Below are 143,057 nucleotides of genomic sequence, written 5' to 3' on the forward strand. Positions count from 1 at the left end.
GAACGCGTACACAGGTTATCAGTTGAAGCTGCAATGCGTCATATGCCTCTGCTGCAATGCATTGGACTGCTGTCTACGTACTGCACGCTAATTAGCGAAGATCCCACGTCACAGCCGTTTCCTGTAATCTACTACGTCGACAAAGTACACTTGTAACTCAGTCATAACTGACACTCATCATGTATCTAGGGACACGACTTAAGCCTGGTTCACAATATTGACGCTGACGTCGACGTCGACGTCAATAATAGAAATGAATCCTATTCCAGCGTCGACGTCGGCGTCAACATCAAAGGATGCCGCCAACGTCGAGGCGGTTTCTTTGAAGTTTATCGCTCAGCTGAGCGTCGGCGTCATATTGTGAATCAGGCTTTTAGCTGGATTTACAATATACAAACGCTTGGGCGTCGCGTCGCTTGAGTCGCGTCACGTCGCGTAGTACAAATTCAAATTGTAAATGGTTGACGCGACGCGACGTTCGACGGACGCGACGCTCGCGACACGACGCGTCGAAATAGAACCAAGTTCTATTTGAGCGTCGAACCGGAAGCTGCTCACGTCGCGTCGGAAGTAGCACCTTGATCTCGACCAATCACAGCCAACTATCAGGGAGTGCGGTAGCGCTCCCTATGTAGGGATGCGAAGAATCTAAAATGGCGCCCCATATAAAAGTATCCAAACGCATCCGAACCGGATCTCTCAGAACTCATTACAGAGATCTCGGACCCACGTAGCGCTCAACTTCAAACGTTCCTAATGGTAGCCAGACTATCACCGCTGACACTAAGCGACTCAGAAACCAGCTATCGGCAAGTAAAAAAACCCGATTTATTCTTTCACATTTCACATTTCACATTTCACTTTTGTCAGCCAGGCTAGCGCCTCACTCGAAGCAGCTACAACGACGAGAGTCACACCAAACGATTCGCTCTTGTTCGAAGAATTGCACTGACCCACCAGCTAAAAATGTGCAAAGTCACCTTGTATCAGTCAACTGCTGCCATGCAATTCCACGTACTGCTTCCCACAACGCCATGTTGTTCCGGTCACGTGTGTACATGTAACTATCGTTTGGAAGCCTAGCTGCCACTTCCACCTGCTGCTACATGCTGCTTACAGTTGCATGTAGTTGAACATGTACGACTATGTTCAACGGCGTGGCGTCCTGTCTGACTCTCTGTGCATGTAAGCGTGTATCTCTTTCGTGGAACCCTAGTTATTGGGAGTTGTTTATAGATGCAATCAGTGTTCTTACGTACATCCGTCAGCTGCTACGTACTTCCGTGTGTGCTGAGCGTAACGTGGGAGTTGTCTAGAGATGCAATCAAAGATTGAAATCCCGGTCGAGCTGCACACGTTTACTAGGACTGTCATTTCCATTTCAAACTACCCAAGTCTAAATAGACTATCACCGCTGACACTAAGCGCCTCAGAAGCCAGCTATCGGCAAGTAAAAAACCCGATCTATTCTTTCACATTTCACACTTCACATTTCACTTTTGTCAGCCAGGCTAGAGGTCACTTGAAAAGAAATACCGTAGCTAAACTGGGATGTGCAGCGTCTAATTACAGCCTGAAATTCGTGGCCTAGGGTGGGAGGGGGGGGGGGGCGGGACAGAGGGTAAAACCTCCACGTGGTCTGTCCTGGGGGTTTGAACATGAAAGTATTCTCACATGTTCAAAATGCTAAGCACTCCGTTTACTAAAACTGTCATTTCCATCTAAAAATGTATGAAACAAGTCCAAAAATATATGAAACAAGTCCAAAAACATTTTGAGAAAATGATGGGTATGTAGGGATGGGTATGTACTTATGTCATTTATGCCCATCTCCTAAATCACACTCTTTTTACCTATATCGCTTGCAGCAGTTGTGAATGTGATGTAGGAGATGGGCATAAATGACATAAGTACATACCCATCCCTACATACCCATCATTTTCTCAAAATGTTTTTGGACTTGTAAATGCACGTGTGGCTTTCGTGAGCAATGATTACTGATTTCGGCGCTGTTCTCGACGTCTATAGATTGTGTAGGGAGCTGTTCTGCTTGTGGATGATCAACTGCAAGTTGTACAAAGACCTGCGTGCAAAGGAATTTACACCTGCGTAGAAATTGATTTTAAGCAAGTTGGGGGTTCCGGCAGAGTTGTGCTAGTAGAAAATCGAAGCGCGAGTGGTCAGTTCAATAATTCAGGCAGCGACGTCTACGGAGCGCTGATATCGTATTGTGAATGGTACGACGCGTGTGACGCGATACGTGCCACTCCTACGCAAGACAACGTGACAGGACGCAAGCGACGCGACGCTCAAGCGTTCCCATATTGTAAATCCAGCATAACGCTGACCGCAATAGGGGGGTTCCAGACCAGACGTAGTAGTGATGGAGGCGCATCCGGGGCTGCAATTCACACTGCGTCTGGGGCGAGGCTACTGACGACTACCGCGGCTACGCACGAAACACGACGACTCTGCCCATACGATTGTTTGGAAGATGAGATGTTAGGCTATAATGCAACAAATAGATTCGGTTTGTGTCTGTGCTTTGGTAGCTCTACAAGAGAGGCGATCCGCATTAAACTAGAGGTATTTGTCTGAGTCTAGAGGTAGGGCGTGGTAGACGTTTAGTCGAGTCTTGTTCTCGCTATAACGAGCCAAATCCATTGATTGTCACGAATCAAAATCAGTTACCTAACGTCTCTACGTTGCCCTATATTTCATACCTAGTCAATTGCGTTGGAGCAAGATCTCGTAGCCGTTATCTGAAACTAGATACGGGACTCTAGTCATCTTTGATTCAGAAACAGGGACAGATATTGATTTAGACATTGCCATAGCTCATCCGTGGAGCTCAGATATTTTTCCAACATCAACCAGTGTTGACGGAGCGGCATCCAAAAAAGCGAGAAGAGAAAAATATGTTGGTATAAAAGTGAGAAGCTGCAAGGAGGAAATCTATAAAGTTGATTTCACTTGTTACGGAGCATTTCGGTAGATGGGGAGATGAAGCTAGAAATTTTCTTCAACATCTGGGCAAATGAAGCAGATGAAGTTGGCAGACCTAACATTGGCGAGTTCATGGATTTTTGGAGGAAGAGATTTTGATGCAACTGCACAAAAGTAATGCAAAGGTTATTACAAGAAACTTTCATTGCTTGAGGCTGAAGATGTGAGTGGTGAACCATTCAGCAACCAGTTTTTCATTTATTGACTATAGCACTTTAGTTTTTAGTTTAGGTTAGATTTCATTAGTGGTTGCGTTGTATCCTAGGTCCAGATCGTATTGTTTTTAGATGACATATTAGTTTTGGACTCGTAAATTTGTGATTTAGCAGCGATATGGTAGTTTGATGTTAGAAAATATATAAAAAACAAGAAACAGGACTAAACATTTCTCTAAGGCATCCCTGGTGTACTGACTTGCTATTATTGGCTGCTAGCACAGCAGGTATCGCGGCCCTAAGGAGGGAGGAAAGAAAAGAGGTTAAGTACAACCAAGAGCTTCTTCCAGGAGGCATCAAACCATCTTTTGTTCCCTTGGTTCTTAAAAAGTTTGGTCGCTGGAGGATACAAGCCTCTATCTGAACAAGCTGGTGTCTAGAGCTGATGAGGGAAAGAAACCAAAGCCCAATTCAAGACCAAGTGGAGATCACTCTTCTCCATTCAACTGCAGAGAAACCTTGCTAAAGTTATAGCAGACAAGTTATATAGTTAGCATTCACAGAATGAGCACTAAAATTGCAAAATTATTAAATCATTGTATGTGTAGTACTGTTTTTGGAGTTATTTAGTTTAGCTCATCGTATAGCTTGTAATAATACTGATTTATGAAAATACTAGGATCCATGGCCCATCCTTCGTACGGGCAAGATACTGTAGTGTAAAGATAGGTCTGTGGACACGTCACGTGCATCTTTGTTGCGAGGTCCCGGATATTCTGAATGAATTCGAATCTTGTTATTCGCGCTTGTTTCGATAGAAATCGACACACTCCCCGTGTAGCGCTTGCCGCAGAAAACGTGTAGGTTGGATTCGGTGCAAATGCAATCAGAATTTGGAGAGAAACGTAAGCGATAGAAGAGTAAGTTTCGTCGGCAAGAGATATTCGATTGCTCGAAGCTTTGCGAAGGACGGCGATGCATAGGGTCTACACGGGACTGGTGCGGGCGTGTGTTCGAATGAACTGCAATGTGTAGCGTTTGCGTCGTCAAGAAATTTTACGCGTGGGTCGATCCCTCGAGAGGGGACCCGGTGCATTATTTTTTATTTTTTTACGCAAACCTTCCTCTGTGCGTGCCGAGTGTGCGTGCCGATTTCGGTTGCGAACGGACAAAAGACGTGGCCGCCAAACGCGAACATACATACACACACACACACACACAGACACACACACACACAGACAATTTGAGCTTATATATTAGATAGGTATTGGACAGACAGACAGACAGACAGACAGACAGACAGGCAGACAAACAGACAGACAAACAGAAAGACAGATAGACAGACAGACAGACAGACAGACAGACAGACAGACAGACAGACAGACAGACACACACACACACACACACACACACACACAGATCTCTACTTATATATAGACTATAGCTCACTGGCCCTGTTCTCCGCACGGGCAAATTAGATTATTAGTTGTTAGTTAATTAATTTATCGTTGTATAGATTTATTCTATCGACAGGAAATCGCGTCGTCTCGTTAAAAGTCCAGAAGACGACGATCTCACTGTCGAACTTTACGGATTCAGCGTGCACAAGCCAAATTCGGTGGCGCTGCGACTCGCCTTTTTTGGAGATCATATTTTACATACCAACACACACACACACACACACACACACACACACACACACACACACACACACACACACACGAGAGGTATATAAATAGTGTCCTTTTGGACGACTTGGATCTCTCCAATGTATACAAATGACTATTTTTTGTGGTCTAGTATGTTATAAGAGCGCAAGAAACATGGAAGCAACCATTCGTTTAGCCACCTTTTGGCGGCGATCTCTCCAATACAAACAGCTATTGCTTCTCTCCACCAACTCTCTAACCTAAAGGAAATCGAGAATATCGGGCAAAAACCAGGCTGCGCTAGGGTGGTCCAGCTTTTTTCGTCCACACTGGCTATCAAACGGTTTGTTGCGGCGCACTCGTGATATCTCCGATACAAACACTATTTTTCCGAAGCTGGCACACTTTGGACCTCTCGTACACAAACGATTTCTCCAAAGATAGCGCACTCCAGATCTCTCCGATACAAACGATTTTTTAGAGCAAACGCGCCGGAAGATGTGGAAGAAGCAATTCTAAGTAGACCTATGTATACTTCGCAAGAAAAACCGAACGATGCTATGGCCGCAGATGCAACCCAGAATCTGATCCAAAACACGTTTGCCGATATGGGCCGCCGTACCAAGAAAGTGATCGCTGAACACTTTCTCGCGGAGAATGCGTACGAGAACAACCTCCTCTCCGACGTATTAAAGATCGACTATCTTGCCGGGAACCGCGTACGTACACCCCCGTCCTCTCTTGTTGCTGCCCGTGTTTGTTAACGATATGTACGTGTTCGGATATCTGCGTCTAGAGGATGTGGTCCACAGTTGTGGAAACATCTCCTGTACGACCGGCAAGGGTGGAGCCGCACAGAACATCGTGGGGAAGATCTGAACAGCTCTTCGAGACACCTTGGGCTCCACACAATACACAGTGGCCTATATCCTAAACGGGCTTTTACTCGGAAGGGAGGCACCCTCCGCGATAGCAAGCACCATAACCAAGATCAAAAGAGACACAAATTTGGTCGCGCGCAAAACGTGGAAGAAACTGTATGAAGGCTCCGAATTATTAGGGTGTTCGTGGCCAAGATTGACGTCTCCGATGTTTCGATGAGAGAACTCCAACAAGTATTGCCCCAGATAGAATGGAGTTTGTGCGCCGTTGGCTATGGGCTCTACAGTATTGACTACACTCAGAACTTTCTGGGTTCTCGATCGGAAGACCTTGGTGGAATACCTAATGCTAGACCTACCAGTTTCGCGACAAGGACGACCCGTACGACGCTATTGAGAAAGACACCCCACCATCCTGAACAACATCCACAGCGTAGGGGAGCACGTATGCACGTGGATGCAAAGCTCCCCCATGGATAGACAACCAGGACAAAGGTATACAACAAGATCGTTGCTCAATTTCGAAGCAGGAGATATCCAGACAAAGTTTGGTGCCAAGTTGTGCGAGTACGTGGACTGCCCTAGTTCCCATCTGCGCAAACATTCTTTTACCTCCACGTACAAGAACGTGGATGTACACGTATCGAAGTCTCCCTCTACGCATGTCATGGTCGTCAGCTGAGTAGAACAGCAGCACAAGAAGTCGTGGCAGAGGCTGTCGAGCTCGATTCCCCACCCGACCACCCAGGTCTATCGTTGTACAATCGCCAGAACAACAATGGAGAAATCTGGCTTCCCAAATTGGATCGATGCCTGGTCTTAGCCCATCGGGCAATGGGAGATATCGTCGTCGCGTTGTACGCCCACACAACAACCACAAGGGTGGCGGGCATTCGTATAGTCCCCATCAAGACGACTCTGGAGAACGACACAGCATGGGAACGTGCAGCGCAGTGGCTTGCAGGCGACTTCGGGTTCCGCTGCTGTCCCATCTTTTGAGTAGACATCTATCCATCTGCAAGACCGTCAGCGACAAAAAAAACCTAGAGAACCCGGCCTTTTCGATGCTACACCAAAGAAGCCGATACGAAGACCACCCTGGCTCCATCCAAGAAACTAACACAACTCCATCGAGATGCAGTCGACCCCAATGTGCTGCTACCAGAGACAAAGTATGTATCTTGGACTTGGCGCGAGAAAAAGAGCCACGCGATTGGAGTGGAGAAATCCATATTCGAACTACATTCCATCTCAACCGAGAGACACATCTCAACTCTTTTGAAAGCTGCACGACTCCACCGCCTTCAGGAGATCGAGGACGAGTTGGCCACTGAGGAATGGAAAAGAAAGACGCAAGATCTGCACAAACAGTACATACACAACCGAGCCGAAAGGAATAAGACCCAACGTCTCAATTTGGAAGCCCCACAAACCTGCTATAAATCCAAGCTGAATACAGAGAGAAGTCCAAGTAAGCATGGTTGGAGTTGTCTAGAGCTCTACACATCTCCCTACCAATTCCAAGCTATCGAGCCTACCCATAGAACAACCAAGGTTTCACATCGTGGGCTACGTTCGTCCACAGAACCCACCAAAGATAGGAAATGGGATACGAGTGGTGCTGCAAAACGAAACGAAGAACTATGCGGTATGGGCCACTAAGTCTATCCACCAACTCTTGGAAACACACGAGTAGTACTTCAAAAACAGCGCTTGGGAATTTTGGCTCTGCGACCAAAAGTTGTGCATCGAGGTACAACCGGCGTGCACGTTATACCAAGATTACTTGGAGATCGCGTAGAACCCCATCGTTGTATTGCAGACCCCGACCCCACACAACTCGAAGATATCCAGAAAATGATCGACACAGGGCAGTACGCAAACCAACTGGAAAAGAAAACAACCCACACCGTGGAACACGTTTCTTCACCCCGACGCCACAGGACAACGATCAACATGTCGGAAGGGTAGTACGCGTGTAGGCAATACTCTACGATGTCCAGAAATAGAAGCATCGGGTGCTGCAATAGCTCCTATTCGATGCCACCTCAGAGACATACGAACCAACCAGAACAAGAAGAAGGGTAATCTAGCTGCTATCGTTTCGTCTAATATACAAAATCCGATGAGTGTATGCGAGTCCTCCAAAACCCAAATACCAAGAAGTGCTGCAAATTAGAGACACTACCTCTAAGAAATGATTTCCGTGCACATATCGGAGCATCCAAAAGTATGCATTTGTGATCGAAGGGTTTCTGTACTCCTCCATCAAGTTCGTCGAAGAAATACCACAAGCCGACCCGTTCTTGCTCAAACGACCTATGGTGCTGCACAGTCTAGACCTCGGATCAACCAAATACAAACACCTAGCTATGTGCATCGAATTCGAGCCAGCTCCCACTCTCCCCATGGAGCCAACACCAAGACCTCGAAACAACACAGAGAGCGGCAAACAATCCTCTGAGGAAACCAACGAGGACGACTCTACAACAGAATCCTTCTAGAATGACAATCTAGACAAATGCTATAAATATGCATGGGCATTTTAAGGTCGTGTTGTCTACGATATGTCAAAAAGACGTCGACACGACAATACATTCTGAGAAGAGATGGATAACCATGGAGCACCAAGGACTATACATGTATATCGACCGAGGAAGAAATGGTATGAAATATTGAAGAGGGTGGCTAGAGATCCGAAACAACTTTTGCAGCGGAGGATCTTGTTGTACACCTTTGTCCTGGTTGTGTGTCCATCGGGGGAGCTTTGCATCCACGTGCATACGTGTTTCCCTACGCTGGGTGTCTTTCTCCATATCGTCGTACGGATCGCCCTTGTCGCGAAACTGGTTGGTCTTGCATAGGTATTCTACCAAAGTCTTCCGATCGAGAACCCCAGAGAAGTCCTGGGTGTAGTCGATACTGTAGAGCGCATAGCCAAGGCGCACAGACTCCGTTCTATTTGGGGCAATACCCGTTGGAGTTCTCCCATCGAAACATCGGAGACGTCGATCTTGGTCACGAACACCCCATACGGTTCGGAGCCTCCAAACAGTTTCTTCCACGTACGTTTTGCATGACCGATTTCGCGTCTCTTTCGATCTTGGCTATGGTGTTTCGTATCGCGGAGAGCGCCTCTCTTCCGAGTAGCAGTGTGTGCAAGATATGGGCACCAATGTGCGTGTGGATCCCAAGGTGTCTCGAAGGGCTGTTTGGATCTTTTCCACGATGTTGTGTGCGGCTCCATCTTTGCCGTTCGTATACAGAAGATGTTTCCACGACTGTGACCACATCCTCTAGAAGCAGATATTCTAACAAGCACATATCGTCGACAAACACGGGCAGCTCCAATAGAGGTTGGAGCTGTGTACGTCCGCGGTTCTCGGCAAGATAGTCGACCTTGGATATGTTGGAGAGGTTTGTTCTCGTACACGTTCTCCACGAGGTGTTCGGCGATCACTTTCTCGTACGGCGGCCCATATCTTCAAATGTGTTTTGACCAGATTCTGGGTTGCATAGTTGGCCATATAGTATCGTTCAGTTTTTCTTGCCAAGTATGCATAGGTCTACATATAATTGCTTCTTCACCATCTTACGGCGCAGTTGCTCTGGAAAAATTGTTTGTATCGGAGAGATCCAGAGTGCGCCAGCTTCGGAAAAAATAGTCGTTTGTACCGGAGAGATCACAAGTGCGCCGCAACAAAGCCGTTGGATAGCCGGTGTGGACGAAAAAGTTGGACCGCCCTAGTTTTTGCCCGATATTCTCGATTTCCGTTGAGATATATAGGGTTGGTGTAGAAAAAAGAGCGGTCTGCATTAGAGAGATCGCCGCCGAAAGACATCAAACGAAAGTTTGCTTTCATGTTTTTTTGCGATCTTGTAAAGAACGTAGCACAGTCAAGGAATACTAGACCGACAAAATAGCCATTTGTATTGGAGAGATCCTAGTGAAATATTAGACAACACAAAAATAGACAATTGTATTGGAGAGATCCAAGTGGTCCAAAGAGGACACTTGGATACTACTCACACACGCGCGCGCACGCACGCACGCACGCACACACACGCAAGTTCTCTTTTATATAAATATATTTCGCCGGAAGTATGACGTGGCGGAAAGAGTCTGGCTACGCGAGACTAAAGCTTTGGATCCGCGAGACTAAAAACTCAGGACCCGCACCTGTAAGTGTTGACGTGACACACCATGACGATTGATAATGCGCAAGAAGAAGACCTCGGATACCTGAACAACTATCACCCCGAAAGTGTACGCCGATAGCTACTGGCGAACGTGAAAAGTGGTCCAGCCATGGTCGGATGGGTTCTGCCGCCTTTGAGCAGAACTCTACATAAAGCTTTAATAATTTATTAATAAAATTGATATTAATTTCATTAATTAAAATGTTTTCTGGTAGAGAAATATGCACATGATTTTTGCGAAGGGTTTTGTTGATAAATATGTATAACTAAAACAAAAATTATTTTACTAGCGGAACCTTTTGTCTTCTGGTTTTACGTAATAATCTAATTATTAAAAATGCTCAATGTTGTAATGTACATTGAGCATTTTTGGGTAGCGTACGTTAGAAACAGGGTGTCAAGTAATTACCTCGTGTTTTCTCGGTCTGTACTTAGTCTGTAGTGATTTACTTTACAATACAACCCGTAGCTTGGAACGGACGTTACATGGTGACAGGGGATGGCTTCTCAGCAGTTACCGTTGCCAGCTCCGATGGATTTTAGCGGCAACCTAGCCATTGAGTGGAAAAGATGGCGCCAAAGCTTTGAAATCTACCTAACAGCATCCGGTCGACAGGAATCTACTGACAAGGTAAAAGTCTCTCTCCTTCTTCATGCGCTTGGATCCGAAGGCATCGAGATCTATAATACATTCACTCTGACGGAGGAGGAGCAGACGAGTTTGTTTTTTCCCCAGAAAAGTTTCACAATCATTTCGTAACAAAACCGAATATCACATACGAACGTCACCGACTCTTCACCCGGAATCAGAAACCAGACGAGACAGTCGATCAGTATGTTACAGACCTCCGCATTCTCGCGCGTACGTGCGAGTTCGCGACATTGAAGGACTCTCTCATCAGAGACCGTATGGTATGCGGAGTGGCGGACGCTCGTCTTATGGAGAGACTTCTAAGAACTACCGTATTACCCCACATTTTGCTGCATGTCGGTAAAAGCAAGTTTTACCAAAAAGCACGCTGACTCAGTCTGGTAACTAGACAGGTGTTACGGGGATTTGTGCACCCGTGATTTGTGTACCCTCGCTCTTTGCTCGCGATTCCAGACCGTCGACTCGATGCTCCAGACCTCATGTCGGGTACACATATCACCGGCCATGATGCAAAGCTGCTGGTGATTTCGGACCCCCGGTGATTTGTGTACCCTTGTGCTTTCCTCGCCGTACCAGACTGCTTTCAAGCTACAGGACTCGCGATCGTAATGCAAACTAAAGTACTCTCTGTTCCCGATCATCTATTGTACATCTGTTTTTAGCTAGAGAACGAATATCTCGTGACAGTTGCACCCATGGCCGGAAGATGACCATGAAGAAGCCGGATGTTGACTGAATCGAAGAAGCCGGATGTATGATGACTGTGACTCAACCGGATGATGACTGACTCTTAGAACTGCCGGATGGTGACTGTGACTCAACCGGATGACTGTGATCACAGTCACATGTGACTCAATCGGATAATGACTGCGGCATGCCGAGGGTACACTATATATTTAGAGACACAGCTCTAGCGCTGGATTCAGATGCAGGTTGTTGCAGTTGTGCAGTTGAGTGTCTACAGTCGCGAGCAGTTGTGTATCATAGCACGTAGAATTGATTCTTCGGTTAGCTACAGTTGATCTACTCTAGAGTTGTAGCTGTATCTACGATTTCGTACTAATATGCTTCTATTTGGCTTGTAATAAGTTGTCTCAGTCTGGACGCGCGTGATAGAGCCATATGGACAATCCAGAGTTGACGGATGCAGAGTTAGATAAGCTACAGTAAGATAGCATTGACATCTGCATGCATTAGTATTGGAGAAATGCTCTAAACAATTGCAACGTTACAATTACTTTAATGATGTGGTAGGAAGTAGATACTGTAACTTCAGCAGAACAATGGTCGGAAAACATTGTGAACTCATACAAAGAGTTCCTAGTCTCTGGAGGGACAAACTACACTGATATTCCAAGCAGGAAACGAAAGTCATTTAGAAGAAGAGCAAAGATTTTACAGTTCAAGATGGAAGGTTACAATGTACTACACAAAGACTCCAGGTTTACTCAGACTGGCACTTGGTAGCAAAAATGAGCAAGATCGTGCCTTTAAGGCTAGTGCATCATAATAAAAATTAGTTGCAGTTACTTGAAATAGCTATGTATATGAGTGAAGAATCACTCTGTTGATTGATGTAGGAGTGTCACGTAAATCCAATTGGCGGTCATCTGGGAAGAACTAAAACCACTGACAAAATAAGGAGCAGACACTACTGGCCAAACCAGTACATTGATATCGCAAATCAGGTAGAAATTTTTTTGTTACTAATCTTGTAAAATAATTTAACTAGCACAATTAATGTTGTCTAGATAAGAAAATGTGATAGGTGCCAGAGGACGAATTCTGTTCTCAAATTGCAGTCAAACGAACTCCACCCTATTCCTGTTCGTTCAGAAGTGTGGAGTCTAGTTGGAATTGATCTCATGGGACCGCTGACAATGACAAGTCAAGGAAACCAATACATACTAACAATGACATGCTATTTCAGTAAATGGGTTGAAGCTTTCCCCATATCAGACAAAACTGCTGTTACAGTGGCCAGGGCTTTGTACACTGCCTACTGTAGGCATGGAGCACCAAACAATATTATCACTGATCAAGGCAGAGAGTTTGTCAACCAGGTTGTATGAGATATGTCCTATGTGCTTGTTAATTAAATCATGTATGTCCAATGTAAACTTTGCTTCACCTGTAGGTGTATGTACCACTAGTTGGATGTTTATACTGTGTTTGCTTCAACAGGTGTGCAAGGTACTCCATTGTCAATTCAATGTCAGGCAAAGAATAACAGCTGCTTATCATCCTCAGTCTAACGGACTAGATGAAAGAACAAATCAAACAATTAGAAAGTAAGATAAACAATATAAAAAGATAAGTGTAGTTCTATTGCAATTAGAGTATTATGACTACATAGATGCCTTGAAAAATTGGTAATAGAGCATGAAGAAGACTGGGATGAACTCCTTGACCCAGTTCTCTTTGCTATTCGAACCAGTGTTCAAGAGTCCACCAAGTTAACTCCTTTCTTTTTAATGCATGGGCGAGAAGCTAGGTTTCCTTTAGAAGCTGAAAACAGTGAGATCACTTCTGTCAGTCAGTTGGGTAATGTGCAGCAAGCAGTACATCATCTAAAGGAAATGAGAAACAAAGTTTTCCCTCAAGTAAAAGAAAACATTGAAAACAGTCAGGAAAGACAGAAACAACAATAGAGAAAAAGAAAAGGAGCTGTAGTAAACTCTATCCAGGTTGGACAGACTGTTTTGCGATTAAATATGCTAAAAAGGACAACGAAAGGTCATAAGATGGAAGACACCTGGCTTGGACCATACAGAGTTATAGAAATGACTGCATCTGGTGCCTGTGTCCTTCGTTGCATCAAAACTAATTCAACAATGAAGCGCAAAGTTAATATTAGTCAGCTGAAGATCTACAATACACCACAGAAGTCTTTTTGAATTAGCAAATGCGACAAGCAAAGATGATGAATCAGCTGCTACTAGGATTAAGAGCAACAGCAAGCCAAATTTCTCAGATTTAGAACGTCAGCTATTTGATCAAAGTCTGTTACGGCTGTGGTGCACAGGAGCAATATGGGAGGCTTGGAAAGCTGAAGAAGACGACGAGAGAGAGAGGTATGCTTACATCTAGCTACTGGCACATATTGATTAGTTATGTTATGGTTACTGCATGTACTTTGTGTTTTGCAGCTTGCTGAACATACAAGCTCTGTTGAAGAATGTTGGCTTAGTGTCAATGTAGACGTGGCTCTGTGGCTAGACTGTCAAACATATGAGAAAAAGCCAACATTAAAACGAGTTAGTGATTTTGTGCTAGTAAGTAAATCCTGTTGTTCATCAAGAGTTCAATGATTTTGCAAAAGCTGAAATAACACCAGAATTGCAAATACTACTAGACGTGGACTTAATTAAGGTCTGGGAAACTGACAAAGCACTCTCATTGCCAAGGGTGTCTCGATATCAAAACGTGTATGTCAGCATCAGCAGCTCTCAACTTGATGACCTATGTCTGTGGGTATATGATATGAGAAAGCTGTATAACAGTAAAGGAAGAAGTTTGTTTGAGGTAGTTAATAAGAGAGCAAGTATGCCTCAAACATTGTCTAGTCTAACATCAGCTGCCGAGAGTTCACAAAGAGTAAGTCAACTGAATTTGCCACAATAACCAGAAGATTTGTTATAAAATTTTCTTTTGCAGTGGGTACATGGTCTGGATCTCAATGAAACTGATAAATGTATTATACAAGGCAAGTGTGCCGACGGCTTTCTAACTGACAAGCACATGCATGCTGCTCATCAGCTTCTATTAAAGCAGTTTCCCTACATCAGTGGACTAGAGTCAACACTCCTTTGCCAGACTTACGGATTCGCTCATGTAACAAGTGATGGTATGAAATAAATACCCCTCTCACTGACATGACACACACACACACACACACACACACACACACACACACACACACACACACACACACACACACACACACACACAGACACATGCACGCACGCACACACACACACACACACACACACACACACACACACACACAACACCACACACACACACACACACAACACCACACTACACCACACTACACTAATAGTGTAATATTATCAAAATAATATTATAAGCATTCATGTGGTTTGTAATAATAACAAATGCATTTTTGTACAGCTATTCAGATTCATTTTACAGGAAGTCATTATTGGGTGACTTCAACCTGCTTTGGCAAACAAGTACGACTATACGACAGCAATGCTGGCCTACACTTGTCTCCTTGTATGGAAACACAGCTGGCGCAAATCTATCAATTGGCTCACAAAGACAACATTCTCATGGTAGAACAAATGCCAGTGCAACAGCAACAAAATGGTAAAGATTGCGGGCTATTTGCAATAGCATATGCATTTCATGCAGCTCTAGGAGATGATGTAACCATCATGCATTTTGATATTTCCAAAATGCAACAATATCTGATTTACTTTTTTTTTTGATCGAGAGGAGCTCTCACCTTTTCCAATGAAAGAAGACAAGCCATTGGAAACATGTGACAGAAGTCACTTTTATATTACTTTGCACTGCACGTGTTTGTTGCCAAAGACACATGGCAAGATGGTAGAGTGTTAAGTCTGTGAAAACTTGTATCATGACAGATGTGTCACAATGTCCGGTAGTGAGCCTTGGATTTGCGCTAAATGTAGATAAATGTCTTGCTATACACAGCTTCAGTATTAATTTGTTCAATTAATACATCAACTTTAAATGTACAAAGTTGAAACTGTGAACTAAGTCAGAATCTAGAACCTTAATTAAACATTTGACAACGATATCTTCTCTAGACTTACCTTAAATTGCCAGCTGTGTTAAGATTTCCGTCCGTCCGTGTGTACACATGACCAGGTCGTCCATAAGTCTCTAGTTGGCATACACGCGTGCACATCAATGCTCCTACAGCGATCCCCAGTTGCAAGTTGAGAACTGCAGGCTTGTAGACCCATCTATGCTTGCAGCTGAGTCTGCAATCGTCTCCAACTAATGTTGGAGTGAATCTCCTTCGTACATCAACAACGTCAGGCTCGTCAACCGATTGATTGGTTACGTACTAGACTTCACTCACAAAACGACGCCTAGAGACGAGTATTCAGTAATATCAATTGCTTGAAACGTTGTCACGGTTTGGGACGGCGAGGAAAGCACATGGGTACACAAATCACCGGGGTCCGAAATCACCAGCAGCTTTGCATCATGACTGGTGATATGTGTACCCGACATGAGGTCTGGAGCATCGGGTCGACGGTCTGGAATCGCGAGCAAAGCGCGAGGATACACAAATCACCGGGTGCACAAATCCCCGTGACACCGGTGTAGACCGGGGGATACTCGGGGTAGGCGAGGCAGTAGATGTTGATAGCGCATGCCCACTGTTCAGTTCATCATGACGGAACTGCATGGTGCTTTCGCTACTACTACAAGAGCATAGTGTGGCCTTACTGACACCGAGGAGGAACTAGAAAATGAGGAAGAAGAAGGAGAAGAGGACGTTGAAGATGACTGACATTTATTGCTCTACTTTTGCTGTGTTGTTAGAGTTGCTCTAGGCTAGCGTATATAATGGTACTGGTAGTTCTACTTCAACCTAGCACAATGATAGTGGCAGCAGTTGCATACTAGATAGTGTTTCTCTAGCGTACCATGAATGCGTTCTGGGTTGCACATTTTACCTCTCATTTTGCTGCATGCCGTTAGACCCCCGGGGTATACCGGCACCCTGGTAAACCACGGCATAAACCGGCATGCAGCAAAATGCGAGGTAATACGGTACTGACCTGGACTTAGTAATTGGTCATTAGCATCTGACACGCCGCAGAGTCGTCGCAAGAGCAGCCTAGAGTCATAGAAGGAGACAACGGTCGAGGCCGTCGCGGCTCGTCCCAAGCAAGCTCAGCAGTCTGCACGTCAGCCACTTTCCGGAAATCATGGAGATCCGTATGCGTGCTCTCGTTGTGGCTGGTTTCACAGCCAAGGACGTTGCCCAGCAACAGAACAGGGAAGGTATGCCACAATTGTAAAGGGCGGGGCCATTTCGCTACTATGTGTCGCCATAATCCCCCCAAAAATTCATACAGTAGACACCTTCGCAAGCAAGTACTCCAACTGAGATGTTACAACAAACAAATTCAGAAATCAAGAGTGTCACTAGCAGCCATGATTCGTAAAATCTTCCACTTTCTTTCTGTGTGCTATGGACAATGATCGGGTTGGACGGCGTCTCTCATGACATGTGAAACATCAGTTCAGTATAAACTAGATACTGGAGCACAGGCAAACGTCTTACCTAGAGAGACGTATCGAAGACTCAGTCAACGGCCAGCACTGAAGATCAAGCATCAACTTACAACCGACATGGAGGCCTTCGTACACTCCCACAGCTACTTCCAGGAGATTATGTTCTTGTATGGAACGCAGACCAGAAACAATGGCGAACTCCAGGACAAGTCAAGAGGCAAATGAATGGAAGGTCATACCAGGTGGTCCTACAAGGAGGATCAGTAATCGGAAGGAACCGTCATCAGTTGAAATTCCGTCGTTATTTTACTCTTAGACGTCGATGGGATAGTTGGCCAGCGGATGTCAATACCACGTTTCAAGATGAAGAAAGATTGCCAGAAAATGCCGTTGCCGGAGGTGAGATGTCGCCAACCCCCGTGTTCAAGTGAGACAACCCCAGGTTCAAGTGCCCCCGACGACTACGAGTTTTGGACGAGAAATACGCTCTCCGGCCTGGCGAAAAGACTACGTTTCGTGACGGTGTTTTGAACTGTTATGTTGTGTTGGCGCTTTGAGAAAAAGGGAAATGTAATGTACAGTACGCTTGGGAATGGGTAGCGTACGTTAGAAAAAGGGTGTCAAGAAATAACCTCGTGTTTTCTCGGTCTGTACCTAGTCTGTAGTGATTTACTTTACAATACAACCCGTAGCTTGGAACGGATGCTACAAATGTCATGGCTAAAATTATCTAGTCGGTCTTCCAATAGAATGAGAGACGTAAAAAGCTATAATAATGTTTTGCTTGAAAACAGACAATCACGTGAGCTTATCGTTAGTTGATATTAATGTCGCTAATTTCTTCTGCATAATGTCCTCCTGTCACAAGGTGGCACGACTTCTTGTCTTTATCTCATCCACTCTGTGCCTTCACGTGCAGGATGAACAGCTCTTGCGTCGTCGTGTTACTTTGACAGAGCTCGACAGAGGTCATTTCGTGCAGAGTTTGCATAATGTGGAGAGACGCGATACAACCAACAGCACAAATCCTAGCACTCCACCGGTATTGGGACATTTTGCACATCTGCGTAATGACAGGCATCGTCTTGCCATTGTGCACTGGTCAGGAGAGAATAGCTCAGTAAGACGGCAGTATAGTCGGAAGACGGTGCAGCTGACATTTTTGATGTTTTTTTTTGCGTTATTTCTCGCTAGGCGATATTTATTCTGACTACTAATCGGTATCGGAATGGTACGTCGCGTGAATCGAATTTATGGAGGTTAGAGCCGGAATATGCATTTTTAGTACATTGTACTGTGCTGTAACGTGAGCTACAGGAAATGGGTTTTTGCGAAGTCACGTGCTGACACTCGGAAATCTTTTGTGGCGCTTCCAGTTTTCAAGCCTAGATTTTGGTGGTTATGAAAGTGGATGGGTGCATGACTGCCTGCTTAAAATGAGTGCTCAATCACAGAGCAGTGTTCTCATTCGGACTCATAGTGGGCAACCACAAGCACTAGTCAAACAGCCATTTCACCATCAACGTTTACAAATCACCGACGTTCAGAAGAGAGCATTTTAATTTAATTACAAGTCTAATTCATTTTTGCAAATCACAAAGAGTTGTAAAAAATAGAAGCATAACCATTTGCAATGGTCAATGCTAAAGTTATTGTTTTCTTGTCACTGATTAGTAAAATTATACTGGAACGTAATATTGAGATAACCAAGGTGACATCAATGTTCTTTATGTATTGAATCTTACTATTTGATGATAACAGACGATTTTAGCGGTGCTAGGGCATTTGCTGTTACATGAAATGACAGTCACTTGTACAATTTTAAATATGTTTTTCAAGTAGTACTGTACATTTTTTAAGAGCAAAATGGCTTCTAAATTTGTAATTTCCAATCCTTTGCAACAAGTTGAGTGACAAAGACTGTGGTTCTTCAGTCTCCAGAGAGCTAGCTGTTAAAGCAGGCTGTCAAAATTTTTATTTTATATTTAATAGTCAGTGATCAAACTATTAATTAATTAAATATCACAATCAAACTCTATAGTGGTTGTTGAGCTTGGGGTGATATAAAATATAAGATAGCATTGTTACATATTGACATTGATTGTCTGTTTGTGTGAATCAGAGTCTTGTTTTTGATGGGTCGGCTCTGCTTAAAACTTTTTACTAGAAAAATGAGATGGCTTCCATTTTTTCTGCACACCCATACCATCTTCATGCAATTATTGATGGACAAATGATATCATCTAATTAATTAATGGTATATGTACATGGTAAGGTGAACACAAAAGCCTTTAAACAAATAGTTGCAATGGAAATGAGTATTAATGGCATTATGAGGAAACTGAGTTGCCTTTGTAGAGGTTTTCACTCTCCAGTGCTAGTTCAAGTTGGTATTTGTGTGGATAATTGCTTGCCATCATTTTGCTTTCCCACTGATGTGTCTGAAGTAGTACTTGAGGTGTGATGATTGAAGCGTGTCGACAAAGAGAACGAGCTTCCATTTTGGAGTTTTGAACCTGGTAGCTAGATTTTAACATATATCCAGGCAGCCTCAAGTTGACTCCTTGTTGCATTGATTTGATGAGAGTTTGTTGTGTTCTTAAGACGTATCACTTAAGGCCTTTTCAAACTACATTCCAAAGTGCATTAAATGTACACACCTAATTATATTGGCTGTCAAAACAGCATTCAATGCTGATTTACTCAAACCACAAACGGTGGTGGTTTGAAGTGGATTCAATGCGCATTGGCAGCTGCACGTGGCACCACACCTACCCACGCAGCTCTTTATGTCGGAAAGCAGCAGTAGACTTACGTTCCATGTGTATCTTGTGCTTATGGCATAGATGAGGGTACTGTAACAGAAGATAGAGAAAGATGTGTTTGAAGAGACTGGCAGCAGTGGTGACCGCAGGTTGTAACTCAAGTTACACGGGTAGGCATGTTATGATGTTTACATGGATTGCATTTTCCATTCCTAGTGTGAAATGGGTCAATGCACATTGAATATGCATCAAGTTCACATCTGCTGCAAAGTGGATTGACTGCGGTTTGATGGCTTCGAATGGATTAACTGCGATTTGATGTGCTTTGAATGTGAGAAGGCCTTTATTTAAAATTTGAAATCTTCTTGCAGTGTTCTTGCCAGTACCAGCCGTGCTGGCATTTTGCTGGTTGGGATAGTGAGATTGTCGTTTGAAGTATGAAAAGTAACCAATATTGCCGGTTGGGGAGCGGAGATAGCAGGCGTGATCCTTGAACAAACATTCTAGTACTGTGGAAATGCAACTGAACATCCAAGATCTTTTTGTCACACGTTGGTGTAGGTGTCATGGGTTATATGTGTTGTTTACGGGTTGGTGGAACTTGAATGATGGCTTACCTGTTGCAGTAAATGAAGCCCTATCTTCTGGCATCACTGCCCAAGCTTTTTACATTTCTTTTTGCATCCTTCTTTTGCATTGTTCTCTGCTGGACGTCATTGGCTACTTGCCAGGCTTCTGTGCTGTATCAGAGTTGGAATGCAGTTACAACAAGACTATGCTTTGACACGACCATGCTTTGACATGCCCCTGAGTCTTATTGCCTAGTTAGGCTATGTAAAGAGCTGCAGATTGTAGGGACGACCTTTGGTTCTAGTAAATAGTAGTAGGTTAGTTCTACGCATGACAGGAGACATTATTAGGCATCAATGCTATTGTGTAAAACGAGCAAACAGAAAGCGACATTATTTATATATGATGTCGTTTCTTAATTTGCTTTGCCTGTTGAGACAAAATCTTGGTGAGAACACTGTGCAGTTGTGTTGTTTAGTCTGAGTTTGTGATAACATTAAATAGGAGCATTCTCACACTGTTGCATGTACATTTTATCACTTTGAATTAAAACACTCAGTAATTGCAAAGCCTTTTTCACTCTTATTCGCACTGAAGGCAATGCAAAGCTGACTGAAATTTTTTAGTAGCCTGAATTGGAGGGATCAAGACGTTATAATAAGAGGTTGCACTAGCAGATACGTATGTGTAGGCCTTAGTTCTCAGAATTTTTAGAATATGAATTAAGTGTAAAGAATTGAGGTTGCTACACTGCAGTTTTAGTAAAGTTGACAAGCTTGACATTTGGCACTTTGAGCCAGATCAGGGTTCCTTGCTCTATGCACATGACCTAGAAAGCACATGCCTTATAGCACATACTCTAGTTATGGCTTCCTCTGAGTAAGCAAGTGCACTCAGTTCACAGTGAACACCGAAGATTTGCATAGTTCAAAGCTTACATTGCTGCTGTTCTCATCAGCCGATGCCTGAGTGGACAGACTTGCAGTAGTTTGATCCATGAACTTTTGTGCAAGTGTAGTCTATGGGCGGCACTACTGGTGATTGAAATTGATTTTCTTACCAGGGCACTTGAACTAAGGTTATGTTCAATAGCTCAAATCTACTCCACTTGAGATTGGCCTACATGCGCTTGTGCGAACGCAAGCTTGCCCCTCTAATAGTTTACTGATTATAAAATAGAAATAGAAATATTTTATTTGTCTCTTTCAGTTTGTGGTTGTGCATGTGAAGTTGTGAGCTACAGAAACACAATAACATGCAAATGCATGATGATCTACAAATGAAAGTACTCTATGACCTATTTTATAAGGGCTATTACCGCCACTCTTATGTTTTTTGTGGACTTTGGAGGAAGGGTTTATTGGAGTGCAGCGCTAATTTGACATGCTCTTAATAATTTCACATGGAAACCATTCTGTCAGCAGCTCTGATTGGTACATAGTAAATGATATACCTGTAAGCTTCACCAGTATGGAAGTAATAGAACCTCAGGGACAAATTTATGAAAAAATCTGATTGTGTGCTTGCAAATGAAATACCTGTATCTACATCAGTATACCAGAAGTGAAGAAACAACAGTGACAGCTTCACCTGTACGTCGTAACTTGACTGCTTGGGTGTGCCTCTGGCGATCAGTCTCGCAATCAGAGAATGGATGATGCCGCAGTAAAAGAGGACGGCACTTATTCCTGTCGGATATGACTCTGGGTTTCCCCAGAATTAAAATCAAACGGGGCAGATTATTAATATTAATACATTGTTATTAATGTTAATGTAATTTGGTTAATATTATTGACGGAGCTACTGGTATAGTTGAACAATCAGTAGAACAATTGGTAATAAAAGTTAGGTCAAACGATACCTCTAGCACGGACAGTGAAGAGATCATCACCACAAAGTGGGAGGACCACAATGACAACTAATTTAGATCAATTTCACCAATGGCTTCCAGAAAACAACTAAATGCGTGTTCGCCTGTTGTTGTCGAAACAAGTCGGGTCTGAAGGCAGAATATCACAGATTACATTGCGAAAGCTGTACACGTACATTTACCCTATTTCTATTTAACATTCTCTCCACCTCTTCACGTGCCTTCTGTATGCATACAAATACATAGAATGTTCATACTCGTGTAGAGTTCTGAGATCCAGAAGTTTTCTCACATTGTTGGTGAATAGGACCACACCCTCAAATTTTAAACAGGGTGGACTGCCCTGCTAAAAGATCCTGGGGGAAACCCTGTGACTGCAATATGGTGCTTAGAAGAGGATGATGGTAAGGAATTATGCGACAGTAGAAGCAGTTATACAGTAACTAGAGATGAGAAATGAGCATTCTACAAAATGGGAAATAAATGTATTCCAAATTCCAAAATGGAAAACAAACGTAATTCAAACGAGAAATGAGAAATGAATTGTAATTCAAAATGAACATGAACTGAAATGGTGGCCACAAGAAGATGTATGTCACATTTGGTTTTGCTTAGATCAATAGACTATGGCTATACATTCAACAACGATAACACAAAGGTGAATACAGCAGTGTTGGACTACTACTACATCAATCCACATGACAAGATGAAGGTGATAAGCAAAGAATTTTGTACTATCCATTGTATTAAACGAAGACACAGATACCTACTAAAATTGTGCATAGCAAGAAATTTATTTGCATTTGTCTTTTAGCTAATCTTTGTTGGAAAAATTGCTCATGTATTGTACATCACTGAGAATGAGGGACAGTCGTACCTTCCCGTGAAAGTTCCATTTGTGGCAGATGACATAGATTATAACCCATCAGAGAATCGAGACACATATCTCACAGCATATGACAAGACACAAAAATCTGTGAGTTGTTTGTTTTGTGTTGTCTTTGTGTCTGTGAGGCTATTAAATAGTGTGCATATCCATACTTTGGCATGCATATACACATTGCAGTTTTGGTTACAAAGCATGTAGGTTACAGTGATCTAATTCTTATTTGAATGGTGGTATTTAGATGTAGCTGTTTGCTATTGCGTATTCTGCTGACTCTGTGTTGTTTTACTGAGTTATTGCTTTCATTGTAGCTGTATGTGTCTACTGATTATGGAAAAACATGGATTTCATTGGGAAGAAATATAACACGATACTACTGGTAAGTATAATGGGGTGGGTTTCTTAGCCTCGAATTTCCAGACCAGAGAGCATGCGAACTCTAGTCGACCAAAACGATACTACAATGATTTTGGAAGTACTTATCCAAAGCAATGTTAAATGGTAGTCTACCTGCGTAGAATCGTTTTACCTAGATCAACATATCATTTGTAAATGCTGTAAGATCTCACAAACAAAGAAGAGACGTCTGCCGTGTTTATGGTGATATCTTGGTGGACGGCATGAAACGACGACTCTTTGATTCTTCCGCAGACCACTAGCTAGTCTAATCGCTCAACTGGCGAGACTACCGCTTGATCAGTTGTCAAAGGTGATGGTCTGGTGACGCTGCTGTGCATGTCCTGTCACTGCAAGCTTGAAAATATCAAAGAACTGAAGCTGAAACTAAAACTAAGATGTGTGCGTACACCAGAGTCTTTATCACGGCTCTGGTGTGCACTTAGCTGCTCGCGAGGATTTCACACGCATGCAATCAGCATTATTGCACTTAGCACAAGCAATTATTGCTAAACCAATCAGAATATACAATCGACATTCCGGGTGTAAGGAGCTGATTGGCTTAGAAGGCTATTTCCGAAATCATTTTAGTATTGACTTGGTCCAGACTAGAGTTTGCACGGTTTGCGCGCTCTCTGGTCTGGAAGTTTGAGGCTACGGGTATTTTACCCTCTTCAGAAGAGGACAGAAGAGCTTCCGCATGTGCAGTCAGTATCCATTTTGCACTTAAACGGCGACTTTGATTATATGGTTCTGTTCATGATGAGCAAACCTTTGGTCTAGCAACCTTACTGTGCAGGCACCATCTCTTCCAATCTCTTCTGTTTGTATTAGTGAAAATGCCTTTTGCACACCTTTAGCTGTACCGTTTTCTCCTGCACCTTTCTAGAATAGTCTTCCAGAAGAGCCAGAAGTGGTAAAGAAATGCACCCCGTGTTTGTTTATTAGTAAATACCTTTTAGGGCAAATTAGTGCCCCTGTAATAAATGACAATTTTGTTTGCTGTTTAACTCTTTGCATGTATTGTGTACAGGTTGTTTCTTGCTGTAAATTTGCATGGTGGGCATATAGTTAAATAATTGCTAGTTTCCATAATTGATTTTCAAGAATGATTCTTGATCTTGCGTCTCTCTTAAATGCATTGTGCAAGGGAGTCAGCTTTCACTGAACAGCAATTACGGGTTTTTGTGGATATCATAGTATTGAAACATGCAGATGTGGTGATCAAAGCTATGTGGCACTTATGAAGCAGTATGCAGACATCCAGGTTGTCTTTCAGTGTTCATAGAGAACTTCTTTATATTATGTGTGAACACCAATATATGAATTTAAATAGCAAATGTCTGCTAAGACCAGCACAAGGTTGTTTCGAAGAGGGTCATATTTTTTGAGATTATCCGTGTACAGAGCTGCAATCAGACCGGTTTTGTAAAAGAAATGATGTATATGCTTGCTATATGTGGTAATTATTAGTCATGACATCATTGATTGATAGTGTTTATTTTTGCTCAATGTAGCATATGTAATTGTAAGAATACTTACGTTTTGTTTTTTAGTTTTCTTTATTTGATTATGTAAAATGAAAATGATTTGTGGAGTATTTAGTAGGCTATTTGGTTATTGTGCTATAATTTCACTGGACATTGAGCTACTCTTTGTTTAGGGAGGTTTTGACTGGTGAAGATGACACAAAGTTATACTTTGAAAAGCTACATATGTGTAAGTTGAGTATTAAATGTGGATTTAATACAAATAAGTCAATTGGGTATGTAATTGAACATATAGCTTTATGTAGTGCAGGTATAGGAACAAAAGCAGAGTAATTTTTGAATGGCAAACAATATAATTATTGTTTGTGTTAGGTTTAGCTATGAGCCATAAGAAATAAGACTATGTAAATGTCACGTGATTTGCATGCAGTGTACAGTACTCAAAATATTTGACTTGAATGACTTCCGGTTTGTGACTTTGTATGCAGATGATTGGTCGGCTATGTCTGTCATACTCAGGAATGTGTCATGCCCTTAGTGTGATCTAATCATCAAGCAGTAGTAGAAAAATAAGTCAATGGGGTATGTAATTGAACATATTATACCTGTGTGTAATACAGAAAACGTACATTGTTGATAAACAGTGGGTGTATAGGAAGAATAGCAGAGTAATTTTAAATGGCAAACAATTATTGTTTGAGATTAATTTAACTGTTAGTTGCAGCTATGATCTTAAGAAACAAGACTTTGTAAAAGTTATGTGACTTCGCGTATAGTGTACTTAAATTAAAATATATGGCTTGATTGACTTTGGGTTAGTGACTATGCATGCATGTGGTTGGTTGGTCAGCTCTGTCTGTCATGCTCACGAATATATACCCTTAGAGTGATCCAATCACCAAGCTGTATTTGCAATTGGTCGTATATGGCAAATAGAGACATGGCCAAATTGCCAATCAGATCTACCAACATTCACCAGAGCAGTCTAATTTTATGTTTTCATTGCAAGGTGTTGTCAGAAATGAATAACAAAACCTACCCATCTGCATCTGCGAATGCTAATCAATTGCTGTCGTGGCTCATGACGTTATCAGGGAACCTAACATTGCATAACCATGAGCGACATTTGTGATAATCTTGTTGCTTTGTTAAAAAACTTTGGTCAAATGAAACAGCAGTCGCTTTGTATAATTTTATATTTTACAAGCTTAGAAGCAATTCAGCGTCTAAATTCATAAATTATTTGGGATAATTTTGTTGCGGTGTTGAGAATTAAGGCTCATAGCTGTGGAAGCGAGGGTATACACACAGCTTTAGTTAATAGTAGTTGTTTTTTTGTAGTAGGTATATTTGTATTAGTGCGTTGATGCTGTAAAGAAAACTTTGGTTGGAGTTACAGTTGTTGTTATCTTATTGTAAGTTTGGGTACATTGTTAGATCTAGTATGTGAGGTTTCTGGCCATTTTACACTAAGATTGTTCAGTTGCCTGATTTACCGTTTTCTTTTAGGTAATAAGCATTTGTCTTAGCTTGCTATGTTCTTGAAATTTGGAGTTGGTGCATAAATTCCTTGAGCATCTTTAAGTCTTAATTATTGTCTACCAGTGAAGTTACTTGTAATATCTTTGCCAGGAGGTTGTTTTTATAGGCATTGGTTTGTTTGTTTGTTTGTTTGTTGGTTGGTTGGTTGGTTGGTTTGTGGGCAGGATTACTATAAAATGTGTGGATGGATTTGATGAAATTTGACTGGATGATAGAAGTTTGATAGAGGTACAATTGATTATTTTTGGGATTAATCCAAATCAGGGTTTCATTTCGAGGGGTCAACTTTTCTTAGAACTTTTTGACGAGAAGAGTGAAATGACTTTCAATTTTGCTACTGCACGTCTCTATCATCTCCGTAAGTAGTAAACATGTTGTCTTTTGCTGTAGAGCTTTTTCTTGAATACATTTGCTCAGATGTATTTGATAGTGATATATATGGGCTGAGCATTAAGGTTAGTTGTGGCGTCTTTTTTGTGGATGGATTTTGATGAAATTTGGCAGGATGATGGAATTTTGAAGAACAATCAATTAGTTTTGGGACTAATTTGATGTCATTTAATTAAAGAGTGTACATGCTTAGGTGAACACAACCTTTTAAAGACGATGAAATGCATATGCACTAGCGTGAGTGTGCGCCTTTAAGCGAGTACAAAATTTGTTATGACATATATCAAGTGTAATGTGACAATGTGTAAATTTGAAGGGACAGGATTTAATCTAACATGCTCATGCTGCATGGAGAATGCTTTTATACATGACTACACCCTGTCATGTTGTATATGAGGTATTTGTGTTGTTATGAGTTGTATATTTTGTTGTTGAGAACAAGCTAGTAGATTTGTAGTCTCTGGCAGCATACACTGTAGTGAGATTCCGATCAAGCTAGTTGCACAAGTGCCTTATCAAGACAACTTTGTAGAAACTGTTTCAAGCCTAGCACTGTTTCATCTATTCCCTCTTGTGGCTAGTTGCTGGTCTTTGCTTGTATCACATGTATCACTTGTACTGTATCACAGTTGGAAGGCTGTTGTACTAAACACACAATACTTTGACATGCCTCTAGGTTTACAAGACGAAACTTTGAAGTCTTTGCGTATTCATTAGGTGATTGTATTTTGATGTGGGAGATGGGTGCATCCAAAGAGCTTCAGGTGGTAACGCTTGTTAGACAATGTTTAGTTGGGCATCAATTCTAAACGCTTAAATGGTGCAAAGCAATGCCATGTACATTAATCTTGAATGGTGTCATAACTCAATTTGTGTTGCCTGTTAGGAGTAATCCTGGGAGAACTCTGGTGTTAACCTAAATTTAATATTAAATATTATAAAAGCTTTAGGCTTATGGTAGGGTTTGGAGGTTACACGAGTGAACAGACTCTTTCTTGCACTCAAAATTGTACACTGAATATGCTCTTGTCAATCCTATACTATAATACGCCAACCCACGCTTCCGTCTGTCTGGATGAATGGATGTTGGTAATGTGCCAATTGACACGACGTCGGTCTCGGATCGTCGCAAAACGCAGCGGAAGGGTTGAGATCGGCAGTTGGAGGCAAACGGTCAAGTCGGATTTTGCCCGGACTGCCTCCGACGGCCAGAAACGAGACTTTGGCGGTTTGAAATGGGATGCCCTGGAGTTTGTTTGTTTAATTAGCTGAATATGGGGATGCTATGTGCGCTTGCCAGCCACTGTACTTCGCCAGTCGGAGAGCTGGTGCATCTTCTTCGCTGCATGACGTGTAGCGTGTAGGCAGTGGGATGCTAGGAGACAGAACTCTGACTCGAGGGAATACAATGTGTCTGTGTGTGTGTGTGTGTGTGTGTGTGTGTGTGTGCGCACGCGTGTGTGTGCGTGTGCCGCTTCTGCATATGCACATGTGTGTTGTCTCGAGTAACACGTGGACCCGTCCTACAGTGAATTTGTGAGATGGGGGCTACTCTGGTTCGTGCCAAATAATGGACGACTGGCGAAAGTTAATTTTTACGTTTTCTTTGCTTAGGTAGCTACTACTATCTAGGTGCTAGCGCAGTTCCTACTACCCATAGGGCTTGTGAGGGCTAGTAAAAAGTAGAATTCTGTGATTTTGCGGTTATTGTTTTGACTTTTTTTTGGACAAATTAGTGAGAGCTATTGTCTCACTATTGACTTGGGAGCTAATGGAGAAAGAGTTTATTATGAATTTTAGTTACTATACTTGCCTTAATTTTTGTACAAATTGGGTGTGAGCAGAGTGGTGGACTTCTTGCAAGAGTTATGATCTAAACTGGTACAATTTTTTCTTGTAGCTGGTAGCAAAGTGTATGTGGTCTCGTACCCATACACTTCTAGTAGCATTATGGAATTCCAACCAGACACGGCTAGACCTGAATTTGATCAGAATGTGATGGTCTTATCAAATGAGTACATTTTGAGTCAGGTGAGATATATGTGAATCTGTTGCATTTGTGCACATATTAGATAACAGATATTGATAAGCATTTGAAGACTGAAACAAAGACTGTGGATTACCACTATACTGCAGTGGAGCCTTGTTCTAATGACCTGATGGAATTACTTACGTCCAGCTAGCATACACTTAGCTATTAAGAGGCAGACATTTTAGTTTTTATGCACTAATTTTGAGGGTTCTGCAGCCACTTCCTTAGTCAGTTAGTTTTAATGTACTAAAGGCAGTTTAAAGGAACACATCCTCATGTGCAAGGGAGCTTTGCTGTTACCACTGCACAAATTTATTTTGCAGCACAAACGTGTACATTACTCATTTACCGTATAACCGGTTATATCTGCGATCATAATATGTCTGCGAATTCTGCAAAGAAATCACGGAATGCACAAATAAAATTTGCAGATATTTAGGCTTATCCTCGGAGGACCGGGACGTCACTGTTGTCCATGTGTATACCAGTAACTGTCTTCCTGGTTGGAATGCAGGAATTTAATTTGCAGTAATTAAATCTGTAAATTCTGAAATTGACAAAATTTGAGACCACGGAAATAACCGGTTATACTGTATATACTGCTTGCAGAATGTGGCACATAATATGTCAGTCGTTTCTAGTAACAGTGAATTTCAAAGACGAATGATCTTTGTGTGTCAACAGTGCAGTTGCTTAGATAACTTTTATGCATGTTTTGTGGTGTCTTTGTGCCTCTCTGCTGTTTTGTTTTCTTTTTGTACTAGAAATCTTACATCATGATGATGACTTTCAGGATGCAAAAAAGCATTAGTGCATGACCATCATGGGAATAGGATGAGATGTTCTGTGAAATTTACATTAAAGTGTACTTTAAAATCAAGGTTGCAAAATTTCTCATGTGGAGTTTTCTCTGTCGTCAAATTTTTGGTCTAATGCTGCTTAACTTTTTTTCATCTTGCTTATGTAATAGTCTGAGTTTGCAGGTGCTCGAATGTGTGTGTGTGTGTGTGTGTGTGTGTGTGTGTGTGTGTGTGTGTGTGTGTGTGTGTGTGTGTGTGTGTGTGTGTGTGTGTGTGTGCACATATGTGCATGCATGGGTGCATGTGTGTGTATGCACGTGCGTTAGTGCGCACGCACCTGTGTGTGTTTGTGTGTGTTTAGTTGTTTATTTTTATTAGATTACTGATTCTACTGGATCAGCAAGGTTGTATGTCTCTTACAAGAGAGGTCGATTTGTTGTTGCTCGCTTTCCACTTCAGCAACAGCTGATTGAAAAGGTGATGTGTTGTATATTTGTTTCTGAGCTTTATGTATATCGTCTATAACAGGTATGTATTTCAATTTGTGTATGTAGGATTATTTGTTGGTGGATGCATCTGAACATCAGGTGTTTGTAGCTGTCAACCATCGATCTAATCTCACCAGTTTGTACATGTCAGAAACTAAGGGCATTTCCTACACTCTTACACTTGGAGATGTTGTGACAACAAGTGACTCATCATGGAATTCTAACACTGCCAGGGTCCAACTCTATCGTGTATGCTATTATCATTTCTAGTCATTGCTGTTAATTGATAAAATTGTGGGTTACCTATTGCATTTAATGAAACTCTAGCATACTATGTTGATGGGGTGTATGGTTTACAATATAGTAGTTATTGGTTTTGATTGAACGTGGTTGTAAATTAAAATTACATTCATGATTTGATATTTAGTAACTTAGTTTACATTGTTATAAATTGTGTAAAATTAGATATTCAGTGGTGGGTTTAGGATTTCACAGGGAAAGCACCACTTGCAGGCTTGGTACCAAAGAAGTCACATAGTTGAATACGTGTATTAAAGTATTGTTGATTGTATTATGCTAAGAGTGTCATGCCTTTTGTGAAGTTGAAACAGACGAGCAATTGCATATTTATGCTTCACGATAAGCCATTGCTGTAGGGCAAAAAATCTGCTCAAAGAAGGGACAGTATACTTTTTCTAGTCTGAGGCTGCAAACGAAAGTCATGTGACAACTCTCACATTGTGCAAGCTGCCATACTTCTCAGGTGGCTGGGGATGAGGAGAAAAGACCCGTTTTTCCACAGCCGAGAAAAGTTTTGGATGTGAGTTCAGCAACAGTCAAAGCAGCAAATGATGGTGGTGCTCTGTTACTGAAGGACTGCACTCAGGGTGCACATATTTACCAAAAATGCATATGTCCATGTGACTACATCAGATACAGTGCAGTTGAATGGCTGCAGACTGCTCAGATGCAATCATGCACATTCGTTATCTTTGGCATATGACTTTACTGGACACACCCATCTTTGGCGTGGGTAATAGTTTTGTGGAAACTTACACTACTGCAAATACCGTATTGTTGCAAATAAGAAAGCCCTGCTTATTTCTGTATAAGCTGAATTGGAATCCAGGCTAAAGGCTGGTTCACAATACGCGACAGAGAGTAATCCATTCCATTCCGTCAAATCACATCAAACGTGCCGCTTGAGATGGACGATGGATAGATTACTTGATGGAGCGTTGACACACGGATAGAATCAATTCTATTTTGTCTGCTAGTGCAAAACGAGGATGCTGTAATCATGTAGCACGGGAATGGTAATTATTGGAACGGGATGTACACATATTGTGAACACGACGGAGAGCTGTCCATCACGGTCCATCACATCTCTGTCTCATATTGTGAACCAGCCTTAATATTTAAGACCGGCTTATATTATTTTGACAGGCTTATATGCCATTCGAACACGTGAAGGTATAGAAATGACAATCATATACCACTTGCAGAAACAAGGTTTGTTAAGATGTATAGACATGACTCAGAGCGGAATATAAGGGAATTTTTTTTGTCTGGACAAACAGGTTTGCCAAAGCCACGCCCATTTAGACCACGCCCATCCTAACAAATTTTGACCCCGCAAACAACACTTTATTTCTATTATTTGACATATATACAAAGCATGACAATAACCAGAACAACTTTGAGACAACATACCTGGAAAGCAATCTTTTATTGCGTTACAATAAAGTGAAAAAATTATGGAACCTCAAAAGACAAACTTGGAAGTGCACTATAATTATGTGAGACAATAGCAGAACATTAACAGGGAAACCTAGCACAACAATGTGCAAATTTGTATTCAGTCAGACCTTCTGGAAAACTGTTTGTAGACGCGGTCCTAGAGGATTATGCCACATGTCCCAGTCATCTAAACTAAAGCTGCTAGTGCTATCGTCTTGGGTCAACTCTCCAGTTTTCCTTGCTCAGTATTGCTTTCTGAAACCTTGATTAGGACAGCAGTTGGTTTTGCATTGTTTTCACCACAGCCGAATAGCGGCGTCAGCGTGAAAGTCTTGAAGTGATGGTCTTTCATGGTATACTTCCATAAGGTCAGACAAGGTGGTGTTGCTCATGCTGGTGTGCCGGTCTTTCTTTATCAGTTTCAGCGATGAAAACATCCTTTCAACATGTGTGGTAGTTAAGGGAGACTAATACTATGTCTGGACAGGTGTGAACTATGTACCACACAGACTCATAGCACACCTTGCTGATGTGCAGATATTTTCTAGCATAATGGACTACCTCCTCAACATGAAGAGCAAGAATATTAACTCCTTTACTTTCTAATGGTTTGGCAAAATGAACAGCAAGAGTTTTTACATCTTCTCTAACCTCTGCATTATCATCAACGTTTTTGTCTTCACTGTCTTGCTCAGAAGTTTGAACGTTAGGTTTTCTTTGCCATGTTTGGGTGTCAAGAAAGGCAATTATATGGCAAAAAAGTTTTGGTGTCACACCAACCTAGTCACTCCTTCATTTTATTATCAAGGCATACTAAATCGGTATTCACCTTTTCTGCAGTTACTTAGTGTGCTGACAGAATAGTCTGCCAAAAGGCTCTTTGAAAGAAACCGTTTAGGATCTTTCCAGAAGGACTGGAATTTTCAAAGAAACAGCAGTCACTGCTATTTGACAATGACAAGAAAGAAAACATTCACAAATCAGGATGTTTGATTACCGTCTTGTCCATGTTTCTACCAATTCATGTCCTCATATTTGGTGCTGTGCTACACGCATTCTAGGTGAAAATTTGCATTTTACAGCAACTGGTGTCTCAGTAACCCGTCTCACCACTTCACACAAAAGCATATATACTGTCTATGACCCCATGAGTGTGAACTTTGAAAATCTCTAATATCTCCGCTGTTTTATGGACCTTCCTGATGATCTGGAATGGTTAGAAACCACAAGGTCTGGCATCTGTTTACTAAATTATTTAAGCCCTTCCTACAAAGGAAACCAAAAGATAACACTTTTTGCATATCAAGGACATATTAGCCAAGTACAAATGGTTATTATCCAATTATCTAGTGAGATCAAGGGATCATCAACTGGAACCACTTAAGATAATTGGTGTAACATGCTCTAATAAGCACACCTGGTGTGACCTCTACCTCATTACTCGCTTCCCAGTTCAGGCTTACTGGGATAGTAGATAGGTACCCCAAGAAAGCATACTCTCTGATAGTGCACATAGTCTGACTTGAGTGTCCGAATCATGCCATTTGGGTGTGACCGTTCCAGTAGCCAATGTCCGGACAACACAATATATGGCCGGACATGGACTTGTTTTGACCGGACAATGTTCGGTGTCCGGGCGTTATATTCCCCTCTGTGACTACTATGAGATGCTGTTTCAAGAGCGTCAGTCGAATCTTCTTCATCATTGTCGGTGTTTGAACACTGCACGCACACGCCGACACATGTGCACGTGCATGTGACTGCACGCGTATGTGTGTTGTGCGTCTTGAACTAAAGATCGGCTTCTAAATGTGACCAGCTTGTATGCAGCATGAGGTTTTCGATTTTCTGCTTTCTTTGAGACCGGCTTGTATTCGTGGTCGGCTTTTAGTTGAGACAATACTCACATAAAAATTTTTCCTTTACATTATCAAAGCCATGGTTTATGATTAATAGTGGTATGAATTTAATTTTTGCATCTTTTTACTTCATTGACATGAGCACATGTAACCAGGCCAGTATCTTCTGGCCTGGGTTGGTTTGCTTTGTTTTCATATTGTGAATGCAAACTGAGCTGTGCTGATTCATGCTGAGCTGGTTACACATATCTTGCCAAGCCAACGCAGACTGGCTTGATTTAGTGAATGTGAGGAATCAAGTTGTGCTAACGGCTGCGTGTGTGTAATAGAGCACTATGGTGAGGTCAAACCTTGAAACTGTGTGTCTTGTTGATTTATATGTGGCAAAGACAATGTATAGGTTAAAAAGAACAACTATAGCATGTGAAATCATCACCTTGTCTGGTTTTTTTGACATCGTACGTTTTCTGTGTTTCATTGTAGAGTTGGTGAAATGAAATCACTACAAGCAGCTTGTTGTAAACTTATAATTAAGTTAGTGCAAACACTTCTGCAGTACACAACAGAAAATGGCATGTGTACCAGGAAACTCATTTGCCAACTGGTCTGGCTTAGCTTGGTTTGTAACTGTGCTCAGTACTCTAAATTATTTGTTTGTCTTGTTTGCAGCTGTTGATGGGTACACATTATTTGGTGTACCATAAGTAATCAAAATATTTAAGACAGTCAGTGTCTATGGTGCGTGTGCAGTGTATGTCACATGTACAACATCTGTTGTTAGTCGCATTTTGTTTGACATTGCTCAAGTCATAACCTATTGGCCTTTTGCTTTATGGAGACAGTTGACTATGATATTAGGGTGTTTTCATGGTGTTGACTGTATTGCTAGAGTGGTAGAATGAGACAATCAGGGTTTGCATGGCTTACTTGACCAATCAGTATTACCTAGGCAACACCTGTCTCATGTCTTACTAATGTTTGATGGGTGGCTATAGTAGTGTATGATTGCCAACTAACTATTTGGTTCAAGGTGTTTTACTTTATGTTGTAGGTACTAGAACTGAACACAGTTACAAAATCATTTGTTGTTATGTTGATTAGATGAGTGATTGGTATTATGTGAAATGGTCACTTTTAACTTAAATTTGCTGATAAATCATTATGTGGTGGTGAAAGTATGTCTAGCTTGCTATTTTATCAGTGAATTTTTTGTATTTTGTGTTGAGGAAGGAGTGTATTTTATGATCAGAAAGAGTTTTAATTAAATACATGTGAACTTATTGAAGTTTGTTATTAGGCCGCACCGAAAATATTGTCTGATTGGGGTAACCCGCCCGCCTGTGTTTGGAGGGCCTCTGAGTTTTTACATTTAATGGAGGCCCGGATATCCAGGCTAAGGGTATAGTAGTCGTCCGACGTGCGATTGTATGTACGACCGTATTTATACTTGATTAGTGCAGATGCAAATGAAGCTATTCCGACAAATAGACGAGAAAATGGTGTCATTGCCAACCAATAGACGAACATGATGTCATCATAAGGCTCCACCTCTCTTTGTTTGGCTCCTGTGCTATGAGAATTCAGCCATCGGGCGTCTGTCGTGTACATGGTGTTTAGTCCCTTTGCTTTACGGGTTTAGCACATAGAAACAATGCCTATAGTCTACATTTGCACGTGCATGTTTTCCCACCAACAACCAGGCGTCTAGAGAGCGAAGGTACTGGATTCAGGCGCCATGCATGCAGTACCTGTAGCTATACCTGACTTGTAACATTTTGCTTGTTCCACAGTGTTTCTGCATAGTGGTTCTGCAGTCTGACAGCTTGAATTTTCGGTGTGCGTGGCTGAGCTGTGTTGTTGTTGCGAAAATCACTAGTGTCGTCTTCAACAGAAATTTGGCACTCCACGGGAATTTGCGAAGGGGAACATGCAATGTTTATGACAGCGTGTCTGTTTGTCGGATGAAGCGACTGACCTGTAAGTCTCTATTCATTTTTGTTATTGTATCCAAATTCAGAGCAAACAGAGACGTCTAATCTATATTTGCACGTGCATGTTTTCCACATTAATGTTTTTTGGCTGTGGCGGCTCTGGGGTCACCTCATTACGACAACCTGTGCCTATTGGCGGTTAGATGGTGGTAGCTGTGTAAATACGGTAGGCGTAACCACCATGTGAGGGGATTCTTGATGGTGTCAAATTCATGAGCGTTTGTGCCTCCTGTCTTAGCATGTGGTGTGCATGTACACCCACCGAGGGTTTAGCACTGTGGTGCTTCTCTATTCATTAAATGTTTTGTGTTGGCCTGGGCGTATCCGTGTTCGAGGGGCATGCGTTTCGAGAGATGGCGAGATTCTTTGTGTGTCTGGCGACTGTAGTCTTTGTGAAGTATTGGAGGAAGTTGGATTTGGTGATTGAGTGGCCTGTGTACTCAGAGCACCGCTGTTTTTTGTGCATGCGCATGCTGAGAAATATGATGTTTTCTGTTGCCCTGTGCATATCTGTGTCCGAGGGGACATGTGTTTTGAGAGATGGCAAAATTCTTTGTATGTCTGGCACCTGAAGTCTTCGTGAGGTGTTGCAGGAGGTTGGATTCAGTGATTGAGTGGATGATGTAGTCAGCGTGCAAATCACAAACACTTCCTCCAAACAAGGCACTGAGTTAGATGATGATTAAAAAATAATAATAAGGCCGCAGCGAAAAATTGTCTGATTGGGGTAACATGCAGAGGAAAAAGACGGGTGGGCGGGCGGGTGGCGTTTTTATTTTTAAAATTATTGTCAATCATCGTCTTTGGAGAAAGTGTCTGTCGTCGCAGTTCGCACGCTGCATGAGTACATCGTCCACTCGATCATCGAATCCAACCTCCTGCAACACCTCACGAAGACTACAGTCGCCAGGCACACGAAGAATCTTTGCCATCTCTGAAATCGTGGGCCCCTCAGACACGGATATGCACAGGGCACAGTAGACATCTTATTTCTCAGCATGCGCATGTGCAAAAAAACAGTGGACGTCCAAACACGGAGTGCTGAGTACATCATCCACTTGATCACTGAATCCAACTTCCTGCAAGACTACAGTCGCCAGACACAAAGAATCTTGCCATCTTTCAAACACTTGCCCCCCTCGAACGGGTATGCCCAAGCCAACGGAAAACATATTTAAAGAAAAAAAACTCAGCGGCACTTGAGCTCCAAACACGGGCGGGCGGGTTACTCCTATCAGACAATTTTTTCGGTGCGGTCTTTAAATAGAACCTCCGCCCACCCATCTTTTTCCGCTGCATGTTACCCCAATCAGACGTTGTTTTAGGTGCATTCTTAGATCAAGTGTGTTTCTTTGTCTTTTCTGCCTTTGAATGTACAGTTGAATGTTACTTATCCAACGTTCACTTATCCAACACGCCGGTTATCTGACAGGTCAAACTTGTCACGTGGCTGGTCAGCTGCATACATGTACGTACATGTACATTCACGTACATGTACATTCACGTGCATGTCAGAGACAAGTTTGAGAGTGCAAGCGTTTCTTCTCGTTGTATTCTACATTCCTCTAAATCTACAATCATTCTACATCTACATTCAGTATACCTAATGTGGAAAAAATGCCATATAATATGAACAATAGTTGAGTTCAAAACAGCTGCAGTTGTTAACATTTTCACTTATCCAACAGGGGTCCGGTTCTAAGGGGTCTGATGAGTGACATGCGACTGTATTGTATTTCTCTGATTTAATGTCTAGGGGTCTAACGTTTTGGGTGTTTATTGATAATGGGTGTTAATCAAGAAAGAGAATTACCTTTATAGTTTCATGAAATATCGGTAAGTAAAGAGCTTTTTTATAACCGTTTCCTGTCACTACTGTAAATCCAGAAATTTTTGTACTCATGGAAGTTTAGGTAATTTTGTACAGATACTACCTGGTTGTACTAAAATAGCATGAATAGTAAAATTTAAAGATAGATTGCACTTGAACCCTTGCTTGATTTGAGAGATACGTTTCCAGAACTAGTTCTATTTTTTGTACTTACAGTATGCAATCAAACATGAACACAGTACTAAACTACCAGAAACACAAAATGAAATTCTCTGGTAAGAGCTCCACCATTGGGCATGATAGAGCATCTGTAGTAGAGAATTGCTCCATGAACGGCCATTACCACCTTGGGTGATGAGATCAAGATGTTCTCCTTGTTCTTTGAGAAGACTAGTTTGGCTTTCTCTGACTATACCAAGGGCACATACCATAGCTATCTTTCAATTCAGCACACAACCACTTTCACGGATTGCATGAGGGTAGTCAATGACTTTGGAGTCCGAATCCTTCCCATGATACAGTGGTCGACCACGCTTCTCTTTCTGCAGCTGGGCAACAGATTGTGGATCCATTCTAGCTGAAAATGCTTGCGGTAAGGGTTGTGAATAGACTGCACGGTAGATTTTCTCACAAAGTGACCAAGCTCCTTCGTGGCAAGTTGCACTGCTTTTGTACGTCACACTCATCTCTTCTGCAAGGTTGGCAATCTTTGCTCTTACCTTTGCATCATACACATGATACGTTCTGGATCGCTTTCGCTTTCGTCCTGGATCAGAGTTGTCATCATCAAGCATCATTTCCACAACGTCATTGGCAGCAGCGAAAGCCTGAGCATTGCTGGAATCAGCTTTGTTACGATCTGGCAGCCAAGGCCGTTGAGGTTAAGGCAGCGCTGGTGGTTTTTGCAGCCATCCAAGAAAACCAGTTTGCCGCATTGCACTTGGAACATACAGCTAGATCTCCCGGATGTTAGCGGGAATTTTGCGACCCCAGACCTTCTGTTGCACGCGAATCGAAAATTAACACGCAGTGAGACAATTTCCTATTGCACCTTAGTGAATTGCAAGGCGGCCTGACACTCGAGAGAGACAGTGAGAACACAATATACTCGTCACTACGTTAAAGAACAGCTGAAACTTCAGCGCACCTATCCGCCTCTACACATCTCACAAAGACTGACCCAACGCTGTCTGATGACTACATTTATACACTACCGGTAAATCCCAATCCAGTCATTAAGTATTGACTCAGTTATTGCCAAACGCCGGTATAGCTTCGCCCCCTGACCATATCCGTAACACAACTCTTAATAGCATGTGGATTGTGACACTTCTAAATTTGTCTACAATATACACGTGTACACAGTACAGTACTGTAAGGAAATAACATGCGTACGATAATAACATGCGTACGAACTACTTCATGGCCAGAAGTACGAAAAAGAGTATGAAAAGTTTTGGATATACAGTATGCATCAAAGTCAGCTACCTGAGACGAGTACTGTATTTCTGCACATTTAGCTGCATGCCGGTATAAGCGGGGATTACCAGAAACTTGCTTTGTCGGACTCTGGTAATGATACGGGCGTGCCGGTATAGCGTGAGGGAGTGGCGGTAATGGCAAGGTAGCAGCAACACGTGTGGTAATTCTACTGCACACGCGCCGTAATTTGATTTATTGGCTTAGAGAATGCAGCTTTCCCCGAAGCCCAGCTAGAAAAGAGAAAAGTCGAACAGCTAGAAGGTATTGAGAATGGATCATTATGGTGTGGCAGAAGATCACACACAATCGAAAAAGCTAACGGTACTACGCAAGTATGACGAGCTCGGTGGAAACAAACAAAAGTCACACTGTGCATACAGAATTAGGTTTGAACAAGCAGAAGAACACACAGGGCTGGCAGATAAGGAAGAGAAGAAGATGATGAAGAAGAGGAGAATGAGGACAGAGACATTCAAACATTATAGGGTTGATTATATACTACATCTAGATGAAAAAGTATACGTCCTAGTGTTTATTTATGTTAGTTCAATCAATATGTAAGAACAGATGAAACATAGATCTATGGGTCCAGTCTATAGGGAGGTTGGTCAAATCACCTCTCTTTCTCACCCTGGTAATCCCCGGCCTAAACCAGCATGCAGCTAAATGCGGGGAAATACAGTAAGAGGATGCCTATCATCTCTATTTTGCTCATTATGAGCTGTTACTTTTGGCATACATGCTTTCAGCTGCCTTTATTAGCATTACTAAACTTAGTATTTGACATACTCTCCCATTTTGAATAGACAGACACCCATTTCAGGCAAGGACTTCTTAACCAAGTAATTTTATGGTGTGACAGTATTATGCTAGGAAGTTGTTGGGGAGGGGGAATTCTATTTCAAGGTGCCTGGAAGGTAGGGAGTTGGGTGAGGAATTAATTGGGTAGGGGACTTATTCAGAGAAATAGGGTGGTTTTTAGATCCTTAAAGGGGCAGTCCCACAGAAAAAACAACCTAGGCTTTAAAAATAGCGTTTGACGAGAGAATTTGAATGGCATTAGTTTTACATTTATATTTGCTTCCGTTGTTGAACTAAGAATGATTGCTTTCTAATAAACGATATCACTATTATAGTATTGAAGTCAAGGAAAGTTGTGTCTTCCCCCAAACTAATGGGAAGCGTTTAGTGGTAAGTGTGGGAAGTGTACCAGACATTCATTTGTATTCTTGACCGTCTTCACTAGAGTCAGACTTGCGTATTTCTCTTCTGGCTCATGCATAAAGGGTGACATGCAGCTCCATCTTTACCAAGCATCAGCAAAAATAGTGCACGGATGTCATCAGCTATGATAGTGATCTTTGCTCCTATGCCCAACCCATGCGCCCAACGCAATGAACTACTAGCGTAAGTAAAGTATATGCAAAATGCGTATTGCAAGCAGAAGAACATGTGACTACAAACTAGATCGATGTCGGTTGACTTGCATCCATAACTTGTGGACATTCTCGTGAACATGCATTCTCTTTCATTGCTAGCATAGTGAGTCTATAGGTACAGTAGAATGCACAAGAGCTTAAATTCTGCCGTCTATAGAAGAGATTTGTGCATGAATCATGACTATAGTTTCCGTAGCCTTTCAGCCAACATTGCTGCGTCTGCCTAGAAGCTTGATCTCTTGCTAAGTTGAAGTGGTTACATAATTACCATGTACCAGTAAACGTTTTCCTTTGCGTCATGTGAAAGACACTCCTTATTGTTGACTTTGAAATCGGGTTTCAAGGTTAATTAAAAGCAATAATTTTTTGTTCAACGACTGAGGCAAATTTGGATGTGTAACTAGCGTTATTAGGATTCTTTCGTCAAGACCTATTTTTAAAGCCTGGGTTGTTTTTCCGTGGGACTATTTTAAATCCATCTGTGCTGCCAAATTGTTGTAAACAGCAAATTTGGACTATCAGATTAGTGGCCAAGCTTGACAACTGAGTTTGAGTTTAAATGATTATTAATGTCAAGGGAATATTATGAAATACTATATGCATAGTATCCACAGACTTAGAGAAGTTGTTAGCATATGACGTTGTCTTACACCAGCTCTACCATGCTTCAGAGATGTGATATTGTACTGTATTACTAAAATGATCAGACGTGGAGTTTGGGTGTTGTTTGTTTGTTGCAATTAGCTAATTAATTAAAGCAGAATCATTTGACTTCTTTTGATATGCAGTATATGTAGGTCCGTGGCATTAAGGGAACATATTTTGTTAATCAACATCAGCAAGATCGCACTCCTTGGACTTTGGTGAGGCATGTCATTTTTGTTTATTGTTTTCTAATTTTGTATGTTGTTGTTTGGCAGGTGAGTTATGACAAAGGAGGTGAATGGGTAACTGTTCCAGCACCGTCTGTGGACAACTTAGGGATAGATATTCATTGCTATCAGGTACAGTAGCTGCTATGTCGATAGACTTTAGAGATGTCAGCATGTATTGATGGTTTATCAGCCAAATTGCTCTCTTCAACTGGATCTGAATAGTATGCTGTCTCGAGATTCTACTATTGGCATTATATGGGCTCAAGGTGAGTTGAAACTTAAACTATACATGTTGGCATATAATTGTAGATGTGTCGTTTCTTGTTTACTTGTGTCACAGTTCTTTAATGTATAACAATGATAACAATGTGTGATGTAACGTATTCTGCCATCTTCAGTAGTCATTTTAGAGATGCAGCTATACAAGACCTACTCTACTGGTGCTTTTGTTTTGAGAAGGTCAAACTAGAAAATGGGGATGACACAATTTGTCATCAGCCATGCTTGCTTAAATTATAAACCCTACTGCTCCTAATGTTTTTTGAGACTAATTCTTTTCGAGACTCCAAAAATAATTTAGAATTTTTTTGCGAATCCTAATTTTTTCAATATCTTGATGTGCAATATTAGTCGTGTTTTGATTTAATTATTAATTAATACTGCAACAAAAGTTTTCTACTAGTTGACTCTCCACAGAAGTGGTATATCGCATGGGAAATTGTAAGGTATTTCAGTTTGAAACCGGAAGCCGGAAGTTCAGACAAGAAGTTGCTTGCTTATTTACCGAGTTGGCATCTTGAGCTGCACACTTCTGTCTAGCGGCCATTTTTGACATGCACACACACAAAACCAAAGGCCGGACAGCCGACAATTTTCAAGGCCAAAATATTATTTTTTCTGTTATCCTATTATTTCGCAAAGCTAAAATTTTGAAAAGATTGTGCTAAAAAACATTAAGAGCAGTAGGGTAGTCACTTCCAGTTATCTATACTAGCTGTTGGCGTTATTGGCATGTAGCTTATAATGATTAGCTGTATAGTCAAATGTTTTCTTCTACGGTTTTATTATTGCATGGTTATCAGTGTTCTCCCCAGAATGTCTTAAAGGCGTGGCTAAATGGAATGCACTTGTGGGCGTGGTTGTTTTGAATGTGGGCGTGGTCATCTGAGTGAGATTTGCTGGCTTTGCGGTGCAGTGCTAGAGCAACATAGGGTGCTTGTGTTTGGTCTCTAAAATGTTAGCTGTACAACATTTCTATGCGTGGACAGAGTACAACACAAACAAGCTATCACTAAAATCTGCATACATGTCGAGACCTGCGTCTCCCAATAATTCCAAGCCAATACAAATCACAAAATTGATTGTAATAGCTTTAGTTAGTAACTTAGCACTGGTGGACAAGTTCGCTAAGCAGTCGGTGACAATTTTCCATGCCGTTATCGACGCTAGGTAGAGACGTGCACGTGCGCAGCGTATCGGCATGCTCGCCGAGATCTGAAAGTTTTTCGAAACTGCAAACGTGTCTACACTAACCTGAGCAATGCTTTCGCTAACTTAGGCTTTTGGCCGATGCCGTGCAAGTGCATTTTGCCGTCTGTAATCAGTGCATTGTCTTACATCCTGTGTAGGGTAACGCCTCCCAGATCGACTTCCGTAGGCCACTAGAAGAACGAGAAATTGGGCTATCACTTCAACAACACAATTCAACCCATTGATGTACTTTGCCTTGCGTCTTTGTATTCTCTCAATGCACCAATAACGACTCCACGGCACAAACGGCTGCCGAGGGCGTGACTCATATACAGATTGGAATGTGGGCGAATACGCCACCAAATGACATCTGATTGGATTTGAAACAACGTCATAAGTATATTTTGGACTTAGCGATCTCTATGACGTTGCTTTTGGACTTTCCACAACAACAACAGGTGTTCTATTCATACAAGAACCCAAACCACTGGTCTCCCATTTCTTGCTTAGCACATAGATAAAAATTTTAGTAAGGTGTGGCGGGCATAAGTCAAGGGATGGCGGGAATGGGCGTGTCCTTGTAAAATTTAGCCAAAGCGTGGCGGGCCGCCACGTCTTGAGATGCCTGGGAAGAACACTGGTTATACTTTGAATTTATTTACTTGTCGTTTGTGTTACAGTAGTGCTATATGATGACTCCCCAGCTTTTTTGACTCTACTTCCACAATTCGTTTCATAGCTGCCACCAACCAAGCCCAGGTATGCAGGAGATGTCGTTGAGAGAAAAAGACCCAAAACAAGATGATGTGACACAAGTTGATGCAGTGTTCTACCTTTTAGTTGTTGAATCTCTCAGTTTCTGGTCGCCACAGAGTCTGTACATACAATCGAAATCGTTGCAAAGAGAATAGTTATGTCTGGCACTTGTCACATTGTATAAGTTAATAATTTTTATCAGGCCTAAGAAAGATGTCTCTAAGTATAGGTTTCTCTGTTGACGATGATACCTTTTTAGTGAGCTAAACATTGATAGAAAGTATGCCAGCTGACAAATCTACCGTACTGTATGTGTCTCATATGCTAAGCTGACTTTAATTAAGCATATTGAGTCAGGTGTTTCATTTGGTTTGTAAGTGTTACAGTGTAGTCTACCAGATCACTATGGAAGAAGATTCAGATAGAATAGAACACAGCTGTGCTGTCTGACTTTCATTTTTATTAATGTACGCAAACAATAATAGTAGATATGTTGAACTGCAGGACAGTTGCAATGTGTGAATATTGGAATCAATTGAAAGTTACATTTCTATTTTTATAGTAAGCTCGTGTGCCAAAGAGCATGACTGACATCCTTCCAGGCTATTTATTGGCACGCAACCTTACTGTTCATGCTAGATCTGATAAATAAATACAAAATAGTTCCAGTGAACATTGGATAGAAAGTACTTTAGAGTTGCTAGACAAATTTATGAAATTAGCGTATTTTGACTAGAGTACAGGAAATTTTAAAGTTGATAGTGTTGTCTAATTCTATTGTTTAATATTTGAGTTTGTGAATGTAACTTTAGAAATTTCTGTTGGCCTGTTTTAGTTTAGCTATATTTTGCCAATATTTGTAGGGAATGTGGGACGGTCAAAGACAAGTAGGAATCAAGGCAGTTTCATCTCAAGGGATGATGGTCTAACGTGGCATTGGGTTAGTCTGACTGGCCATGTATCATCATTTGTGGAAGAGAATGCTATTCACAAGAAGAGCAGTCTTTTTTATGAGTGATGGCTCGTGGTCAGAAATAGTGCTGGATATTTATGATTATTATGTTTGTGTTTCATTGCAAAATTCATGAATATCTACATAGGTTTTTGATGCATACTATATTGCTTCATTTGCTGATCATGGAGCTGTTTTGGCATCAGCCCTTCGTAACTATCGCATAACCGACCAAGTCAAGTAAGTTGTTAATGTGATGTATTGAGTTGCGAAATAACTCTGTTGATAATGTTTTGACTGATTTTGTACACATAGTATTGGAAAATGTTTGAAATCTAGACTATAGCATGTCATTTCGTACTGTATGTTAATAATGCATTTGGTTGACAATCAGTATAGAATTCCTTGTTGTTGGTACAGTTGGGTGTGTATGAGCAATGTACAAACGTTTCGTGTTTTTGCATGTTTCTGGTTTTGATTAATTAATTGCTTTGTAGCTGATAATTGTGTTGCTTCCTTGGATTGTAATAGACATTCTTGTGATGAGGGCACAACCTGGAAATCGATTTCCATGGATAAATCAATTTATGTAATTGGTCTGCTCACGGAGCCCGGAGAACGTTCATTAACAATAAGGTTTGTGTGACTCATTGGTAGACCACCAGCATATACTTGGAGAAACTCTTCTTTTTTTTTATCTAATTATGTAACCTCTGGTTCATAACAGTTATTATTAAAGTACTGTAATTGAGACAGTAAGCAGTCCTGTAAAGCCCCCCAAGCCTTCCAGTGTTGCTATACCAGTCTCAGTGCGTGTAGATCTTAAAAAGATAGGTTTATCAGAGAGAGAGAGAGAAAAAGATAGGTTTATCAGAGAGAGAGAGGTGTCTACCAAGTCGTAGATATGTAGCCATTTTGTCATCTAGGTTGCCCAAAAGATTGTCTACGGCTCAGTAACATTGTAGCACAGCACATACATGTAGAATACTAGTAAACTAAGCTGTTGTGACTCAGCAGCAAGTGAATTTGTTACAGATTGCTGGATGATACAGTAAACTAAGCTACAGACTTTTCTCAGCTATTTAATTTTGTAAATGTTATCAATTTTAAATAATTTACGAACATAAATCACTTACTATCTTCTGTAGTGATCAGTCCGAATAGTCCATCAATACTTGGGTTTTATTAATGTATACACACACACACACACACACACACACACACACACACACACACACACACACACACACACACACACACACACACACACACACACACACACACACACACACCATGCATGTAGGTACTTTGTACAAGAGGTCAAGACATAGAAGACATAGAACTGATAGAAGACATATAGTGAAACTGAGCAAATGATGAGTTTTAAAATGCTTGTACATACATATAAACTTTTATATTTTATATCTACTTTATTGAAACTCAGACGAATTTACTGTCTACTTTAATTAATAGAATCTATTATATTGTAAAGATGTTTGGTATGGAGTGACTCAGGCTGTAAAGGCTTATTGTTGGTGTTGTTATGTAGTGTATTTGGGTTTGAGAAAGGATGGGTTGAATGGCTTGTTGGACAATTAGACTTCAGCAGTATTGCATCAGTTCCTTGTACACCATCTGACTACTACAAGTGGATTCCAACTGATGAGGTAACCAGTAATATGCTGCATCTTGTTGTAGTGCAACTAGTTTGTAATTCTATGTGTTTTTAGAGAATTGGACGTCGGTGTTTGTTAGGCGAGAGACTTGTATACAAAAGAAGAAAGTCTTATAAGTGTTGCTATAATGGTTATGACTATGAAACTCCAATTAGCAGTTCTGTGTGTGGATGTGCTGAAGAAGACTTTGAATGGTAGTTTTAGGGGCTAGTAGCTCTTGTACACCGTATGCTCTGTTTGATAGAACTTATTGGTAACTTGCTGTTGTGGTTTAGTGATTTTGGTTATGATCGGCGTGATGAGTTGGATGGTGTTTGCCAGCCATCAAAGGGAACACCAACTCAAGGCCCTCCAGCTGTGTGTCCTGAAGGAGAAGTGTACAATATAACTAGAGGGTATAATTATGACTAATTAGATGCTGCTATTGGTTGATGACAGTATGTTAATCTTCTTAGGTATCGAAAAGTAGCTGGTGATTTATGTCAAGGTGGTCAAGAGCTACTATTTATGTACCAAACAGTGCACTGTCCTATTGATCGTAGGTACCTTCTGGTGTTGCAGCTTGCACTTGTGTGAGTTAATTATGTGTGCATTGTTAGCTCCCGGAGGCTTGGTTATCTCTTCTGATGTCTCTGTTGTAGCTCCTCATCAGGTTGTTACGTTTAGTCTCTCTCAGGCATCAGTAAGTGTAATGTCTGTGAGGTCAATCAGCTTATATGTCATAGACTGTGAAGTTTTGGCTAAATTGTCCAAGATTTCTATTTTTAAATTTGGTGAATATTGATTTTGGTGATACACAGTACGAGTTTGTCAATGTAGGTATGGCATTTCAAGTTAGGTATTGCACTCACATGTGGAAACGGATGCAGCTTAACTAAGTGGGAGTCCATGGTATTTTGTATTCATAGTCATTATTTAGTGTTATTTTCTGGGACATTTGCAGCTTCTCCATGGGTGAAGAGCTAACTTATTTGTAACGAATAGACTGGTAATGGCCATTATCGATATGCTGTGCCAATGAAGCATGGAACCAAAATTGCTGCATACATCCCAAGGAGCTTATTTGCAACTTGCATGCCTTCCTTGCAATGAAAGTGTACTACCTTATACGATGAAACATTGGCAGGAATTTAGTTTGGTGGTTTGTTATGAAATTGACGGCAAGGGTATATTGGTGGATTTTATTTTGATGGTTGGACGTGATATTTCCCACCCAATAGTGGTTAGCCTCGTCCCAGGCGCAGTGTGAATTGCAGCCTCGGATGTGTTGCCATCACTACACACAGTGATGCAGTGCATCCGGAGCTGCAATTCTACACAGCGATGGCAGCACATCCAGGGCTGCAATCCACACAGTGATGGCAGTGGATCCAGGGGTTGCAATCCACACTGCGTCTGGGGCGACAGAGTGATGGCAGTGCATCCTGGGCTGCAATCCACACTGCGTCTGGGGCAAGGCTAAATAGTGGCCGCGTCATGATGGAGGAGTTTGCCATTGGCAGCTGTTTTTGTGGCCATCACATTTTCCTAGCTTGCTTGCTGGTCTCCATACAACAACTCTATTGATGAAGAATTGCTGTGTCAGAGCAAAGAACATAACACGCATGACTTCTCCTGCAGGCTGCTCGTGTTCGAAGGTCATCGGTACTGTACCTTCACAACCTCATTTCTATGTTTAACCTCCTCACTAGGCAAGGTACCGAGGACAACAGACGGCAAGAAGGGGTTACCATACCATACTGTGTCCTCATCTGCATGAGGTACCACCACATTGCCATTTAGATATCTGATCCACGTGGGTGATGACGTCAACATACCTGGTAGCCAAAGTAATGGCGGATTTTATATTGGCGGTTGCTGAAAAATCCACTAATCTGTCAAAAGGAATTCCCCACCAATATTTTATCTTATACGGTATTTCATTGACCATTTCTTACAGCAGGCACTGCTCAGATCTTCCTGAAAGAGGTTAGAGGTACTTTGTACCTTGAAATTTGAAGTGAAGGCTGTTCTTTTGCTGAATACCTGTACAGTGCCATTGGAGACAACAAATATGTGCATGAGCAATGGGGTGTTCGAAAATATTGACAATTTTAGTTTTGACCATTCTTTTGTCAATCACCAATTGCCAAATTAAATCTACCTCCAAAATTGTCGGTTTACAGAATTAAGTTTGACAGAACATGAGCTGACATTATCTCTTGCTGTCAACATTAATATGGAGCATGTACAGGAGTGGTGCTTTATGTTAATGTTTGCAGGATCTTAACCGAGTAGCTAAACAATTGATGTTAAATTAATAATTTCATAGTATACAAACTAGTGCCTAACTTGGAGTAGAGCCAGTGTGGTGGAAAATGTCATTTGAGTGGGTAAGGGAAGTTCTGGAATGTCAGCATGTTTAACTGCATCCGAGATGTCTTATTACCTGAGGCATGGAAGCGCTTAGGGTACAGTAACACCAGCCATCACATGACCTACATACAACCGACTTGATGCACTCATTGTCACAAGAGCAGATGCTGCCAGTTATCTAAGTGTTGCAATGATGCACAAATTATTAGTGTTGCTATGTCAACAACACAACACAAGCTGTTTAGCTAATTAGACATGTCTTGGCATGTGGTGTCTAGTGATGTCCACGTGACCTTGTATCTTACGACGTATTTGCATTCTTGTACAGTACACTTACTACGGTAGTAGCTAGCAGCTAAGGGTTTAGCACTATAGTGCTTCTTCATTTGTATTGAAGTTCTATATTTCTCTATAAACAGGTGTTCTGTGTGGTGTGGTGTGGTGTGGTGTGGTGTGGTGTGTGTGTGTGTGTGTGTGTGTGTGTGTGTGCGCGCGCGCGCGCGCGCACGTGCACGCGTGTGTGTGCGTTTGCATGTAAGACAAAAAATTCTGAAATTGCTAGCTCAATCGGCATGAAACGCTGCACAGAAACCAAGTTCAACCTTTTTAGAACAATAGTTGAATGAGTTTTGGCTTCATGGCTTTGAATTTCATCGGGTCCCTTTTGGCATTTATGACCATATGAATGTGCATGTGGGCCAGCTCTTCTCATGTTAGGACCAATGACTGGCATTAGCAAAAGGTACATACATGACTGTGTAAGTACACACAGGAGAAAGGTTTGTCATAATTTGGGATGTTGGCTTGATATGCCTGAATGGCAGTGTACGACAAATTATCTCATCTTGGAGTTGTTCCCGGGCAACCATACGTGAAATTTTTAGTTGCCCTGTCATTACTCTGGTTGCCCATACACTAAATCCATGATCGCTATTGCTATGGTGCTATAGTTGATTTATGAAAATATATGTGCAAAATACAGCTAACAAACAGACAGACGGACAGACAGACAGACAGACAGACAGTGCACGTAAATCTTTTACATTTTATCACATGCTTTAGCATTGATGTCTTAACTTTGATGTATCAAAAATACATTGACAGACAGACAGACAGGCAGGCAGGCAGACATGCAGACAACTGAGTGCAGACAAGACGAGTGTAAAAATTACTGGACGACTCAATCTCAATTGTGATGGAGCAATGCAATGCAAGAGTGTAACTGCTACTACAGAAGATGAACAGAGTCCAGTATAGTGCTGACTCAGTTGGTACCATTAGTAACTCTGTTAACTTATTGTCAGCTGTTTGACTCTTAGTCTTAGCTATAGGGACCATTTGTGTCCAATTTGTCTTAGAACCTGCTGATTTTTAGCGTATTGTAGACTGTAATAATGTCTTGTATATTAAAGAAATATATGTATCGACAGACAGACAGACACACAGACACACAGTCAAACAGACAGACTTTGAGAACACTATAGCAATCAGTAGTTTGCGTTTCATTGTAAAAGCTAAAATATACTACCATTGACAGACAGACAGACAGACAGACAGACAGACAGACAGACAGACAGACAGACAACCTGTGAGAAGCAGACTTGAGGCTCTAAACTGGCAGTTTCCATCTCCTTGGACACAGACAGGCAAATGATTTTTAGAGTAACCCGGATAAAGATAGGATGCTTACTTGCAAATTTCAGTTTTAGGTACTTCTAGGTTACACGCAAGCAGGCACAAGCATAAATGGCACAACGTAGTGCCTCATTGACACTACAGTTCATGCGGAATCTGGCACTTGATCAGTAGGTGCAAAATGGTAGACTTCTCTATAATTAAATTTACTAACCAATGAGGGCATCCTTACTCAGGAAGGAAAAGTCAAGCTGATAGGTAGGGTAACTGTCAGCTAGTTGTTCCTGGGCAACCATAGTTTGTCGTTTCAGTTGCCCAGACATATTTCTGGTTGTCCCAGGCTCCCGGGCAACTGATTTGTTGTACATTGAATGGGATACTCAGTAACATGCCTGGGACGAGACAGCTAATAACGCAACCACAGGGGGTTTGCTACACCTCAGTTGCAGTGTGCTCAACATGAATTTACTGCTCTCTGGAAACACTAGCGGACAATTTATAACGAGGGGTAACTCAGTATTGCAGGAAGAATTTCAGTTGTAATTTGATGTACCACTCTTGGAAATTGCTGTGTCTAAAAGACTTGCTGTTCTTTCGTCTCTATATGAAGCATTCCTTAATTAATAGTTAATCAGAAGTGAGACTGTATTAATTACAACTGTGCCACATATTACCTCAAAAATCTTAGTGAGAATCCTGAGATAATGTTTGTACAATAAAAGTGTAACTAATTTGGAAAAGAAGTGTATATGCAGTACATGTATGTGACATACTAAGATTGGCTCACAAGTTTATAGTACTGTTATATTTTACTGCCACAAATCTTTGCTCTTGTGGTTTGTTGATTTATGGTTTGTTGATTATGGTTTGTTGATTATGGTTTGTTGGTTGTCATTAATTTAGTTGATTGGCGAATGTACATGTTCTAAATTAGTTGACAGTTACTGTTCAGTATATAGTATAGGTACAAGAGTACGATTAATTTGCATTTCTCTTCTGTTCAGGGTGGAGTTCTTTACACTAAATATGTATGGTCATTTGATGATACGACTTTCAATTCTTCCATTGGATTTACAAACTCTCACGTTATCACACATACATTCTCAAAGTCAAGGAAAACTCCATACCTGGTAACTATAGTGGCTCAGAACACTGGAGGACAACTGTCAGCATTTAAACCTATTTTTGTGTACGGTAAGTGACAGATTATGTATTTGTTTGATTGCTTTGGTCATTCTTTGTTATAGTTTTAGTCTTCAATAGTAACAATTTTTCGGCAAGTTTATTAGTGAATAGCTTTAGGAAATTAAATGCTGTTGTGCAGTTTAATGTGCATGCTTTGCTTGTGCTGAAATTTAGAAATTCCTGAATAATAGTCTCAGGTTTTGTTTATTGTCAGCAGTGATTTTCTTGTATGAAGCCATTTTATGTTTTCTACATGTTTTTTGTTCAACTTACAGTTATGTCCTTGCTGTTGGATGCTGTTAGTTTGCAATGATTAGCCATGAGGTACTTGGCATTGTGCTATTTTTTGCAGACAAGATTGTGAACGCTACAGTTTCACCACCAAAACTTATTGTGGAGAATGTTACATCAACGTTTACTGTTCAATTTGATACAAGTCGTAATCAGTCATATGGAAATGTACAGTATCGATGGGATCCTGGTGATAACAGTGTAGCACAGCTGACTTATCATCCTGTGTTTTCTCACATGTATAAGAAAGCTGGTGTGTATCATGCAACTGTTGAAATCTACAACTTGTTCCTGAGTGCTCCTGAGTTGAAGAAGGAATATGAAGTAAAGGTAGTGAGTGGTATGTTGAATTTTGTTAACAATTTTAAAAGATTGTTTTACTTTATGCTTATCGTATATGCAGCTCTTTGTCATTTTGTAGACTTGATCTTAGTCATTGTGTTTGTTTGTGTGTTGGCCTATGTTTATGTTTTTCAGTACATACATATAACTAGGTACATACATACATAACATAAAGTGTAAGCAGAAATGGTTTAATGTAATAGTGAAAGTGAGGAGCTGCTTGTAATCAAGTTGTGTCTTCAGTTGTAAAGCTGTGCTTTTGTAAGCTACTCTGGAAGACTTTGTGTTTGTGCCAGCAGTGGTTTGGAATTAGGTCAGATCTTGCTAGAGCTCTGACTTATGATATGCCAACTCAGAATTGGGCACTTTTAAGTCTTATGTTTACAAATGTCAGTTTCAGTTTGAGGTTCTGTATGGCTTTGAAGTGCATTGAACAGTTTCAACTAGATTGTAAGGTTTGGAATGAACTAGCTACTGAACAAATTGGTTTTGGCAACCATGCAGCGAGCTTAAGTGAGCTTAGCAGATTGAGAGTTAAGGCTGTTCTGTGGTTTATTAGAAACTGGCACGCAGTTGAGGGTTTATGTGCGTAGGATCTGTTGTTTGTGGTGAAATGTGCATGTTGCTTGTGCTCTTAATTAAATGCAACAATTGCCAGCACAATAGCCAGCAACAAGGCGGTCAGTGTCTAGAAGAACAGCTTTGTGGATATAGAAAGCAGTCTATCCAAGGGCCACAAATCTAGAAGGGTGTTAAGTTTTGATTTCGGGCTAACAACTGTGCAAGACTTTGTAACTATAAAATTATATTTGAACAACATTTTTGTAATGTAGCATTGCATAGTATTGATGCATAACACTTTGTGTCTTAGTAGTGGTCTTTATGATGATCTGTTATGATATGTATGTATTATGACATTTATGTTTCTTGTCTGACTGAAAATAGTAGACTCATGCTTGTATGATAAAGGAGCACTTCACTGATTGACGCATGCGCATTAACTCTTGACTCCGCCCTCGGTCACTAATCGTTTCTGGTCTATTTTCAAGTTGGGAAGTTTGGCACTATCTCAGAGCAAACTAGATAGCTGAGCGTTATGATAACGCAAAAAAATTGTATGAGACGTTTCTTCAAATAATGTCCACTAGGTGTGAGTTTCGTTTTACTGCTTCGTGTAGACTTTGATATTTGCTTAGGCGAAAGTAAAACTTGCTTTCGCATGACTGACTCACCTTCAATCAATGGCGAAAAGCACACATACAACGATAGTTTGGCTATAGAATGAAGACACTTTGTGTCATGATTATGTGCGGTGATGCACGTTTCCGTGTGTTTTTTGCGTCGCACAAGCCCTTTTGTACTGTATTGTGGACTCCATTCGTCGAAAGAAACACGGAGGAAAGTGCGAAAGACCGACTGATCGCAAGTCGTTCAAGACGATCCGTCTACAGCAGACGAACGACTGAGTTTGCTTATGAACTATAACTTGTTCTCTTTCACTTTCAGAGAGTTGAGACCCGTCTCTTGTGTACTCTATGGCCTCGGAAAGCAAGACCAAAATAATGCGCTGCGCAACACAGCAAGCGTTCGGTCCGCAGCCCAAGGCCTTAGCATACGTTAACCTCTACTGCACCTGCGTCAATCGGTGAAGTGCTCCTCTAAGCCAAACATTGCTGGAAGCAATATTTAGATCAATTGTTGGGTCCATGTTGGAAGACCAACCACTGGTCTTGAGTATGACTTGATGAAGAGTGATAAGAGGCAATTCAAGTATGCAGTAAGAAGACTAAAAAGGGACGCTAACAAGATATGTATGGATGCTCTAGCGTGGCATATGTTAAATGGCTTTGGTTCACAGTTTTGGAAGACAGTTCAGAAGATGAAATCATTGAGACTGTCACAAGCTACATTCATTAACGGATTATCCAATGAAAATGACATTGTAGAGCTGTGATGGAGACATGACTTCACTGAGGTATATGATATGTCTGTCACAATTGAGAATGGGCCACTCAAATAAACACATAGGGTGATACCATCTGACTTCGAATTTGTGATAGATGCTGAGATGGTAGAAAGGCAGATCTTTCTTTGAAAGGAAACAAAGAGCATCTGATAAATGCTCCTGGCTGTGTGATTGCTCACCTTGCGAATCTTTTCACGAGTATGTTGAAATGGTTATCTCCCAACTCATTGTCAGAGGGAATTATAGTCCCTCTAGTGAAAGACAAACTTGCAAGCAGATCTGATATGTAGAGATCACACTGTCCTCACCTATAAGCAAGGTCTTGGAGCTTGTATTAGCTGTCATGTGCAAGCAAAGTTTACAGACTAAGCAAAGTTTGCAGACTAAGCAAAGTTTGCAGACTAAGCAGAGTTTGCAAACTAGTAATCATCAGTTTGGCTGTAAGCCGAATCATAGTACATTTCTGATTCAAGAGACTGTGGATTTTTTCAACAAAAGGGGATCTCCCGTATTTGCTTGTTTTATGGATGTGTCCAAAGTCTTTGACAGAATTAGTCATGGTAAGTTGTTTGATATCCTGATAGATCTAGGTCTCAATCCTGTCATTTTGCGTCTCCTGGAATACTGGTACAGAAATTTGAAAGCCAGAGTTAGGTGAAGAAAAGTCCTATCTAACCCATTTTCTGTGTCTAATGGTATAAGACAAGGTGGTGTTCTCTCACCATTCCTATTCTTGGTTTATGTTGACGACCTACTGGTACAAATTAATAAGTCAGGATATGGGTATGAAATCGGCAAAGGCAACGTGGGTGCAGTAAGCGTATACTGATGAATTGTCTTCTATCAGGCTCTTCTCATGGATTAGAAAGATTGCGTGACCTATGCTCTTCATTTGCTGTTGACCGTTAATTGCTTTTCTATCCATCAAAAACAAAGTGTGTATGCTTTGTCTCAAGCAGAGCATCATTGATGACATCATTGTCTCTACCCAAGCTGTGTCTCGACGGTAAGAAATTGGAGTTTGTTGGAAGCTGGAAACATCTGGGTCATATTCGGTGCTATGATGTGGGGAAGTCACTGCCTATTGAGTCTGAAATGAAAAGGTGTTTGTCGTTATTTAATTTGGTCTACCATCATATTAAGGGAGCTACTCCGGTAGTTTTATGTCGTTCCCTGCAAGCTTTGCATCTGTGTTTTGTGGAAGTCAGTTGTGGTGTTGCTCTGACAGTCAACTTTGAAAAGTACAAGTCGCCTGGAACGATGCTATAAGGAGAATTTGTAATGTTAATAGAGGATGTGACGTCAACACTATCTTGCCTCTACCTGAGATGATACAGAAGCGCAAGTACAATTCCTGTCTTCTCTTCTTCAATCTAGCAGTGAGGTTATTGTGTATATTTTGTCTCTTCTGAACAACTCACTGCAGTCTCCTTTTTTGTCTTTTGGGGAATGGGAGTTACATTATTGTCAAAGATACACGAGAATTTTGTCAAGAAGTCCAATAGCTCAGGACATTAGTGCATTTTGAAACATCCTTATCGCATGCAAGGCATGAGGTGGCGGATTTGACATATATATAGCAGTTTGAATACGGTAAAAGTAGAATTGGTATTGAGAGACTTTTTCAAGAGATTGATGGGACTTATCTGTATGTCTATTTTCTTTTTTTCTCTTTTTCTCTCGTTTTTCTCTTTTACTGTATCTTGCACCATTTATATGTGTACGATGTAAATGTAATAATAAAAATGTAATAACAATATAGGTGTAGTTTTGGTACTGGAAAATTAAGGTCTAAACAGTTTATTGCTTATTGTGTAAGATCATAAACACACTGCAAACACCCTTTGTCAATTTGAACAGTACAGAGGAAATGCTGATTGTTTTCTGTTAGGAGTTTGTCAGAACACAAAGCTGGCTTTGTATTGGTTGGACGCAGGAATTCATTTCATGTCTTTGAAGTTCACATTTAATGTAATGAATTACCAACAAGAAGAACTGTTTTATAAATGCATTCATACATACGTACCTTGAAGTCATTTATAGCAGGGTATAATTTATCTGGGTTTGCATGCAGTTTGGAAGCCAAAATTTGTTGCCTTTGATTTACTTTCCCAAATGTGTTGCAGAACTGTGACATGTGCAGTGACACGTGCAGCTTTTATACACATAGGATTGTGGTCAAAATCCATGGCCATGTTTTTTCCACACTCACGAGTTTGATTCAAGGCTACGTCTTATGTGTCTTACGTGTCTTACTTGTGTGAGTTTCCTATGTTGTGACCTAACTGGCTGGATACATGACAGCAAGTGTGAATGTAACAGCACGCTTGGCTGTAGATGTGTGCATGGGCCAGAAACCATGCAGCTGCTTTATTAGTTGGCACTGCTGTTCAGAGACTTCCTGAGTATGGCTATATCATTGGGAACTTTTTCACTTGCTTTCTCAAGTGGCTGGGTGTTCTTCTCTTGTTTTCAAATTTGACATGCCGGTCCATGTTTCAACTGGGCAGAAGTAAACCAAGGATGTGGACTGTTATAATAGAACTTCTTGTGAGATTACTAATCAACATTTGCGGTTGCTAATTAACTTGAGAGATGCATCACACAAGTTGCTATTAATTAAACAATTTAAGTAAATTATTCCCTGCCATACTAACAGTAATGGCTCTAGCCTTCGATTGTGATTCTGGGCTATTGGCAAATCTCCAGTTTGTTTTTGTGTGGCAGAAACGTGATGCTGTTTCAGGTCACACCTGTTTGTTGAAAGACTCTCCCACATTTGTATAAGTATACGTAAATTGCTTGTTAACATGGCGCATTCTTGCACAGGCGATCTTACTTATAGCTTGTAGCTACCTTGTCAACTCCTTCTTGGCAAGGATTGACCCATCTTTTCTGTTGTGGCAAGCCAGGTACCGTCTGTTTTTGGTACCTATCAATTTCAAGTCTTGCTTCACGAGCACTCTACCCTTATGCACTCAATCACAAGGTTGGGTCTTCTTCAGTGCCCCCAAACATAACTTCTTTGATAGTCGTCTTTCGTCTATTCGGCGTACATAACCAAGCCACTCCACTATGATGTCTGTGATGGTCCATGACATCTGAAATGTACACACACACACACACACACACACACACACACACACACACACACACACACACACGTATGTACTATGTCATTTGTTGCTTGCTTGTAGCCTTGTTCATTTCTTGTGTCTATATTGCTTTGTTAGTCTGAGAATCTAATACTTATTATGATAAAGAAAATTAATTTGTATTTCATTATGTAACGAATTTGCTTTGGTTAGGTCCAGGGGGTTTATCAGTAACAGCCTTCCCTGATCGTGCAGCTTCTGGTAAAACAGTCACTTTTACTTTGAATCAAAATGTTGGATCTACTAAAGAGTCCACTGTGTATAAGTGGACATTTGGGGATGGGACAAGAATTGATGTGACAAGCTTCTCACAGTCACACTTGGTTACTCACGTGTACAGTCATTCACAACAATTGCCATATGAGGTTGCAGTGACAGCTGACACTGGTTTTGCTTCTGTGTCAACAACAACCTATGTCAGCATATATGGTAAGCAAAATGTGTCATTATAATGAAGTGAAATATCTTGTATCTAACAATATTTCTTTGTTGCAATCAGTCTCTTGTGTCAAATATTTCTTAGACTCTAATAAACACACTGTCACACGGCAATGATCAAGGGCTATGCCGATTGTGTGTGCGTGCACGTGTTTGTGCATGTGTGTGTACGTGCATGCATGTGTACGTGCATGTGTGTGCGTGCATGTGCGTGCGTGTGTGCATGTGTGTGTGTGTGTGTGTGTGTGTGTGTGTGTGTGTGTGTGTGTGTGTGCGTGTGTGTGCGTGTGTGCGTGCGTGCCTGCATGCATGTGTACATTTCCACCATGCATAGTGACAACTCAGAAATGACAGAACATGAACCTGTAGCTGTATGATGTTAAAGTGTGTAAAGGTAGTGGAAGCCCGGACTTACTCTCTTTTGTTGTCAAATGCTTATCTACTTTGCCCATATATGCAATAATTAGAAAGGACAGGAGATCCAGTGGTTCCCAGATGCACCACTGAGTGTTATACAACTACCAAGAAGGTATGCCTCTTTTTGACTGAAATTTAGAAACTGACGGCCAACACTTTCCATGTCATTATGTCATCCAAATGCTATGTGAGGTTTTGATAAAGACCAAGGAGCAACACTGCTGTTAGGCCACACGTCTGCTTATTTGTCAGGGTAAACCTTGTTAATATCACAGCTAACCTTTATATCTAATAAGCATTCTACTGTCCACCATCTGTGGACACATGCCCAGTAACGTACGTAAGTACATTTGCACAGCCACGGTATTTTAGAGAATGTATCTGACATACACAGTAACACTGTTGATATAACTTTATAGTTTGCTTGTGTGCATATGGCATAGATTAAATTATCAATTATCATAGGTAGACTGATATGGCTGTATCTCAAAGACTGGAGAGATGATAGAATGTAGCCTTTGTGTTCTTTTCTCATTTGTATGTGTAATTTTCTTCTGTCAAGTAATAACCACCTCATTTATTCTTAGATCAAGTAACGTCAGCTAAGATACACAAACCACAGAAAATAGTTGAAAATGAGAATGCTTCATTTTCTGTGATTCCTGATTCTTCCAAAATCTATGGTACCATTCACTACCTATGGGATATGGGAGAAGGAAGAGACCCTGTGATGACAGCAGTTCCAGTACTGACCTACAGATATCGCCAAGGAGGTGAATTTGCAGCAAGTGTTAGTCTCAACAACTCACTTCCACGTGTTAAGCCATTCATTAAGAAATTCAATGTATCAGTTGAAAGTGAAACTCTTGTATCAGTCAAAATACATGCTCCTAGTACTGTACTTGCCGTAAACCACGAGTATAGCTTTAATGTGACTGCCAAGGCTCAGGTGAAGGCACTTTCCAATGTGTCTGTTGTTGACTATGAGGGAATTTTGGACTGTTCATGGGATACGGGTGGTAAATATGATGACTTCCTCATTGTTGGAGCAGTAATTCGCCACTCATATGTTACTGATGATTTGGGACCGCGAACGATGACTGTTTTCTGTCGGAACGCAAACTCATATACTCTAGGAAAAGAATCGAGCATACAACTTACAGTTGTAGGTGAGATATTTGGTCATCGTGCTGTTTAGCTTATTACTTTTGTATGGACCTACTATGCTTGGTGGTTGACTGCATTAGTACAATGATGTTTCATCAGTGGTATTTTCACATTTCTTTGTAAATTCAGTCTGTCCTTCATCTGTGTCACATCTAATAGTCTAATTAGACAGATGTGTGTTTAGTATCTTCTCACGTTGCTTTGCTTGCCTGTGATTATGTCTGCACTGTACACTTACTGAGTTATCGGTTGAAAGTGTTTGGAATGCTAACTAAGATATCTAACAGGGCTTGACTGCATTTTGTGTCTGTAACTGGCAGTTTTATTGTGTTCATTGCTCTGCAGCTCCTACAAAGAAGGTGAAAGTGGTTGATGTGTATGGACTGCATGAATTGTATCTTGCCAATGCTACAAACGATGTAGTTGCTGGTTGGACAACAGCAGTCCGCAATGAGTTTGCTAAGGTAGTACAACTTGCCTTTGTATGGATGCCACGTTTGGCTTACTTTTGATGTTACTCAGAGTTTGGGTGTAAATCCCAGTCAGCTGTTGGTAACATTACTCGTCGATGATGATGCCATCGAAGTCATAGTCTTGCCACAATCTAACAGTGCAGATGATGTCAAAGTGGCCGAGTCTGTAAGAGGATAGCTGTTTAGAACATTAAGTGATTGTATAATTTTGTTATTGTTGTGAAGATAGCACAAAAGCTGTCAAATTATGCCTCTGGTACACTACTGTCATTGACCGTGAATGGTGATTTGAAGGAACTTGCACTTGGGCAAGCAACTATACTGGATATCAATAGTTAGATGCACTGCTTCTGGTATTGCTCTTAGAGTGAGGTCTGATCTGTTACACTTCTTCTAGAGAAGCAGGGCAATCAAAAGATGGTTGTAGGTGTTGGAGTTGGAGTTGGAGTTGCAGCTTTGGTATTGGTTGGTCTTCTTGTTCTCTTTTTATACATCTATCGGAGGTAATTGAAATGGTCTAGTGGTTGTCATGTTCTGACAATGTTACTATATTCTCATGATTTTGTCCTGTGTGTGTTTATTTTCATATCCTACACGTATATGTAGTCAGTAGTAAGCCAGCCACTTTATTTGAGAGCTATGAGCCCTAGTCATGGGAAACTTTGCAGAATTTCTTGACTAGGAGCATACTCCAACAAGCTATAATATAATGTCTCCCAATTGACTGTTTGTTATGCTGTATGTAAGTACGGATGCAAGCAAATGTCCAGCCACAGAGCAGGCTGACTTTCAATTGATTGATTTTGTCTAATGCCTTCAATACGGATCAGATAAATAATGGATTAGGAAATCTGACCGGATTGTGTTGTGAAATATGCACTTGACAGCTATAGTGACGTGCTGCATGCAACAGCTAGCTGTAGTAGTGTGACTAGTTTCTTGAAGCAAGGTGGTAACTGTCACAAGTAACTGCGTCTCTATAGCATGTGCTCAGCCGGTCTTACTGTTAACTTAATTCGATCTATTTCAAGAATGACTAGTTAGTCCTAAATGCGGGTTAATGACTGAACTAACACAATACAAGTTCCCGGATGTATATACTACATCTTTCTCTCCTCCTCCGACTATGTGACTGATATTAACAATTAAGAGGTATGCAGTACAATACAGTAGTCTAATCTACTAAGAATTCAGTCTGTCTGGTGCCTTTCTCCTTCTGCTGGAACGGCGGACTGGAGTCACTCCTTTGTTGGCACCTAGATTTGATGCTCTAGTTGGTTCCACCCATGTCTCTAAGTCTTCTGGTCCTGTGCTAATCTCTGGCAATGGTACCATCGCGTCCTGTTCTATTTGTTTGTCAACTCCATCTTGTTGCTGTTCTGGTAAGTCTGGTGCGACATCCCACTCTTGGGGTTCTCCCGGCGATACTGGTACCATTGCTCTTGAACATCGTTTATCCAGTGGATGTATTGGTTCCACCAGTAGGTCTTCTGGTGCACCTCTTTCATGTCTTTCTGATTGTAAGGTTTTCCGAATCTGACCCAAATGTTGTTTGACTACCCTCCCATCCTCCAGTTTGATAGTGTATGATAGGGGGCCTGTTTTGGACTGAACTACACCAGCTACCCAAGGACAACCTCTGTTGTAATTGCACACGTAATACTATTCTGGTTACCCTTGTAGAAATGTTTCTGTTGCCATTGCTTTTTGTGTACCGTTTGCTCCAAGTTGTGGTGTAACAAATCTAAACGTGACCGTAATTTGCGACCCATTAATAAGTCCGCAGATGATATTCCTGTCGTGGAATGTGGTGTAATCCGGTAGGTGAACAACACTTGTGTCAAGCAATATGTCAAGGTTCCTTGTTTTGCTAGGGACGGTCAAATCTTCGATACTTGTACTGCTCTTTCCGACAGCCCATTACTTGGCTGATGTTACAGTGCTGTTTTTAATGTGGTCTATTCCATTTGATTTTACAAAATTGGTAAACTCTTGAATACTGCCCCATTGTCTGATACCAGTTTTTCAGGAATTCCACGAGTTGAGAAAATTTCTTAACTTTTCCACTGTAGTTTTCGTCGTTGCTGATTCTACAGGTTTTACTTCAATCCACTTTGAGTGTGCTGCAGTGAGTACAAGAAACATATTTCCTAACAAGTGTCCAGCGTAGTCCACGTGCACCCTCGTCCACGTGCACCCTCATCCACGGCTGATGAGGCCAAGACCAGGGATGCAATGGAGCTTTGGGTGGTTCATTCCTTGTTTCTTGACAACTAAAACAACCTTGGACCCTGCGTTTGATGTCCCCATCCAGTCTGGGCCACCAGACTATTGTTCTGGCTAAGCCTTTCATCCGTGCCACACCAGGATGACCAGCATGTAACTCCTCCAAATTCGTTGTTGCCCTTGTGGTGGTACAATCACCCTGTACCCCCATAATACGTTTCTCTCTTCTATAGATAATTCACTTGCTCTTCGCCAGTAAGGAGCTAGTCAACGCTTCAATTAGTGGTTTATTGGGCCAACCATGATGAACATAATATTGTACCCTAGACAGTATTTTGTCTTGTTCTGTCCAGCTTCTAACATCTCTTGCCAATACTGGTGACGATTCCAGTTGCTGTAAAAATTGAATTGTCTCTGGTTGTTCTTCCTCAGTTGTCGACAATAGTTGTAAGGGTAATCGACTGTAGGCATCTGCGTTACTGATGTCCCGGCATGGTTTGTATCGCAACTTATAACTCTAACCTGATAGGATCATGGCCCATCGATGAATTCTTGCTGATGCCACTGGCGAAAGAGGCGTATTCCCCCCCAACAATCCTACTAGTGGTTTATGGTCTGAGACTAGCACAAACTCTCTACCGAACAGATATTGGTGAAATCTGTGTAGACCAAAAATTACTGCCAATGTTTTTCTTTCCACCTGTGCGTAATTCCTCTCCGCTTTCGTCAATGTTCTCCATGCAAATGCAACTGGATGTTCTTTTCTGTCCTTTTCTCTTTGAGCCGATACAGCACCTAAATCGTACGACGAAGCATCACAAGTTACGATGGACTCTTGCTGTGGATTGAAATGTGCTAATACTTTGGCTGACACTAACAGTTGTTTGATTGACGATAAGCTTGTTCTTGTTCACGTGACCAGTTCCACTTTACTTCTTTTTGTAACAATCTATGTAGTGGAGCTAGAACTGTTGACAAATTCTGTAAGAATTTACCATAATAAGATAGCAATCCTAGGTATGCTTTTAATTCTGTCACATTTTGTGGTCTGAGTGCTTCTGTTATTAATATGTCAAGACAAATTGCTTTTGTTCGTTTTTTCCTGTTATTAATATGTCATCTAAGTAGACCACTACTCCTGGAATTGCTTGCGACAGAGTTTCCATCGTCCTTTGAAAGATACTGGGAGCCTATGAAACACCAAACGGTAGTCTATTATACTGAAATAATCCCTGGTGAGTATTGATGACTACATTCTTACGTGATTCCTCATCAAGTACAAGCTGTTGATATGCTCTATCCAAATCCAGGTTTGTAAACTGCTGTCCTCCTGCTATTCGAGCAAACAAGTCTTCAATGCGTGAAATCGAATAAGTATCGCATGTCAACACTTGATTCACTGTCAACCGATAGTCTCCTCAGATTCTGACCTTTCCATTGTTTTTCAATACTGGAACTATGGGAGCCACCTACTCCGAATAGTGAATTGGCTCAATAATTCCAGCTTTTGTGAGGTCGAACAATTCTTCCTCTATCTTCTCTCTCAAAGCATACGGTACTTGTCTTGGTCGGTAAAACTTGGGTCTCGACGTTTCTGTCACTGGTAATTTCACTTCCGCACCTTGCAATCTGCCTAACTTCCCACTGAATACTTCACTGTGTAATAACAATAACCTTTCCACTTTTCCTTGGTGAGGGTTTGCATACAAAAGATGAACTCTTCCCCAATCAATTTGTACTTGTCGAATCCAGTCTCTTCCTAATAAACTCGGGCCAGAGCCTGCCACTACCACAAGCGGAAGGGACAGTCGGCGTCCATCCGGAGTGTCTGCCCACACTTTCAACTTCCCACGTACAGGTACCGGTTCTCCAGTATATGTCTTCAGCGTCTTCTTTGTATCCTTCAATGGTGCTTCACCTTTCTTCCAGACTGACTTCCATGTTGTTTTGCTCACAATACTGACACTCGCTCCCGTGTCTATTTCCATCTCAAGTGGCTGTCCTTGTTCAGTCAACGTTGTCTTCATAGGCTTCTTCTTTCATTTGTGCAACACGTGAATATTGCCACTGATCCACTCACCTCCTCATCCTCATTTTTATCTGACTGCCCCTCCTCATAGCCGATTTAGTATGTACCTCTACCACTGTCTTCTTTCTGAGCCATGTTTTTCACTGTGCGACAAACAGCCTTTGCATGCACAATTTTGCTGCAACCAAAACATTTGACATCCTTGAACCAGCACTCGAACTGTTTATGTCCCTGTTTACCACAGTGATAACAACACTCGAATATCTTGTCAGTTCGTCTGTTACCTGCCTTGGGTATTCGTTGCTTCTGTAACTCGTGTACGGACTCTCGTTTTGGGTTGCCAGGTGTACTCATTGCTTTTTTCTGCTTTAATTCTGGGGTATCCTTTTCAGCTGTTTTTTGTGCAATCGCTAATTCATACACCCTCTTGAATGTCAGCTGTTTTTCCGTCAACAGCCGTCGCTGGATACGGTCAGTCATTATTTCTACGACTAGTCTGTCTCGTAGCATATCACTAAGCACCGCCCCGAATTCGCATGTTTACTGAGTCGCTGCAGTTCTGCCGTGAATTTAGCGACCGACTCACCTTCCTGACGCGATCAACTGTTAAATCTAAATTGTTGTATTATTACTGATGGCTTCGGGTCGAAATGTTCTGTCAGTGTCTGTAGTATTTCATTGACTGACTTCTCTTTAGGCTTCAACGGAGCCACTAAACTTCGTAGAGTTCGATACGTGCGAGCTCCAATCACGCTTAATAGAATAGCTCTTTGTCTATCAGCATCGTCTACGCCATTCACTGCAAAGTATTGTTCTAATCTTTCTGTGTAAAGTGGTCATTCCTCCTTTGATTCGTCATACTCCGCTATTTGTCCGAATACTGCCGCCATCCTCGTCGCCAGATGTCACAAGTAACTGTGTCCCTATAGCACGCTCTCAGCCGGTCTCACTGTTAACTTAAGTCGATCTATTTCAAGAATGACTGGCTAGTCCTAAATGCCGGTCAATGACTGAACTAGCACAATACAAGTTCTGGGATGTATATACTACATGCTGGAGGCTCATGATTATACCACTGTAGTTGTAGATACACAGACAGTCCGGAGACTAAGAAATATGTAGAGATAGGTGGTAGGCAGACTGGCTGGTGATGGATGGTGATCAGGCATTATGTGCAGACAAGTAGATAGAAAGATATGGTCACCCAAACAAGCATGCAGACTGACAATCTACTGATGATTTGGCAGATGTGCTGGTGGATACGCATGTAACTCAACACAAATATACAGTAGCTAGACAGATACACAATGAACAGCCCAAGGAGACCATTTGGTGTTCTTAAATGTGAAATCAGTGTGCACAGTCTCTTGCACACTGATATCACTATTTAGGGAATATCATGACTTACCATTTATTCAGTAGTACAACTCAGGACAGAAAAGGAAAGTCTGAATTTGAGTTGTGTATCATCTTTCTATGTACTGTATTATGTTACCTTAAATGTTACTTTGTAGGAAATATGGTCAGTTAGAAATTGCCTACCAACAGTTACGACAAACTGGCCAAGGCAGTTATGAATTTACTGGTGATGCCAATACAGTTGGAGAAGAAGAAGATGAAGGCCATCAAGTGAAAGACGGTAAGCATTGAACCATTGTAGATCCATGCTTGAAGTCAAAAGAGCATGCAATTATAGCCTTTTTCTAGTGATTGGAACTACGTGTTGGGCCTTTGTGGCCTGCTGTGAATACAATGTTGTGAATGAATCAGTTGTGTCAAAACAACCAGACACTTAGAATATATATAGTCTATAATAGAGTATACAAACCATACGCTCTGATATCAACCTGAATGACAAGACTGCAGCAGAAATGTGTGTATCAGTTAATTACATTCTGTTTTGTTGTCTGTTTAGGTCACATGCCTATGCAGATGTCAAAGATACTAGATGGCTTTGATTAGCAATCTAAATTAATTGCTGCCTATTCTACCAAGTCATGTAACACAAGAACGGAGTCAATATTGCAGATTCAGCTTTGTGTTTGTGTGTTTGTTCAACACGTGGGTTGGACTTGTAGTTGATTTAGCTGCTATGGTTATATCTGATATGGGTTGTGGTCAATTGTTAAGGTAGCAAGTTAATCGGTACTCTCATGCATATAATTTGACTAATTTCCATGGTAGCTGTATTGTAGTAACATGTGGCCTACTAGTAGTCATTACCCGAGGCCCGGATTTCCGGGCCTCAAGTATAGTTCATATTTGTATTGCCGCGATGAGCGCCCATTGCAGTAAGACATTTCTGTATGCCTGCAGTTATTCTGACCTTTGCTACGCCAATAGCCCAGACTACGTATGGTGAGATACTATGCACTAGCAATAAATACGTACCTACTGGCTTTGGTGCCACCAATATTACTGGCTATTTAATTAATGGCTATGTCAGGTAAACCCAATTGAAAATTTTTTAAACAGTTTGAAATTATAACATGAGTTGCTGTGGACTTGGCAAATTATTGCCGTTTTGTAATTTCTAATTATATAAGCCTTTTCATTTAATTAATTAATAAATCTAATGATTACTAGTGACTAAGTCTAGTGCTGCCATTCTATTTGATATAATGTAATCAAAACGAATTATATGTAAAGCTACAGGTACCATACGCATACAGTACATGTAAAACAGCACTTCCGGAAGCAGCAAAATGCGTACGGGACACGGACTACGACTACGAGTTTGCATCCCCGTATGTGAAGCTGTGTGTGACAGAGATGGCGAAATTCGCGAGGAAGAGCACGTCGTCTCGTCGGAAGTGCCGCAAAATGCACTTTTCTGCGCCTTCAAGTGTTCGTAGAAAAATCATGAGTGCTCCTTTGTCAAAAGAACTGCGTCAAAAGTACGACGTGCGGTCCCTACCAGTTAGAAAAGATGATGAAGTGCTGGTTACACGTGGTCACAACAAAGGCTCTCAGGTACACTGAATTTATTCATCGTATGCAGGATTGTTTGCAATTAACTATAGAGATAGTATGACGAAATATCAGTTGCAGGACCCCTTTCGGGGTGTTAACATGTGTCATGTATCTTCTTTTCAGGTTGGAAAAATACTGCAAATATACAGGAAAAAGTGGGTTTTGCACATAGAAAGGATTCAGCGCGAGAAAGCAAACGGTGCGTCGGTCAGTTTAGGAATTCATCCGTCAAAGGTACATAAATCACATCTCTGTGTGATATGCGTTTTGGTGTGATGCTGGTTCATCTAAGGTCGAGATTGTTAAGCTAAAGATGACGCGGGATAGAAAGCGGATTTTGGATCGAAAGAACCGGTCCGCAAGACTTGACAAAGAGAAGGGAAAGTACACGGAGGAGACGATGGACACAGCTTAGACGAGACAATGTGTTTTGATCGTTTTTGTGTCAAATAAATAAATCTTGCCATACAAAATACTCAATTTAGTATCGTTCTGATACGCTGAAGACACCATCATGTTGCGTTCTGGAGCCTGGCCAGGTACTCGCAGGAACACCGACTGCGACACCAACTGTGGTGTGGACACCCGAAGTCCCACCAGGACCCCAGTGGTTGATGGACTTTGTCGCAGTCGGGGGCCTTTGCCACCCCAGTCAATGACCAGGTACTCATTTATACTCTAAGTCGAGAGAGGCAATTGTGTGTGAGTTTCTTGCCCGAGGAAATTATGCCATAGCTCGCCATCATTGTGACTTGACCCTGCAATGCCCCGTATGTAATCCCTCCATAAGATAACGCTCTAACCAACTGATCACACACACACACACACACGGAAATGGATAAGGAGCTGCCGTTTATGGTTATACCCCTCCCCCACTCACAGCACTGGTTCCAAAGAGCGAGGAGTGCAAGCGTTCCAGTTTCAGGACCCATGCTACGGCAGGAAGCAAAGGAATTCACCTTTGTAAGTTTGTAAGAGTAATAATTATCAACTGAAATTCACTAAAAGTCAGACCACCTGATATTAAAATAGTGAGGTTCCACTGTAATTGGATGGTGATAAATGTTTTAACGCCACGCCACAGCACACACACAACCAACAACAAAGTTCCCTTCCCATCAAGAAAATAAAAGTTACCTACTTAGAGTGCGCTACAAATTGTCAATCAGTCTGTCTCAATCAGTCTGTGTCAACGTTTGACAGAACGAACCTGACAGCAAACGTTATGGGATGAAATGGACTGCTGTCTGTCGCATATTGTGAGCCTGGCCTTAAACTTTAAACTTGATGCTACAGTCTTAAACTTTGTACAGCTGAAATTCGTTTTTGATGCAACACGTTCACCAGATCAAATTGGTTATTGGCAAGGTGCTTGCATGGCAGTACAGAGGCTGAGCAGCTTTATAGTATATTGCTTTCTGTCTAGTTACATTCAATGATTGTAGGTGTTTATCATACAGCAATTCCTGTCCTCTATTTTGCTTGCTGTTGTTTCTTAGGAAAAAAACTAGAACTACATAGAGTGGTCTATCCACCTACTCAGTCTACATAGTATACAAAAGGTATGATACATCTCTATTAATCAGTTGATCTATGGTGTCATCGGTTCATCTACGACAGAGCTGTTGTTGCATTCATGACTTTCCAAAGGTGGCTGTAATAATGCTGGTTTTTCTTGCTCTGGCTCCTCACTTTCTGCTAGCCGTTTTCTTTCCCTTTGCTCCCTAAAGTAAGACCAGACCATTGTTTGAATGATACAGCAACACGATTAGTCTCGCAGACTAGCCTTGTGAAACCAGGTTCTGATTCAAGCTGCTGCTGACACAGTAGCTCTTGAGATCTATATGCAGCCAGCTGTGTCAGTGTGGATGGAGGAAACAGACTGGGGATAAAACGAACAAACAGAGCAGGATGCTTTCTGGCATATTCTAACAGCAGAACAAATTAACGTTCACTGTCCTTAAGACAGTTCTGGGGTAACGTTTCTGTAAATGCTTAATTTATGTACACAGCATATTTTTGTCAGCTAGCAAAATTTGCAACATTGAGTTCAAAGGTTCTGTTAACATGCATGTCAGAGACGAAGGTCAAACTGCCTGAGCATGCAACATTTGTGGGTTTTGAAATTGAGAGTCCTATTAAAGGCAACCAATACTGTTTTCTATCCAAGCTTGCTTGCCATGCTCTACTTGCATGCTACCATTGATTGATTCACCAGCATAGCGTGGTCTTCATGTTTGGGGGCTGATCAATCACGCTGCAAAGCCACACCCATTTATTACTTTTACTTCCACATTACGAACGTAGCCTCGCAAGCCAGGCTCTTCCACGCAGTCCCTGAGCTAAACGCACGTGAATCACACGAGGAGGAGGAGCTTTGCCGGAATTGCTCCAGCATGAGAATTTAGCTCAGCGACTGTGCGGAAGAGCCTGGCTTGCGAGGCTAGTACGAATGTACGCCACTGCCGGGACAGTGTGATGGACAAAGATTCATCTCACTGTTTGGTAACCCGAGGGAAACATGGCGCTTTTGCTTGACACATCTAAAAAATTTTGGGGAGACTTTAGCCCCCCTATCCTCCAGACGCTATGCCGGTGATCGATTAATTAATTAATTAATTATGCTTCAAAGGATATCTGGAAACACACTTAGCAGTCTTCTAAACCTATCTAGGTTGCTGTTGACATTAGATCTTGTTCTTGGCAGCATAGGAGGTAAAGTCTGATATGGTTATGCAGGCCATACCAGGTCTATGGTTTAACTATTGCGTGTGTCATGTCCAACCATATGTGTCCTTGATATCTAATTGCTGTCAAATCAGTGGGCCAACCTGGACAGACTTGATATAGATTCTGTGCTATTTTCATTAAATCATCAGGTTTGACAGCCAGATCCTGTTGTAAAGCCTCGGTAACCAAACCTACAGCAACAACTTGATAACGAAATACATACAAGAGCACACGCACATGCATGTACGCTGTGTCACACTGTAATACATGCACATGTGCACACATTGACACACACACACACACACACACACACACACACACACACACACACACACACACACACACACACACACACACACCATTTGAGCATAAACCATCCTCACCAATGAAAACTTCACTCTCTGCAACCTCACTAACAAAGAGTTGTGTCAAGATAGTGCTAAGATCTTGTTGCATTCTTGGCAAAATAAAAAAACGATTCTGCAAATGAAATGCCACTATATACAAATTATAATTCTGCAGATTGCATAATGGCATGGAGACATGACCATATATTGAAAAATTGGTACAATTCCTTTGACAGCTTGAGTGAACTGGTGGAGAATAAAAAGAAAACAGTCCACAGCGTCTTGAATAGGTTTGCACTACCACAAGAAAGATGAGCGAGTGGTGTGTGTGTGTGTGTGTGTGTGTGTGTGTGTGTGTGTGTGTGTGTGTGTGTGTGTGTGTGTGTGTGTGTGTGTGTGTGTGCGCGCGCGCGCGACGCCGCAGTGCTGCATGTATGAGAGATGATCGACTAACCAAATGTCACTTTAATTAACTTATTAATTAATCAAATAAATATAAATAATCATTATTAGCACATTCACTAAAGACACCAACCTTAAGAGTTTCTACCACACATCTTAAGTGAACCCTCACATGTTCTAGGAGCTGACTGTAAAGAGTCTCACTAAAGCCATGTCCAACACACTTGTAAACTGTCCTAAGCATAACAATCAATTCAGTCACCTCATTCTGGGCTTACTGGACTAACTACACCAGTAAGGAGTGTCCGTACGAGTAAATTTCCTCATAAGATATAGGAAACAACTGGCCAGGTGTTTGGTTCAAGATGAGCGTCAAAGCCTGAGCTAGTTTAGGCCAGAAGCTAAGATGATATTCATCCATGCTTGTAATTCGATGAAACACTAAAATAAAGATGAACAGAGTCAGCATAAAATCATTTCATGAAAAAACACATTTTACTTCCTATGCTGGTGTTACAATTTCACACTCCAAAAACCGTTATTGCAAACATCCGGGCCCGTAAGTATACGGGCAACAGCTCGGGGCGTGGTTATAGTTATAGTGGAGGGGTGTCCTTGTTCCAGTCACATATTTGCTGTCTCCTCTACAGTTCTTTGTGTTGAGAACGTCTGCGTAGCAATAAAATTGCGATTGTTTGACTACTGAAAGTGCCGAACGTGAAACGCCTGAGGGGAAACTGTCGTCCGTCGTGAAATGGCATTTTTCAAGAATTTCTTCGGCAAAAGCAAGAGAAAGAAGGATTATCCTGCATTCTTAACTCTAAATGTCGATCCCGAGACGACGTGGGAGATTATTGGGAAACTAGGTGACGGAGCTTTTGGAGAAGTATTCAAGGTGAGGTGCTACATATGCCAATTTCTGTGTAGGATACAACAGCCAGACGTTATGAATGCTGAACGGTAGTCGCTAGCAGTTAGTGTGAGGATGTTACAATGAGAAGGGACTTTGTAGTTGCTGGTAGACTTTGGCGATGTTTGCTGAATGGGTGTAGCCGTTTCATCTGCGTGGAGCTTTGTATTGTGTTAGTGATGTATCTGTCATCTACACATGTGCTCACTGAGGCACCGAGGCAGTCTGTAATACTCGGTGGTCTTTACGTTGGAAATGTTGTGGTTGGTGTGTGCGTTAGTGGGCGTACGAATACAGAGCTACTTTGTCTCCCAGAGTACATTTGATGATGTAACTGTCTTTGAGTGACACGCCTAATTATGTAACTGTTATGTGTAGCCAGTTCTTTATAGTCAATAAATCTGTCATTCTCAGTGAATGAGTGACCTGTCAACAGTGAGTCCATTTTAGTGACATTTTATCTCATTCAACGGTTCTGTTTTCGTTTCTGTTTCAGTTTGCTGTGAATCATGAAGAGTAATTTGTTGTGAGAGTATGATGGTTGTCAAACTCTGTTAGGGTGAAGGCACCTAATGTTAGACAGGTACAGCCCCAAGTGTTGGACAGTGTAAGTGTTTACCCAAATTAGTGACCAAGGAAACGATCAAGCAAAATAGAATAAGTTGCAGTAGCAAGTGCTATGTCTCACCTTCTCAGAGGTCAGTGCTGCATGGCTAAAATGACAGAGTGCAGTACAAATCAGTATGTTTTGAGACCTGGTACATACATACTGTATTTTGAATGTACAGTACTGCCTTGAATTGTCTCCTCGCTAAAATAATTCACTCTCTCCAATAAATCTTCTTTATGGAATGCGGTTGAAACAATAATATCTTTCTCTCTTGTAGTTCTCCATGGAGAGAATAGCAAGTTGAACATGATATACTAGGTACCTAGGTCATAAAATCGAACCAGGATATTAGGACAATACTGGTACACTACTTATATGATGTGCCCAGGTATTGTATATACAATCAGCTATTTACTGGCAACCTGTCAGATAGAAAACCCACAAGTTTTACAAAAGAGGTGGAGAAAGAAACTGTGAGATGCTGTCATGTGGTAGCTGATGCTGACTTTTTGGAATAACTACAGCAACTGTTTCCTTGGTTGTAATAAGGATTACAAGTGTACAACTAGTGAAAGCAGCCCTGGTGGAAATCCTTAATGGTGCATGTTACTGATTCTGCAAGACTACTATATATATATATATATATATATATATATATATATATATATATATATATATACATACAGTTAACTAAACGGAGGCAGGAAGAACCTAAGAGATCACTCATTAGGCAATGGGTGTGAACAATCAAACTGCAAAGTGACCATGTGGGTTATGATGGTGGTACTACTACCGGCAATGATACTATATATACTTCTGGCACGCTAACCGTGAAAAAGAACACCTGATTTGAGTAAATTTTAGAGTTGCCCAGACTGCCACGACAGCAAAAAGTTGTGTTGAAGTGCTATGTGTCCAACATTAGGAAAGCGTGGTAGATATCAGTAGATTGGACAGTCTTCTAGTTTTGTAATTATTAATAATATAGCTTCAGCCTCTGACTTGTGGTTATAGCTTCACTGCTATTAAGACATAACCAAGAGATAAAACCAAGACATAAGGGTAAATCATGTCTAGAGAACAGCTGGATGTTCTTGTTTGTCTTCTAGAGAACAGCTGGATGTTCTTGTGTGTTAATGAGCTACATGTGATTGTCTAGAAGGTGTCAAATATTAGGTGCCTTTGTAATATATACAATGTATGTAGTCAACTATAGGCATGTTCCTCTGAAGCTCTGTCAAGAGACACCAAAGTAGCATTGTGCCGATGACAGACATTGAACATAATGTGTATGGTAGTTAAAACTATACCACCATATACTGGTTTTTGTTAATTATTACAATTGCCTCACTAATGACACCCAAAGTAATTGTGAATCACACTTAAACATCAAGACAGTTATTCATGTGAGGGCAACAAAGTAGTGAGTGATACAATCTATGACACTCGTGGTGGAACAATGGTGTATCACCTGTACTCTAATTAGTAAGACTCATGAGCAACCACACTGTGCCCTTGGTTGGCATGGTATGTGGCATGGAGCGTTTGGTAAGAAAAATACTTTAGGAGTTGATATTGACTGCCCATTGATTGCAAATACCGGTATCATGATATCAATGTCATATGGCGATATCTGGTATTTTTAATATCATCTCAACGCTATCTGTAAAAGCTGATTGAAACCAGACTATTGAGGAAGTTCTCTCTCAGTTTATAGCACATACCTGGTGTTGGAGCTGGTTTTTTGTAAGACACCAGTACAGTATCATTGAAAGAAGATCTTTGTCAAGCTTGCATGACTAGACCATTAAAGCACACATGCTCATAATCGTGGCTGAGCCACTTTATAGATTCAACAATGGTATGACCTAAACTAACAGCATTAATTAACAAACCGCTACAGCTCACAATGTTCATGTCTATCTAAAACAGTTAGCAAATCTGAGATTACCAGTCAAGATGTCTTGACGCCTTTTCATTTAGATAGTATTGTGTGGCCAGATCTATACCTTACCTGTGAAGAGCTTGTGTTTGAAAATTGATTCATCAGCTGGGAGTGCAGTGCTTGTGAAGACCTCTTTCAGAACATTGCTTGTTGGGTACTCAGTGCTATGTTATGTGTGTCTCAGGTTGAAAAAGACAAATATCAATATTGTGGACAATAAGCAATACCACTTTGCAGAAGGCAATTACACATTGGCTGGTAACATTGTACTAATTACTGCCAAAGTGTGTTTTCAGTACTCAGATGCAGATTTGTGTGCTACAAAATGGTGTGCAAATTGATATTGTCATATACTGACAACAGTTGATCAGTGAGGGTTATGTGGTTCAGAGATATTCATTGCTACGTCATACTTATATTAGGTTCAAATGTGGAGGTTATTGCGATACTAGAAGGCAGGTCTCTTTTGAGGGGTTGACTTTTGTGAAGTTTTTCTTGAAGATGCAACTGAAGTCACTCCAGCTTTTACTTAAGTCTTGCATAGCTGGAAGTATGATGGCAGAGATGGTCTGGCTACCGAGACTAGCTTTTGCTTACATATGTCAATAGCATACTTATAGTGAAACCAGCTGTCTCTTGGAACATTTCCGAGATGGAATTTTTTTGCCTATCAGATGTACCTGTCTCATGCTTGTTTTGTGGCGTAGCAGATCTTTTTCAAATGTAGCATGCACGAGGTGACATGGAGAGAGTCTGTTATGTGTCATTTTCACTAGGAAACTTGAAAGAAACAAGATTGGTTTACAGGACATGTAATTCTTATCTGGAACCATATGTTTAATGACAAACTCAGAAATTTGTAAATTACGTTTAATAGTTATAGCAGAAATATGTGCTTTCTGAGTGCTCTTGTTAAAAGTTGTACTGTAGTTAGATTAGATTGTGGCATTGGATGATATAGACATGCTACTAGTCATGCACGTTCTCATACTAAGTGGGGTTGCTGTTTGAAGACATTTCTCTTGTTTGTTTGTCTAATGTATGCTGGAATGTGTACATGCTCGTGTTCTGTAGGCTCAAAACAAGAACACTGGACAATTGGCTGCTGCCAAGATTGTTGAAATAATTAATGAGGATGAGCTGGATGATTTTAGTGTTGAAATGAACATATTATCAACTTGTCAGCATCATCATGTTATTCGACTGATGGAAGCGTATTTCTATGACAAGAAGCTATGGGTGAGATGAACTATTTATTGTGCTGTCGCTGTGATAAGTTAACCTTAAGTATTTTGTGTAGATGCTGGTTGAATTTTGTGCTGGAGGTGCTATTGACAATGCTATTCTAGGTATGCAATAATACATCGTTTTTATTTGAAATAGCATTTCTCAGTTGTGATTTTATAGAACTGGACAGAGGTCTTAGAGAAAATGAAATTAGAGCAATTGCCAGACAAATGTTTGAGGTATGCTATGGTGTTCTGACAATGTCAACTAGAACTTGATTTATTGCTCTTCAGCTGATGTTAGCATTTGTTGGTTTATTGGTATAGTTCATTGATGAGTAATGTGTAGGCAAATGGATAAATTTGTGGTTTATTAATGAAATTGGATTATTTTATGTTCTGTTGTAGAGCAAGTACAGAATATTTATATTAAAGGGGAAGTCGCACGCAAAAACAAGTTGCTTTTGAAAATAGCCTTGTCTTTGAGAATTTCAACGGTACCCTATTTGCCAGCCAAAGCGCCTCTGTAAAGGAGAAATCACATTTGAATGCTCCAAGACGACGATATGTGCGAGGTATGACGTCACTGGAGGACGACCTGGATCGTTTGTATTGAAAAATCTTGAATAGCACAATGTGACTTTCTGCATCAAATTGCCTGATTGGAGACGACACTTGAACATTCACCTAGGTGTAGTTTCTTAGCGATGAGAGGAAAACGCTGGAGGTATTCATTATGACTTCTCATGCGCGAAGGTCTGGAACTCAGTGAAAACACTGCATCAACTTCCGCTTTGCCGTGTTCTCCTAGTTTACGACTCTTCTAGTCGATCAGAAGTTTCCTAACTCTGATTTGAGATAGCTAATGTTTATTAGTGTGCTGTTGACTTGTAAAGTTTGTTGTAAACATGCCAGGAACAGAGAAAGAAGTCTGTTTAAATTTCCTTTTGATCGAGCGTGGTGGAGAGAGTGGATTCTGTGTTTGAGGCTAAGAGGGAGGCAGTTGGACCACATTCCAGAGTAAGCGTAGATCGTTTTCAGTCGGACTGCTTTGAGAGAGATTTCAAAGCAGAGCTAGTGGGCGGGTTGGGGTTAGGGTTATGACAGCTGTGAAAGTGTTATAGTTTCTTACCTGTTCCAGTCTCTTACAGCACTACACGTCAAAGCGGAAGTTGATGCAATGTATCCTCGAAGTTCTAGACCTACGTGCATGAGAAATCGTAACAAATGCCTCCAGCGTTTTCCTCTCATCACTACGAAGCTGCACCTACCTCACAGTGAAGTTGAATGTTCAATTGTTGTCTTCAATCAAGCGATTTGATGTTGAGAGTCGCGTTGTTCTAATAGAGATTTATCCAATACAATACAATCCAGGTTGTCCTCCAGTGACGTCACGCCTCGCGTGCCTTCTTCATCTGGGAGCATTCAAAACGTGATTTCTTCTTTCGGAGTCGCTTTGGGTAGCAACTAAGGGTACCGTTGAACTTCTAAAGCAAGGCTGTTTTTCAAGAGCAACTTGTTTTTGCGGGCGACGTCGGGAAAGAGAAGATGTTTTTGCTGATATCCGGGTCTTGGAAAAATACGCCCACAGTTGTTTGCCAGTCTACGAGGGTCGAAGAGCTGCCGTGTTTGATGCACCTGTTCCCCGAAATGCCAGCAACGTCTTCAAAGAGACGGCGTTCAGCGGGACTGTCGAAATGACAAGAGTCGGTACGAGTCGTGACTTTGTTAGATACGGGGTACGGATTATCCAGGTGAGTCCTGCATGTGGCTTCCAGTTCTGCTCTGATGGCTTCGTCTAACTGCACGTGACTTCATTTTGGACAGCACAGTATCCGGGAGTGGTATATGATTGTCTAACTGCACATGACTTTATTTCATTCAACGGGACAACGCAGTATCAGGGAGTGCTATAGGATTGCAAGTGTATAGCTACGCGACACTTTTATTCACTGCAATCATTCATGGCCAACATCACGTATGATACCATCAAACGCATTTTTAGATACTTTCTGCTATAATCTCTACCTATAAAGGCGACCTGTCTCTCCTCCACTTCCGTGTTGTATTGGCTCTATGACAAACGTGTGTGTCAACTGCGGCGCTATGAAGTGGAAAGGAGAAGCACCTGGCATGTGTTGTCCCCCGGGCGAAGCCGGGCATTGGAGCTTGTTGTAAATATTTGTTTGGAGTGTGTGACTGCCTTTGGAGCTAGTATCAGGTATTCTTGTAATGTTTCAATCTGCAGTATTCGATTACACACAAAGAAGGCTTTCTTCTTTTTAACTTCGGCCGTAATGCAGGACGGTACATGCTGTTAGCAAAGCTCTCTGGAAGCTAGATCCATTTGAAACAGGAAGTCCTTCTTTTGGGGGGAAGCACGGAAATGTGTACAAGAAAGTGATCATATGATCAGTGTAGCAGATATGTCATTTGAGATTTAACGTTGTACAGTGTAGTTTTGTTGTGCTCTGATGGTGGCAGACTTTTTCTCTTCATATATCATGAAGGCCATTATTTCACATTCAGCAAATGTTGCCTTCAATTAGAGTTAGGAAATTCTCTTAACCCAACGATTGCTTCTTGCTATCTATTACTTCAGAACATTGCAAGTTTTGATGTTTGTATGTATTGAATTCTGTTCTAAAAGGGATAGAGATCATTTTGTACATCAAATATAGCTGAAAGGTGATCAGAAGTGGGAAAGTGGAAGAGAAAGTCAGCTGCAACTGACAACACACCAGCAGCAAAGAAGTCTTGCTATCACTGCACGGATGAATGTGGCAAGACATTAACTTCAGTAGCTTTTTGTGTGTATTAGTGGTAGGTGAACGAGAAAACAAATTTTTTTGAAAAGACATTGTTAATATGGGATGGTATCTAATGTGGAAAAATAGTATTAGCTATGATGAAGTTTGTGCAAAAGTGAGTCTTAATGTAAGAATATAGTTGATATTTGTGCACATTTGACTTAATCTGATGACTAAGACCTGTCTGTCATACTTTGGCAAGTAAGGGTCTGGGAACTAACTACCTTTGAAGTTGTTGTTCTCTGTTCCTTGTTATCGTAACACATTCTGGTGGGGTAAAGAGGTGTGTAACGGTCTTTGGTGGGCTATCAAACTTTACGGTGCACATGACCACATACATGCAATGCGTGCTATATAGCACTATCATTGTTTGACTGATCCACGGGCAGCAGCAAGAGACATTCATACTTTGCACTTGTTTGAGTACTGGACATACAGGCATGGTTCTAGAACTGATGGTGGCGAGGTGTGAGCGATGTATAATGGAACAGAGACAATTGCAGCAGGTCAAGATAGACCAAACATGTCACACTTTAGGCTTTTATATCATATAAAACAGGAATCTTCCTGCCATATAGCACTGTCTTTGTATATAAGTTGAGCATATTCATATCAGCAGTTAGTGCGTGAGTTATTAGAATACAGGCTTCAGTTCTTTATCTGAACAGGCGTTAATGTTGGTAATGATTTTTGTGATGTATTTTACAGGCGTTAGACTATCTTCATAACAACAAAGTTATTCATCGTGATTTGAAGGCTGGCAATATTCTTCTAATGGATGATGGTACAATAAAGTTAGGTTGGTGTGCACTTTGATTGGTTTCATTTAGTTACTTAGACAGTGTCATGAGATAATGTTGATTTGTTGCTGCAGCTGATTTTGGTGTGTCAGCACTCAACAAGAAAACCAAACAGAAGCATGACTCATTCATTGGGACACCATACTGGTAAAATACAGTTGCAGATAGATGGGCAGTCTGTTTGCAAGGAAGTTTCCAAGAATAAGAGTTGGTTGTTTCAACAAACTGTTGGTGTAGGGAAGTTTGTTGAGAAACTTCCTTGTTGACTTGATTTAATGAATGGATGTGACAGTAAAAGTTTAGGGCGTAACCATGCATTAGTGTTCTAATGCAATATCCATTTCAGTCAACAGAAAGTTAACATAAGCTTATTTTCCAAGTAGTAAAGCAGTCAATTATGGGATTTAGAGTAAGTGGTGCTTCTCACTCAATGCAAGATTGACTTGGTTATAGTTTGCTTGCTGTCTTGAATATCATCATCATCAGTTATGTCTGAAAACCTGGTTTATAGAGAACAGGTGTATTGCATAGTAAACATAGGCTGGCTGGCTGGGTAAAATGGTGTGACAGGTGGATTTCTGTCATGGTGATGATGTACACTGTCAGGGGTGTTGAAGGTTTTGAGGACTGTCGCTCAAGACTTGGCAAGTTCTGGCAATAGAACGGGCTTTGTTGAGGTCATGTGATCAGAGCACTTTTATTTGGATATGATAATTTATCTTTAATACTCACACATAGTCCACAAAGGAAACTCATAACAGATCTCTCTGCAAGACGAACGGCCATGCATGTATTAGTAGTTTCATATGACATTCTACTACGAAGTTTATTTTCTATACGGGTTAGTGCATGTACTGAAACCTCTCTCACATTCACTAATTTGGCTCAGCTGCTGTACCTCGTGCACGTGCCGACACCTTACTTTTAGCACAGAATACATGCAGAAACTGCATGGCCTCTGAACAGATAAAATAATAGCACGCAACATATTTGTGAAACATGTCTATCCATGAATTGATACCTGATGTGCTAAAAGTCCATTGCTCCAACTAAGTACTACTCGACTACTCGATATACTGGATTATATTTTGCTGACGTGACCAGACCGTTCTCAGCAGGTTTAGCCATGCCAAGACTACTACTGGAGTTGGGTCTACTGCATGGCGATAGGTGCGGGCCACCCAAAATTGTCTTGTCAGAGTTCTATACCTGTCGCCTATAATTTCACGTCTTTGTCACCAAAATGAAAAGTCTGTCATGAATTTTGGTGACATGGTGACAACTTAGCACCCCTGCACTGTGCATGTGTTGCTATTTCTCAGTCTTGTTAGTCTTCTTTCAGTCATTTATCACTTGTTTTTGTTAGGATGGCTCCCGAAGTTGTTGTTTGTGAAACATGTAAAGAAGTACCATATGACTTCAAAGTAATTGACTTGTTGATTCTCTAATTTACTACTGCTACTGCTAAACCCATGTGTAATTTTGTGTTGCTGTTGTAGGCTGACATTTGGTCTGCTGGCATAACATTGATTGAGTTGGGTGACACAGAGCCTCCACATCATGAAATGCATCCCATGAGAGTATTATTCAAAATACCAAAAGCTGAACCACCTACTCTGACAGCTCCATCGCAATGGTCAGTACACATTATTGACGGATGTTATTTGTAGCAAATCCTTTTCTGTTTGCTAACGAACTTAGTGCTACTACCATAGGAGTCTGTCGAACTTAATGCTACTACCATAGGAGTCTGTCCAAGCAGTGTGTATGATGTATGCATAAGCAAACTGTGCTTTATTGTTGAATTTTTCTCTGTAATAAGGAATAATTATGTTCCTTGACAACTATCGTATGTAAGGCAGGCCATCTCATTAGATCTTAAAGGGGAACTTGCATCAAATACTAAAACTTGCTGAAAGAAAGATACAAGGCCTAATATCTTCCTGCAGGAAGCTTACTGTCCAGCCCGCCGCAGAAGCAGAGAACACAAGTTGTTCAGATGATTTCTCGTATGTAGCACAAAGAGTTACTCTCTGTTCTTGTTTGGAAGTAAATACTTTAGGTGTAAGCGTGCCAAGTGCTCCTAATGCACCGAAAATGCAGCGAGACATGATCTATGAATTAATCTAAGAAGGGTCTCTCTTTGAGGCTCCATGGTTGTATCCGACACAGTTGCTGTTTGCGTAGTACTGTTTGAGGTCCCAGTTTGTCTTAATCAATAAATCACAAGTTGCCACCATATGTCTCACAATCCTTACCTTGAAAAGTGCACCGGTCTTTCTTGCCAACAGAATTACTCTGACGACACATACGGGTACTAACATGCCTACAGGAAGTGTCTTTATTTGTCCATTACGGTAAAAGTCTGCAGTAAACAGTTGCAAAGGGTTGTGTCATGAAGTGATAGCTTTCATCTGAGAGATAGTTGATTTGGTACAAGGTCTTCTTTAAACATTTTTTATGTTGCACTTAGTGATGTGCCTTAGGTAACAGAATTTGATTATACCAGTGCCTTCTGTATGCCTCACCTACTGTGGATAGAAATGTGATGGAATTGTCAGGTGTAACAAATGTATTATTGCATGCAGTTTTAGTTGAAGGAACCTGTCTTTAATGGAGACCCTGGGTGAAAGCAATGACATAGTCGTAATAGAACATGGATCAGAAGAGTGTACATGAGTGTTGTCAGATTTTGTGTTTTTAATTGAAGTTGTTCTATGTCATGAATACAATTTGATTGAATATTGTTTTGTTGGTGAAAAATTATGCCTCAATTTTGGGAGGTCTATATTTGAAACCATTGTAGTACAGTGGTGGTGCAGATGTGTTGAGGCTTCATTAGGCTTCTGCTACACATTGCTGATGTTTCCTATTTACACGCATTACCACTGTTGCCACCTTCTGTTGCTCATCCAAGACAGTTGCACAGGAGCAGTAAGCAACTCATGTATCTTCTTTACACACAGTGAAACCTGTCTTTCTCTTGTCAAGCGGCCGGCACACTGTGTTTGCCTTTGTTAGGTCGCACACTGCATTTGGTTGCTTAAAGCAATCACAAGCTTTGGAGTATCTGAAGATGAAGTTTTTAATGTTCTATGCACAGGTTGGCTTCATAAATGCTGATGAACACAGTTGAAACTATTCAACTGACTGGGCCTTACTTCGACTCGTAGCTACATGGTTGAACCGGTGCTAAAACTTTTAGCTACTTGCCTGTTAAAGGAGTGATAATGGATAGTTGCTTTAGAAACGCAGATTTTTTATGTATACAAAGAGGTGTCTGTCTGTCTATCTATCTCTTTGTCTCTTTGTCTGTCTGTTGTTTGTCTGTCTGTCTGTCTGTCTGTCAATATGTATATTTCATACATCAGCACTATTACAGTCTAATTGTCCAAACACCAGTCCAAAAGCCCACAATGGGCCACACTACAAACCCAACTACTTATAATTAGCAAATGCTTTATCAACGTTCAGAGAGGATCTGCCCCACATGTCCAACTCACCAGCATATTTCTGTGATTTCACGGCTTCTCGTTTGACTGCAGCTGCACCATCTTCCAAAGCTACCTGGGAAATAACATGTTTGGCCCATGTGTGAGCCACTGAAATGTCGAGTTCAATGTCACACCCAGATTGTGCATCAAAGGCAATGATATCGGGTGTGTCATCAGTATTAATATATCGTTTCCTCGATTCTTGCTGATATGTCATATTTAGTTGCTGTAAACAGTTGCTCCATACGCTCGATAGTGTTTCATGAGTCCGTATAGGCCCACCTCCACTTTTGAAAGTCAGAAAATGGTAGCCATCCCCATCAACATCTTTTTCACAACCACAAGTGGAAATCATTGATCTAAGGGGCATTTCACAACCCAACCTCAAACTTGTTACTAGACGAAACTTGTCAGGCTTTATAATGCAAACTTCGTTGAAAGAGGTATTAAGTCAAGCCATGCACCTGCTCCTACTCCCTGAAGAGACCTAAACCTTGCAGATGAGCGCTGAGACTGTGGGTTTGCAAGAATAGATGATACAATGTTATTGGTACTTTCCAAAGTCATTCTTTGTTGCAATTTTTTGGTATTGTCCATCAAATCAGTAATGGATTTGTCTGCAGGCAACGACGCATGATGCAGCTGATAGCTGATAAATCCTTCAGAAGAACCTGGAATTGGGCAAGATATAGTCTCGATGAGACCAGTGAGATCTCCAAATAATTGGGGAAGACGAGTCAACGAGTGAGCCCAACTGGATACAAATGCGATATGACATGTGAACTCAACTGATGACATCCCAAGGCCGCCGTTGCGAATTGGCAAAGTGGCTTGTAGCCAAGCCATTGGTCATCTATATTGCGGCAATTAATCCATTGCAAGAAGATTCTCTTGGACAGCTGATCGTGAAATCTGGCTGCAGACTTTAGCTGAGTAGGATACAGTGACTGAGCAAGTTGATTTATTCGAGTCATGTGACAAAAGCGTAGAAGTACATTCCAGATTGAAGGTCGTTTAAAGATGAAATCTGGTCACAATGACTTTGACCTGAACTTACGATGTCCAAACAAGACTCTGAGACATACTGCTGTTGCCCAATTGGGATCCCCAAGATACGAATTCTAGTAGATATAACTTGAATGTTCCTATCAAGGTGAAGTGTTGTAATGTCATTACAAAACAGCTCACATTTTTCATTGGCAATGTTAAAGGTGCAGGGTCATGCTCAGACATATGCACTTGCACTGATCTCAAGTGACGTAGTTTTTACGTCGTAGCTATTGTACGTAACATATGTTCAAGTGTCTTGGCAAGAAAATCAGTTTCAATTGCCAGTTAGCTCTTCAAACGCTGTTAATATGTTGAGCATGAGCAAAAGTCAATAGGCGAAAACTGCTGCAAAACCGACTATTTAGTTGTCGACTGATGGGCACGGCAGCGGTGTAAGCTTAAACAATACAAAATTTGGTGCTCACTGTGAAATGAGTGCGTTTGGCTACGCTGAGAGAAGACGTGACTACGGCAGATGCAACATACGGGAACGTGATGTGTGCCTTCTGGTCACATGCAGAGCGTAAGGAACTCTGATCTGGCTCAAAGTGTGAGGGTGCTTGTCGAATTTTACCGAAACTGCAGTGTAGCAACCTCAGTTGAGGTTTTAGAAGAAAAACTTTGAGAACTACATCTAAGAGCCTAGAATTTAGCTACCAGAGTCACGGTCTAACTCAACCTCATATTGTAATGTCTTCATCGTTTCAATTCAGCCTATATAGAGAGTTCAGTTGGCTTTGCTTTTCAGTGCAAATTAGAGCATCCAAGTCCTCGCGGTTACTGAGTGTTTGAAATAGTGCACCCTTTCAAAGGGATGCAGTGCTCATGTCTGAGCGTGACTCTGCACCTTTAAGACCAATTTTTCTTTAAACTGGATTCCGCATCATCAAGCATGAGAGCAGATCATCCAGGGGATCAATGAAAAACATATCATCTAGGTATGCCATAACTCTAGTAGACGGATGACTCTTTTGAAGATCCACAAGGAATGGATGTAATGCGACAGAAAATAACATTGGACCTTGGTGAACCCCTTCCTGTGATTGCAAAAGATGGCCATTGTAGCTGTCATTGAAAACTAGAGGACTGAAACCAGAATACGTTTGATGGACGTGATGGAAAATGTTGGGAAATGACTTTGCAACCTCAGGCAGCAAGTGAGCACATTCCCCTGAGTTGAAAGTGTTTTTTAGATCTGTCTTTAGAACCCAGTTGGGATGGGATTCAATAAGCAAATTGATATGGTGGAGCAGGAGCTCTGATCCTCCCTCAACTGCTACTCTATATTGAAGAGGAGAGAAATAAGCAGCAAAAGATTCTTTCTTTTGAAGGCACAGAACCTTGGCAGTAAGTCACCTAATACATTTCCCAACAGCAATTGGCCATACATCTCCATTTGATTTAAGGAGAGCAATCAGACGTGAAGCTGAAAGTAGTTATGCAACACTCCGAGGGATGTCTTTTTGTGCAATTAGATTACAGACAGCAAAAAGATTTCCAGTGGTAGTAGATCTGCTTGCCAAGGTCTAAAGGGCCAGATCCAGAACACTTTGGAAGCTAGAGAGAGAGAGAGAGAGAGAGAGAGAGAGAGAGAGAGAGAGAGAGAGAGAGGAGAGGGAGAGGGAGAGGGAGAGGGAGAGGGAGGGAGAGGGAGAGGGAGAGAGAGAGAGAGAGAGCTGAAGGTGGTATCTTTGCTTGGGCACTCTCGGAGATCAATGAGTCACTGTCAATCGCATTTTTTTGCTGTCTCCCAATTGGTAAGTTGGATCTTTACCGAATGGTAACATAGCATGCGAAATTGGTAATTACTAGTTATCGTATGGGCACGTTGAGGATATCCTTGTTATTCCTTGAAGGGAGTGGCAGCTAAAAGCAAGACTTCGCCTCGGTAATTATTGAGGCAATTATCTGCCAGTCACCGAGTTGGTTTGAATTGCTGTTCATTTTGAGCTGTGAGTATGTAAATCTTACTTCTTACTTGTTTGTCAGTAACCATTCTGTAACTAATAAAATGGAGTCCAGGTGAGTTGGCATTTAGTAGCTCATATCAAATCATCTGCATATTATTGAAACCAGCTGTGTTGTGCTGTTGATCATAGCAACGGTAGGGTATACGTGTTTCTATTGACGGCAGTAGGGTATCAGCGTACAAATGATTTGTACCCGCTATATCGACCAATCAGGGCTGTCAAAGCCCACGTGACATAATACAATAGGAATTAATGTAGGGCAATGTGAGGTTCCTTGACTAGTGTAAGATAAATTAGTCTCGCCTGGCCAGATTCTCTTTTTGTCACAGGTGACTATATAATTTCTGTTTGTGCAACAGTTTGCACCAAGTGTGATATGGCGTTAGATAGATACGCAAACTACATAAAATGTCAGCTAAAACTCTTAACTTAAACTCTAACTTAAGTTAGGTTATTATGTTTGTATATGATATTTTATTTTAGAACAGTGGAGGGGGTGGCAGAGGGGCAACTGCCCCTTCAATATTCGGCTTGGAGGGGCATTTTTCTCTATCACTGGTATGCGTATACTTGCATACTTGCTTATCTATGCGAATCTCCTCATTGTGCTTGCTCCATCGTTGTGACCCAGTCTGGATTGCTTCATGTCTATTCTAAAGAAGCAGAAATTGTTGCACTCATTTTTTGGTACTTCTGATTACTCCACAGAAAACAGGGATGTCGAGGAAGCAGAGACAGCAAGCTATAATGCCGATGTGGACACTCCAGCTGCTGAAGACGCTGTAATCATAGTCAATCTAACCCAATTGATTGCAGTGAAACTTGCTGCAGTGGCAGCATGGATGGAAACCTTATCAGCCAAAAGAGAAGGCCATTTTTTCAGGATTTTTGAGAAATGACCGTAAATTTTTGTAATCTCATGATATCAGGTGACTGTCTCAACAAAAACTATTGCCTCTAATCTGAATGTGCTTCCGCTGCCCCAGTATTTTTGTTCATTTTAAGTCTATAAACATAAAATTACATGCAAAACATTTGTTGATCAGACTTTTGCATCCATTTTAAGACTATAGTTTATTATGAATATAATTTAATGTTCAAACTATGAATTGTAATAAAAATGTGTATTCTGTTTCATACCGAGATGGTACAGTACCCAAAGGCATACACACTAACAACAAAATTATACCAAATTTAAGGATCTTAATAAGGCAATCAAAGCAAGATCAATGTGTTTTGATTGAATGTACTTGTCAGGTCTCCACAACTGAATGATTTCATAGAGAAGTGTTTAAAAAAAGACCCAACTGCTCGACCCACAGCTGAAGAGATGTTACAACATCCATTTATACAAGATTATGATGACAGGAAACCATTGTTAGGCCTTTATAGAGAAGTAACAGCTGAAGTTGTAACAACAGTTGAAGATTTACCAGATGACAATGACTCTGTACTGGATTCAACTTCAGCAATGCAAACACCTATACCAATGACACCATCAGCTTCTACATCAACTTCAACATTTCCTGAAGCAAGCGTAACAAGTTTGGAATTTGTAGAGAGTTCCGGGGTTACTCAGTCGTACTTGACTCACATGGATGGTGCACCACTACCAAATGGGAACTCTGCAAGCCATCCAGAGAATGCCTTTCATGATAATGAACATGTAGAAAGTAGGAGAAGGACCGGATCAGAGGATAGCGGGCAGACTTCAGCTGATTGCCATGTTGAGGCTCAACCAGTTTCTGAAGCAGCAAAAAAGAGAAAGAAAAAAATATCAACTAGTGGTGTTCTTTCAGCTGCAAATGCTGTACCATTGGTAACAACAGGATCAAGAAAGGTAATTCTTTTTCATTGATTATAACTTGATTAGAGTGTGAAGAGGACAAAACAGAGTGTGTTGTGTTGGTGGTTTACAGAATACAGTGAATAGCTTGAATTAGTTAGTTTCATACTTTTTCTAATAAATTACCCTTTGTAAAGGAAGCTTATAATAATGACGATATATGCTAAATGAAGTGCGTTCTCAAAGAATGATGATTGGATTATGATACCATACTCTACAGAGTGACTTATTTGCATGTTGGATGTGAGAACATTTGTTCTGTTTTTATGTTCAGTCTCATATTGGCACTTGTTTTGCTTTATTTGAAAGGAAAGTAGTTGTCTATTCAATCATTGACACTTGGTTGGTGAGAAGGATTGATGCGGGTGATATCACTATTTCACTGCACACATAGTGATCTTTCCTGGTATCTGGAGTTACAAGCAGTTTTACTAGGTTCAAATAGCACTTCCTAGATACACCTTGCTGTGTAGAACTGTGAATCATTTTTGCAAGACATGTTGGTGAGTGAGCATTTACTAATGACATGTATCATAAGATCAGCAAGGTGGGAGGACAACCAGTTTCACCTCACCAAGATGTATATTTGGTTGATGTCTAATATTGAAGAGTCATGGTAGGGCTGACAGTATCTTATCTCATTGTACATTGGTATGCATGGTTTAGACTATTGGATCGGAGTGGTTTTTGGTGGTAGCATAACAGGAGGACTCCGTAAGCCTACATTGTTACTGTGTGAATTTCTCACCAGTCAGGTGTCAGACATAACCCCAACAGAAGGATCTGGGTGGCATTGATTAGGAAGTTTGAACTGAAAGGGATTGGAGTTAGGAGTGACAGCTGATTTGAAAAAATTGATGAGCAAGTAGATGTACCTGTGCTCATATGTTTGAGGTTGAACTGTAATGTGTAGCATATTTCTTTAGCATAATTGGTTTTTTGTTGCATGTTGCTTTTACATGCCTGCCTGAGTGTCTTTTCACCACTAGCGCTGTTTACAACATCTAGATCACATGGCTATTTCAGCCAATTGTAAGCTTAGACAACTGTAACTGAGATAGTTGGATGGCATTGTATGCTCAAGAAATGGCTGGTAGAAGTTGTTTGAACAGAAACTGAAAATTAGAATTTTGTTGTTCTATTTCAAAGAGTATAGAGAGTAAAACCTTGTAAGCAAACTGAAGTTTTGTCATGAATTGTATAGACTGATGATCAAGTTCAATATAAGACTCTAACACGTATGAGAACTTTTGAAGTGGACGGCCAGACAGTGACAACAAAGACAGTGAAAGTTATTGATGCCAGCCAAGGAGAGACATACCTTAGTGCCAAGCAAGCACAGGTTGTGAGGTGAGCATCTATACATTTTGCTTTTACTGACATACAGGAATGAGTGGGTGGTACAGTTAATATAGTAGTATTTGCTGGAGTTGTAAAAAAGAGTCAGTCTTATTAGGCTAACAGTTCTTTGTCTTGAATATGTGATAATGACATTGGATGTAAACGCTATCAGCAGCTATGTAATTGTAGATGAAACTTCAAATAATTGACCTTTTTAATTGCCAAACTACTGTAACCTTTGTGAGGATGACGACTAAATCATCATGTAGCCTAAACTGTAGTATCAACCAAATTGATTTTTATTTAAGAGGACTAGTTACCACTTAAAATCTGGAAGTTGGCTGGTTGACCAAAATCGTTGTGCAGAAAGTTTGACATCTAGACAGCTAGTTTGAGAAGTACTATCTGACCTGCCCGCAACAATGTATGTGCATGTTGGTGGGACTGGCTGCTGGTCACAATATTGTCCGTGGCACAATGGTAGTATCTGTCTTTCCAGGAGTCAAAAAGGGAAGAATGGTTATGCAAGACTAAAACAAAATTGCTGTACCTCTTAATCAAATATTCAAGCAACTGATTTTGTTGAAAGCATCTTGAACTGTTGATATGTCGCTGACATGAGAGTTTTTCTGACTAGAGAGTGCAAGACAAACCAGCACTTAGTCTCACTCTTTGGGCATCTCTTGGAGGGGGAAGGGTCTGGTGGGGTTCTTTTGAAGTTGCTGTGTTATTGCCTGACTATTCAGCGGTCAACTAAAAGACTGGATCAGTTAGTCATTCAGTTCAATGTTATCTTACTTTTCTTCTTTGCAGTGAAAATGTAATGTAAGCCAATTATCGTCACTGATGGAGAGAGCTACTTGATTGTGTCTTTCTGCGTCTTCACATTTAGATGCATCTAGTCTTTGCAGTGAAATGAGTGTACAGCATGGCACTCTGTGAGTCATCATGTTTAAAACTGAAATTTGCCAACATCCGAGCTTCTGCGTTCACACTGGCTGCCTTAGAAGACATACAAGTTTCATGAAACAGCAAAGAGACAGCAACCGGCTACTCTCCGGAGACAAGAATTGAAATAGGATTATAATGCGTGGCAAACTGATCCAGTCTTTCGTTGACTGTTTCAAAAGAGCACTGTCCAGATGTTTTGCGCACTGGTGCCTCGGATACCGGATTGAAAACTGTAGACACGAAACCAAAATCTTGAAATCAGAGAAACTTAGCACAACAACACTAGTAGGATGTGATACCCTACTACAAACTCTACGTTCTTACCACACGGAATTTTTGAACTCGTAACATAACGTGAGTTTAGGTCGCGTGCAAGCAGCGATCGCCAGAGACATCTTATTTTACTATTCCTGCAACTGGAAACGTGTGAAAATGCCATTCAGAAAGTAAGTGTTCACAACGGTGTTTGTTCATGCACTTCAGAGTACATTCAGGACAGAAACTGTGGAATATTGTTTTCCGCAGTGGCACGCGAGTGGAAGCAGAACTGCAAGGGCCGTGACAATGTTTCTACGCAGAAGATGTGCAGCTGAAGAGAATGCTTCCTCATTGACTGTAGTTCAATCTTCACACGTTCATAGCGCATAGGCAACAATCATGGCAGACGTAAACCATGTGATGACTACATCTAGTACTAGCTAGAGTACTGGTACAATTTGCATATTTACACATTCAGATTCTGTATAGTGAACGACCTAGCAAAACACACAGCACAGTATTTCTTGACTCAGCCTCATGTTCCCGTCTATCTCGTGCACTAGAAGGGCGTGTCTTTGAGCATGCGCGTAATCTGAACATTGCTTTTCTTTAATGTTAACGGTCTGGTGCCAACACAGGAACTTCAAAGGAACCTCACCAGATCTTTTCCTGTCGGACCACAATGGAAAGGGTGAGATTGCTGCTACATAAGACTGGCCAATACTCATCTGACAGAGCAAACATGTTTTGGAAGGAATGCATACTTAGGCTTCAATGCCTTGTATTCCAAATCTTAACATTCAAGATTTTGCTGCTTATTTGATGCCAAATGGAGTTTAAATAGAACATATAATTTTATGCATATACAGCTGTGACCAAAAGTTGTCGGACACATGTCATGTTTTATGTAAATTGGTCATATTTGGTTAGAATTGCAGTTGTAGTTCAATAATAAATTTAACATAACAGTTATAATTTGAGATAACAATATTTTTATTATAAATATCAATTATGCCAAAAAACTAACAAAACAGGGTCATTAAATATATGGAGTAACATGTAACATAGGGATAGACATCATTTGAGATAAGAATAACAGCAACAAATTAGCAATATCACAGTAATAATTGCTAGTATTTTGTACACAGTTCCTTGGCACGGATCAGAGCTGATATCCTTGTCGGCATGCTGTTCACCAGGTTCTGGCACCTCTCAGGAGCTATCCTATGCCACTCGTCTTGAAGTACAGCCTTCAGCTGGGCCTTGCTGGTCGGCTGGTGACGTCGGACAGCTATTTTCAGGTCGCCCCACAGGTTTTCAATTGGGTTCATGTCTGGTGATTGTGGCGGCCAGTCCATCACCCGAACATTGTTGGTCTGGAACCATCGTCTTGTTGAGACTGAGGTGTGGCGTGGAGCATTATTCTGCTGGAATGTGTAGTTCTGGCCATTCCGGAACATCTCACGAGCTGCAGGTAACATTGTGTCATGGAGGATAGCCCGATACTTCTCAGAGTTTATTGTTCTGTCACAAACAGTCAGCCTTCCAACTCCAGAACTTGACATGCACCCCCAGACCATAACAGATCTCGAGCCATGCTTCACTGTGGGAACGATGCAGTCTTTTCCACTCTTCTCCGGGCCTTCTTTGTACCCTGACATTCCCTGGATTTGCGAACAACTGGAAACTGGATTCATCAGACCATAACACACAGTTCCACTGTCTTTGAGTCCATTTTTGTGCCTACGAGCCCAAGCCAGCCTCTTCCTCTTCTGGTCAGGTTTGATGAGTGGCTTCTTTCGGGCCTTGCATGACCTCAGACCATGGTCTAGCAACCTTCTGCAAGTTGTCCTGATGGAAGCAGTCACTGCACCACCATTTGTCCATTCTTGGTGCAATTTTACTGCTGTTTTCTTCCTGTCTCGCAAGCTCATCTTGCACAGGTTCCTGTTGTCTCGAGCGATGGTGACTCGTGGCCGTCCAGTTGCGGCGCCTGTCCCTCACATTACCGGTTTGACGGAGTTTCTGGAGCAAGGCTGCAACGCCAGCAGGGGATTTATGAATGCTGCGAGCAATCTGGCGGCAGCTTCTCAGACTCTCCTCATGCAGCACCTGGATCCTGATCCTCTCCGCCTCGGTGTAGTTCCGTGTCTTGGCCATCGTGAGCTTGGTATGAGTCAAATTGCTCAGAAACTTCTGCTAGACTTATAGCTACACTTGTGCAATAAAATTGTGGTTTTAATATAGTTTTATAGGCTATTCTCTAAATCGCAACAAACACACTGTAATGGAATACGTAGCTATTGGTCAAATAATTGCTATACCAGGTTAAAGTAATTTTGTCATCCCTAAATCTGCTTAAATATTGGTGTAATATACTCTCTTTGAGTAAACAGTTCATAATGTTTAGTGCAAGTCCTGTTGAGAACCATATTTGTCATGTTAACTATATTTTTTAAGGTGTCCGACAACTTTTGGCCACAGCTGTATTAGTTAACTGCTCTTGTGGTAATATTCTAAACTGGTAGTGTTTCAGGCAGATTTACAGGTGAATCAGTCAATTTAACTGATATTTTACATATTCTATCTTTGTTATTGTCTTTGTAGAGCTGTGGTGTATTGACAGTGCTTTCAGTTATGACTTTTGTAGCTGTGATATTGTGTATAGCCTGATCATACAGTAGTTAATATGTTGGTTTACATCATAGACGGCAAGAACTACGTGAGATGAAGCTGTTACAACGAGAAGAACAGAAAGAAACACAAGATTTAATGAGGAAAGTGAAACAAGAACGTGATGCAATGGATAAGCAGTTTGATCAAGAAGAGCAGGTGTGTTTGTTTGCTTGTTTGTGTGTTTGAGTTTGTTTGTGTGTGTGTGTGTGTGTGTGTGTGTGTGTGTGTGTGTGTGTGTGTGTGTGAGTGTGAGTGCACGCGTGTACGTGTGTACATGAGTGCATACATGCATGCACATACACGTACATATATGCCTTGTAGCTGGAGTGATTTCTTTTCTTTACCACAATTTGTATACATTGTTAGGACCTTCGTAGAAAAGCAGAGACAGACCAGGAGAATCTTAGTCGTCAGCAGAAGAGAGAAGTGGAGAAACTGGAACAGCAGCAACAGCAGGAAGAAAAGAAGCTTGCTAAGAAACTCAAAGATGACCAGGTATAAGGAGGGTGTTTGTGATGTCATGCACACATTGCTTTTGTTTGTTTATGTGATGCATTTGTTGGCTACCCAGGCAGTTTTTAGTAACCCTGCTTTTGTATGCATGTCTACTTTGCATGGGTTGTGATTAAATGGTCATTTCTAATTTAGGTGAAGAAGCTGAAGAAATTCAAGGACAGCTTGAAGCAGGAAGAGAAGCAGCTAAAAGCGGAAGTTGACAAACTTCCTAAAGCAGGACGAAAAGAGACTCTACTGAGACGAATGGAAGAACTGAAAATAACTCAACAAGACAGGGTAAGGCAATGAAACACACTGCATTGTTATTGAAATAGAGGATGGTACACACACACACACACACACACACACACACACACACACACACACACACACACACACACACACACACACACACACACACACACACACACACACACACGCTAGTGCGTGTGGTGTACTGGCACGCACATGTACAGATTGCATCTGTATCTGTAGTCAACAGTATGTACAGTTGTAGCAGGAACAGTTTTTGCCTACGTATTCAATATGAATAGTGATGTATTTAAAATTGTTAGGAAAGAGATTTTCATGCAAGTCTTCAGGAAGAGTTTGAACAGCATACTCTGAAACTTCACCAAGGCCACAAACAAGCTGTCAAAGCCATGGAAGAGGAATTTCTATCGGCAAAGCAGGACATGATTCGAGGTGAGCAAGCTACAGTGTTTGTCTTTACAATAAACAGTATGTAGAAAACACAAACGTGTTATCTTGCAGTGAAGTTTCTGATTTGTTTTGCTGATTAATAGTGATAGACTTTAGTTGTCAGAAACCATTAGTATGTCAAATTAAGTAAAGACCAGTGCAAGTTTCTAAGTCCTGTGGTTGGTACATGCACGATGTACAAAGGCTTCCTTGTAATTAAAACAAGCTGGTAATGATTGATCAATGAAAAATATGTAATTACGACACTTAATAGCCATTTCAAACAGTGGTTTGAGCTACAGTACTGAAATTGGAATTTCAAGAAAATATCTACTTGTGACGTGCTGAGGAATGTATAGAATCATTTGAATGGACTTGAGTACTGCAAAGTAGGCAAGTGGACGTGACATCTTCTATATTGACTGTTTTTGTATGCTTCTTGCCAGGCATTTCTAGATGGGTTTCTTCTTTGTCATTAGTCTTCCATTTGTTGTCAGTAGCCATCTACCATGATGCAAGACTGACATGGTTTTTCAATTTAATGAATTTTGACTGCCTTCTATAGCATATGATTGCTGTCTGGTTGACATATACTATCTTGCTGCATATTATTGAGCATCTGTGGAATAACTACCCACTTTGGATTGCGATGTACGTTGAATGGTAAATTGTAGTCTTCATTAGTAATAGCCACCTATAGACTGTAAATGTGAACAGCTTCCAGAACATTGCTGAGTATTTATAGCTGAATTTTTGGCTGTGGCTGTTTGACAAATTTCTAAAAGAAATACATTCCTTTGTTTTTTTTCTGAGGGATAGCAAGCTGTGGTTTAATACTGCAAGTTTATGTTTGTTATTAAATAAGTTCTAATTTTTTGCCATGTGTATTTTGCAACTGTTTTTATGAGGCAAGAAGGACTTTTATTAATATGTTCTCAGGCTTTAATTTCTAAATTAAGGTTTCAAATGTACCATATTTCTGCACATTTGCTGCATGCCGGTATAAGCGGGGATTACCAGGAACTTGATTGTCGGACTCTGGTAACGATACTGGTATGCCAATATAGCACGAGGGAGTGCCGGTAATGGTGAGGGAGCAACTAGACATGCCCAGTAATTCTGCACACGGCGAGCTTCACCAAAGCCCAGCCCAGCTAGAAGAGAAAAGTCGAACAGCCAGAAGGTATCGAGAATGGATCTTCGCAGTGTGGCAGAAGATCATACACATTTGAAAAGCTAGTGGTACTACGCAAGTACGATGAGCTCGGTGGAAACAAAACGAAAGTCACCAGGGAATGTGGAGTGTCTCGTCAGTGCGTACAGGATTAGGTTTGAACAATTCTGGAACGACATACTCGATGACAGATATTACAAACGTTCTTTGTACCAGTAGTCAAGTTTTGGGGTGTATAGTTGTGATGCATTAGTCTCTTTTCTTCAATTTTGTCAATTCTACCTTCCTCGTAACGATCTAAACCTACTCTCATTTTCAAGGGCAATGCTGATTATGTGTTCTTTATGTTGTGTGTAGGCGGTGAGAATGAGTTGTGGGAGCTGGAGCAACAGCAGCTACATGAAAAGCATCAACTTTTGAAGCACCAGCTAAAGGAAGCTTTTCTGATGCACAGACATCAAATGCATTGTCGACATGAAAAGGTTATCCATTTGTTTTATTGCTGAATATTATTGCCATCTACATGTTTATGGGTTTAGTCTCTGTGTGCTTGCTATCATGTTTCTTGTGTGATGTAGTTCATAACTCTTTTTTTGTTTTGTCTGTAGGAAATTGAACAGCATCAGAAACGAAGTCAGCAAAATGAGGAAGAACTGGTAAGAAAACAAGCACTGGAAAAGAAGCAGCTGCCAAAGCAATGGAAGAGTGACTCAAGAAGTAGAGTGAACGAATACCGAAAAGGGCTCAGACACCAATCATCTTCAGGAAGACCAAGAGACAAAGAAGAAGAAAGGGATAAGCTAAAGCAGGTGTGTGTTTACATGGTTGCTGCATCTGTTGCCTTCATATAACAACGTGTAAGGCTTTGTCAGCTTGTCTGTTTATGTCTCTGTCTGTCCATCTATCTGTCTGTCTGTTTGTCAAACACATTTATTTCTTATAAGCAAATACCGTATTCGCCCGTAATAACACCCATACTAAATAATGCCCATACCCGTATATGGTCTTCCTTGCTAACCAGAAATCAGAGTTACTCGTGTGAGTACTAAACACGCACACAGGTAATTTCAATGCTTTATTTCTCCGTTACAGTAAATGTCTGCAGTCAACGGTTGCAAAGGGTTGTGTCATGAAGTGACTGCTTTATGTGAGAGATAGTTGATTTGGTGAGAGTTCTCCTTTAAAACAACTACAAGTTACATGAACTCTGTCATAGCTAGTGTTACTTCTACTAAATTGTCCGATACCCATCTTGTTTACAATAGTAATTCCAATGCATTTCTGTAACATTTTTTGCAGCCATTCTGTCAGTCAGTCTGTCTGTTTGTGACTATGTATACGTATATGTATGTATTCTCATATGTGTACTGATGTGTGTCAGGCCTATAGGAAGCATCTCAAAAATGGTCTGGCCTAGCGTGCGCTAAGAGGGTGTGGTTCACAGGTACCAGTCTTCCAGTATACCCATATCAAGTTTTTACTTTTGTTTGCCAACAAATATTGTAATGCAAACTATCTGATTCAGACAATCTCCATTGACAAAACGTCCAAATCGTCTCAGCCTATGTGCACTGTTGACAAACACGTTTGCAACATCAACAACATTCAACTTCTCAGTTTACCAGTAAGACAACTGTCAAACAATTGCGTCTGCTATGATCACCTGATTTAAGCGAAATGTGATGCTGCTAGCTTAATTAATATTAATAATAGGGAGGTAGCAACAGTAACGTGGCTATGCAGTGACTTTCCACTCCACACTTTCAAAGCAGCGAAAATAGAAAATTATATCTATATATTAGTTATTTAATTACCTATACCTTCAACCTTAAGTTTTAGCCATTCATCAACAGGTGGAAGTACAAAATTTGAAATATGGTCCGGCCAAAACCGGAATGTTTTCTATGGCCCTGTGTGTGTGTGTGTGTGTGTGTGTGTGTGTGTGTGTGTGTGTGTGTGTGTGTGTGTGTGTGTGTGTGTGTGTGTGTGTGTGTGTGTGTGTGTGTGTGTGTGTGTGTGTGTGTGTGTGTGTGTGTGTGTGTGTGTGTGTTTATTGTAGGATGTGTTTTGTGATATCTTAGCGCAGATTTTTAATGGTATTATTTAGTTTGAGGCTCAAGAAACAAGACGACAGAAGGGTGAACAGTTGAAGATGGAAATGAGACATGAGATGGAGTTGCAGGAGCTCAAAACAGCATCTCAAGCAGCACTTGATGAACTGAAGTCTCTCCAGGTAAACGTGTTATAGCTTACAAAGAAAGATAGCGTATTGGCACTATTTTTTGTCAAAAGAGGAACGTGAAGTTTCATTTCTATTGCTTTTGGAATGTATTACTAAAGCACAGTAATTTAGTTGCAGTGTAGATGGATTAGACAAACTGTTTTATTTACAGTGGAGGAAGTTGGATTATTTTTATGATATGCTTTAGTTTAGTTTATAATGTTCATTCTTGTAAGTTGTCTGTTTTTCAAGGTTGAGAAGAAGCAGCTACTTATTCAGCAAGAAACAGACAAGTTGAGAGAAAGGGAAGAGGCATTTGCGAAAGAATTGCAGAACTGGAAGACCCAGCTGACAGACAGAAAGAAGGTACGAAAGTGCAATAAAGGCAAAATTGTTTGTGTATGTTTTGTGCATTCTCTGCGTCATGATTGTGTTTAGTACATCAAATTGATCAATCTGTTTGGTCTCAGTGACATGTAGGCAATTCTAGGATGTAGTATTTACGTGAAATCCTTGTACATCTGAACTGCAGGGCTTTCTCTAGAGCACAGAATGCTTGAGCATCATACCAAAGCAAAAATACTGTATTTTAGGTCATGCAGTACTCGTGCATAAGGCTTACATACACATTAGGAGTTTCACTGGAAATTTTCACGCACGTGTGGCAGCTCGAGTGCAACATGTGAAATCGGTGGTGCATAAATGGTTTGTCACATTGGTCAAATTTTATTTGAATATTTTAGTGACTATGGTAACTAAATTTTTCAAATGGTAATTATTAAGCACAATATAATTGTTAGTTGCTAGTGACCACTTCAAGCACTACTAGTAACTAGTAGCTGAGATAAGTAACTTGAACACTGGTAAGGCAGCGTGAGAGACTTCATGCATGAAGAGGGACAAAATGCTTTTCAAAAGGAATGAAATCTCAGTGGCTATGTTGTATTGTGCCACGTTAGCACTAACTTGACAGGAAATTGATACACAGCACACACCACATCAGTCTGGGGCACAAATCCTATAAAATGTTGTATCAAGCAATACATTCAAAGGATCGAACAGTTTGCAGCATCATTGGAACCGAGGCCTATGTAAATTTGCGGTTACTCATGTAAGAAGACACAGTTACAGTATTTTAGTGCAAATGAAGGAAGGAGGAGTCTCACGTAGCCAGAACCCTTTCTCGTCGTCTGGCTACGTGAGACTAGAAGGCAGGCACTATACATGCCTAGTCTAATGTACCTAGACCAGAGACCGTATTATACAGCACCCACATGCGTATGTGTATATCAAATCATGACGTCCTGTGGACCCCACAGCTAGTCCCTATTAATGCACCAATTTCATACTGCTTGTTGCTACTGTATCTCCTCTACTCAAAACGAGAGTGCTGCAGATTTTGCAAAATATAGGTAGTAAGATGAGAAGTTCGGATCCAGATATAAAGAATCTGCCAGGAAGGACGTCATTGCTCTGCGGGATTATTTGTTTTATGTATTGATTACCAGCATTTCTCACAAGGCGGAGCTGGCTGATAAAATTGCTTCCTGGCTAGTAATTTTTTCCTTTACTTCAAATGGCTAACGGAGCAAAATTGACCTTCTTCTACCTTACGTATTTGATTGCATGGGGTTTGACTCACCACTTTGACATCCTTTCAAAGTTTCTGTTATCTACCTGAACTCTACTTTGCCACAATTATTAGAGGTTTCTGATCCTGTATATTCATACATATTTACTATATATATTAGAATCTGAAACCACTCATAAGTAGACCATTGCACCTACCCTCCTTACCTGTGACATCCATGGGAGTAACAAGAGAACTTGCACATCTAACATTGTGTTGTCTTGAACGAAAAAATGGAACAAGCTCCAGCATGACCATGTCTTGGATCCGGTGTCGAATTTCCTTTGCTTTGCTGAAGCATCCATCGTCATGTCTACGTGGCAACAGATCGAAACAATTGCATCCTCTTAGCTTTGGCTGAGAGTCGCATGCTTCCCTGAACAGTGACTTGATGACATTGATTTATCCAGATACTTTTATTGATACCGTTACAGTATCAGTAGTAGTTACAGTAGCAGTAGTGGATCTTACATACATAGGTGTTTAGCATAGTACTGCAGAGTGGAATGTAAGGCAAATTTTTTGATCTGACACTGCTCTAGCAAAAGAGGTGACATTTTAAATTGTAGGCATTCATTCTTATTTGATTTCAGTCCTTTGTTGCATCTTATTCATTACTATATTTATTTGCTATCAAAATATAGACTGTTACAGTATTACAGTATTGTCATGTATGCACTCACGCAGCTGGGATCATCAACTCTATAATTAGATTTTGCCTGATGCTTCAGTCAGTTGTCTAGATGTTTGGGTCACTGATTGATTCCCTACCATGCAATAACTATTACGCCTTGACAAAATTTGTGGTCAGCCAATGACCAATGACCGACCGTTATATTCCACTCTGGTGCTGTAATAGTAGTTTTATTGTCAAATATACCATGTGTCATCATAGTAGTAGAAACTACATTAATACCCTTAATTGTCTTGGAGTGTGTCGACATCATGCTTTTCTCTTCTCCATGTAGAAACTTGAAGATGATTTCTCTCTTCAACGTCAGCAGCAAGAGAAATTTTACAGCGGCGACAACCTCGGTATTCCACACAAATCAGCAGCAGATGGAGAAATGTGACCCTAGTGTAGGTTAGCAGTTTTATTGAGACGTCTACAGTCTGCACCTGATGGGGGATTGAAGCTAGCACATCCTGTGTGTATGTGTATGTCTATACTTTATATCTTTAGGCATTAGACAACTTTTTATTTCACGTCATTGCAATTTGGTTAAAGAAATCATGTGTCGTGATTGTTCCATTAATTAAATGTGCACATGCCCAATGTACCTTACCATTCTTTGCTGTACAAGCAGCTGCTGCTTGGCAACTTACACGAACAAACAGAATTATACTTTTTAGTATGTCCCTCAATCTGCACAATGGCTTCATATCAATCAAAAGAATTTCTATGTGCAAACCCAAAATCAGGGGGATCTGGTGGTGATCAGTGTATCTCGTGAGCGCAAGCACATTGTGGGCATTCAAATGCCAAGTTCACAGTGTGAATCAGGAAGCACCAAAGCCATCTTCGTTGGTGAGAGACGAAGTTTCCACTTATCAATATATGGTACTAGTAAATGAAGCTGTGTTCTACTCGCTTCAGAGCTACGAGCGTGCATGTGTGTGTGTGTGTGTGTGTGTGTGTGTGTGTGTGTGTGTGTGTGTGTGTGTGTGTGTGTGTGTGTGTGTGTGTCTATTGTGAATATCAATGTAAATTCTATTAATTTGTCTATCTATCTATTGTCATTATCATTAATTAATTAATCATTTATCTTGTGCTTGAACGTATTCTTTGAAAACACAGGGATGCGTTGATGTGATTAAAGATAATTAACTAAATATCATCAATGTCCCACACTACTTCGAATTCACCACATGCACATGTGTAACAGCTACATGACTCTTGCACCGAGCGGGCATGTTATCCACGTTATTTCCCGATTCTGCGCTCATGCATCACTTGCAGTTAACTATTGAGGTGGATGCAATTATCATGATTTCGTTGAGCTGTTGCTATCATCTTTCGTTCAAATGATAATTCGTCGTATAGCAAGATTGATTTCGCATGTCTCCTAGCTGCACGGGAAATACTGTGAAGCGACATGTAGTGACCGGATCCAGAAGAAAGCAGCGATAGCATTTCCTACGAATCTGTTCTTGCAAGACGACATCGATTGTTCATTATCACAGCTAACATATTGAAGATTGCAGATGACGTTGGTCCCATGCGCAACAGTACATGCATGCATGGTCCCATGGGACCTTTGGCTTCTCAAAGAACAATGAAATTTGTTTGTTTTGCGATCGTAAAAAAAAAAAGTAATAGACGCGTACAACTATTACCAGAACTTTACTCTGTGCTTCTCAGTTTGACTACAGTTTGACCTTATTAACGTTTTTGCTATGGATATGACATCTCAGCCTTTCTGGCATAATGCGCGGGATTGTTACCTTTACCTATTGTTGGTGTCCCAAAGGACTGCTGATTGGCTCAACAATTTCCCAAGTGTGATTCATGCCGACAACTTAGTGTCACGTCACCTATTTTCGTGTCCTAAAACGACTGCTGATTGGCTCAACAAACTCCCGAGCGTGACACATGCTTACAAACAAACATAGCGCCATACCGACACAGACTGGAAGTCAATTCAGCCCATTTAGAGTGAACTCTCGAAGCAGTCCACCACTTCATGTGGTGTCCTTCTTTTACGCTTGTAGCTAATAAACGAGAATCGATGCAATTTTGTATGTGTTTATATACGGATGCCTGTGTTAGCAGTGTACAATTTATCTATGCACATACTGTGGATTCAGAGGCAGAGGTTTGGATCTGCATATATTGTGCACTCGAAACAGCCATTCGAAATAATATTCCAACTTGCTGCCAGCGAGTGCATGAAGAATGCAGGATATATATGCCCGAATCATGAATAAATCAATCAATCAGTCAATCAATGATGCACTCTGATGCAATGCCAACACAGGCAGGCACCTGGTGTGCTACACCAATATTTTCTGGAAATGCCCACTGTGCCCAAGCATGGTACTATGTATAAGCAGAAAGCTCAATCTTGAAACTCTCACCTAACCTTGCAAGTCACATGATACGCAACAAGTCACTGACCAGTGGCAAAGACCGTAACAGTCTGACCAATGGCGACAGTAGCAAAGATAAAAACCATCCATACTATACAATTACAAGTGCTGCCATCCAACAGTCAGCACAAACATTGGCCTGTATGGTAAAGCCTACTTCTACACACCACCTCATAGTTTTGCCTGAAATAAGTACAAGTTATTGGTGGCTGCTAGTGCTATGACATTTCTCTCTGGATGCCATGCTGGATGGAGAACCTTCCTATTGAAATCCATTGAATCAAGAAATATCTCATTTCTCTTCCGTTTACCACTTGTTGAGACTACCTTCTTGGGTGGGACAAGCTGGTGTAGTCTCACTTCACGAGATGCTTCTAGTGTAGTGTCACGCTTGGAAGCTCGGTCGAAGATTCTAAAAAGGTTGTGGTAGGAGCCGGTCACTATATGACTAGACATGAAAACAACATAGTATTAACACCTACAAGAAAACTTCACATTGACATTGAGATGCACAGACAGACAGATGTGCACAGACACCTAAGCAGACATAGATTGTAGATCTTTGGGTCTCAAGCTTGCGTTCAGTAGATGCGATTATATGAAGGCAGAGACCATATATGCGAAGGGAACTGATTGAAACAGAAGCAGGAGCTTTGGCGTCCTTCCAGTAGGAAAGATTAAAATTAGGGAAAGGAACAAGAGTTTATGTTGGCAGACATTCTAGATAGACTTCAAGCAAAAGCACGAGAACGCATTTTAATACTACAGAAGAGCAAAACATAGCACAACATAACTATGCTTTGATTGTGGACAAGTAGCATTCAAGGTGGCAAATACGTAGAGTGATACTAAACTGGACGTTACCCTTCCAAGAGAAAGACACATTGTAGCTACTAAATACATTTCAGTATAACGTAAGCAAAGGTCATTCTCCAACTGATCTACCACCACCACCACCCTCAACAAAACTGACAACTTTATTCATACGTTACATAGAACAGACTGCTTAGACATTCAATTCAGGAAATCAGGAGAGAGAGAGAGAGAGAGAGAGAGAGAGACATGTATGCATGTGTAGACATGTTAATTAAACAAACACAAAAGCTCTATCTATAACAATATTTGATAGAAAACAGCCCAAAGTCTTTGAGTAGAATTAGATAGCTAAACAGTGTGACAGACAGTGACATCCAGATTACGAAGAGAAATAATCCACACTCACAAAGTACCGAGACATCAAGATAACATAAATATACTTGACATACGTGTCTCGGCCACTCCAAGCACACTCGAATTTGTCAAATATGCAGTCGTTCTCATACAAAGCACACAGCTTCCCACGAAGGTGCTCATGAACATTATATGTTTCGACTGGTCGACTCTCCATATTTAGATCCCACACTCTAGCAGTGAGGTAATCTCTTGTTAACATGTAGCGGCCATTGTGACTGAACTTCACATCAGACATGGATGAAATGATCTCAGAGAAAAATGATTTCATACTGGCATCTTCAGGTTCCTCAAATACTATGAAGCAGACACAAAGTAAGACCATGACAATAACAAAAGAAGTCTTGGTGTAGCTCCTGTGCAAACACTTACACTTTGAGTGTTGGTCACACAAGGCTCTGGATCTCATGTCACATAACCGTACGCACCCTTTGCTGCTGCTGTATGCAAACTGGTTGCACTGCAATGGGTGGAATTCGGCTGCTGTGATCACTTCAGTCAGCTCCTCCATGTTCGCAGGCTTAATATCCACCATCACTGTAACACAGGTGTTTATCAGTTTAAATAGACAATAAAGTTGATCACATTGTTTCACATGAACGTAAACTACTACAATGTCATGCAAATACTATGTTAGCCACCCAGCACGGTACTTAAAGAGGAACTCCCACGAAAATACAAGTTTATGTGTAATGAAAGACATTAGAACGAAAAATAAACAAAGTGTGTCACACGTGTATCATGTCATACTGGATGATGACGTAGAAGTGCCATGTTATTATACAGTCATATGCATGAATATCTCTGCATTGCTACCAGGCAGCACTCTGCATAGCCTCAAACTTCCAGACCAGAGAGTGCGCAAAGCGCGCGAACTCTAGTCTGGACCACAACGATACTAAAATGATTTTGGAAGTACTTATCAAAAGTGATGCTAAATGGTAGTCTAACAGCGTAGGATCAGTTTACCTAAATCAACATATCATTTGTAAATGCCAAATGAACAAAAAGAGACGTCTGCCGTGTTTGCGGCGATATGTTGGTGGATGGCATGACACAACGACTCTTTGATTCTTTGGCAGACCGCTAGCTAGTCTAACCGCTCGCCTGGCGAGACTACCACTCGACCAGTTGTCAAGGTGATGGTATAGTGATGCTGTTGTGCATTTCCTGTCACCGCAAGCTTGAAAATATTGAAGAACTGAAGCTGAAACTAAAACTAAGATGTGTGCATGCACCAGAGTCTTCATCATGGCTCTGGCATGCACTTAGTCGCCCACGAAGATTTCACACACGCCCAATCAGTGTTAGTGCACTTAGCATAACCAATTACTGCTAAACCAATCAGAATTTACAACTGACATTCTGGTTCTAAGACGCTGATTGGCTTAGAAGGCTATTTCCGAAATCATCTTAGTACCGTTCTGGTCCAGACTAGAGTTCGTGTGCTGCGTGCGCTCTCTGGTCTGGAAGGTCGAGGCAACACTCTGCATTGTGTACGGCTGCAACAATAAAGATAAGGATATCAAATGTGGTGTCCATTTCTATCGCTTGCCTCTTGCAAAAAAATCGTTGTTGAAACAGTAGTTGTCGAAGCTGCGATCGAAAATCCTCCTGTAACATGCAACATTTACGTGTGCACCGATAATTTTCAACCGGACTGTTTTAAGCAAGGTCTACAAGCCCAACTTATGGGAACTCAGGCAAGAGCACGTCTGAAAGCAAATGCTGTTCCAACACTACTCGTTTGTAAGTACCAGACCAATTGATCAACAGGCAAGAGACGAATGCAGATTCAAGTAGTTTAAGTTAGTATACTATCATACTTGGCACTAATCACTGTGTGTATCCAGGCAGTTAGATATATTTGAAGAGCCAAACATCATCTAAACCAGCTAGAGTACATGATCCAGACTCAGAAATAGAGGAAGACTATGATGAGACATTTGTTATGGTAGCCATGTACCAGTAGTCCATGTTGCATCAACCCAGTACAATTTTCTCAGACATAATACATCCAGAAGACCATTCATACTGTTAAAAATCGTCTCTCATTCTGCATCACATGTCAGTGCCTGTAATCTCCTAGCTCTTCATCATTGCCTATAACACATGATTTGAAATTGCTACTCTTCATGTGTGGGGTCAGTAGATTCAGGCTATAACACATTAGCCCTGTGATACAGCAGACACATCATTTGCATCTATGCAATTAAACAGTACATTACCTCCTGAAAAAGTACATAGTACTTAGTAGCTGCCTTCAACACCTTTTTTGTTTCTGTCCAACTTGTGCGTCACTAGTTGACGAAATCGCTGAGCATACCCAGGGGAGCATGTTGACTATAAACTGTTTACTCAAGGGGCCACTACTTGGCATTTGTAGCCAGTAATAAGTCACATTCTAGCTAGCAAGTTAGCAACAACAGCAGCAGCAGCAGCAGCAGCAGCAGTTCTTCTTTCAGGTGGGAGCCTTAGCAAGTTGCTACAATTTGCAGTCATCACGAAATTAAAGTTCCTGTCTGAGTCTATAGAATTCAGGACGTCTACTTCATTACAAGAACGGTCCACAGCAGTGTCACAAGAGCAGTTCAAAGACATTCCCCTGTGCCTCCTGGGAGATGGTAAATGTGATAGCCCTGGCTATTCTGCCAAATATGGAACTTACACCCATCTTGAGCAAGAATCAGAACTCATACTTGACTTTCTTCAGCTTGTTCAGGTGAGTGAAGGTGGTAATTTTGTACTCATGCAACAAGAGGGATTTAATGCATCCATTCAAAAGCTGCAGAGTAAAGGCATGACCATATCTTAGATAGCAAGAGACAGACACCCACAAATCCTAGGGTCAGCAGCAGATGCTTTCTACAGTGCTTGGCATGATGACACAGAAGCTGCACTCACACGAGTTTGTGTTGTCTATCCGTTCCAGATCTACTGCGATCTGTTCAGGCTTGAGACTATACGGGCAGAGAAGTGCCATGATTTCTGTACAGCTCATGCATAGTGCTATGACACTTTTATGTGATCTATATATACAGATCTGTATATACAGTATCTAATATATAAAGCTCAAATTGTCTGTCTGTCTGTCTGTCTGTCTGTCTGTCTGTCTGTGTGTGTGTGTGTGTGTGTGTGTATGTTCGCGTTTGGCGGCCACGTCTTTTGTCCGTTCGCAACCAAAATCGGCACGCACACTCGGCACGCACAGAGGAAGGTTTGCGTAAAAAATAAAAAAAATAATGCACCGGGTCCCCTCTCGAGGGATCAACCCACGCGTAAAATTTCTCGACGACGCAAACGCTACACATTGCAGTTCATTCGAACACACGCCCGCACCAGTCCCGTGTAGACCCTATGCATCGCCGTCCTTCGCAAAGCTTCGAGCAATCGAATATCTCTTGCCGACGAAACCTACTCTTCTATCGCTTGCGTTTCTCTCCAAATTCTGATCGCATTTGCACCGAATCCAACCTACACGTTTTCTGCAGCAAGCGCTACACGGGGAGTGTGTCGATTTCTATCGAAACAAGCGCGAAGAGCAAGATTCGAATTCATTCAGCATATCCGGGACCTCGCAACAAAGATTGCACGTGACGTGTCCACAGACCTATCTTTACACTACAGTATCTTGCCCGTACGAAGGACGGGCCATGGATCCTAGTATATATATAAAGGAGAGCTGTCTGTCTGTATATAAGTACGCGCATATCTCTGCCACCCCGGGTCCGATATCCACCGAGTTTGGCTCATGCATACGAACCTGTAAAGGCCAACCGACAGTGACACGAATGGAATTTTTTAGAGTGCACGAGGTCCCCTCTCGAGGGGTCAACCCCTGCGTAAAATCTTTTGACAAAGCAAACGCTATACCCTCCGGTTCATTCAAATGCCCACCTGCAATAGCCCCGTCTGGACTGTACCTGTTGTCGTCCTTCACAATGCTTCCAGACATTGACGATTCCTTGCATATTACGACCACTCTTCCAGTGCATATGTTTCTCTCTAAATTCTGCACCGAATCCGAACTACACGTTTCCTGTACCAAGCGCTACACAGGGAGTGTGTAGATTTCTACCGACAAATGCGAGAAGAGCAAGATTTAGCACGCGTGTAAAGCCATATACGAGTGAGTATGTAACTGCACGTGTGTGCTGTGGCTCAATTGGTTAGAGAGTGCATTTGGAGAATGGAAACGTTCGGGACCTTGCAGGGTTACAAGTTCCAGTCACAGTGATGGCGAGCTATGGCATAATTTCCTTGGGCAAGAAACTTACACACAATTGCCTCTCTCGACTCAGGAGTATAAATAAGTACCTGGTCTTTGACTGGGATGGCAAAGGCCTCAGACTGCGACAAAGTCCATCAGCCACCGGGGTCCGAGTGGGACTTTGGGTGCCCACACCACAGTTGGTGTTGCAGTCGGTGCTCCAGGAGATTGCTTAGCAATGCCCATAGCTCCTATTTAGTGCACAGGAACCCAGCCAGATGGCTGGGGGCATTACCGTTTAATGGCAGCTCCTTCCTTATCCATTTGCCATATTTGCCATACGTGACTTCCAAGATTTTGCTGCCCGGATATAATTAAATGGGCTCTTCTTCATGAGAATAATTATTCTGTCCGGCTGCTTTTCAAAATGACTTAAAAATGCATGTGAACGAGTTATACTTACTGATAAATCCTCAGAACAAGGTGAGAATTTCCGAGTTTCTGCTGCCCTGGATATATAACTCCGAAAAGAAACTCGCTGCTAATTTCTTAAAACGAGACATTCGGTTACATTTCATTTGTCTTCAACGGCTAATTAACTAACAATCAATAATCTAATCAGCCCAAGCAAAGAACTGGATATGTAGTGGCATATTTTCTTTGGCAATTGCTGCTAATTTCTCAGAACAGGATATAATTGAAAGAGATATAGCTCTGAACAAGATTCTTCATGACAATTCTGTCTGGCTGCTAATGCTTCAGAAAGGATTAAAATACATGTAAATGAGATGTAATTCATGACAAATTCTCAGAATGGAATATTCATGCAACACAATTTGCATAGAATATCTAACAACTAATATCTAATCTGCCCATGTGGAGGACGGCCTATTTAGTGTAGCTAATCATCCAATATGACACGAACACATACAACACGCCCTCTATATTTCTTTGTTCATGTCACTTTGGGGAAAGAAATTCTAGAAAACGAGTTACCACAACAACTAATTTTATTAAACATGAACTTGTATTTTTGTGGCAGTTCCCCTTTAAAGTGCCTACTGTTACCATTACACCCATTAATGATAAAAGCAGCATAATGCACATATAATGAAATAACAATGAATTGGCAACTACATGTGCACAAATGTGACATAAATGATGTCTTCCCATAACTGATATAATCATTGGAAAAGACCTGAATTCATAGTTTCATGTTGAAATGCAGATCATTACACTGTATAACAATAGCTGATCAATTTACTACTCATACAATATTTCTCCACGTATGTCTGCTCACTTTAATGAGAACAAGCCAAGAAAAGTGCTGCTACTAATACCCCATAATTCATTCACACTTTGCACATCTGATGTGACTGTACACGTGTACCTACTAAATGGCATCAAACTATGCCAAGGGTTTTGTTCAACATGTTCTTGTCCCGTATAGACAGCACTAACTAATAAGTAACATTCTGTCATCATTAAATTAAAGAGGATGTCTCACTAAAATCTATAGTTCATTCAACGAAAGCTAGAAATGTGTCCTCTTTGTCAATAGTATCGGTTCCAAAGCTTTGCTCTTGCTCTCAAGAAATGAAAAGAAAAAATCTAAGATGGCAAGCATGGGCATTCGTTGATGCCAGTATAATGATCCTTGATGTCATTGCCATTCTGAAATAACCAGACTGCAATTACATTGTATCATCAGATTCAGTAAGCAAAGTGTGTTCCGAAATGTACTATAGCACTTTTGAGATGGGTCCCCAAACTGCAATATCACTGGTTAGTTCACTGAATGGGTGTGAGAATGTGTGTTTGTACCTCTCTGGTCTAGTTGGTTTGTGCTCACCTTGATTTACTCATGTAGGTTGATGTAGCTACTCACAGATTGTGCTGTGTGTACAGTCACAGGCAAAAGTTTATGTTTCCAGGTGAGGCTTGGTATGCCACTCCAGCAAGGAATGTCATAATATGCCACACCAAAAATGTAACCACTTAATGCAGACATACTGTACATGGCACGGTCTGCGAGCTACATCAATGTACATGAGTAAATCGCAGCAGCACAAACTAACTTCTCCTTAATTGACTAGAAAGGGACAAAACATGCATTTCCACACTAACCCAGTGAACAAACCAGTAATAACACAGTACCATTGCCTGTTTCAAAAAGCACCACTGTACATCTCGGAACTCACCTTTCTTACTGAATCTTATGATCAACAACATACTGTACCTGCAGTCAAACTTGCTATCGTGGAGCTTTCGTGATGTCAGGCATTGTTACATAAGCGTTGACGAATGCACATGCCTGCTATATTAATTTTTTTCTCTTTATTTTTCAAAAACAAAAGCAAAGCAGCTGGAACCAATACTACCAACAAACAGAACAAGTTTCTACTTTCATTGGGTGAATTATAAATTTTGGTGAGACTTCTCCTTTAAAGAAGAACTCTCACCAAAATCAACAATCTCTCAGATGAAAGCTGTCACGTCATGACACAACCCCTAGCAACCGTTTACTGCAGACTTCTATCATAACGGAGAAATAAAGCATTGAAATGTCCTGTGTGGGCATGTATAGTACCCTGTGTGTTTCTTTCAGACTAAATCATTGCTGGTTAGCAAGGAAGACCGATACCTGTGCACTTTTCAAGGTAAGGATTATGAGACATTTGGTAGCAAGTTGTGATTTATTGATTAAAGCAAACTGGGACCCCAAACTTATCGTGATGTGTTTCTTTTCTATTATTTGTCTAGTACACTTGTGAAACTTAGTTAGGTAGTGCTGGGTTTCTTTCCTTGGCGGTACAACTGTTTTGAACCAAAAACGAGTGTGATTTCTTAGTCGTTTAGCCTCTCTCTGCTTTGGAAAAGTTTGTCATGTGTATGAGACGCTACACATGCGGTGAGTCTGGGGCACTGGCACTCTTCTCAGCATTGTTTTCATAGTTGCGGTTTTTAATTGTATTCTGCGATCATGGCAGAGATTGCAAGTTCTTCATTTGAGTAGATATTGCCATACTTATATGAAGCTTGAAAGTGGAGAAGATGATAGTGCATTAGAGACCGAACATCTAGAGGAACCAAATCACGGCAGTCTACGCAACACCGACTTGTGTTCATGACTGGTGTTCAGAGCAGGAGCAACAGACACTGGATTGTATCACTCAGAATTCAGCCTTCTACAGGGTTGTCTTGGAGCTTGAAGTTCTTCACACAGCCTTAGTGGCAAACATGGGTAGGTTGAGAGAACCTTTGGAGGAACCTTTGCCGAATTCGTATGATGAATTCTAGTGAACAAGGCTACACATTTACTGACTGCATTTGGGTTTTTGCAGGGCACTGAGCTTGGCTGTTCCGCAACTATGAAAACAGTGTTGAGAAGAGCGCCAGTGCCCCAGGCTCACCACATGTGTAGCGTCTCATACACATGACAACTTTTCCAAAGCAGAGACTACACGACTGAGAAATCACATTCATTTTCGGTTCAAAACAGGTGTGCCGCCAAGCAAAGGAACCCAGCACTACAACGACAAATAATAGCAAAGAAACACATCACGATAAGTTTGGGGTCCCAGTTTGCTTTAATCAATAAATCATAACTTGCTACCATATGCCTCATAATCCTTACCTTGAAAAGTGCACACGTATCGGTCTTCCTTGCTAACCAGCAATGAGTCAGTCTGAAAGAAACACGGGTACTAAACATGCTCACACAGGACATTTCAATGCTTTATTTCTTCATTATGGTAGAAGTCTGCAGTAAACGGTTGCTAGGGGTTGTGTCATGACGTGACAGCTTTCATCTGAGAGATTGTTGATTTTGGTGAGAGTTCTACTTTACGACAGTAAACATTCATTCATCTAGCCCCGCACACCAACCAAACACACAACTATCTAATGAAATTAATTGACATACATTCTGCAACTTACTAAAGCACTGATCTGTAACTTCCACATTCCACAGATTGATCCGTAAGTCATCGGCCGACATGAAATTCTCACCATCACTGTTTATAGAAACTGAATTGATATGATATGTGTGTGCATTGGCAAACATCCTCTTGCATGAAGCCTCAACAGACTTCTCCGTCAAAGGCATATAATGAGGCACTTTTAAAGCACCAACAGTCTTTGCATTAATCTCATGACCATCATCAGCAATCAAATTGAAGCCAGATGCTTGCTTGTACTTGTCTGTCAACTTCCACAACTTCACAGTTTTGTCTAAAGCCAGCAAAGTGGTTAGCCACATACCAAATATTATCGATACAATAAACGAATGTTAAGAACACAAAATGTGTGAGTCTTTAATTAGCACTCATATAAAAATAAACAAATTACTCTTGAACATGATAGTAATGAACAAGCACTAAAGTGCTAAACCCTTGGCTGGTAGCTTTTAGGTTATGGAACATGCAGCTGCTGCACTTAGCCTCAACTCTAGGCCATCTTTGCTTTTATGGTGGACTTCCATGAGTAAATAAATGTCGAGATTACATGACCGGAAACTATGTACCTGAACCACATATACATGTATAGTATCATACTTTCGCTAAGTTTCCACTCAACTCTATTCAAGCACCATTTGGCTATATTCATCAGCGATCGCTCTGTTTCCTGTAGAGGGAGACACCATCTACTAGATCCGGTCAGGTATGTGCAAATCAGCACTGTCTCCATCAAAGAAGAAATGGGCTATGACAATCAGACATGCACAACTTAAGTCGACATATCCATGCCACTAACTTCGGGTTGAGTTCACAAAACAATGAAGCACCTGCGTTTGTTTAGAAACAATTTAATTATTAGGACAACATCAGCTCTGGTGACAATTTAGCACATACAACCATACCTAATACCACCCACATTGGCTATCAACCCGCCCACATCTGTCTACTGGTTCCATGGTGGTGTCATCACAATAACACCCACTACTGTAACCAGGGCTCCGCCTTGAGTTAATTACATGACATTAGTCTCACTCCTGCTACCTTTCATGAATGAAACCCAACAATATCAATGACAAATAATAACCACCAATAATATGATTACTAATAAACAAACAGTTATGCCAAGATCACTGTGTTAACTTGTGCAGTCACACCTGCTAAACATCGATATCTATAGCACATCAGTCAATATTACCCTGCCTGGCAGATAAGCAATATCAAAAGTCACTCAAAACTCTAAAGAACACTGTCTTCATTTCCTTATTTGTTGTCCTGTCCTCTTGCAAAATGTCATAACTTACCTATGATCTCACGACACACAACATTCTAGTTTCACATTAAAGGGTAACTGTAACGTATAAATCAAAATTCTTTATGTTGGAAATTGAAACTTCTAGTTACATACATGACAGGAAAAATAGTTTAGATTCTTAAGTTAAGTCTTCACTGAGATATAGCAGGTCCAAGTTGCTTCAGGTTCTTCAAGTTCCAGTAACAGACGTGGTGTAGTGTACACATCACAGAGTGTGTACTGTAAACAAAGGAATCTGTGGCGAAAGTATGGTTCAGTGTTGCGTAGCTGCAGGATGCACCAATTCGCACAAGTTATACACAAGCGTGTTTCGATTTCCGACGATCCCCAAGCTAAGACAAGAGTGGGAATCGCAAATAAGGAGGACAATTGCAGAGATTTTTGTGTCATCCGGGTGACTACTACTGAGTACGACGCGTCCTACTGAGTGGACAGAAGTCTGTAGTAGTCACTTTTAGCCTGATTGCTTTGAGATACATACAGCTAGGTCTTCAAGAGCTTGGTCTGGGATATAGAAGAGCGAAATTGAGGCCACCATTTTCCATCTACCTGCCTCAAGATTACAGCATTCTGGAACCTTCGCAAAAGAAAAGGAGAGCCGCATTTGAGAAGCGAGAAAAATGAGGATAAGGAAGAATCTCGTGTAGGACTAAAACTACTGCAAACATTAATGGCTAGGAAAGGTCAGACTCTTGATGACTAGACTTGCATTTATATGTGCTTGATCATCGTGTAGTGAATGCAGTCGTATGCATTACAGTATACTGTACAGTGAAGTCAAACCTTGTGTCAACTAATTTTCTTCTCTTTCTCACAGCAATAGAGTTTTGCATGATCTCACCAGTACACTGTGCCACTCTTGGTCGCTAGTATTCGACATTATTATTGCATCATTATTTGAGACAATTTCAAATATGTTTTGACAGCACACACACTCCACACGAGTACGTATCCATCATCTCACAATGACTGCAGCTACACCTGTGCTGGTTGTTTACTTACCCGGATGTGCATCGATTGTGTTTGCTACTTCTACTTCTACTTATGATGGTGACAGGCTATCGGGTTGCCTGTCCTCTTCCTCGTCCGCTTCCAAGGCAGCAGGTGATCTCAAAGCTTCAGAGACACTGTTGCTGAGTACGAACCTGTATGGTCTGATGGCTCCCAGCAGATCTTTATCCTGTGATTCATGCAAAACGTTATCATCACGTAAAAACCTCCAGAGGGCTCTTCTGAAGAATAACTGTCGCTGCCGTCGCCTCTACATTAGCAGTGTTGCCTTGGATATGAAAATGTAGTTATTTTTACAAGCCACTGACTATACAGATGCACACACATCTCCCTCCTGACTGTAAACTACACCACGCCCATTACAGCAACTTTGACCTTCTATTTCTCAGCGAAGACTTAACTTAAAAATCTAAAACTATTTTCCTGTCATGTATGCAACTAGAACTATCAATTTCCAACATAGAATTTTGATTTTGTGTTGCAGTTACCTTTTAATGTACCTTTCTAAAACACACTCTAACAGCTAATTAAACTGGAGCATTTCCCAAAAAAGAAGGACTGAAAAGGTTCAATAGTTTTAATGCTTCTTGTCTACCTTAGAAAGCTTCCGGTCTTTTGCCCTTGAGCTGGAAAGAACAAACAAACAGCAAGAAAACATAATTACATTATATGAAATACTGAAGTTTCATGGGAAACCAGATGCATGATGTCAAATGATTGCCTTTGTGCTAAGAAAAAATGGTCCAACAGACAAGTAACTTATACTGCAGCTATCATGGACGTCCTGTCGAATAGAATCACATTGACTTGGTTAGCAACTAACTTTGATAGGTTTGAACAGAAACATTCCAGTACATCTTATATATATATATATATATATATATATATATATATATATATATATATATCAGCCACATATTGAATAGCATCATTATGACACCTCTGGTGGTTGTGTTTGTTGTTGTTGTCATAGTTATTATTATATATATATTGTCATCAGTAGGGCAAGAGGAATCTTTAGTATGTTGACCCTCAGCTGGGCACCCACCAACCTAGCAGGCAAGTCCCAGAGAGGTACATGTTTCTGTGTAATCCACATGGAGCTAGTAACTGGCATATCGACTATTGATCGCGTGTGCTACGAGAATGTTATCAACTCTGAACAGTATGCTTGGCAGATAGCAAATGACCACCAGGAAAACACTGATCCTCGATGCCAATGGTCCCACGCCAGATCAACAGTGACAAAGAACCAACAGACAGATTCCATTCTACTGCTGTCGCCACCCGACATTGAACCCAAGCCATGGTCACACAACAACAACTCTAACCACTAGGCCATGTTGTCATCACTCTCTCAGTAGGGACAGTAGGGTCTTTACCCTCAACTGGGAACCCATCAACCAGACCCGCAGGTATTGCTATGTTGTCATAACCTTCTCAGTATTCTGAGTGGCTCTTTACCCTCAACTGGGTGACAACCAACACGGCATACAAGTCCCAGAGAGCAGAGCTTGAAATAGCGGCCGAACACTGGACAATGTCCGATCAATATTGCTATTTGTCCGGGCAACTGAATCTATGCGCGGACATCCTAGTCCTGAACTGTAGCCAAGGATTCTTGACTTTGTTAACCAATGTGAGCTTACAACAAGCTAGAGCAAACTGTCGAGCATGTAACTTTTAGCATGTACATGCACAAAGCAGTATCCTATGTCTGCTGCACACAGGTGGTCACAGGTGAAGGTAACACATTTAAGTCTTTAGGTGTTTTACTATAATAAACAGATGGTGTTACATTTTTAGAGGTACATGTTTCTGTGTAATCCATATGGTGCTAGTAACCAGCATTATTATGTTGTGCTCAACCAGATCAGTCTGATTCATAAGGTCTCTTGTAAGCAGCAGAAGCAAACCCTGCCTCAGAGGTGCTTAGACCATCATGACCGTCTAGACATACGACTTTACAAAGAATCCGACTGGATCCAAGAAGCACTGCTTTTTGTAAGTGCTGCAGATTGTGATGACCTAGAATTAGGGTTAGGGTTAGAGTAAGGGTTGGGCTAGGGTTAGGGATGATGCAACTATTATTATTGTTATCTTTATATGTTGCTAAGTGTTTATTAACCCTTATGACATACTTGAAGTCATCAAGATTCCTGTCCTTAATGTTGTTACATTACTATATTATCAATCACCATAAACAGATTATCAAACAAATCATACACACTATTTGAATACTCTTTCAGGGTAACTGATTTTTTTGTCAGCAACATTCTCATTACAGCAATCTATTGATCCAGTTTCATAACCATCACCAAACCAGAGGATTAAAGGGGCATGCTCACGGTCACACATGCGCACTTGAGCTGATCTCAAGTAGGGTAGTTCTTGCATCGTAACAGGGTTCTCGCTAGAGATTTTGGTAGTGTGGCGGGATGGGTGGGTCCGTGACACATGCAGTTTGCTCATTACATAAACAGTTGCACGGTCCAAGTCGGACATGCGCACTTGAGGCGATCTCATGTGAGGTAGATTTTGCATTGTAACTATTGAGTGTAACATACGTTCAAGTTTCCTGGCAAGGAAATCAACTTCGATTGCTTGTAAGCCTTTCTTAACGATGTTCATAGATTGTGCATGTGCAAGTTTCATGGATGAAACTACAGAAAGTCTGTCTAGTCAGGCGTTGATTGACGTGACCACTGACTGTTGCTTAGCAAAAAGCCATGACTAGTCTACTTCTATCCGAGTCACTGGAAGAGCATCTGGGAATAAAATCAGAGGCAGCGCATCTGGGACTGCAATTAACACTTCTACATTTGGAGCGAGGCTATTATCCTGTGTTATTTTGTACGAGCCTACATTTGTGACTATTGTCATCTTTACTAAGTAATATAGTATTGTATTTCAGTAGAATGGAATTCTCAAACATTCCTTGGCTGTAAAACTTTGGACTACTATCTACCGTTTCTGAGAGTGGCGCACTCTTACTGGTGTGTGGTGCAGTGCCACGCTGTAGCGAGAACCCTGAATAACTATGGCAAGTAACATATTTTCAAGTGCCCTGGCAAGAAAATCAATTTCGATGAAACTAATGGAAGGTTGTCTATTAATTAAGGCATCGATTGACGAGGACAGCAGTAGTGTAAGCTCGAAACAATGCAAAATTTCAGTGCTCACTGTGAATCGAGTGCGTTTGCTTACTGAGAGAAAGCTGTGACTAGAGTAGGTTCTATGTGCGCAAACAAAAGACGTGTTTTCTCGGTCACGTGCATAGAGGTTGACGAATTTTACCAAAATTACAGTGTAGCAACCTCGATTTTGCAGAATAGTGATTTCGACAAAAATCTCAGAACTATCTCTACAAGGCTTATGTACTAGATACTGCAACATCTTGATCCTTCCAATTCAGGCTATAGAATCAGTCAGGTTTGCCTTCAGTGCGAATTGGAGCATCCAAAAAGAGTTCGTGGTTACTGATTGAATTAGTATATCTAATTCAAAAGCGATGTGCACTCGCCTGAGTGTGGTAGTAAAATCCCAAATAATCAAGTGTCAAAATCCAAGAGTGTCTGGAGTTTGTAACATCATCATAAAAGCTATGCCAAAATACAACGATCATTAATTAACAACAAACTGTGCAAGAACAATGGCAAATGGTACAACCACTGAAGCCCTATAGCAACTCTAGTATTCAGTGACGTTCAGTATTATCCATAAATGGTAACCTTAGAGGGGAAACATAGTGGAATCGTGTAAGGGGTCATCTATTTTTTCGGAATTTTCACGAGCATACAAAGTGTATGCTAGGGGAAGGAAGCTAGCATGTATGCTTTTGCAAAATGTTTGTAGATGCGCATGTGCAGGGCCTGTATGGCATATTCACGAACAACTCTATTGACTAAAAATTAACAAAACTGCTGGATGCTTCACAAACTGATATGAAACATTTAACAGTATCAAATAGTGTAAATAGTGCACCTTATTTCTACTCGTAGCGGGGCTTCTTGAATATCCTGAATTCAAGCTACCACATCCGGGTGTGTTGGTGTGCTTTGTATGGAGCTTGGAGTAGAAAATGTCCACCTCACTCAGTTGAGCCAAATGGTCGCTGCAGTGCACAAAGCCAACTAGCATGTATCAACACTTTGTGAATGCATTCGTGGTTGCAAACTCTGAATGTCTTGGCTGTCAAGACGCTGCTACAAAAGTACAAACACTCTGGAAATCTGGCAGCGTGGAGAAAAGAAAAGTAGTTGAATGCGATGAGCTGTTGATAAGTTGAAAAGGACCAAGAAAAGCAGGGTGACAGCATACTTTCAAAGTAGTCCAACGCTGAAAGTCCATTTGTTGGGTTGCTGATAGAGGCTTGATCTTTCACAATGCTGTTTATATGTGAAAAAAATTGTACTGTTGCAGGCTAGCAACATTGTATTGTACGCTTTCACGAAGGGAGAGGAGGTAAGAAAAGCATACACTTTGTATGCTCGTAAAAATGCCGTAGAAATGGACAACCCCTAAACAAGAAATGGTTACATAAATGCTCCAATGGAGCAACATGCATCGGACGATCTTGCTATAGCATCAAAGCAACTCATCCTGATATCTATGAGAACAATCACCTTTAAAGTAACTGACTTGGGTAAGACCAAACACAAAAATCAGTGTAAATGACCCGATTTTCAAGGATTGCAAATATTGTTTTATTATTGAGTTGCCTTAGCACGCACTAACCATACTACGTTTGAGCACTGTTATGACAGATAGAATTTCAAGTGATGAACAAGTTGAAATATTATTCAATATACGCTACAAATGTTTCAAAACCCTTAACAACAATATTTTCAAGTGCTGTGTCTCCCGGTTGTGTTATGCCTACCAAGATTATATCTGGGTTGTAGAGTGTAAGCTAAACTATGGCAGGGCAAGCAATCTGTGTGGAATGTTCAAACTGTCTTCCACCACAGTTCATAACAAAGTGTTTGTGTCAGCAACAATCCGCTGCAGCAACCATGTTGAGTTCACTTACAGTACTATGCTTGTAGTCTTCAACTGCCTCTGGTTTGTTGTCATTGTGGTAGTCCCGATGCAGAATCTAGCCAGGAACAGCTAAAGAAAAGTTGTCCTTCCCGTATGTGTTAACTGCACTTGCAAGCCAACTGTTGTGCGTCAACCATGGCAGTGAATTCTAATCTAACTTTGTTGTTGAAACATATCACTGCCTTTCTGTCTTGGAACTCGCTGTAGTTTTACTACGGCACATTTTACTGGTAGCAATTAGTCGTTTTAACATAGTTTATGTAGAAATATATATATATATATATATATATATATATATATATATATAATTGGAAAAATTTCCCCCTACCGACCAACCCAAATATCTATGAGCTGCCAACGGAAAACATGAATTTTTGGTGTGACCTAGTACAGCTATAATTAATATTTAAAATTGGTAACAAGAAATAAACAACCTGGGGCATACAAGAGAAGTGGCTTATTAACTGTTCCAAAAACTTGTCTGTTCAACTCAACTTAAATACTATCCTGTAAAATTGCAACTGTCTCTACAGACTAAACATGATGGACCAGAGAGTGATGAATCTGTGCTCCTAGTTGCTGACACACTTCTATACAGTATATAACTATACAGTACATAACTTCTATATAGAACAGAGAGATCAAAGACACAGATACTTGCAGAAAATGCCATTGGTACTTCTACAGTAAATAGATCCAAAATAACATATTTGAAGAACAAACGTCTATGATGAGTATTAAATACAAACTAACTTCAATTCTTAGTTACTACATGTACACGCAGCTAGGTTACTAAGGTGCCATGATATGACCACTAAGCCTACCCTATCACCCTGAGGGAACACATATTGACAGGCAAACAGACACGTAACACCAACATTTAACACCCGCAACTCCTAGTAATATACATCCTAAAACAACTGTGCAAGCTACTAATGTATACAACCGCACACAGCGTCTATTTACAAATGAGTTCACCCTTACCGTTGGTCGTCAAGAGGAACCGAGAAGCGTTCCTTTGTTTCAACCATTGTATCTCATTGATTTTTTCCTCAATTTCTAAACTCTTCAAATAATCAAACTCAGGTTCGTGACTTTGAAATGTCGCATAGAAGTTGTAGTCTCCGCACAAACGAGTCGTTGGTTCGTCGCGCGATTTCTGGAAAATGACAACCCTCCCACCCTTGTCTCCAGTAGCTAGGAGCTCTCCATCATGATTGAACTTCACTGCAGAGATAATATCTGCTTGGTCCACTGGTTTGAGGAAATCGAAAAGCAACAAGGATGTTGTAAGGTTGCAACGTCAGAAATATTAGACTCCTCGATCTTACCTTCTGTTGGATCGTCGTCCACTGTTCCCTTCACCTGCCATAACAGCCATTGGAGGTCTCCTCCTCGCTCTATACAAAGAGTGAGCGAAACGTCGAATCTAAGAGATAAGGACCCTCCACCCTACAGACTGACCTGCCATGGCCGTCCACTCCTATCCACTCCTATCCACTCCTAATGCTTTGCAAGCAGACAAAAGTCCGTCAACCGTGAAATATCGAGGTCTAGAGGTCCGCCGCTATCCCTAGCAAAGCAGATTGCATTGGATTCTGATTGTACAAGACGCCATAGGTGTCTTCTATAGTGAGCATGCGCGAACACACTGGGAGCGCCTCTACAAGTAGATCTCATCGTGACCTGGAAGAGACACGTATATTCGTCCCTAACAACACAATGGATGTGCATATGCGTGTGCGTGTGCCTGTGCGTCCGGTATCACCAAATGACAAATATCTAAATTGTAGCGCAGCTTGTTGTTCGATCACTTGCTGCTATAATAAATTGCGACCACATTCTGTCTGCGTGGAATGAAATGAGCGTGATTAGACAGACGTGTTCTTTGGCTGATGTTTCTTTTGGGGGATCTAGTAGGCATGGGCACCATTCTAATTTCGTGCAGTTTGTACAGTGTATCTAGAACAATTTGGATACAGTTCCTCACATTTCTAGGTTGGGTGGTTTACCTGAATCTAAACTTAGAACGGATCTTAGATAAGATCGAGCCTTACATGTAGCTATCATGCTGTAGAATCTAAAATGTGCATACTTTGCTTCAAATTCCCATCATATATATTTACATATATCCCGGATGTCGAATGGCGAGATGCTGATTCTGAAGTCACTCTTCTAGGCGCTGTCAATCTACCAGTTTTTCTTTGTTTAGGTCATCAATTGTTCATTGACGTCTTAATCTCGTATTTTACGTACGCAGTTACGTCTTTTTATTGAGGCTTTTAATTAATTAAAAGATCGTATCCAACGGCAATGGTATTTCAAATAGATACTACGGTATCTGAACTCTGCAACTTTTTTCTTCTTCTTCGATGTATTCGTGCTACTTGTTGTCATCTATCGATCAGTTTAGATGAGCGCGTTGATCTCAGGCTTCTCAGGCTCTGACTCTACGGAGAAGGAGGGGGAGGGGAGGGATGACGATGACGACGACGACGATGACGATGATGACGTCACCAGTTTTGGATGATGATGACGACACCTTTCAACGGAAATTCGCTTGTCCTCTCTGTTCGTTAGTCACAAGAGATACAGTAGGCTTATTTCAACATCTAATTACGAGTTATAGTGTTGTCATTAATTCTCGGATGTGGACTTCTTAAACTTTCATCATCGTCGCCTCTGTGCAGAATGTGGGTTTTCTTAAGACAAAACGTTTCTCTGTTTGCCGACGTTCCTTGGGCCCAGGTCGACCTAGATTTAGGGGTGTGATGATGGATCACATTTACAGTATCTTCATGGATCGACATGAAAGGTTGTGTTCAGTGTCCATCTGTGTCACAGCTTTAATCTTTACCTCCACATTCACAGACGGACAATCTGTGTGATCAACCATTTATTACATCACAAACTGTTGGAGTTAGTTCGTGTTCCGACCTTGTTCTAGAGGGGATCAGAGCTGCTGCTACTCTTGTTTCACCTGTAGATAATGAATTCGCTATCTTTTCAGCAGTTATGAATGAAATAATGACACTTCATGTTGACACTGTTTCCCATATTCCTAGATCTGTTCGTCCTCTTCTAGCACAAATATTGACTGTGGAGCTTCGTCATGCTTGTTCTGATGGTTTATGGCGGTTTTCTCGCTTTTTTCTATTTGCTAAGGCTGTTCTTCATTTGCCACATCGAGGAGGAAGGAAAAAGAGACTTGTCATCCACTCTTTGTTAACATCTTGTTTACACCATTGGCAGGAAGGAGCTCTCACTGCATTATGGGAGGAAGCCAGGTGTGATGCTAATCTTACATATCATAACTTTGAGCACAACCCAGAATCACTCAAGAGATGCAACATTCATCGTGCACTGAATTTAGCCAAGGAAGGTCGCTATGGCCTTGCTATGCGCTCTTTGGGTTCATTGGGTTGTGCGGCTTCGGATGATAATGAGGCTTTTGAAGAGTTGGTTGGTCGTCATCCAACCCACAATCTTCCATCTCTTTCTGATGACATCCCACCATTTTTGGTTGTTGATTCTGCTGCTGTTCTTGCTGCTCTTAAAGCTTTTCCAAAGGTTCGAGTCCAGGAGCTTCTAGATTACGGGCTCAGCATCTCATTGATGCTATCTCTGGTACCATTTCTCCTGATGCCAGCTTTGTTTGGAAAATCTGACAAGATTAGTATCTAAGTGCTTGTTTGGAAACTTACATGTTGATATTGCTCCTTGGTTGATAGGTGCACTTCTAGTAGCTCTTCGAAAAAGTCTGGCGGTGTTCGCCCAATTGCCGTAGGTGAGGTTCTGCGAAGACTAGTTAGCCGTGTCTGTTGCTCTGCCTAAAGTCAAGGTTAGCTGACGTATTGCTTCCTTACGGTCAAGTTGGAGTGGGAGTTAAAGGTGGATTGGAAGCTGCCGTTTATTCTATACGCTCCTACATTGAAGAGTATGGTCATATTGAAGAGTTGTGCTGCTTTAAAATAGACATAAATATGCTTTTAATGAGTGTCATCGAGAGTTATTTCTCCACCTTCATCAAGAGTTTCCAGATTTAGTGGCTTGGGTAAGGTGGTCATATAAATCTGCTGGTGAACTACGCTTTGACTCTCATCGAATTTCATCCACGGCTGGAGTACAACAGGGTGACCCTTTGGGTCCCATGCTTTTCTCACTGGTCATTCTAGAGCTCATAGATGAGATTGGTTTACTTGAAGGCTTACATCTTTCTTTATGGCATCTTGATGATGGTACATTTAGTGGTACTAGAAAGTCTTTCAAAGTTGTTGCAATCCTTGATGTCGAAAGGTCCGAGTTTTGGTCTGTCTCTAAATCTAGCAAAATGCGAGATATTTTGGCCTTCTGGAAATCAAAACTTTTCCTGAAATTGATTCAGATGTCAGACGAGTTCACACTTCTGTTGATGGTGCTGAACAATTGGGATTTCCCATTGTTGGTCCAGATGATTTCTTTATCAAGTATTTTGGTAGTTGTGTGGATAAGGTTTTAGAAGCTCAAAGTATAATACCAGAATTGGAGAATTTGCAGGTAGCAATCCAGTTACTACGGAGTTGTCTAAGCGTTAATTTGCAAATTAAACCACCTACTTCGGAATCATTCCTGGTCACTTTATTATTGAACGGCTTTCTCGTTTTGATTCTGGCATGGGACATTCACCATGTCAATTAACCAATTCGTCTATTCCGGATCCAGCTTGGATGCAAGCAACTCTGGAGCATGGATGAGGGCAGTTCCAAACCAAAATCTTGGCCTATCCATGCTCTAGCATAAGTTCATTATTGCCATCAGGATTTGGCTTGGCATTCCTCTGTTTCCGGATTCTCCTGTCTCGCTCAGATGTGTTTGTGGCAGTATCATTGGCCCTCATGGAGACTATTTGCTGGGTTGTGGTTACGATTCAGCTCTTAGTAACAGATGTCGTAATGCTTTATGTGACATTATTTGGCATGCCTTATTGATAAACAACAAAGCAGCCAGGAGAGAACAGACATGTTCTAGTAACTGTAAGGCTCGTCCTGGTGACATTTTTCATCCGGACTTTGTTGATGGCAGACCTGCTTTCTTTGACGTAACAGCTCGTAACACTGTCCAAGCTAAGTACGTATGTGAAGCTGCAGAAATGGCCGGAGCCGCTGCAAGGGCAGGAGAATTGGAAAGGATTACAAACACGAGCAATCGGTATTGGAATGTGGAGGACTGTTCTACCCTGTGGCGCTGGAATCTTTTGTCTTTTGGCTTTTGGACTCAAGCAAGTCTTCAGACGTTGAGAACTATTGCGGCCAAAACTACGACCTATAATGGCATCGATTTACTTATATTATTGTAGGCTATATTTATTACATACATGAACGTTCCCCGCCCCAAGTCCCCAACAACTCAAGTATGCATGTCCAACTACGTACATCCTCTATCTCTAAATTCAAACGTTGTAAAACCAATCTAGTATTATGTGACCATAATTTTACAGATAATTGTTGTAATAAGTTGTTTAAAGACTTTGAAAACGTTATGTGACTCATTGCAGAAATTCTCGAAGCTCTAGAGCGTAGGATCTTGAGACTGTATGGTGTCTTGTCCAGAGACCGAGAGTTTTCACAGCAAGTGTATAAAATATACCACCTGCAGCTGCTGTAACTCTTTCAGCGTGACGAAAGTCTTTGCAAGCTTCGCAGCTTTGCATTATGCGTGCGTGCGTGCGTGTGTGTGTGCAACTTTGCATCATAGTGAATTCAATTGCAAGTAGCAAAAGCAGTTTTGTGGATTACAATTAGCTTACATATGACTTTTACATTTACACTAATTAACTACTAGCACTTCTAGACTGCAATGCAAAGGCAACCTTTTAGGACTATTTCTCCTTGCGCACGTCAAATAATACCTGAAGCCGTCTCTAGAGCTAGCTAGCTAGAGAGCATCTATCTACCAATTGCATTCGATGTAATTCTCTGCTCAGCTCAGCTGTAATGAGAGATTGACAGTGATTGAACAAACGATCTGGCGCAAAGATTTTGCAGCGTGAATAAAAAGGAATGTCTTTTGATCGTCATGACAACGTTGTCACGTGATACTGCCACTGCGCGCGCCAAACCTTTTTGTTTGGGATGTGACGACTTCACACATGGTGTACACCTTTGAATGGGAGACGGTCTCGAGAGTTTATTTGACAGTCTTTGGATTTCGTTTTGTTAATTAACAATGGAGACTTCGCGTCCTCTGCAGGTTTCCGAATTTGTTTGTAATTACGCCGAACTTTGGTCTATCTTAGCTGGGCCGCTTTTCCTAGAGAAGATGTGCAGGCCTTGCAACAAAGAGATTGTCAGGTTTCTACAGTAAAAAGGCGTCGTCCACTAGGCATCGACCGAGAAGGAAGTCTACACGTCATGAGGAGCGTCCACTTATCAGCGGTGACGACGCCTTGGTTGTCGAGCGCAGTTCTGTGCTAGATGTCGTTGACGGTGGGATGATAGCGGACAGTCGGTGCAATGATGTGAACAAGATGGGAAAGCAGAAGAACAGCTCACGAAATAGTAGCAACTGCAGACAGGTATGGTCCTAGACGGAGACGAAACCACTCCAGATTGCTTTAATCTATCTAACTAGTTGTAGAGTCTGAATATGTTGTCCGTTGAGGCAACTACTAAAATTTTAGTACACCAATTATTGTAACGTGGTAGAAAAAATATATTGTTAGTGTTATTACATATGGTTGAACAAAATACAATGCTGGCCACCTTCAGTACTATACATTAGCCCATGAGATGGTTGTGTAGTAAGAAATAATAGTGGTGGCTGATGGCTGCCTAGTTCAATACTTTAGTAATGGACCTAGTGACATATATATATATATATATATATATATATATATATATATATATATATATATGGTATGTATCTGCATGTTGCATTGTGTATGTTGAGCAATTCTATTCAAATATCTTGTTAACCCTAGGCGCATGCGCTAGGGTTATGGTAGTCATCTTACCGGAAATGGCGACCGACTTGACAACTCGAGGGAAACAACCATGTAAACAACTTTGGAATGCATAGCGTGCATTCACTGTTATTGCTAGTGTAATCTTGACATATGGTTGTTGCAGATTGTCCGCGTGGACGTTCCAATTTTGATTGCTGACTTTCGAGTACATTCAGGGTCATAGCGAACAGAGAGTATAGGTGAACCTGCAACACAACGGCACAAGTCAGTCAGGCATCTGCACTGAAGTGATTTGCTAGGACTGCCTGTCCTTTGTCAGCCACCTGTATAAACAAGTGTTGGGATGCTTGGGTCTAAAAGTGACGTGCACGCGTGATGTTAAATTATGCATACTTGCCAGTACTGAGTAGATGCTTGCCAGTATGTGTGCAGCAACTGTTTGGTGTTGTTGCGATTGGAGTACAGTACGTATCTGTGCCTGGTTGCTGAGGCTAGAATCCGTAGTTTGTGTTCTACCGGAAATGGTGACCAACCAAAATAAACACTCTAACACTGAAGAAATAAACTACCACACGCACAATAAAATATATCCAAATACTATTTTGCCTAATTATTTAGACAGAAACGGTTTCATGGCACTCGTGCAAAGGTGTGATTCTAACCAAATATGGTTACTACCAAAGTACCTTGGAACTAGAAGGGGTCAATTTCTCGGTGCTTAGGGTTTAGCACTTTAGTGCTCCTTTTCATTGTTGTTAGTACTTTTGCTTGAAATTGGTAATAATATATAGCCTAATGGGTAGAGTTCTGGTTCTCTGACCATGATGGCCTGGGTTCAATTCTGGGTGACAACAGCAACAGCGTTCTAGCCAGGATTTTTGCCAACCGTCAACATGCCGTCATTAAATATAATGATGTCAATTAATGACATCATCAAATGTTTGATGTTGATGTATTTGGTAATGACGTCATAAAATTGCTTTATCTGTTCCCTAGTTGTATTAGAGTCAGATGCATGTATATTAGTAGTACGTAGTAGTATATTGTTGTATGTAGATATCCTACGTTCCACATAGATGAGACAAAATATGATAGACGTAAACTATAATTTTAAAAAGAAGTGCGGTTAGCTAACTGTAACAAAATGTCAGAAAGACTATGTAAGTCTTGAAGCTATTGCATGATTGGTAGACTATTTAATATAATTGCCACCCAGATCTTGTTGAGTAAACCTCATTGAACATCACCATGTTAATTAAACATAACACAGAAAGACAGACAGATAATACAGTAGATTATTACAAGAACAAGTTGACGTAATTAATTAAAACTGGAATTATGAGCTGATCTAAAAGGGTGAGGGTGTACAAAACATGAGATTGAAGGTATTACAGTAATTAGTAGAACACCGTCTCATTAGCACTTCTTGTGTGAAAGGTCAACAGGAATTCACCTCATGCACCAACAAGGAGACCATGCACTCTCTAAGATTGCCAGATGTCTGACATGAGAACATGTACTTTTCTGTAGCAACTCTGGGACCATCAAGACCACTAATGACGTCTTTAGATCCGTGATGTCACACTATGCATGCTAAGGCTTTCCAATTCTGTTCCCAACTGTCAATAAATGCTGTTTTCCCCACTCCAAACGTTCCTTCCCTCTCCCAACCGTCAAAATGACGGTACTGGCGAGAACACGAGCAATATAATGAAAAATGAGTATGTTGCTTCTTTTTACTGTTTATCTAGCTATGTCTATGAGAGTAGACTTGTTTCCGTCAATGAGAAGTTTTGCAATCTGGCATTGGCAATGAGGATCAGTGCTTTCCTGGTGGTCATCGATATCTACTGGCCATGCTGTTCACAGCTGGCGAAATCCTTGTAGTGCACACAATCAATAATTGATATGCCAGTTATTAGTGCCATATGAATTACACAGAAACATATACCTCTGTGGGACGTACCTGCCAGGTTGTTGGGTGCCCAGTTGAGGGTAAAGACCCTACTTGTCCTACTGAGAGAGTGATGACGACATGTAATAATAATAGTAATATATTATGTTTTGTTATACCCCTCCATGATGGGCAAGTGGGGTCTTTACCCCCATCTGGGTGGCCACCAACTCAGCAAGTGAGCCCAGCAGGGTACATGTTTCTGTGTAGTCCACACGGCAGTCATGTCTAGCCCATTCAATATAGATTGCAGGCATTACGGTGACCACGAACTTGGAACAAGACACCTAGTGTATATCAATGACCACCAGGAAAGTGCTGAACATCATCGTCAACCGTTCGCCAGACCACAGAAATTCCCCAATGACTGAAACGAGTCATAGTCTCATGGACAAAGCTATCATTATTATTATGTTGTCATCACCCTCTAGGTAAGGTAAGTGGAGTCTTTACTCTCCACTGGGCGCCTTCCAACCCGGCAGGTAAGTCCCAGAGAGATATATATTTCCGTGTAATCCATCTGGCGTTGGTAACTGGCACATCGATTATTGATTGTTACGGGGATTTCGCCAGCTCTGAACAGTGCCCAGTAGATATTAATGACTACCAGGAAAGCACTGATCTTCATTGCTAATGGTCCCCACGCCAGATCACAGAAACTTCCCTTATTATTGTTATTGTTATTATTATTCTTAATAATATGCACGTTCTTAGCAAAATTGTAGAGTAAGCATGTTTATAGTAGTCAATTAATTCATACATGTTCAAGCATGTTTGATCAATTTGAAGTCATTATTTTAGGATCTTTTGTTTGGAATGAAAGTATATGAATTATACCATGTAACAGTTTGTTTTGTTCTTTTATTATTAAATTAAGGTATAGCATGTCTTAGGTGCAAGGAAGCAAGCTCATTATTTAGAGTAGAGGATGGTTGGCCTTTGTACAGATTTTTGTGTGATGTGTGAAGGTTGAAGATGGTCGAGAAGGTGAAGAAGAAAATGAAAACTTTATGGACAGTCTGAATGAAGTTAAGGATAGTGGGAAAGCATTTGATGTCAGAAGCTCTCCTCCAGAGGAGGAAGTTAATTGGTTTACAACAGCTCAGCAACAGGCTAAAATGCTCATGGTATGTTCACATTCATTACCGTTATATGGGTTTGTATACTCTGTTTGCACTGGAATTCTCCAACTGTTTCTGAACTTTCTAGAACAATTATGTAACCAAAAGAATAGCAGTTTTTAGCCATGTTTCAGGTGTTTGATCAATTGAAGTGTGTACAAACGATCATATGGTTTTCTGGTCAGTTCTGAGGCAAGCGCATATTATTCTGCATGTAGGGTGTTTGTCTTGTAAGCTGTACTACATCTTTCTAAAATTTCCGATCTTCTGTGGTTAATGATAATTGTTGAATGCCTAAATACTGTATCTCATTGAGAAAGGACTGAAGTTTGAGTGTAAGTGTTTTGGAACAAAAGACTTAGAGTGCTGTGTAGTATCAGAACAGTTCTCAGAGCAGTTACACAAAATCAATTTCCAGTGTAGATGGGGTATAAGTGTTAACATCATGCCTACTAAAGTATGTCATATTGGCAGGAAGATGTGAAGCCTTCTCTGATGGTTAAGGCATCTCCTGTAACTGGCATTCAGTGTGTTGAGTTTGGAGGCAATGAGATACAAACATGGTATTCTTCTCCATACCCTAGTGAATACCAACATCTTCGTAGAATATCTATATGTGAATTTTGCTTTGAATACAAGAAATGTAGCGTTAGTCTTCAAAGACATATGGTATGTTATTGTTTTGTTGTGATTTGTGATTTGGAGATAAGCAGAGATGGTATTAGGTGAGATGCAACCAAAGACACCCACCTGGAATTGAAATTTATCGCAAGGGAGTAATATCTGTGTTTGAAGTTGATGGTGCTGTGAGCACTGTAAGTGTTCTTTGGTTGACACGTTTTATGATTCACTGTGCTGAACAATGTTGTTGTGGACTAGGCATACTGTCAGAAATTGTGCTTATTTGCTAAGCTGTTTCTTGATCACAAGACACTGTATTATGAAGTTGAACCATTTTTGTTTTACATTATGACTGAAGCTGATTCAAGTGGCTGTCATGTTGTTGGATATTTCTCAAAAGTGAGTCATGCAGGGTTTTCTTTCAACAACATAAGTTGGTGATGGAAATATTATGTTTTCATCTATTTTATGTTTAGTAACATTAGCTGTAGTTTGCAGTTTTTATCATGTGGAAACTTTACAGCTGCATGTGTTATGATGCAGCCAGAATCTGGCACATACCATAATGGCCAAATTTGACAAATTTGGAAATTAATGAATCACGCGGTTCCAACGTTTTTGGCTATCATAGAAGGTTTTCATGCCTATTCTTAATAGGGGAAAATATTAAAAAAATTAAAAGGGGTTGGTACAAGTGTGAATAATGTGTGTGAATACCTGAATGATGCAGACCTCTGCCTGTCATTAGCCATATCCAAAGTTTGTCACCTCAGACATGAGTCTAATAAGGTACATTGTGGGATAGAATCTAACTCTGTTGGTGGTGGCAGCAAATGAAGGCAGTAACACTGTTGATTGTAAAGGAATCTCTCCAAATGGCTTTTTTAAATGGAGGAAGCAACACAGTATTAGAGAATGCCGTAAACGAAGAAGGGGCTGCTAATAGACAAACAGCTAATATATTATGCACCTAATTCATACTGTTACAATCACGTGACACTTACAAGCTTGTCTGGTTGTTGTCTAATGTAATCAATTATTATGTAATTTCTTTTTATAACGATGACGTAGTTTAGAATTTCTGAAAGTAATGAACAACTTGTAAGAATGATGAAACTTCCTAATGCATTTGAGTTTTGAAAAGTACATTATGATAAGGTAATATGATGGGCTCAGTGACAAAGTTAGTTTTTATTTACTAAGTCCCCATCTACTTAGTGAGATTGTTGGTACCCAGAGAGGAAGAAGTTCATTTGACTGTGTATTGTTTGTAGTTATGGGCAAGCAAATAACACGTATGTTGCATGATAGGCCACTATTTGTTGACTCATAGTTTCTCATCAGAAGTTGATCTCAAAATGAAGGCGGGTGGACCATTATGCCATTAATTTTTTTCACTATTTCTTGTACAGTAACGGTATGTACTGCACTGAATTGACCGGATGTCCAAGACATTAAGTATTATAATATTAATGACAACAATAACTTGTTCAATATCATAACAATAAATCAAACATTGGAGACTGTTTCATACTAGTAATAAATCTTTCACGGAAGGATGGTCTTCTTTGTTGTCAAACAATACCCACAAAAGTTGATCTACTTGAACATGTTGCTTGTGAATCAACGATATTGCTCATAGGTAATGGAGATAATGGTGATTTCGTGCGAGGCATAGTTTTCTATGTGGGCGCTGATCAGAAGCTATGAATCAATAAAGTGGCCTAATTTATGATTAATTAAGCCAATTACTAGCACCAAGCAGTTGACTTTGTTGTACCATCTATTAATTTTGAAGTAATTTTGTTTATATATATGTATATATTTATATATGTGATTGGCCTACTTACAGTAAACTCTAAAATGCAGGACAGTATTTTGTTACAGTGTCAGTGATATTACAGTAGTGTCTCCACTTGTTTGTAGCACGTATGTGTAGCTGCTTTCATGTGGCCTTGTACAGGTTGATAATCGATACAGTACATAGTATGTGATGTACATCATGTGTAGTGCAGCAGACCCTCTGCTCATAATCTGAACAGCCTCATGTCACTCTCAGTAGATAGCTGTTTAGGGCCATGATCTGTAGATCTGTAATTGTTGACAGTCTTTACGAAACGAAAAACTTTCACATGTGGGTGGGTGGGTTGAAAGCCATTAATAATGTTGATGCTATAGACTGTTTACACAGCACAGTATTATATTTGCAAACTGTGCTGGCATCCGATGTTGAAATCGGATATGGCAGTCATAGAGAGAATGCTTTTTGTGGGCAGTGCAGTAAGGGTTTGTTCTTCTCGGAATCTGAGAACATTAGTAGTAGTCTCTACTACTGTGTGATTGAGACACTGTGGAAAGTATCTCCAGTGGATGACAGGAAGGCAGTTTTCGGGAAACAAAGACCCTGTGGGTTACGAAATACTCGACCAAATGAAACAGCGCGGGATCGACTGTTCTCTCAAGCAGATCAACTAGGAAACCACAGCCAAGAGCAATTGTGTACCATCGTTTTTGGATGCTGAGAATCAGAAACACCGTTTGAATCTAATGAAGAGATGAAGACCATGCAAAAAAGATCAGCTTGAGTATTAAAAGCAATGACTACTTGATGTGCTGACGCTACTTTTAATACCCGTTGACTGTCCAGTAATCTGTCATTCTGTTCTAGCAAATCTTGAACTTAGCCTTCTTGAGAGTGTGTAATGCTCTTTGTTATTTGTGGACATAATAGATGCCTGGGTCATCTAGATCATACATAGTAGCAACATTGTAATGTAACTTTTGTTTTCGGTGTGGGTGGGTGGGGTATGAAAAACAAAAGTTTTTCGTTTCGTAAAAACTGTCAACAATTATGGACAGCCCCTAAGGTTATCAAAATAGTTGGTCTCTGAATTAAGCTTTGTTACAGTACACTCAGTCTGTACCACTCGCCAAGTACAATATACAAGTTCTTCTGATTTCATCAAGAATAGCTATATTCTCATCTATATTCAACATCTTGCGTTTGCCTTCTTGCTTTTGCATTTGACAAATTTCTTGGAACTTCAGAACTAACTTCCTTTGTTACTATCAAATTTTACAGTAACTTGCAATAACTTTGAGGCAGCTTGTCAGAGAGGTGTTCACACTTTGTGATATCTTACATTTGAAGACTGTTTCACTTGCAGTGCTGCTGCACTAGTTATAGTTTGTCTGCAGGATTAGTGACTATGACAAGGTATTGTTATATGTTTATCAGACACATTTCTAAGACTCAGGTTGTCAGAGTTGCTGGTGGTCATTGTGTTTTATCTTCTTTGAAGTCTCAAGAGATTACTGATGGCTGACCAGCATGCTGTTTATGATGTTGGCAGATGCAAATATCTAGCTCCTACAGGGTTGTCACTTTACTCATCTATGTCAAGTGATAAGATTGACAGAAATCTTTTTAGTTGTTTGCTGAATGGTTTTCCTCAGCTAACATTTTTGTATTACTCAGCAAGTTAAGTTAGTCAAGTAATTATCAACTTTTACTTAGTGTTGTTATGACTCATCTGATGTGTACTGGTAACCCAGTGCCTAATCCAAGTTTGTAACATGCTGAGGGTGATTAAGAAGTGCTGATTATATTATTGTGGAACAATATAACTAGTTACATTCTTGGATCATATCTTGCATCTGTCAACATCATGAGATATCCAGCAATGTTGACATCTGTTATATTTTATGTTTTCAATCAGCTCAATTTTGGCATTTTTCAGTTGGATTTTGTGAAAGTCAAGAAAAATGAATGTGTAGTACAGGCCACTGTCAGTGTATTTTTATATTAGTGAAGTAGTGTTGATTGCTAATTCGCTAACTAATGCTGATGTTTAGATTTACAATAGATTTACAGTTCTGTCTGCATTCAGACATGATGAGGCATCTTAAATGCTTTGAGTATAGATAATCACGTGTTACATTCAGTCCTCTGTTATTTGATCCTGTAATATCACTACTGTAGATATTAAATTGTTTTAGGAGAAAGAATCTGCTTTGAGGTATAATTTGTCTTGTATTCTCACTTTGCCTCAGCACATGCGCAAAGGATATGGGAAAATGCTAATTGAGTTTAGTGAGTGGTTGAGTCATGTGTATATTGTTACAGCATTTAATGAGGTTTAATAATTATTACAGGTTACTTGCTGTCAAAGATGGAAGATAAGGTTGGATCACCTGAAAAGCCCCTCTCTGACTTGGGACTACTAACGTACCGTAGCTACTGGAAAGGAGTTCTTCTAGACTTTCTATTAGACTATAAGCGACCAACAATAAGTGTCAAAGGTACATGCTTTGAGCAGTTTGACCGTTTTTGTCCACTTTAATTAATGATGCTTTTTAACAGATCTGAGCTCTGAAACAGCGATCTGTCAGTATGATATCATTAGTACTTTGCAAAGCTTAGGAATGTTGAAATATTGGAAGGGCAAACACATCGTGCTTCGTTGTCCTGTAAGATTTTGTTCTAGTAGCTTTTGAATATAGAAATTAACTTTTTATATGTCTTTTTGTCTAAAATACAGGAGCTGTTGAAAGATCACAGAAGAAAGAGGCTATCTAAGGCTAAACATTGTCAATTAATTGATCCAAAATGTTTACGATGGTCTCCCCTTGACAAAGAAGCATAGGGGCTGCGTAGGTAGGTTTCCAGTATGTAATTAGAACAAGCCAAAGACTATGTTGTACACATCTTTTCATGTTTTTGACAAAGTAATGGTGTATCTGGTTTAATTAAGTAATTATCTGCCATTTTGGATGTGAACTGAGTCTTAGCTCTATGTCACCATGAAAGTCAAACGTCATAGTTAATAAATGTTAAGTTCCAGTTGTTGCTGCAGCTTCTCAAACATGCTATGTTACTCAAATGCTGGTTATCAATATCTTGTTTGGAGTTCTCTAGTACGTTCTAAGTTGCAACCTTGTTATAATTATCCGGGAACTGACTGAGTCGAGAACGCGCCAATAATCACGTGGTCAAGATGACTCCGTTCGTGGACGGCTGGGACATGGCTGAGGTTTTAGGAGAAGGCGCTTACGGAGAGTACAGTCGAATACATATATAACATTGTTAACGCAGCGTAAAATAAAGCTTGGTTTGTAGAGTACGTTTGCTTGTAAACCGAGAAACGCAGGAGAATTTGGCAGTAAAAATCATTGACCTCAGGAGGGCGGTTGTAGACAACGCTGCAGAAAGCATTCGTAAGGAGGTTGTACTGAGCTCGATCTAATAATTATTAGCTTCACGTACGCATAGCTCTAGTAGTAGTCTAGGCGTGCAATAGGCTGCGCATGTTTCACGCAAATTTATGCACTAACGGTTTGCTCTTTTTTAAATATTTGGTGAACACAAATTATTAAGCTTAATTGTTAAAGCAAATATGATAGGTTGTTTAATTTTTATGTTGTTACAATGAGGTGTGTGTGTGTGTGTGTGTGTGTGTGTGTGTGTGTGTGTGTGTGTGTGTGTGTGTGTGTGTGTGTGTGTTCGGACTACAGTAAGGCAAATGTTGAGACTGTTGAAGCAATGATCAGGAAGAGAAGACAAAAGTGGCTAGGCCATGTAGTCAGGATGGAGCCTCACCGTATTCCAAAGCAACTGCTGGTTTGCAAGTTTGAAGGGGTAAGTATTCTGTAGGCGGCCAGAAACTGAGATGGGTCGATATTGTGATGAGAGATTTGAAGAAACGTGAGCTCAACACCGAATGGATGCACATTTCCCAAGATTGTGGTAAGCTGAGATCCATTCTGGACGCTGTAGTTACAGAGTTGAATGAGGAAGCTGAGGAAATGGAAAAGATGAAAAAAGAAAGAGGAAGGAAAGAAAGGAGAGGAAGTGAATATCAGATCAGGCTGACCTACAGTGTACTCAACCTGGTTGCACCTTTACAGGTTTTGTCAATCACCAACGACAGAAACATAGAACAGCAGTCCAAAGATCCTCTTTTGTTATCGCTGCCACCAAAACTTTAAACAGGAAGGTTATAGAAATCGTATGAAGTTCTGCTATCAGAATTCGAACAGAATCAAGAGATTACAATGGGGGCATAAAGTCTACCGATTATGGCAGTGACCTAACAATGTGGCGTACTTACTCAAGTGAAGGCAGAACATGGATGGATGATGGATGGTGCATGCATGTGCGCTTGTGTGTGTGTGGTGTGTGTGTGTGTTTATATACGTATATATAATTACAAATGTTGAACTGATAAAGCTTTTGGGTTAAGGTGACTGATTTGAATAGTTGTTAAGTTAAAATGATTTGCTGTTAGTTTTTCAAATTGTCATTTTATGATATAGACACTTGTTTAACTTAATTTGCCACTTAATTAAATGAAGCAGATGAACTTTTTTGTTGTTTGGGTCAACTTGGAATCTGCTTTACTACTGCCACTTTGTCAATCATTACCCAAGGCCCGGATATCCGGGCTAAGGGTATAGTAGTCATTTAATTTTGAATAATGAGCTGAATTTTCTGAGAAAATGTTGCAGTCGTTTATAGCATCTTAAGTTCGTATGAGCCAACGTTTAGTTGTCTTTTCTTAATTCGTCAGCCATTAAAGTGTTACATTATAATAGCTACAGATGATGATGATTAATTTATTTCTGTCGTGTTCATAGAAATGCACAGTTTTCTAGCTTCCATTACGAGCTTTACAATAGATTAGATACAGTAGAAGGACTTTGAAATGTTAGATAGTCACTGGTTTGTGTTATTTGAATCAGAATTTCAGGTAAACTAAGAAGAGGAACGACTGTCATAATTGACATTGTTGTGTTTGTTTTGTTGTGTTGTTATTTTTCCTTGCTTGGTTTTAGATCTGCATAATGAAGATGCTTCGAGATCCATTGTTTATTCAATTCTATGGCTGTCGGACTGAGGGCCATCTTCAGTATTTGTTTCTGGAGTATGCTTCCGGTGGAGAGCTGTTTGATCGCATAGGTTTGTAGTATTTGTTAATACAATACTGTATTTGTTCCACTAGATTTATGCTAAAATTAACTAAAACTTGCAAATTTATTATTGCATATTGCTGACAATGGATATGGTTGGTGATCATTTGCTTTCATGTGCAGACCTTATGAAGTTTGGGCTTATCTGTTTGCGAAGTTAAACTTAATTAACGCTTTGCAAAGGTGTTTGAGTTAGGACATTTTGCGCTCTTGTACCATAGTTGGCAATTGCTTTTATAATTTCATGCTACTTAGTATTTGTGTTCGCTCTCTTTTCTCTTTGGGATCACAGATCTTTGTCAGTATATGTGTTTGCTCTTCGTTCTCTTTAGCTCTATAGATCATTGTAGTGCGATTATTTGATACTCACCTGCTGTTGCAAGATCAAGAACAGAGCACATGCAATTTTGTATGTTATTTTCTAATTAATGAACTTTACAGTTGTGAATTTACACGTAGATTATTAGAGTGTGGTACAAATACAATATGTTATTGGTTTAGAACCAGATGTAGGGATGAAGCAAAGTCAAGCAAGGACTTTCTTTCAGCAGCTTATTGCTGGAGTGGTAAGTTTCCTTGTTCTTGCCATTGTTTCTTTATAAATGTTAGAAGCAGGTTTAAGATTGCTGACTTTTGAGCTGAAAGTCAGTGAGTACATGGTAATGATGGCAAGTCCAAAAAGAATGGTGATGACAACGCTAGTGCTATCTACGTCTGGATTGAACGTCAGACAGGCATACACATACATTACATACATGATGACGGTTGAGTTGTCGAATACAACAAATCTCAGGCATGGGTTTGTCTCTGTCAGATAATCTAATTTGAGCATACATACCACATACATCTACATACACACATACATACATACAGAGCTGCCAAATCTCCTGCATTCTGACCATTGGTGGGTGTGACTAATGATGGGTGTGCTTGTTCTGTGTACAACTGTAGTACATACCTGATATCTAGAAGTTTATGTGTGCCAGCCCATTCTCCATCTGGCTCTTTCTATATTTGGTCAATTATATTCATTAATCAATCAGATATAGAAGGAGGAGTCTGTCATGCAAAACTGTATAAAATGTCCGGAAGTTGGAAAGGGGAGGGGCTGGCTACGCGAGACTACACCCAAGGAATGCTGAAAAGTGAAGAAGGCCACAAAACAACACAATATAGAACATCGCACCTGGTTGCGAGAATGTCCATATGTCTTATTCTTATATTTAGTATAAGCTTATATTATACACTAATAGGCAGTAGTACATAATTGGTGCTGATGTTGGAAGACTTGCCGCTAATTAGACACGATAATTGGTTGTGCATTTGTTGTATTTTACTTAATTAAGTGTACTTTAATTAATTAATGGCTTTTACTTCGAGTGGGCATGCAAATATTTAAATTTTGATAATTGTATATTATTAAACTATGACATAACTTTTATTGATATTAATGCTATTGTAGGCATAGCTAAAAATTTCACATTTTTGCCTGCAAACTCACACATTTTGATGTAGCCAGGTTGGCAGGTCTGTAGCATATAGTAATTTTTCCATAGATATTGACATAGATACATACTTTCATACACACACCATGCGTGCATAAGACAGATGAAGAGGATGAAGGCTGATTATAGTCTATTTATCACATCCAGTTGTAACATCTCACGACAGCAGATGCTGACACTATGATTAAATTTAACTTCATTGTAGAAGTTGTTTGTATATGTGATTTTAGTGTACATAGTGTCTTGGCTATATTAGAAATGTTGTAGTCTGGTTTGTAAGTATCCGACTTATGCAATCAGTATATTTTGTTGTTGGTGTTTTAGGAATTTCTGCACAATAAAGGAATCACTCATCGTGATTTGAAGCCCGAGAATATTCTTTTGGATCAGAATGGTTATGCTTAGGGCTGTTGTTTTGAATAGCAAATAGAGCTAAAAGAAGGCTACTGTTTCCAACAGATAATCTGAAAATAACTGATTTCGGCCTTTCTACTGTGTTTTGTCATCGTGGACAAGAGAGAAAGCTTAGCAAATGTTGTGGTACCCCACCATATGTTTCACCCGAGGTGGGCTGTTATCTTTATCAGACTATTCCTATTTAAATGGTACTTTATTCTATCACAAACATATCAAAAAAGAAGATACCATGTACTTGATGTATGTACATATACCTTTAATGTTTGAACTTTTGTTCTTTATGACTGTGCATGGCCTTAGTGTAACTGACTGTAAGTCAATTATTAGGTGCAATAGCTAATGAACCTAACTAATTGATGTTCACCTGCTAATGTCTCCACAGTGGTAGTACATGCATGTGTGGCGGAGCTTGAATGCAAACAATGCTATGTAATGGGGGAGCATGTAAGAATATGCAATGCAGGCAGTCTTGTGCAAATTTTCTGTGAAATTTAATTTTGTATGCACCTGCATGTACAACTAATACGAACTGCATGATGACGGTTTTTGGCTTGTCATTGACCAGTGGTATCAAAAGAACATGGTAGTACTGACAGCAGTGACAATCCACTAATCAAACAAATGTCAAGTACTGGGATGAATGTTTACAAGCCAACCTGCACATTTAACCATTCAATTACAAACGCATTTCAAAAGTGAGGTGCTACACTTCTTTATATGTCAAAGACAGCTCTGCATTTGAGGTGTTGCTGTAAATGCAACATTTGATTTCGTGATTTAATTAATGGATTCCTGTTCTTAGTTAGTTATTTGATATCAGCAAAGTACAGTAGAAAACATGTAAATCAAGTTTCTGTCAATTAAGTTTGTGTTGTCAGTTGTCTTACTGTATTTTGTTCTCGAGCAAGGCATGCTTCTGCTTGCGTATGTGTTGGTTGTGTCTCTTGGGCCTAAAATAAAGTAAGAGAACCAATTTTATTTACATTGTTTTCATAGGTATTAAGTGGCGAAGAATATTATGCTCAACCTGCAGATGTCTGGTCCTGTGGAGTCATACTTGTGGCGATGTTGGCTGGAGGTGACGTCGGAATGTCAGCGTTTCGTATTCTTCAAACGATATTTGTTGGCATTGTCTTGTTCTAGAACTTCCGTGGAACAGACCAGACGAGGAGTGCAAAGAGTTTTGTGATTACTGCACAAAGAAGTCTCTAAACCTTAGTCCATGGAACAAAATTTCAAATTGGCCTTTGTGTAAGTACAACTATGTCGTCGTTTAGTACAAATGCAGTCTGTTGACCAAGGAATTAGAAATACTCTGCACACATTCCAGTATTGCAATCATGTTTTTGGTGCAGTGCCGAGTTGTTATTACATGTAGTTGTCTTTGGCGTGTTTACGAATGCTAAGGCCAGACGAACCAAATTTCTTGATGCTCGAATATTTGGACATGAAAACTGGACTGACCAATCAAATTATAAAAGATGTAATGATTGTGTGGTAGTTTGAGAATGCACGTCTCTCATTCCACTGCCCACAAACACCGTGAGATAACAAAATGGCCACTAAAGCAAATGATGTCGAAAGTGAGCGGAACGTGGAAACAGTTGCCGGCCTACATGCACTCTTAACACTGGAGTCATACCTACTTATTGGATATATGCTATTGTACCAAATTGTTTTTAATAATACGTCAAGCATAATATCATTGCTCATACACACATCAAAACTTATTTTTATTTTGGTCAAGCTCAAAACTGGACGAATGAATTCAAGCATTAAAGAAATTCAATTGATCTGGCCTGAATACCAAAGAAGTCAAACTACTAAAGTAGGTGTAACCTGTTTATTCTAGTAGCAGGATTTCACGTTTAGTGTGTACAGTACATTTTAGGGCTGTTCATATCCAGTTAATTGAAAAGAATTCGTGCATGTTGTACTAATTGTATTCGGTACGGTTGCTGTAGCTCTACTGAGAAGAATTCTTCAACGAGTACCAGGTGACCGATTTACGATTCAGCAGATAAAAAGACACAGATGGTTTACCAAGTAAGTCTGTCGACATAGTAGCCAATGTCACGAATAGTAGGCACTTTTGATTACAGGAGATCGACGACCGTGTCGTCTCATTTACTGTCGTCTCCTTCCACTCCTGTGCTCAAACGCCATTGCTCGTCTCTGACTCCCGAGACTACCTTAGATACTTCTGTAAAGTTGTTAGTGAAGTACAGACGAGTGGATTGTTCTGTTTTTGAAATTGTTTTTGTGTATAGTGTCGATCCGGCTCGAATACCTGCTTCACAGCCAGAGCCGCAAAATAGGCAGTCGCTTATGACCGAGTTGATGACACTGAGAGTAGTACATGTGAGCAGCACGACGTCGAGTGAACAAGAAAGGGCAAATGCTCCCAGTTTTTCACAGCCTGCACGTGCAGAGTACTGGTTGCTTCCAAGCCAGATTTCCTCGACACCTGGCCAGTCACAAGTGAGTTGTTTGTCAAATGTTAGTTAATACTCATAATACCGTATCCTTCCAAATACAAGCCCCGGAGCTGGAAATGAATGGAGGAATGCAAAAGCGTGTTTGTGTACTAATAAAGACCTGGAGCTTGTATTTATTTGGGGATTTATATACTACGAAGATATTGACTGCCCACTAGAGATTTGCTTCACTTGTCAATTGCATACACTACTGGTATCTGTTCACGTGGTGGTCCAGATACATAAACGTTACAGCAAGTTGCCTGCAGTGAAGCCTTCAAAGTCTGATTCTTCCGAAAGTGCTAGATCGTCTTCCTCCTGTTGTGTATCATCTGCCAGTATCGGCCTAGTTGCTTCTGCTGATTGTGATTTGTCATTGCCAAGGTAGAGATGATGTTTGACTTGCTTTGCAGTGCTTTCGTTCTTCATGCAGGTCATTATCCTCGCACCATCAATGTTGGTAGTGATTCCCACACACCTGAAAGAATAGATGATAGTTTAAATGAGTGGTTGAGTAGGTGCCTCAGCTGGAGGTCGGAACAAATCTTGCCTGTATACATGCAGCTGAAGACAGAGTGGGTCTTCTATTCAGTCCGGGTCTCTTATTAAGAACAACACTCTAAGTTGCAAAGTGGTTTGAATTGAAGGCCCGGGGCTTGTATTTGGACGGATACGGTATGCTTTATGTCAGCAGGATTTTATTGTAATGTGTCTCCTGTAGACATTGTTTCAACGGTTGGTGAAACGAATGACAAGATTCAGAACTAGTTGTGGAGTGAAAGAGACGATGCTGTTGACCAAGAGTGCTTTAGAAAAACTTGGATGTCTAGTGAAGAGAGCTACAGCTGACGAGGTGATACCATCCTCATTTCTATTTATTGATATACAGTAGTGTGTCATAAATGTTTTTGCGAATAGGTTGTCGCTAGTGTGAGCGATCGAACAAAACGTGACCTGGTGTTTAGAATTACCTTTTTTCCTTTGGATGGAGACGAAGTATTGGTAGATCTACGCAGATCGAAGGTAAATGCATGTGGCAATGGGAACAAGTGATTGCATTTAATATGTTGGATATTTCTTGAAACCCAGGGCGACGGGCTAGAATTTAAGCGCTACTTTGTCAAAATCAGCCAGTTACTGAAAGAAATTATTCTGAAAGTTATCTAATTGACTTGCAATGATGCACGTGTTTAGGATAAGTTTGCTTTGAGAGAAATCTTTGTTAGATAAGTTGACTGTTATACATCGTTGGGTTTCTTGGGTCATCAGGAGAATCTTGTTAGATGCCAATTTAACAGACAGAAAGGTGACTTGGCTTTATTGGAAGTGATGCTTGTTTTTGTAGATAGATCAGCAATAATGCAAGATCACCAGTCTCTAGAGTATGTCTTGGTTATGTAGCAGATATGGAACCGTTGCACAGCAAGTGTGTGTGTGTGTGTGTGTGTGTGTGTGTGTGTGTGTGTGTGTGTGTGTGTGTGTGTGTGTGTGTGTGTGGTGTCAGTCTTTGAAAATGTGTCATTGTATCACAAATCGGACAGTTCGTTAATGAAGATAACTTTGCGACGGAGATGCAATCTAGAAAATACAAAATGTTAAGAATCATTTGCTGTACCTACCACACAAACACACTACAATCATACATTAGTGTTTCAAGAATTATTGCAGCCTATATGATATAAATATAATCCTCTTAATTAAGTACCAGTACCTGTTCGGACAACTATAACTGTATCTGTCGGTCATGAAAACTCGTGCCAGTTTGGTTTGTCGGTCTCATATCGAGCTAATAACTCCGCATCGCTTCCTTCGGCTGCAAATCTTCGTCCTGACAAGCAGTTTTGGCATTGCATTGACGTTTGGCCTCGTGAGCACATCTCACAGGCGTAACAGTGCCAATACCTCCACGACACACATTTGTGGCATCGAAGACAGTGTTTGTATTCACTACAGGGTAAAGCCACTCGAACGCAGAGCGAGAAGTAATAATCCAACGACTTCAGTCTGTGTGTCTCTGCGAGCAACACTTGAGTGGCAGTGACTATGGAATTCTCCAAACCCTCGTTATTCCTTGAATCATAGACTGTGGCAAGAATCGTGTCCAACTCTGATGCATCTTCACACAGGAAGTTCAGATAATCCACAAAACATGGATTGAAATTCTTCACCAGATCGTCATTGCCGAGAAAATTGTTGTGAGTGAAAGGAAGCTGTTCGGCATCCGATGCATCCTTCGGAGGAGCACCATGTAATGCAGGGCTGACGAGACCGTGTTTGACCAGCACAGCAATGATTGCTTGACGTGGTGTTTGACCAGGAGATACGATGTTTTGCTTGCTCCATCTGTGAGACATTCGAAATTTACCAGACACCACGGGCTTCGATATTTTCTGCCATAACTGCAATGCAGACGTCGACTGTTGTCTGGCAAGCATTTTGATAAGGCCACCCGACTTCGATCCAACAGAACTCTTCCTGTCAGATTTCTGCCCGGATTGACCTACTCCATCCTCTTTCAGATGTCGTCCTATCTCTTTAGAAATGTTTCTCGTCATGTCCCTAATAAGAAACTGCCTCTCCCTCAGGCCTTCATTACAGCTCAGCAACCACACAACAAATTCAGCCAGAGAATCCACATTGGCAAAAATGTAGTGTCTGCCACATCGAGACGCCGCCTCGTGCGGAGTGAAGTCGTCTCTGTCCCTCGACTGGCCAATGCCGAGAGCTTCCAGCACGAGCTGCCACTCAAACCGCGGTGTCTGATTGACCTCGACGCACAACATTGCCAGCGACTGCTGACCGAGCCTGTGAAACGAAAGCGCCACAATAGAGTCTAGCGGGACACAAATACGAACGATGCGACTGT

General features: G+C 40.8%; 10 protein-coding genes across 15 annotated transcripts in view; 7 read left to right on the forward strand and 3 right to left on the reverse strand.

The window, feature by feature from the left end:
• Window positions 1–13,828: 13,828 nt before the first annotated feature.
• LOC134186654 (uncharacterized) lies at window positions 13,829–15,236 on the forward strand. The gene is made up of 3 exons (XM_062654668.1): window positions 13,829–14,140; window positions 14,201–14,390; window positions 14,678–15,236. Exons 1-3 carry the CDS (start codon window positions 14,027–14,029, stop codon window positions 14,995–14,997), a joined length of 624 nt encoding a protein of 207 aa, XP_062510652.1. The 5' UTR covers window positions 13,829–14,026; the 3' UTR covers window positions 14,998–15,236.
• A 2,385-nt stretch (window positions 15,237–17,621) lies between these two features.
• Window positions 17,622–34,114, forward strand: LOC134193571 (VPS10 domain-containing receptor SorCS3-like). The gene is made up of 12 exons (XM_062662431.1): window positions 17,622–17,909; window positions 17,984–18,048; window positions 22,610–22,706; window positions 22,809–22,970; window positions 23,192–23,259; window positions 24,940–24,995; window positions 28,599–28,729; window positions 29,909–30,007; window positions 30,085–30,267; window positions 30,782–30,905; window positions 31,465–31,530; window positions 34,101–34,114. Exons 1-12 carry the CDS (start codon window positions 17,640–17,642, stop codon window positions 34,112–34,114), a joined length of 1,335 nt encoding a protein of 444 aa, XP_062518415.1. The 5' UTR covers window positions 17,622–17,639.
• A 5,077-nt stretch (window positions 34,115–39,191) lies between these two features.
• On the forward strand, window positions 39,192–65,962 carry LOC134193663 (uncharacterized). Its single transcript, XM_062662536.1, has 22 exons — window positions 39,192–39,407; window positions 41,158–41,223; window positions 41,281–41,364; window positions 41,426–41,501; window positions 44,325–44,401; window positions 44,562–44,653; window positions 44,945–45,049; window positions 45,963–46,080; window positions 46,144–46,283; window positions 46,365–46,484; window positions 46,545–46,627; window positions 46,689–46,771; window positions 51,084–51,273; window positions 51,617–51,895; window positions 57,172–57,447; window positions 58,461–59,042; window positions 59,386–59,504; window positions 59,563–59,679; window positions 59,739–59,847; window positions 59,911–60,016; window positions 65,283–65,407; window positions 65,684–65,962. Exons 1-22 carry the CDS (start codon window positions 39,192–39,194, stop codon window positions 65,728–65,730), a joined length of 3,210 nt encoding a protein of 1,069 aa, XP_062518520.1. The 3' UTR covers window positions 65,731–65,962.
• Window positions 65,963–66,509: 547 nt separating this feature from the next.
• LOC134187149 (large ribosomal subunit protein uL24-like) lies at window positions 66,510–67,216 on the forward strand. The gene is made up of 3 exons (XM_062655269.1): window positions 66,510–66,741; window positions 66,865–66,975; window positions 67,034–67,216. Exons 1-3 carry the CDS (start codon window positions 66,541–66,543, stop codon window positions 67,154–67,156), a joined length of 435 nt encoding a protein of 144 aa, XP_062511253.1. The 5' UTR covers window positions 66,510–66,540; the 3' UTR covers window positions 67,157–67,216.
• Window positions 67,217–68,139: 923 nt separating this feature from the next.
• On the reverse strand, window positions 68,140–70,787 carry LOC134177665 (CDK2-associated and cullin domain-containing protein 1-like). 5 transcript variants are annotated; one of them, XM_062644450.1, is made up of 8 exons: window positions 70,720–70,787; window positions 70,532–70,661; window positions 70,393–70,456; window positions 70,020–70,115; window positions 69,855–69,951; window positions 69,573–69,662; window positions 68,528–68,669; window positions 68,140–68,465 (listed from the first exon to the last, which is right to left on the reverse strand). In XM_062644450.1, coding segments are annotated over exons 1-8 (753 nt in total). In that variant the 5' UTR covers window positions 70,721–70,787; the 3' UTR covers window positions 68,140–68,332. The 5 variants fall into 5 exon arrangements, with proteins under 5 accessions (XP_062500434.1, XP_062500426.1, XP_062500457.1 ...); XM_062644442.1 differs by having other exon boundaries at window positions 70,354–70,456; XM_062644473.1 differs by having other exon boundaries at window positions 70,354–70,423; window positions 70,483–70,661.
• Window positions 70,788–70,803: 16 nt separating this feature from the next.
• LOC134177701 (serine/threonine-protein kinase 10-like) lies at window positions 70,804–99,535 on the forward strand. Its single transcript, XM_062644484.1, has 19 exons — window positions 70,804–71,115; window positions 74,760–74,924; window positions 74,986–75,034; window positions 75,093–75,151; window positions 78,430–78,520; window positions 78,596–78,668; window positions 79,888–79,945; window positions 80,021–80,157; window positions 86,293–86,875; window positions 88,086–88,231; window positions 92,140–92,263; window positions 92,474–92,602; window positions 92,756–92,899; window positions 93,178–93,307; window positions 94,836–94,960; window positions 95,087–95,287; window positions 96,586–96,711; window positions 96,952–97,065; window positions 99,298–99,535. Exons 1-19 carry the CDS (start codon window positions 70,975–70,977, stop codon window positions 99,400–99,402), a joined length of 2,700 nt encoding a protein of 899 aa, XP_062500468.1. The 5' UTR covers window positions 70,804–70,974; the 3' UTR covers window positions 99,403–99,535.
• Window positions 99,536–101,367: 1,832 nt separating this feature from the next.
• On the reverse strand, window positions 101,368–119,810 carry LOC134182174 (serine/threonine-protein phosphatase 2A 55 kDa regulatory subunit B alpha isoform-like). The gene is made up of 7 exons (XM_062649546.1): window positions 119,649–119,810; window positions 119,516–119,584; window positions 119,169–119,438; window positions 110,799–111,092; window positions 103,022–103,186; window positions 102,685–102,946; window positions 101,368–101,867 (listed from the first exon to the last, which is right to left on the reverse strand). Exons 1-7 carry the CDS (start codon window positions 119,653–119,655, stop codon window positions 101,591–101,593), a joined length of 1,344 nt encoding a protein of 447 aa, XP_062505530.1. The 5' UTR covers window positions 119,656–119,810; the 3' UTR covers window positions 101,368–101,590.
• Window positions 119,811–123,914: 4,104 nt separating this feature from the next.
• Window positions 123,915–133,678, forward strand: LOC134181071 (histone acetyltransferase KAT7-like). Its single transcript, XM_062648275.1, has 10 exons — window positions 123,915–124,412; window positions 124,477–124,737; window positions 128,050–128,208; window positions 128,677–128,871; window positions 128,928–129,017; window positions 129,082–129,222; window positions 132,823–132,916; window positions 132,979–133,125; window positions 133,187–133,293; window positions 133,365–133,678. The coding sequence occupies exons 1-10, from the start codon at window positions 124,389–124,391 to the stop codon at window positions 133,467–133,469; spliced, it is 1,323 nt and encodes a 440-aa protein (XP_062504259.1). The 5' UTR covers window positions 123,915–124,388; the 3' UTR covers window positions 133,470–133,678.
• A 45-nt stretch (window positions 133,679–133,723) lies between these two features.
• On the forward strand, window positions 133,724–141,557 carry LOC134183076 (serine/threonine-protein kinase Chk1-like). Of its 2 annotated transcripts, none has more exons than XM_062650529.1 (14): window positions 133,724–133,882; window positions 133,943–134,048; window positions 135,658–135,781; window positions 136,294–136,358; window positions 137,622–137,691; window positions 137,757–137,863; window positions 138,711–138,792; window positions 138,858–138,965; window positions 139,679–139,760; window positions 139,817–139,927; window positions 139,985–140,195; window positions 140,913–141,044; window positions 141,110–141,214; window positions 141,281–141,557. In XM_062650529.1, exons 1-14 carry the CDS (start codon window positions 133,821–133,823, stop codon window positions 141,356–141,358), a joined length of 1,443 nt encoding a protein of 480 aa, XP_062506513.1. In that variant the 5' UTR covers window positions 133,724–133,820; the 3' UTR covers window positions 141,359–141,557. The 2 variants fall into 2 exon arrangements, with proteins under 2 accessions (XP_062506513.1, XP_062506521.1); XM_062650537.1 differs by having other exon boundaries at window positions 133,866–133,882; window positions 133,943–134,040.
• Window positions 141,558–141,731: 174 nt separating this feature from the next.
• Window positions 141,732–143,057, reverse strand: part of LOC134187216 (uncharacterized) — a 1,892-nt gene continuing 566 nt past the window's right edge. The window contains exon 1 of the mRNA XM_062655336.1: window positions 141,732–143,057. This exon is cut by the window's right edge and continues 566 nt beyond it. Coding sequence (XP_062511320.1) covers window positions 141,934–143,057 — 1,124 coding nt within the window. The 3' untranslated portion in view covers window positions 141,732–141,933.

Source organism: Corticium candelabrum, chromosome 1 (genome assembly GCF_963422355.1).
Source record: "Corticium candelabrum chromosome 1, ooCorCand1.1, whole genome shotgun sequence".
Taxonomy (NCBI): Eukaryota; Metazoa; Porifera; class Homoscleromorpha; order Homosclerophorida; family Plakinidae; genus Corticium; species Corticium candelabrum.

What these genes read in the sequence shown, in the direction of transcription:
- LOC134186654 (XM_062654668.1), top strand. Translation starts at nt 14,027, where the DNA reads ATGAGAAAGCTGTATAACAGTAAAGGAAGAAGTTTGTTTGAGGTAGTT. An exon ending in CTGCCGAGAGTTCACAAAGA is followed by an intron (nt 14,141 to 14,200) that starts GTAAGTCAACTG and finishes TTTCTTTTGCAG; the next exon opens with TGGGTACATGGTCTGGATCT. An exon ending in CGCTCATGTAACAAGTGATG is followed by an intron (nt 14,391 to 14,677) that starts GTATGAAATAAA and finishes ATTTTTGTACAG; the next exon opens with CTATTCAGATTCATTTTACA.
- LOC134193571 (XM_062662431.1), top strand. Translation starts at nt 17,640, where the DNA reads ATGTCCTCCTGTCACAAGGTGGCACGACTTCTTGTCTTTATCTCATCC. An exon ending in AGCAACAGCTGATTGAAAAG is followed by an intron (nt 30,008 to 30,084) that starts GTGATGTGTTGT and finishes TTGTGTATGTAG; the next exon opens with GATTATTTGTTGGTGGATGC. An exon ending in ACTGAAGGACTGCACTCAGG is followed by an intron (nt 30,906 to 31,464) that starts GTGCACATATTT and finishes TTATTTTGACAG; the next exon opens with GCTTATATGCCATTCGAACA.
- LOC134193663 (XM_062662536.1), top strand. Translation starts at nt 39,192, where the DNA reads ATGGATCATTATGGTGTGGCAGAAGATCACACACAATCGAAAAAGCTA. An exon ending in CATACAACTTACAGTTGTAG is followed by an intron (nt 59,043 to 59,385) that starts GTGAGATATTTG and finishes ATTGCTCTGCAG; the next exon opens with CTCCTACAAAGAAGGTGAAA. An exon ending in ATGTCAAAGTGGCCGAGTCT is followed by an intron (nt 59,680 to 59,738) that starts GTAAGAGGATAG and finishes ATTGTTGTGAAG; the next exon opens with ATAGCACAAAAGCTGTCAAA.
- LOC134187149 (XM_062655269.1), top strand. Translation starts at nt 66,541, where the DNA reads ATGGCGAAATTCGCGAGGAAGAGCACGTCGTCTCGTCGGAAGTGCCGC. An exon ending in GTCACAACAAAGGCTCTCAG is followed by an intron (nt 66,742 to 66,864) that starts GTACACTGAATT and finishes TCTTCTTTTCAG; the next exon opens with GTTGGAAAAATACTGCAAAT. An exon ending in TAGGAATTCATCCGTCAAAG is followed by an intron (nt 66,976 to 67,033) that starts GTACATAAATCA and finishes GGTTCATCTAAG; the next exon opens with GTCGAGATTGTTAAGCTAAA.
- LOC134177665 (XM_062644442.1), bottom strand. An exon ending in TACCAATTTTTCAATATATG is followed by an intron (nt 69,952 to 70,019) that starts GTCATGTCTCCA and finishes TTTCATTTGCAG; the next exon opens with AATCGTTTTTTTATTTTGCC. An exon ending in AGAGAGTGAAGTTTTCATTG is followed by an intron (nt 69,663 to 69,854) that starts GTGAGGATGGTT and finishes TTGTTGCTGTAG; the next exon opens with GTTTGGTTACCGAGGCTTTA.
- LOC134177701 (XM_062644484.1), top strand. Translation starts at nt 70,975, where the DNA reads ATGGCATTTTTCAAGAATTTCTTCGGCAAAAGCAAGAGAAAGAAGGAT. An exon ending in TCTATGACAAGAAGCTATGG is followed by an intron (nt 74,925 to 74,985) that starts GTGAGATGAACT and finishes TATTTTGTGTAG; the next exon opens with ATGCTGGTTGAATTTTGTGC. An exon ending in AAATAACTCAACAAGACAGG is followed by an intron (nt 92,900 to 93,177) that starts GTAAGGCAATGA and finishes TAAAATTGTTAG; the next exon opens with GAAAGAGATTTTCATGCAAG.
- LOC134182174 (XM_062649546.1), bottom strand. An exon ending in GGACGACGATCCAACAGAAG is followed by an intron (nt 119,439 to 119,515) that starts GTAAGATCGAGG and finishes TCCTCAAACCAG; the next exon opens with TGGACCAAGCAGATATTATC. An exon ending in GCTTGGAGTGGCCGAGACAC is followed by an intron (nt 101,868 to 102,684) that starts GTATGTCAAGTA and finishes TTTCATGTCTAG; the next exon opens with TCATATAGTGACCGGCTCCT.
- LOC134181071 (XM_062648275.1), top strand. Translation starts at nt 124,389, where the DNA reads ATGGAGACTTCGCGTCCTCTGCAG. An exon ending in ATAGTAGCAACTGCAGACAG is followed by an intron (nt 124,738 to 128,049) that starts GTATGGTCCTAG and finishes TGATGTGTGAAG; the next exon opens with GTTGAAGATGGTCGAGAAGG. An exon ending in GAAAATGCTAATTGAGTTTA is followed by an intron (nt 132,917 to 132,978) that starts GTGAGTGGTTGA and finishes TAATTATTACAG; the next exon opens with GTTACTTGCTGTCAAAGATG.
- LOC134183076 (XM_062650529.1), top strand. Translation starts at nt 133,821, where the DNA reads ATGACTCCGTTCGTGGACGGCTGGGACATGGCTGAGGTTTTAGGAGAA. An exon ending in CAGAAAGCATTCGTAAGGAG is followed by an intron (nt 134,049 to 135,657) that starts GTTGTACTGAGC and finishes GCTTGGTTTTAG; the next exon opens with ATCTGCATAATGAAGATGCT. An exon ending in AGCAGCTTATTGCTGGAGTG is followed by an intron (nt 136,359 to 137,621) that starts GTAAGTTTCCTT and finishes TTGGTGTTTTAG; the next exon opens with GAATTTCTGCACAATAAAGG.